The 105103-nt window shown below is 37.8% G+C and overlaps 1 protein-coding gene across 2 annotated transcripts; it reads left to right on the top strand.

Annotated features, from left to right (window-relative positions):
- Positions 1-10105: 10105 nt before the first annotated feature.
- flfl (serine/threonine-protein phosphatase 4 regulatory subunit 3 flfl) lies at positions 10106-86363 on the top strand. Of its 2 annotated transcripts, none has more exons than XM_083137861.1 (17): positions 10106-10599; positions 20856-21057; positions 27125-27180; positions 30527-30625; positions 34084-34227; positions 37633-37837; positions 39809-39902; positions 41226-41406; positions 51443-51592; positions 54701-54862; positions 56950-57142; positions 62778-62978; positions 65328-65497; positions 72032-72183; positions 79538-79722; positions 80833-80993; positions 83745-86363. In XM_083137861.1, exons 2-17 carry the CDS (start codon positions 20916-20918, stop codon positions 83838-83840), a joined length of 2391 nt encoding a protein of 796 aa, XP_082993987.1. In that variant the 5' UTR covers positions 10106-10599; positions 20856-20915; the 3' UTR covers positions 83841-86363. The 2 variants fall into 2 exon arrangements, with proteins under 2 accessions (XP_082993987.1, XP_082993988.1); XM_083137862.1 differs by having other exon boundaries at positions 10108-10599; positions 79553-79722.
- The last annotated feature ends 18740 nt before the right edge of the window (positions 86364-105103 follow it).

The following is a 105103-nucleotide window of genomic DNA, read 5'->3' as shown; positions in this document are numbered from 1 at the left end:
CGGTTATGGTTTTTAATATTTTTTTCCCTTTCGAAATTAAATTGTCAGTATTCCAAGCCTACTTCAATTTCTGAATATAAACCAACATAGACTTCATAAAATTTCCATTTTTCCGGAGTTTTTCTAAAGTGTATTATATTTGGCATGAAGCTTATTGCTTATTTTTCCATTCACGTTTAGTCGTAACAAAAGACGTGGAATTCAGCATCTTCCTTCAGTACATAGGGCTAGGAAGTTGATGAAAAATCATCCTTTTTTTCTGGACCTTGAAGACAATGCTAAACCTCATAGCAATCCGTTTCTCTTCAGTTAGAACAAGAAAACATCGTTTTTATTTTGCATTGTTCTTAATTTTCCGGCCTTTTTTGATTTTAAGTCATTTTTCAGTATTTTTGTTGTTTTTCTTGCATATTTTTAATTTTTGAGGTATCTTTTTGCTCATTCCCTGTTGTTTCACGCATTTGCTGGCATAACTTCCAAAGTTATAACAACACCATTAAGCCTTGTTTCCATGATTATGAAAAACTAAATATGCTGACCAAGGCAGTAATTTATTTTATTAAAAACATAAACTAAACGTAACGTTTCAACCTTCTAGCAAGGTCTTCTTCAGACTCTGTACCAAGTACAAATGTAACAAGGTACAAAACAGGAAAAAAATAGTCTGGAGGGGAGTATTTTCGTATATATATATATCGTCCTGTTTTGTACCTTGTTACATTTGTACTTGGCCGTGGGCGCCGAACGATCTAAATGAAGAAAATTGTAAAAGAGAATGCCATGACGCCCCATGAAAATTTTTGTGCCATATTAAATCAATATTGTTTTCAGTTTGCAAAAATTTGGATCTGTTGTTTTCTTTGGAGCATTGTAAATTACCAGAGAGACAAGTTATAACTACTAAGTACTTCAGATTCTTGCTGCTAAACAGTTTTGTCTTAAATGCATGAACATAATTGTTTGGAGGACAAGGAGCGCGCCATATTTTAGAGTCAATTCGTTATTGTGCGTCTATGTTCCTGCATTATATACACACACACATCAATATAAAGGCTTTGCCTCCCCTAATCAGAGGGTCTGCGCACGTCTATGTGTCAATTAACAAAAGTGTTTCACCTACGTCACAAACTGTTGCACTGTTGGTTCCAGCAGCCATGATGGAGGCTAGTTCTTGTAAACGGAATTCAAGCGGGAGATTTGAACCTTGTTTACGATGGTGCAGTATTCGGTTGCTCAAACAGAAGCTCACGTTATTCCACGATATTTCCTTGCACACGACAAACAAAATTGGCTGCGAATTCTGACGTCACATTAAACCCACCTATAGGGTGTTTGGAGGAGGCTCTATTCATTTTGTCAATAAGAACAAAGCGGTAATTTTATTAGCAGAAGAGAGTTGGTTATCATTGTAAATATTTTATTATCTCTTTTGCAACACAATTAGCTTTCAGACGATATAGAAGTGCATGATCCGTGAATACTTTCCCATTCTTAGCCTTCATCAAGTTGCGTAAAATCCAGAGATAAGCAACACGTGTTTGAGAACAGATAACATGATTGCTTCGCTTGTCGAAAGGTGACGTTAGTTCTGTTTTTTTTATTATTCTTTCTCTCTTCCTTATCTCTTGAAGACTTTGGGTTTAGAGTCAGGAGATAGACATTGATCTCAATAAAAAAAAAAGCGACACTATAAATTATGAGTATTTAACTCGGGCCTTTCCATTTTATTCATGCCTTTGGTTCCTGGTACAGCCGCTAGTAGGAGCAACTTGTCTGGGTCGATCTGATTACACACACACACACACACACATATATAGGCGTAACTTGGCTAAAATTTACAAGTTAAGGATACTTTTGTAAACACCTTATACCTGAGGAGCTAAGTAATAAATAATAATATTTATGATTTCGCAAATGTAACACTTATTTAGCAAATAATGCTGAACACTATTTTTATGGGATGAAAAACTTTTCGACTATGCCGCCCCAAAAGTTATGCCGGAAGTTCGTACCTGCCTTCCCCCAAAAAAGTTAAGTGCCAAGTTACGTCCATGCACACACACACACGCACACACACACAGACATACAGTATATATAGGCCTATATATACTATATTAGTGTGTGTGTACAGACGGGGATAGGGTGTGGTATTCACACCCCTTCTGAAATCATAAAATAGCGATGAAATCTCTTACTTACTTACTTAGTCGCGTCCTCTTCTACCTGCCGGTGTCGAGGGGTTACAGAGAGTTCTCCAGACGTTTCTGTCCATCGCCTTTTCCTGTGCCTCTTTCCATCTGATGCTTCGTTTCTCCAAAATCTCTTTGACACTCATATTCCATGTCTTTCTTGGTCTTCCTTTTGGTCTTGTTCCTTGTGGACGTGCTTCCCATATCTGTTTTGGCAGTCTCGTCTCACTCATTCTGCTCAAATGGCCGAACCATCTGAGTTGATTACGTTCAACTGTTTCTTGTAGTGGCTGAGCATTTAAAGATTGCCGGATGGTTTGATTCCTTATCCGATCTTTCCTGGTTTTCCCACTTATTCTTCGAAGGTACCTCATTTCCATTGTTTGTACATTTTGCAGGTGTTTTCCAGTCATTGTCCAATTTTCACTGCTATATGTAAGTGTTGGTATATAAATTGTTTTATATACAGTGAATTTTGTTTGGGTAGATATTTCTTTTTTGCCTATAAATCCTCGGTTTATCATTTGATATAGCTTTCCTGTCTTCATGATTCTATCTCTTATTTCTTCCTCTTCTTTTCCTTGACTGTTTATAATTACTCCAAGATACTTGAAATTTGTCACTTGTTCTAACTATTCAGTTTTAACTTATGGTTTGTCTTTTCTCTGCTAATTATCATTGTTTTAGTTTTCTCCGTATTTATTTCCATATTCTTTTTCTTTAATTCTTCATTAAGAATATTTAGGTTTAGGTTGTAAACTAGCCTGTGTATTAGCTATTAGTATAATATCATCAGCGTATATGAGCTCTGTTAGTTTAATTGATTTCATATTCCAGTATCCTACATGAAATTGTTTCATTTTTATATGGCATTCCTTTATTACTTCATCTAATAGGATTATAAATAGATATGGTGATAGTATATCTCCCTGTTTAACTCCTGTTGTTATTTCAAATTCCTCTGACTGGTGGTTTCTCGTCCTCACGTAGCATCTGCATCCTTTGTACCAACTTTGGATTGCTTTTATTAGGTTTTTATCCACTCCTTTCTTTTCTAAAGATTTCCATATCTCATTCCAAGGAACTCTATCAAAAGCCTTTTGTAGATCTATAAAACATACATGTGCCTTTTTATTGTATTCTATTGTCTTGTCTGTTATTTGTTTGAGGGTGAAAATATGGTCTTGTACACTTCTTGCTGGTCTAAAGCCTGCTTGACTTTCTTCCAATTGCTCTTCGACATTTTTTCTGAGTCTGTTCTCCAGGATTCTTGAATATATCTTCCCTGTTGATTGTTGACAAGATGATAGAGATTGTTGAGCGATCTCTTACATACCTAGCAGAGGAACGACAAGAGGAACAACAGAAAAAAATATGAAAAACTTTGAAAATTCGTGTTAAAGAAGATCTAATGACGCAACGGACTAAAAAACAGTTCGTAATTCGTGGTAACGGAAATTCGCGCTAACCGATAAAACTTTCTATAAGATATTTCATGTTAACCGAGTGTTCGTCTTAAGCGAGTTTGTGTTAACGAGGGTTTACTGTATTGAGAATTACTGAGAAATAATGAAAAGATAGCTAGTACAGTACATAGATTCCGAGAAGGGAGGAAATTATTTTTTGAACTAATTTACAAATTAAAAACCTGCTGAAGAATATTCAACAGAGAGGTAGATGTAGGGATAGTGTCCAGAGGAGACGAGACTTGGAACAGTCTCGGTATTATCTCGATTAATATAAACACCCGTGTCGGTCTCGTCTCAAGTCTCGAAATATGAAATATAAACTTGTATTTTGTATTTTTGTTGTTTTGGCCAATCACGACGATCTAATAAACACGCGTGATTATTAAATGAAATTGATGAAGGGACGCTCTCATAGAACACTAATGCCCAGGGCGGGATATTCGATAGCGAGTCCGAAAGTAAAGAACTTAACTCTATCGGCCACCAAGCCGGCTCAATGGTACAAATAACGTATACAGGGTGTCACCGCACAACCTTTCAAAGCATACAGAGTTCATTAAGGCAAACAGTTTTTATAATAACTTTTTTTGGTTTGACGCCTCGTATCGACGCTACGAATACACAAAATAACTTAAATTTCACCTGAATACGAGATGCAACCACGCAGTACAGGCCCGCAATATGCCACTCATGGATTGAATTTGTAATTAATGTAAACACAATATGTGGCTTATCCGTAAATAAATAGGTATATGTCCATTTGGTATGTCTTTAGAAATGGGAAAGAACAAATTTTGTTTAGGTTAAATTGTTCAATTCCATACCAAAGTTTCGTAGGAGACAGGCAGTTTCTTCTATTCATTTGGTTTATTTTATTTCGCTTTTCTGCCACTTTTGGCTAATTGCGAAGATGGGAATGAATTTGGTGAAGAGACACTCACAAACATTCGAACCCGGGACCTCTGGCGTCGTAGCGTGACGTGATAACCACACCGCTACGGATACAGGTTCGAACACCTCGTCTATAGTTTGTAGAGTTCTTTGTCTCCTCTCGATTTTTATAAGGTCATTCTCAGGGAAGTGTTTTCTATGCTTACCACCTCCTTCCCCTTTGGATTCAAAATCGCACTCTGGGCATACATCATGCTCGTTTACGTTAACTTCATCAATATCATCCATCATCTCATTATCGCGACTAACTTAAAAAAGTGAAAAAGTAGCAAATAGCTTCAAGGCTATAACGGTAGATTGGTCTGGTAACTTAAGTGCGATGATTCACCTGTTCCTCTCTTAGTAAATGATCAATACTCATTGCATTGTACCTCGCTCGACAGTTAATCAATGGTGTGCATGTTACTACATGCACAAACAACTCTCACTTGTTAACCTGCTTCTCAATCTACAATTAGGTTGTAGTCTTTTAAAGATGCTCAATTCTTGTTCCACTTCTTTTATTGCATTCTTCAGAACATTAAAGGAGGAAATACTATAAAAACCAATGAAAAGACTTAACTCATATGTACATGCTCACGTCTGATAATTTGAACAGATAAGCGAATCTGTGATTATTTTCCTGGGTATATCTTATCTGCTACACAAACCGTATTCTCCTTATGTAGGTTGGGTTCCGATAAAGCGTTCAGGCTATGTAAAAAGTTGGAACGTACAGAATATTATTTTGGGCTCATCATGAAGAGTTCATGCACTGCACTGTAAACCAAAATGAGTAAAGTACAAATTTGCTTGTCTTGTGATGAAGAATTGTAGGTCAGTGTTTAACCACCGGGCACAGGCGCCAATTATACTGAGTCGCGAGAAGTTCTGAAATTTGTTATTTATGTTTGCGTAGCAATTTTCATTAACAGACATTTTGTACTGGAAATATTCTGATTAATTTGATTTTTTCGGTGTTCAAAATGCAACATGTCAATGAAAATGAGCACTTAGTACATAAATTTATTAATTTATCGATATTGACTTGAAGAAACTACAAGATTTCGTTAGATCCAGTTATTGGATTGGATTGGATTGATTTGGTATTTAAAGTCCACTTTATGCACAGTAAGGACTAATCGGGACTGAACCTACAGTTTAAAGTGGGATCCGAACCACTATGTGCCTCCAGAGATTCAGTTATTGACAACTAATTTGAACCTAATGTTATATTTCTCAGCAAGCTTAGACATAATGGAACTATTGCTCTTTATGAATGTGCCATAATATATTTATTAATATTTAATTTAAATTTAACGTTTAATAATCGATAAGCGTATAAAGAGAAAGATATTGATAAGCAACATTGTTGAGATCGGGTTATCGACTTTTACAAAAAGTCTCAGGAAGGTTGAGAACCACTGCTGTAGGTGAAGTTTATTAATAGAGGTAAAAGAACAAAATATTACACATTGCTCTGAAAATACAGTTATGAGTTGTACTGTACCATCAACATAGTCATCGATCTCCCCCCCCCCCCTTCCCCGTGAAATATTTATAAATTTTCCAGAAAGGAGGATTCCAATAATGTGTTTTGAAACATTGTCACACATACGTAGATTGCACCACTGGGGCTAAAATTTGCAAACGAAGGGGGATGCGCTAACCATAAGGAGGGGGATCCTCCTCCAGTGGCGTGTCCAAGGGTAGGGTTGGTGGGGGTTATAACCCCCCTTTGACCCAGTATTCTTAAAAAAAAAAAAAGAACGTCAAAGGGCGGAAAATTTGACAAAATGAGGGCTGACTACCAAGGAAAAATACAATATAATGTCAGTTTTGACCCACCAAAAGTATTTGATGTCGTATTCACTGTCGTAGTAAATGTGCAGATGATACTAAACTCTATTCCGCTCTAAGCACATTGGACTAACTATGTCGTCTGTAAGAAACCCTCTATGCTAAATTGGAAAAAGATCCATCACGTTCGAAATTTCTTCAATGCGAAAATACAGATGGAGTTTCCCCAGTTTAAATAATCAGTCATTAAACGTAAAAAGCAAAAAACGTAATAGACTACCAAACGCTGTAATTTTGAAATAAAACAGAGCCAACAAAGGGATAGCGTCGTGGGGATCCAGAAGGGGATGAGGCATGGGAAGGGTAGCGGGAGCGTGAATCTGACAACACCACCTTAAAAAAAAGGCCTAGATCGAGAATGTGCCTTCATGGTACGGTGGAATGTGCACGTGGAATTTTACCTTACCCACCTGTTTTCTTTCATCTTCGAAATTGGTATGCATGAAAAGAATTTTACCAGCTGATAAAGGAATTAGTGTGATACTATTTATAAATATCTGATAGATATTAAAGTAACGAAATAATTATTTTATGTTTAATTATATATATATATATTTCAATGTTTAATATCAATATATATTTGTGTGTGTGTGTGAATTAAGATCTTCCTCCCCAACCAATCTTCAATGATTTCGCACAAGGGTATTGGTTTTCACAAAAGATGTACATTTTGTATACTTTTAATACATAGCGGCGATTGGATGCCAAAACCGGTAAGGCAAGGAAAGTTTACTTTGTCTTGGCTTAGCATTAAGTGGCCATACCGCGGGGCAAAAAGTGAGGGGGCGGGGCTGTGGGCAACCACAAGTGTTCACTGATTTCGATACGTGGGTGATTTTAAATCGCTCTAAGGGAAGTTCGAATGAGGGGATGGGGAACAACAATTGTCAAAGTGAGGTGCTTGATCGTTAAGACAAGTTGTGACTGAGGACAGTGGCGACGATAGGGTTCCAAAACTAGGAGGGGCAAGGTGCCAAAACGGGATTTACTTACAATTATGCATAAAATATCAATCAGCAATTTTACTTTTCGTCAATTATAATAGGCAATTAAAAGTCATCACCGTATTATTATTTTTGCAATGTACAATTGGATCTAACTCCTTTTTTGTTGTATAATAAATATTCAATTCTTTATCTATTTGACATTACTTTCCTTGCCAGGGAAGTTGTTTCTATGCAACGTGCCGGTCCCCGTGGCGGAGTGGATTGCACATCGCGCTACGACGCCAGGGGTCCCGGATTCGAATCCCGGCCTGGGCATGAATGCTTGTCAGTATCCATTCATCAATTTCAGCACATCATGACTCATTACCATCTTCGCAAATTAGCCAAAAAGTGACACAAAAGCGAAATAAAATAAAGCAAATCAATCAAAAATTAGTGGAAAGTCAGAAGGGAAAGTCACAGCGGCGACTCGTTCTGCAAACATTAATAATAGATTAATATAATTAATTAAAATAGGAACGAGTTTACAATACCGGACCACTCTCCAATTTCTATGAAATTTCGCCTACTCACTAATTGTGAACTCCTAATCACGAATCTGCATGTAATAATTGGCGGTCAAGTATGGAAATCGAGAAAAAAACGAAATAAACTATGTTTTCTTAACGTTACGTTACCCTATCATAAGAACAATAGCTCCACGGAAGACGCCATTTTTCCAACATGAAGAAATCAACAGGCAAGACAAGGTATAGTTCTCTTAGCTAAAACATTAATTTTTCTTTGTATTTATGCTAATGGAACCTAACCTAACAGGCCTAACCTAACCTCGTAGGCATTCCTCGTCTGACGTCAGCAAGATTGTTGTGCGTAAAGAAAGACCATTAACGAATTGCGAAAGAAAGGTGGTTCCAAATTGCTGTGTATGGACAATCACCGTGGTAAATCGCAAGGTTATTTTACAAGTTCTACACGTAAATGTACAATTTTAACAAGTGACCGCCAAATATGAACTACAGATACGTCATCAGGACACCGAAATTAGTAAGTAGACGAAATTTTATAGAAATTGGAGAGTGGTCCGGTATTGTAAACTCATGCCTTAAAATATAATAGAGAAAAAGACGTAATTTACTACCTTCAGGTCTTTTATTTATTTTTAGAAAAGCATTTTAAACTTCATTTACGTCTCTCCTCTTCCCGATCGGGCACGTCATGTAAAAAACAATAGGACCCAGCTTATATTTTTATATTATAACATTTAATACAAATAAATGGATCCGCAGATTCCAAAATTTAGAGTTCTCTTTGTGAGAGGTCAGACAGTGTAAACTTTATGAGACAAATTTGCTCCTCATTTTTAAAGCCATTCTTTTTTTTAACGGAATGTATAAAGGTTAACAACAAAACACAATAACTAGGAATTTGAATACACCAACTGTACAAAATGTAAGAAAAATAATGGACAACAGTTGTGTTGGATATTCACAAGGTAAACTGTTCTTTCTCCAATGTTTCTGTATGTTGAACGGTACGAGATCGGGTTGGCGCTTGACTCGTACCCCTATTTAGTTTAAAGAACTGTCTGGTTTATGAAAACAAGAATTATGGTGGATCGAGTAGCAAAGATTGTACAATTATATAATAATAATAATAATAATAATAATAATAATAACAACAAGAATAAGTTCCCATTAAAATTGGTTTATTTTTAATAACTTATAATAGTTATTATTGTAAAATTACAATTAATAATTGTTATTTTCATTATTATTTCTACTATTCAAGTTTTATCAATGGCCTATATTCCTCTACAAACATTTCTGGCGACGCCGGATGAGCCCCCCTTAAATAAAACCCTGGCTACGTGCCTGATGTAAGGTCCATGTTATGATAGAATGATACAGATGAATTACTTTATTCATTCATTTTACTTTAGGTTAAGTACGACGTGGATGATGGACTGTGATTATATGAAGGAAAAACGAACGCTCATGTCCAGGAGAGGACTCGAACCAGGAACAGTCTTCCTATCGTTTTGGAACCGGAGATCATGCATCGACTAATCAACGCGCTCGGCCACAGAGGTCAATTCACAGAAAGCGTGAATCCAGAGCATCTCGCTAGTAGATGTGCTTAAGTAGTATGTATATTGCATATTTTTATTTTTAATTTCATCTTCAGATCTAATACAGTACATTTCATTACGTAAAAGCGCTTGAACTTGTTGATTTTTTTTCTTGGCAGGTTTTGCGAGCACAACAAAACAATGTTTGCGGGAGACAGTCCTCTGATCTTCAGTCAAGGACGAATAAAACCTTTTCTTCCAAATTACGTTAATAAAGTGATTTACCTTGTGCAGGGTATTCTTTTCTGTGCAAGAAAATACATAATATTTCATTCACAAATTGTAACCTCAACCTATCAAAATCTGTAATATCTCTACATCGGGCCGTCGTACTTATTACACAATGTGAAAGCTGGCGCATGGCGATTCTCGGATGTTTTGTATTGATCACCCTTTTTCATAAAATATCGACACTATATTCATAATTATGTAATGCATTTCTAAGTGTGTGTGAAACTGGGAGTATTGTTAATTGATCAACTATAATCTTAAGAAGTGATGTACTGTATTTTTGATGCAATTCTTTCATTTACATTCATGCTCTTCATAACATTAGATGACTTCGTATTACGCGGGAATCCGTTCTTTTTCTACTGTGAACCCCGTAGAGCGTTGTTGTGAATCCAACATGGCGCTTAATGTTGTGACTATCGGAGAGAATACGTCAGTTCATTAGGTAAAAACCACGCAACGTGAGGAGCTTTTGTACAACAGTGACTAGTGCAAGTAGTCAGTATCACCCCTAGAAGATGCTTATATGATAATGCGTGAGATTATTTTTTTATTCGTTCAGGATAAGTGTGTAATATGACCTAGCGTTCGTATTTCCAATTGAATGATGCCTATGACTGACGAATGACGGCAGCCAATTTTATTTCATGAAGAAGGTAGTCGATGTAATTCACTCAAGAACTCATATACGGTGTCAGGGTTAGTGTCTAACGAACGGAAGTGAGTGTTGTGCATAACATGGCTAACGTTTGTGTACAATTTGCTGTTTGTTGTGTACCTGGATTCAGAGGAGCAGCATTCCAGTCAAGCTGTTGAGAGCAAAGGGTGCCGAAACAAAAACCTATGTAAGGATGTGTAAAATCAGTGTTTAGCATAGTGAAAAGTGTGTGTGAACTAATTTCTTTGAGATTTTTTTATAGGCTACGTTTCTTATTCCATTGGTGATTTACACAGGGCGCGAGGAAACTATTTTCAGAAACACCAGTTTCATTTTTCTTATCAGCCTTGATAACATATAACCTTTTCAGGTAGCAAGATATGAGAATAGTTTTCATTGACAAATCTCGGTTAGCTAATAGAAAAGAATAGGAATCTGATTAAAAAACAACAATAATTGCACCACTTCAGGTATGGTTTGAGAATTTCTTGTGTAAAACCCACCCATGTTCTATTTAGAAGGAAGATCATTTTTAGGCACATGAAAAGTGAAATACGGTTAGTGTGTATCTTTTGTGAACAAAAGTAGCAAACACTATGCTTATTCTGGTACTATTTAGAATCCCAAGTAACAGAAAATGCATGGAATTAAATTCATATGTTTCCCTCACATTTTCCTTTTGCTCTTTATAAAGAGTTCAAAGTTCATTCTTTCTACCAGTGATTGCAGGTTGGGTGTGTATCTAGTGGTTTCATAACTTGCAGAAATATGGAATAAAATTTCAGATGTATAAGGGTAAGGGATAAGAAAAAGAGAAGCATGGAACTGGAAAGAATATGTGCACAAATTCGCCAGCATTGTTAGCTGTCTACAGTGGTTTTGTCGGTTAGTAGAAACTACATAGTTCCTAATGGATTGAGTTCATAATAGTTTAATTCAGACATGAACTAAGATGACTGGTAAATGTGAATGCTGTTGGTAAGGGTTGAAATAGATTTCATGGGGTTTTGTGCACATTTGCTATTTCATTGAAGAATATGATGTATTCCTTTCATTTAAGAAAGAAAACCAGCAAAGCAGTCTTATTGCAACAGAATTTTAATTTAGAACAAGATCATTCTCAAAACATGGGAGTCTGCACACTGGAACAATAAGCTAGTCTTTTGGCCCTGAATGAAGATGGGTATGTTTTGCCGCTCTGTCGCTTTTCCTGTAATCATAAAGGCCACGACTATCTTCACTAGGTAGTGAGAATAGCATATAAGTCTTATTTTCACCAGGTGCTGAGAACAGCTTATGGGGTTATTTTCACCAGCAAAAGTAATTACCTGACCATAGCATTGTATTTGATCATGTTTTATTACATTCATTGGCAGTATTGGGGGCCCTCTTATTGCATAGTGGTAACGTCTTCACCTTGTAATCCAGGGTTCCCGGGTTCAATGCCCGATAGAGGCACATTGTGGTTCGGATCCAATTTTAAAATGTAGGTCCAGTCCCGATTAGCCTAAGTTAATGCTTAATTTACTGCTAAGGAGTTAACTTATATTAAAAATTGGTGCAACTACCTACTATTGTCATCAGGTAGTGAGAATAGCAGAAAGTGCTGAAGACCAGAAATTACATGATCTGGTGTTGGGAAGTATTTACAGAAATAATTTTAATTTTAACAGCACTAAACCTGATCTGCCTAACCTAACAACTAAAATATTAAGGAATGCAATACCCCTTCATACGTCATGTGACATATTACCAGCACCAGTTCATATTGAAACACCTTGCGGTATTTTTACAATTTCATAGTGTGCAGAAGTATTACTTGTCATCCATTTGAAAATAAACGCATACCGAAGTAATCTGGATACACATCAATAACTAAAGAATGCACACATACGTGTAGTAGGCCAAGTTGTGGATCATGCACATGCACGGTTTAAAATCTCATGAAAATAGCTCAAAAGCTAGCTTCACCACCTGGTGAAAATAGTCACTCCGGTTAAATTTTAGTATCCGCAAAACATATTTCTTCAATTTTACAGGAGAAAGTACTTACCGAACTGACTTTCTGTACACTTTTGAAAGGTTGTGTAAGTGTTTTTTCCCATCGCTTAATTTATTTCACAAGTAAATCATGTATTTTTTGAAGATTAATGCATCTCCAATGCACGTAAGCTGTTGCCTCTATGTCCTACTACGTGAACCAAATGTTGCGTGCGTTCGATGATGTAACCCCCCCGGTCAGTGTTTCTAACCACGCCGTTGTTTTGCAAGAACATGACAATTTTAACTATGTTTGCCTACCCTAACCTTGCCGTGCATGGTTCATGGGGCTATCTGTGCGTGGTTCGTAGGGCTATTTATGAATGGTTTTTTGGGTTTTCGAACCCGGAAAAAAAATACAAAATCAGTAACACGAAAGTAGGTATTTTTCCGTGAAGAAGGTTGGAAACACTGCACACGCACTGATCATAGACAACACTAGTCAAGATTTGCCCGCCATATTGTGTGTAACGCAACTGAAAAACCAACTAACAATAATTACTCGATATGTGGAAAATTGAAATTACTGTCGTGAAAATAACAAAATCTCACCTTCAACAATCCTTAGCAATGCAGAATACGTAAATGTACCAATGTGAAAAACAAGAATATAAAGGAATTTCAGACGTTTGGTGGATACTAAAATTTTAATGTCACTCCGAATCATAAATTATCCCTTGACCATTAAACGCACATGGCTTCAATTGAATTTGAATCAGGATTCTGGAGTACACATCACGCATGTTCGTTAATGAAATCTGAAAGTGGTTCTACAGCCATGCCACTACATTAAAGTAGATTATTCTTCCAAATTACTGCATAGGCAATGACATAGGCTTTGGTTACCTCAATGCTGGGAAGCATTCTCAAGATACAAGTTGGTCTACGTGGCAGAGTGGTTGGGCTGGGTTCAAATCATGGGTATTCTTTGTGAGTGTCTTTTCATCATATCCTTATCTTTGTAATCAGCCAAAAATGGCAGAAAAGTAAAGTAAAATTAATCACTCTCAAGATGTAGGAATGAAAGCTCTCCTCCCAACCTCTTATTAGTTGTCAAGATATGTTTTAAGTACTTTAGTATTATATGGACTGCCTCATTTCAGACTGTCTGGGAAGGGTCATTCCATGCCAAACCATCCAATGGTGGTTGCTTGACCATTTTAGAAAAAAATCATTTTTAGTACAAACGTTTGTACATGTTTCTAGATATCAAAACCTGTTCTCCTGGAACAGTAATTTTTCCAACATGGCACTTTTTTTTGCACATGTAGCAGTTTACAGAATCCTTAATATCTCAAAAACTATTAGAGCTAGAGACCTGAAACAAAATTCATTTTGTAGCTAATGAAGTATACTTTCTATGATATTCAAGTATGTTTTGCTAAAAATTGCATCCTAAGTATGAAAATTATGGTGGAAATTTGGGTAACAATAGTTAAAGGCTAAGGCTTGAATTTTTTTTTTCATGTGTAGACCTACCTGCAGGGTGTCTGCAAATAAAGTATCAGTGCTTAGAAATGCAAACCTTTTTTTACAGCATGTGCTCAAACATGGCCGTTCATTAAATTTTGACAAATGGGTCCTCTTGAAAAATTCTGAAATTTGGCACAAAGGAAACCCCGCATGAACCTAACTCACAGTAAAAATCTCAACTTTTAGATTCAACTCATTTTGGTCAAAGGTAATGTATGTCACCTAATTTCTGACGTTGCAGCAAAGTAAGGTTAAGCTACATCTCATACTTAGAATAATGAAGTCTTTTCTTTTAATTTTTTAAAGTTGGGTTAAAAAGGCCTCAGAAAATATAGCAACATAAGGTTTTAATGTTTGATTTACCAGAAATTTAAATTACAAGTAATGATAGTTGAAAATCTGCGAAATCTCATTGCAAAAGGTTTGATTTATTAGGTATCCACATCCAGCTCCAAAACTGAGCTTCCCCTCATATTTTTATTAATGTAGCAGTACATGCAGCTTAAGATATGCAGTGAATGAATGAATTTTGAAAGGGAGGGGAGGGGGGTTATGTATATTTTTTTAGTATACAGCCCTGTTTTTACCACATTATCCTGCCTTTGACGTAATTGTTTATGGAATACTGTGCCAAAGCTAGGGGCGTATGACCCCCACCAATGCCTCCTTGGGCACTCCATTGAAAGTACGCTATTTATTTTGGAGGCTCAAAGCTGGTAGAAGATATTATTTTTTTTGTTTCCTTTATTTTCAATTTCGTACTTAGGATGCAATTTTTAACAAAACATACTTGAATATCATAGAAAGTATACTTCATTAGCTACAAAATGAATTTTGTTTCAGGTCTCTAGCTCTAATAGTTTTTGAGATATTAAGGATTCTGTAAACTGCTACATGTGCAAAAAAAAAGCCATGCGCCATGTTGGAAAAATGACTGCCCCAGGAGAACTAAAGACAATATTCATTTTTGAACATTGGTTACGATATCTAGAAACATGTACAAACTTATGTACAAAACATGAAATTTTTCTAAAATGGTCATGCAACCAATTATTTTAAAGTTGGTTGATTTGACATGGAAAACAAAAGAAAGTACCCTTATTTTAATGCTAAGAGAACCAAACCTGACCTTCCTAACATAACCACGAAAGCATATATTGAACAAAAGGTACTTTAGCATTTGCTTTCCCAGAAAACAGACTGTCTGAAATGAGGTATTCCGTATAATACTAAAGTACCTATGTTTTATGTAGAGTTAAAAATATTTATATTTGATGTCACAGCTTGGTTTGAGCCAAGTGACACAATATTGTATCAAAATTCCTACTTGACACGTGTGCCACATTGCAACATCAAGCTATACATTATATTATAATCATCAGTGGCATAGATCAAGAATATAGTAGTCCTTTCTATGTGCCAGAGCTTGTTAGCAAAAGGCATAAAGTTATGCTATTACTATGAAATGCCTGCTGTGCATTTTTTCATTTATTTATTTATTTTACCTAAAGTTTCTGATACAGTACTGAATGACCATTTTACACTGAAATGGTAACAGCAGGAAAACAATGTAAAAGTGCCAGTTTGGTAAAGTAGGTCATTCGTACAATGAAATGTTCTCTGCTGATGTTGCTACACATGCAAAGAATGATGTTTCTTAATGTTGTTGTAGCATACAATTTTTTCTTATGATCAGGTAATAAACAGTTTGGTCCTATTGTCCAGTCTAAATACAGAATCCACCATGACTTTTCATGCTTCAATATCAAAGAACAGGGACCAGGTTTGTAGGCATTAAATTAAAAACTTGTAAAATAAACACAAGAATAATGAAAATATGCAGTGTAATATGCATAAAAAGAGAGATAGGTTGGGGGTAGGGATGGAGATTTTTCATGTGGCCTTTTTTTTCCCATTTTTCTGAAGGTGTTTCAAATCAATGAAAATATATGAGTGGCATTATTTTTCTTGTTCTATGGCTTTTCTTTGTCTCTACTGTAAAAAGACACTCATGTCTAAATTTAAAATACAATTTACAACATGGAATTCATAGCTAAGATATAAGTAGTAGTGTACAGGGGTACATTGTACCCCCCAAATTTTTGAAAGGGGTATTGTACCCCCTAAATCCGTAAATTGAGTTGTACCCCCCTTTGGTAATTTGACAGCAGACGCAAGGTGCTACTGTTAAAAGACCAATTTTCAATTCACCCAATAGAAAAAGTGTATATTTTTTAACTTATAAGCATTACCTTCTTTACCAAAGAAATTCAAACCATTGTAAACTAATTCTACTACCTATGTGCTTGAAAACCTCTTTAAGGAGATGAAAATTGTTTAAAATGTGTGAAACGATGGAATCAGATTTGCTCTCAGAAAATCACGCTGCAGATGAATGCTATTTTGCGGAAGGGGGGGGGGGGGTATTCTTTTCTAAAGAAGTGGTCAAGTTGATTCGAAGATAAGATACAAATCTTCATCAGAAGAGTAGGCCTATGTGACTGACCCCATTTTCTTTTGAATATTTAAAATGGAATATTCCGAAACGAAATACTTACACGAACGAGACGAGGCACGACAGACCAACTTGGGGGGTACAATGCACTCCTGTACCTCACCCAAGTTTTTCATAACTTGTTAAGAGGGTGTTCGGAAAACTATTCTTAAATCTATATATTAAGAGATTTTTTTTGGAAATAGAGTCCCAATTAGCCTATCTGAGCATGAAGTGAATCTGGAATAAGTTTTAATAGCTTCAGATTGGAAATCTAAACAAAAATAAGCCCAAACAAGAACGAGAAGGGCCTCAACACACAAGAGACGAGATGAGGTTGTGACAATTCTCGACTTGTCCCATCGCGATAGTATTCCTAGGTGAAATGAATTTTTTCGTAGACATTTAAACAGGGTGCAATTTGCGATTTTATCAGAGGGGGAATAATTTATACCTATGTATTAGGTATACTTATAATTGGACATTAATTACTTAAAGTCTAATTTTGATATCGAATGCAACACAAACACAACGCCATTTTAAGTTAAACCCTAAAGTCAAACTGTAAGAAAATTATGTTAGATGAATGCACAAGATAAATGAGACTCGCAGGTTCTATTGGTAGATTTTTGATTGGATTCACAAGGTCTTTTAGTGAGATGGGAATGTTTGATTGATTTATTTGGTTTATTTTACTTCGCATTTCTGCCACTTTTGGCTAATCATTAAGATGAAGAAGATTGATGATATGATGAAATTGATGGACACTCACAAATAACACCCTAGGACCTCCCCGATGGTGCAGTAGTAGCGTCGTCACCTTGTAATCAAGGGGGTCCCGGGTTCGATACCCGGTGGAGGCACATAGTGGTTCGGATTCCACTTTAAAATGTAGGTCCAGTCCCGATTAGCCTTACTGTGCACGAAGTGAACTTAAAATATCAACTCAAACGAAGCAAATAATACCCATCCCAGGCTGGGATTCGAACCTTCTGAAGCCATAGCGTGCTATTCTAAACCCTCCGCCACGAAGTCTGGCGAGGTGGGAATCTGTTTTGGATTTTCTTTGTAGATGTGCAAATCTTTAACTGTGACACGTGTATGCTTTTGCTTGCATTAAAGTTTACCTTTTCACATGCGCATGTATTTGCATTTAATACCACTACATACGAAAAGAAACCTTGGGCGGGTCTTCATATTCAAAAAAAAAATATTATAAATTGAGCGTATGGTTTTCCTTGCTTCTTATGAGATCTGAAGGATTTCTGTTTTGTATATATAGTGATAGCTACTTTCAGTGCTTGAAGAGTGTCATTAGTTACAGCTAATTATTTAACAAATAAATACTTTGTTAAATGCTTCACAAATATTTCAAAGTTAGACTACTTTCGATTTGGGAACCATCGCAACTCAATTGCTTTTTCTTTTTTAATACAATGCCCTATAGATGTCTGAGAAAATACCAAATACATGGCTTCTAAGAGGCACTGGTTGTGGTACATATCTACCATAATTTGTTTAAAGATGTTTTTATTCGTAGCTATGGGACTTTAAAATGAGAATGAACTGAACTGAAGTGGAACTCTAAGTATGATATATTCAATAGTGTGTTTTCTATATCCAGTGGGTGGGAGATGATTATTCCTGGTTGGGGGTGGCTCAAGATCTTCCTCACCCCCTTTAATCTCAACATGAATTAAAATGTAATTTCACAAGTAGTCACTATTTTATGGTGTTACATTAGTTCGGAATAGCAAAACCATTGTACATGGTTAAACCAAGTCATGTTAACCGTATTTATTAATAAATTCATGCTGCATAATGTCTTAACAATCTGTTTCTAAAAACTTTTCCTTGCAAAGATTGTTTAGGATGGGCATGTTTGTCAAGCATTCGGATTTTTATCATTAATTTTCCCATGTGCACAATGTGTATATATCAGTCTGGGAAAATCTAAGTGTTTTTATTACTTGCCATAATTTGGGAACAAAAAATATTTTTGTTTTCTTGTGAACTAGCTTCTTAATTGGACATATATTCTGTATAAGAATATTTTTTCATTTATTTTGAACTGAGCTGAGTAAACTTCATACTCTTGAATGGCAACAGTTAAAACTTTAGCTCACCTGTAGTTTAAATTCCATATCCCAGCAACTTTGAGCATACTTGTAAGGTTTTTGTGTGGTTCTGATATTTTCAATAGCATCTTCATTGTTGTCAGGTTTTTGAGGAAAAAGTGCTCAAGCAAATGTATTATGTACTTTGTATTAGCATAAACACAGCATGTTCACTGATTCTAGTTTTTTTTGTGCGTATATAGGGAGACAACAATTTACCATTCTCCCAATTCTGCATTATTTTTAGACACTGGTGTTGTATGATATGTTTATTTCAGCAGCTTTCACTATAGTCTGTACAACTTCACTATGACTGCAAACTTCACAAATAAAGGGTGATTCATAAAGAACACCGGATTTGAAAAGGACGCCATATTTTTTTTTTTTTTTTTGTTTGGTTGCCAGCATTGTTTGTGTGATTGTTGTTATCAGTTATCATTGAGGTTTTGTGTTGAGAAGCATTTCAGTTGTTCTACTGTTTGTGTGTGTTGTTAATGCCATGGAAAGGTACAGTAAGGAACAACGAGTTTTGATTGTCAAAACGCACTACAAGAATGGTGAAAGTTTCGCGGTGACTGTTCAGAAACTCAGTACGATACTTGGTCATCTTCATGCACCAAACAAATCAACTGTAGGTTGATCAAGAAATTTTTAGAAACAGGATCAACACGAGACATCAAAAGCCCTGGATGCCCTCGAAGTCACCGGAGTGAAGCAAATGTTGCTGTTGTGCTTGATTTTGTTGCTGTGAGTCCTGCAAAATCGTATCGCCGTCTTGCTCAAGAACTGCATATGGTGCCAACAACAATGCAAAGAATCTTGACGAAAGATCTGCACTTGCATGCATATAAAGTGCAGTTAACGTAGAACTGAAACCAGCGGATCATGGAAAATGACTGCAATTTGGTGACTGGATCCTTGAAAGGGAACGAGGGTTTCGCAAAACTCATCATTTTCAGCGATGAAAGCTCATTTTCATTTAAACGGGTTCGTAAACAAGCAGAATTGCAGAATTTCCATGATCCGCTGAGAACCCAAAAGTGATCCAGGAAAAGGAAATGCATCCTCAGAGAGTTTGGTGTGGAATTTGGAGTGGGGGTTAGATCGGTCCTTACTTTTTTGAAGTCAAAGAAGGAAATGCTCTGACAGTGAATGGAATTCGTTACCGTGCAATGCTAACTGATTTTCTTTGGCCTCTTTTGGATCAAATGAACATCGAAAATGTATGGTGCCACACTCCAGGAGAAGTTCCTGGACAGAATAATCTCGTTGCGAGGAGACCAAACCTTCCCACCTCGATCTTGTGACTTGACACCATGTGACTTTTTCTTGTGGGGGTACACCAAGTCACAAGTTTACCAGAACAAACCCCGAAATTTGTTGGAACTTAAGCAAGAAATTCGACGTGTCCTCAACACACTTGATGGGGAAATGTGTGATTGGGTCATGGTGAAGTTCATGGACCAAGTGATTGCGTTTAGGGCTAGTGGGGTGGGGGTGGGTCATATGCCCAATATTGTTTTCCATGTTTAAACCTTAATATCTCCTGAAGAGAATGGTATGTTTTGTGCTTTTTTTTCCAAAAATAAATTTAATTTATAGCAACTTCAAATCCGGCGTTCTTTATGGATCACCCTTTATATACATGTATGCAAAGCAAGCAGGTCAACAATTGTCTTAGCTTGCTGAATGCTGAACTCCTACAATAGGGTCAGTCACAACCCTTTACTTAAGAATGAATAGGTAGAAAGTTGTGGGACAGGATGCATTTTGTGGTGTTAGTGTTATATAAGTAGTTCAGGTTTATGTTAATTTCGATGATAATTGTGCTGAATATGTAAACAGAATATTGAAGTTTACATGACCTTAGGCCATCCATTGATATTGTAGTTACATAATGAATATAGAGTTGCATCAAAGACAGATTTCATGACACACACAATGTGGTGAATTTATGGGAAGTTTGTAATATGTGAGAATCAGGGTTGAAAACTAGGCACTTGAACTTCCAAACCATTTTGCATGTAGACACAATTTTTTTCTGAATTAATAGAAAAAATGCCCAAAGAATTGTAGAGAAACATAAAAGTACTTGTGAAATTTCCACAGGTGGCAGTGTGATGTACCAACTCTGCTTTGAGCCTTGTATGTTTATCATCATATAGAGAGGGGAATGCAGCAAGAAACAAAAATGAATCTAATGTGGTTAAGATACTTCTTTTAAAAAAAGAAATACTACATGCTTTTAAAGAAACTATCAATATCATAAATAATTTTCCCTGAGTGGTTAATTTGCAATTGTATGACATTTTGTTTCAGGTAAAATTTCACAGGGATGTAAGGGAAGAAGCGTGTGCCAAGTAACAATTGACTTTGGCCATGACGGACACACGAAGACGTGTCAAGTTATATGCCCTGAATGCAGATAGACAATGGGATGATCGAGGGACTGGCCATGTATCATCATCTTATGTAGACAGACTCAAAGGGATTTCCCTTCTTGTTAGGGCTGAGTCTGATGGTAAGTAGTACTGCATTTAATAATTTCATATTGAGCAAACCCTATAGTGGGCAAGAATTAGCTGTAGATTGCATTATTCTTTAATTCTGTTATGAGTCAATTTGTTTTGTGTTACTCTCACTATGAAATAAATGTGCACATATTTGATTCGAACAGCATACAGTTTATTTTTTCTTAATGGTAACATTAAATCTACAACAGGTATTTGGATTCCAAACTACTTGGTACATATATATATATATATATATATATATATAATGGATAAAAGCAAGGAGGGCCAAAAGGGCTAAGTAAAAATCAAATAAGGTAAAAGGAAACACTCACCGGACAGTAGGAAAATTCAAAATTTTCGCTAATTTATAGCATCATCGGTGTGAGAAGAAACAGAAGACGGAACCGGAAGTTGGGGTCCTGCAGAGTTGCCAGGTCCCCATTGAAGAAGAAGCGGTGCGTAGAACGAAAAAAACACTGTTTCGTCACCAGGCTCGTCGTAAACTGTGAGTGTGTAGGATGAGTTGTGAGTGAGGGCGGGAGGGTGGGTGAGGGTTGGGCATTACTGGGTGGCCTTGTTCAGGCCAGGTGGAGTGGTTGCACTCATGGCCGATATATAGGCCCTCTCCCATCTTTTGCGAACAGAGGTGTTGGCTGGTTGGGGTAGGAGGTGGATGATCGCTACCCGGAAGCAGTCGTTGAAACTGATGTTGTGGTGGTTGGTGTGGACGGCGACAGTGAAGTCCAGGTTGTGGGTGGAGGAGCGGTGGTTATTGATGCGGAGGTTGAGGGCCGTTGATGTTTCCCCCAGGTAAAAATCACCACAGATATTGCAGGTGAGGATGTAGATGAGGTTTGAGGCATGGCAGGTCCCTTTGGGATGGAGGGTAAATTTGTCAGTGGCCGTGTGCACCTGGAGGGTGTGAGAAGTGATGAGGATGGGACAGGTCTTGCACCTGGGTCGGTTGCATTTATGGGCAGGGGGGTGTTGGATGTGTGGTGAAGGAGTGTTGTGGACCAGGATGTTTTGGAGGTTAGGGGGGCGTTTGAAAACCACCCTGGGTTTGTCGGGAAATATGTTTTTGGTTTCGGGATCACTGTGGAGGATTGGGAGAAGAGAGTGCAGTGTGTGCCTGATTTTGTTGAGGTGGGGATGATATTGGGTGATGAGTGCAGGTGGGTTGGTGGCGGCAGGTTTCTTGGTGGTAGTGGTATGTGAGGCAGCTCGTGATATTTGCTTGGTGACCAGGATGGAGGGATATCCACGGTTAACCAGGGCCTGGTGTAGGCGGAGGTTATAATTCTGGCGGGAGGTGGGTGAAGTGTTCAGGCGCTGTCCCCTGAGGGCCAGAGAGAATGGAATTGCTTTTTTGGTGTGGAACGGGTGGGAGCTGGAGAAGTGTAGGTATTGCATGTGGTTGGTGGGTTTTATGTGGATGGAGGTAGTCAGGTGTCCTCCCTCGATGTGCACGTCCACATCCAGGAAGGTGATCTGGTTGGGGGAGTGTGTCCAGGTGAATTTTAGGGAACGGAAGTGGTTAAGTTGGTCCAGGAAGGCTGACAAGGATGGTTCTCCATGTGTCCAGAGCACGAAGATGTCGTCAATGAAGCGGAGCCAGAGGAGGGGTTGGAGGGGTTGGGTAGCCAAAAACTCTTGCTCAAGTTGGCCCATGAAGAGGTTTGCATAGGATGGGGCCATTCTGGTACCCATGGCTGTACCTCGGATCTGTAGGAAATTTTGGTTTTCAAAGGTGAAGTTGTTACAAGTGAGGACAAGGTGGACTAGGTGGGTCAGGAAGTTGGTGCTGGTTTGGGTCTGCTATTGAGATAGAATTCTATGGAGCGGAGGCCATGGGAGTGAGGTATGTTGGTGTAGAGGGAAGTGACATCAATGGTGGCAAGGATGGTATTTGGGGGCAATGGTGGGAGGGTGCTGATTTTCTGGAGGAAGTGGTTGGTGTCACGGAGGTAGGAGGGCAGAGCTTTCACAAGAGGCTGGAGATGGGTGTCAACAAAGGCTGAGATTCGTTCTGTAGGTGAGTTATAGCTGGACACAATGGGTCTGCCAGGGTTGCCAGGTTTGTGGATTTTGGGCAATAGATAGAAGGTGGGGGTGCGGGGATTGTCGGGTATTAACATGGCGGTGGTACGAGCTGTTAGGCCTTCAGGTGGGCCGCGGGTGTGGATGAAGTCCCGGATTTTGGTGAGATGTTCGGCGGATAACACAACTGTGGTGGGTTTGTAGGTGGAGGGGTCAGCCAGCTGGCGGTTGGCTTCCGCCAGATAGTCTTGAGAGTTCAAGACCACCGTGGTGGACCCCTTGTCAGCTGGGAGGATTTTGATGTTGTGGTTGTTGCGGAGGTCTCTGAGAGCTTTCTCTTGGGGGGGATTGAGGTTAGGTTGGTTGTGAAAGTTATTTAAGAATGAGCTGTCAGAGGTGGTGGAAATGACGGCAGTGATGTATCTTTCCAAGGGGTGGTTGGTGGGCAGGGGGGGTGGATCTTGGGAGGAGGGGGGGCTAAATTGAAGGAGGCTCGGGTGGGTTTCACTGGTAGTAGTTTGGAGTGAGGGATTTTTGGCCCAGAAATGTTGCCATCGGAGGCTGCGAGCAAATGTGTGTATGTCAAAAAGTAGGCGGAATTGGTTGGGGGAGTTGTGGGGGAGAAGGTGAGGCCTTTGGATAAAACAGCTATTTCATCAGTGCTCAGTTTATGGCTGGATAAATTGAGTACAGTCTGGTTGTTTTTGAGTGGGTTAGGGTCATTGGTGGTCATGGATCTGGTAGGGGTGGGTTTGTCCGTGGACTGGTTGTTTCCCAAGGTGCGATGTATGGGAGTGCAGTTTTGGTTTTCAGGGTGGGTCTGTGGTGGTGTGGGAGGAGTGGGCAATGGTAGAGGGGGGTCGGGTAATAGCGGGCATGTTGGTGTGGGACTGAAATTGGGCGGCAGTGGAAGGGGAAGGGTGCAGCCAGTCTGAAAAGCTTGACGGCAGAGATTGGAGAGTTTTTGGAGGTGTTTAGTGTTAAGATCACTGGCAATGGAATGGGCGGTGTGCCAGAAGGAGTCTATTTTGTGATGGTGGTTACCTGGGGTCAGCAACAGGATTTTGGTAAGGGATTGAATAGAAATGGACAGTTCTCGGGTGCGATTTAGCTGGGATCGGTACATGGCGTGGGTCAGTTCAATAGCGAAATTTCTCGCTAGTGGGAAAATCGTGGGTTTTATGCTTGGGGGCATGGCAGAAAATGGCAGTTTGGGTGTTAGGCCTAATATCAAACATGAGTGCAGGAAGCGTGCATAGGACGTAGCTTTGGTGTAGGAAACAATAAGAGATCGCAGGCGGTTCAGTTGATAGGAGTTATACGTGAAAGGATTCATACCAAAAGTGGATAATAATGGATAAAAGCAAGGAGGGCCAAAAGGGCTAAGTAAAAATCAAATAAGGTAAAAGGAAACACTCACCGGACAGTAGGAAAATTCAAACCAACTTCCTGACCCACCTAGCCCACCTTGTCCTCACTTGTAACAACTTCACCTTTGAAAACCAAAATTTCCTACAGATCCGAGGTACAGCCATGGGTACCAGAATGGCCCCATCCTATGCAAACCTCTTCATGGGCCAACTTGAGCAAGAGTTTTTGGCTACCCAACCCCTCCAACCCCTCCTCTGGCTCCGCTTCATTGACGACATCTTCATGCTCTGGACACATGGAGAACCATCCTTGTCAGCCTTCCTGGACCAACTTAACCACTTCCGTTCCCTAAAATTCACCTGGACACACTCCCCCAACCAGATCACCTTCCTGGATGTGGACGTGCACATCGAGGGAGGACACCTGACTACCTCCATCCACATAAAACCCACCAACCACATGCAATACCTACACTTCTCCAGCTCCCACCCGTTCCACACCAAAAAAGCAATTCCATTCTCTCTGGCCCTCAGGGGACAGCGCCTGAACACTTCACCCACCTCCCGCCAGAATTATAACCTCCGCCTACACCAGGCCCTGGTTAACCGTGGATATCCCTCCATCCTGGTCACCAAGCAAATATCACGAGCTGCCTCACATACCACTACCACCAAGAAACCTGCCGCCACCAACCCACCTGCACTCATCACCCAATATCATCCCCACCTCAACAAAATCAGGCACACACTGCACTCTCTTCTCCCAATCCTCCACAGTGATCCCGAAACCAAAAACATATTTCCCGACAAACCCAGGGTGGTTTTCAAACGCCCCCCTAACCTCCAAAACATCCTGGTCCACAACACTCCTTCACCACACATCCAACACCCCCCTGCCCATAAATGCAACCGACCCAGGTGCAAGACCTGTCCCATCCTCATCACTTCTCACACCCTCCAGGTGCACACGGCCACTGGCAAATTTACCCTCCATCCCAAAGGGACCTGCCTTGCCTCAAACCTCATCTACATCCTCACCTGCAATATCTGTGGTGATTTTTACCTGGGGGAAACATCAACGGCCCTCAACCTCCGCATCAATAACCACCGCTCCTCCACCCACAACCTGGACTTCACTGTCGCCGTCCACACCAACCACCACAACATCAGTTTCAACGACTGCTTCCGGGTAGCGATCATCCACCTCCTACCCCAACCAGCCAACACCTCTGTTCGCAAAAGATGGGAGAGGGCCTATATATCGGCCATGAGTGCAACCACTCCACCTGGCCTGAACAAGGCCACCCAGTAATGCCCAACCCTCACCCACCCTCCCGCCCTCACTCACAACTCATCCTACACACTCACAGTTTACGACGAGCCTGGTGACGAAACAGTGTTTTTTTCGTTCTACGCACCGCTTCTTCTTCAATGGGGACCTGGCAACTCTGCAGGACCCCAACTTCCGGTTCCGTCTTCTGTTTCTTCTCACACCGATGATGCTATAAATTAGCGAAAATTTTGAATTTTCCTACTGTCCGGTGAGTGTTTCCTTTTACCTTATTTGATTTTTATATATATATATAGATGCACATGAGTATGAGTAGGTAAATTTATGTATGTCTTCAATACATTAAGCCTTAAGTGCGTGAGATACTGTTTTACCTTTTACTGGTCCGTATGAGTATCATTTTTTTAAATTTTGAAAAAATTATTAGTATTTAATACATGAAGTAGAAGTAATTGAAAATTGTTTTCAACTGGTTGTTTCTTGGTTCTGGTGAAATTATACTGACATAATTAAATAAGAAAGTTAAATAATGGTGAAAGTGATCTCAACTTGTAATGTTTTAGGTAGAGATAAAGCTTTTAACTTGGTCAGTTATCTTACTGATGTGAATCATGCTTTTATCTCATCTTATCTCTTATCGTAGCTTAAAAGAATAGTGTTGTCACATTACTATATAAAATATAATACAGTAATATTTTATGTAAGATGTGTCACCTTTGACATGCCTGTTGTAGTTACAATTCAGTATTTTACTGAGTCCAGTTGAGTTCTTTAGGAATAGCAAAGGAACTGAAGTGTAGAATGTACATAATTGAATATTTTGTAAGGTTGTAATTCAAACTGATTAAAATGTTCCTGTAAACTTAGAAAATATAACAATTCTGCCTACAGTGAGATTTTTTAAAGCCAAACTTTTTATATTAATAAATTGTACGGCTTAAGTTAGCAAAGTATATTTTGTTTTTGGGATAAGTACTATTGTAGCAGTATTTATATGGTGTACAAGCATGCAGAGTAAGTAAATTAGTAGTGCCATGTTATTGATACAGTATCATGCATTGATACTCATTTCCATGGTTTGTAAAGTTAATTATAGAATGTTCCAATTTCAATAAGAACAATGAATATGAGGAGAAGAGAACATTAAATGCAAATGAATACTGCTTGAAGAAGTAACATGCCTCATTCATGTGTCAGAAGTAGTAAGCATTTGGTATTTCCCATTTTCAACAGGCCACCAATTACCAACATTCTGTGTCCCAACGATTTCAGCTGATATAAGATAGTTCATTACGTTGTGTAATACAGTGTTATTTTTCAATGAATTGTTTTGTGACTACTTAACTTGTTTTTAATTAGTCCTTCTTATTGCAGGTTCTCTTCTATTGGAATCTAAAATTCAGCCAGATACAGCATACCAAAAACAGCAGGTACGGCTTTTTTTGTCATAATATCCATATGTATATAAATATTAATGAGAATTGTTTCTGGAGTGGAAAATGTTGTTAATTTCTTTCCGTTTTGATGTACTCACATATATCTTTCTGAAGATATACACACAGTAGAAACAATTTTTGTTAATCATATTTGTATGACAACTGTGGCTACATGTACAATTTGCAAACACTTAATTTGACGTATGTCTGACCAAACCATTACGGTTACCGGTGTCAGTATTCTTACTGTTTTCCACCAGGAGCGATTCCAATATTTGAAAATTGTAATAATTTAAAGTAGTTCAGAATATTTATAAGTTTTAATGTATATCTTTTCCATGGAAACTATACTATGCTGTAAAATATTCATAAGGCAAGCATTTAATATGTGTACGTGTTTGTAGCCAGTAATACAGGGTTGCTACACTTCTTTTCTTGTTTCATATAATGAATCGGCCATTTCTTCGTATATACATATTCGTGAGTGTAAAACAAAGTGGCCTTTAGCCAGAACATTCATTGTAATTCACGGAAGAAAGGACCCAAAAGAATTGGGGGAGAGAAGCGCTTCTTAGGGGGGGGCTTGGCCTATCTCCCGACTGCCGATGCTTCTCTCTCCATTCCATTCTTTCCTCATAGACTCTCTCTCTTCTCTCAAACTTAACCCCCTCTTCCCTCTCTTCTGTCACTCGTTTTCCCTTTCCTTTTTTCTCTTTTCTTTCTGTAGACCTTGATTAACATTCTGATAACACTGTCCAACAATGGTTTTGTTAAAAGTAAAATTTCAACGGTTCTTTATGTTTTGCCACCTGCTGATTCCGAAAATGAAGTCAGAAATTGTCAATCACCCACCATTTTTTTGTAACAATAAAAATATAATTCTGCATTATTATTGCAGCATGCAGTCCATAATTAGCTGATTGGTAGGCAATATTTAAAATATTTTCATGCTCCAACAATACACTAGTAACTTTATGCCATTGATGTCTGCATGAATGACAACAATTAAACTTGTTAAACAATCCAACTGAAAAATTTGACAATGATTAACTTTTCAACACAATGCTGTGATTTAACTGCTATGTCTAGTTCTCATTTCAATAGCAAGTTGTCTGGAGGAAAGAAGCTTTCCTGAGTGTTCTTCAGTTCCAGTGAGTGTTTCGAAGCAAAAGTGAAAGTGTTCCTAACAAATGTAGCAAATTGCATAATGATCCTGATTTTGTGGGGAGTGTTTCAACAGCTGAACCTCACTTAATAACTCAAGAGGATCTTAACGATTTAGTTCGAAATCTAGAGTTACGTAATGGTAAAGCAGATCTGCTTGCATCGCGATTAAAAGGATGGCATTTGTTGGAGAGTGACACTAGAGTTACTTTTTTCCGGCAACGCCAAAAAGACTTTGTAGATATGTATGCTGAAGATAAGGACCTTGTTTTCTGTTGTAACATCGATGGTCTATTAGAGTCACTAGGTGTTGTCCATAAAAGTGAAGAATGGCGTTTGTTTTTAGACTCTTCGAAAACAAGTTTGAAAGGAGTGCTACTGCACAATTGAAATAAATATCCAAGCATTCCCGTAGCATATTCCTGGGGCATGAAGGAAAGTTATGAAAACATGAAACTGTTATTAACAAATATCCAGTACTGTAAGATATGTGGAGATTTAAAAGTTATTGCTATCTTCTTAGGATTGCAACTAGGTTACACCAAATTTTGCTGTTTCCTGTGTAAATGGGACAGCAGAGATAGAAAAAAATCATTATGTTAAAAAGAACTGGCCGAAGAGAGAGTCACTCATCGCAGGACAGGAGACTTTTGTTCATCCACCACTTGTAAGTTCGGACAAAATCTTACTGCCTCCTCTCCACATAAAGCTTGGTCTGATGAAGAATTTTGTAAAAGGAATGGACCGCGAGGGTAGTTGATTTATCTTCTTCAAAGAGAGGTTTTCGCTAATTACTGAGGCGAAACTAAAAGAGGGAATATTTGTTGGCCCTCAAATCAGGAAACTAATGAAAGATAATGATTTTGAAAAGAACCTAAATGAGCTGGAATTGGCTGCTTGGCAATCTTCAAGAAAGTTTGCATAAATTTCCTCAGAAACTACAAGTCAGAAAATTACAGAGAACTTGTCAGTAATTTGATTCAGAACTATCATGCTCTGGGGTGTAATATGTCTGAAGATACACTTTTTAGACTCTCATCTCGTTTCTTCCCGCAAAACCTTGGGACAATGAGCGACGAACATGGAGACCATTTCCACGAGGATATTGGTGAAATGGAAAGGCGATACCAGGGAAAATGGACTCCAAATATGTTGGCAGATTTTTGCTGGACACTAAAAAGAGATGTTCCTCAGGCAAAGTACAGCCGAAAATCAAGTTCGAAGACATTCTAGATATGCCATTGTAAATAATATTGCATCGTATCGCTATAAGGCTATATAAGATTTGTATGTACCCTGTTACTCAAATTTCATGGGTGATGGATAAATTCTGTAATTAGATTTGAAATCAGCACATCAAATTCAATTAGAATCACCCCCAACTTCTCTTTTAACAGACAAAAACTTCAATTTTGTTGGACAGTGTAATATACAGTATTCAAAGTTTCCTACATCTTGTGATTTCTTGTACCTTCCTTCATTACTATGTATTTTTAATTATACTCGTATTTTCTCTTGTGGGTGTGCGAATTACTCACAATTACAGAATAACAAGCATTCTTAAAAAATATTTAAAAAATACTAAACTTATTTTACTTACTGTTAGTGAGTATGTAGTATGGATGAAGCGATCTCGCTAGTCAAGAAGGAACCTGATGAAGGGAACAGTTGATTCCTGAAATGTTGTTTGAAATAGTACATACTCACTAATCGTAAGTAAAATAAGTTTGGTATTTTTTAAATATATTTTTTTAAATATTTTTGAAGAATACTTATTATTTTTTAATTATATCAGTTTGGTGGATACGTGGGAGAAGATAATCTATTCTAAGCAATTTGGATATTGCTCCATGTAGGAGTTTAAAATTCGATTGATTTTGTCACCTTGGTACAGTTTGACTTTACATTTCATGTAGCCACAGGTTGGAATATGTTAAGCACACTGTAATTCTCCTTATATAAGTTAGTTATCCAGGGAACATGAGAAATAAATCTGGTGAAATTACATACAAAACAGTATCTGTATATAATTTCAAACAGTATATTATTTACAAGCCATTGATTTTGGAGGTCATGCCGTGAACTTGTAAAAATATTTAAGATTATCAGGATGCTTTGTTTTGTGTTGTTGCTTCTAGAAACTTGTTAATTGTTGATTTACTTTATTTTTTTTCAGGATACATTGATTGTTTGGTCAGAAGGGGACAATTTTGATCTAGCACTTAGCTTCCAAGAAAAAGCTGGTTGTGATGAAATTTGGGAGAAAATTTGTCAGGTGAGAAAGCTTTGCAATTTTTTTAATGCAACATGTCTGTGAATTAATGAATGATTAAAACAACCAGTGGGATTCATTTTTGACGTGGTGTCATACACACAATTATGTGTGAAGAGATAAAATTCAACAGGTAGATGCAAGAACAATCATACCAGAGTAAGTACTATAGTACTGAGCATGTGCATCATTGTCGTATGAACAATGTTTTCCCTTTGGTTTTGTTGACAAGAAATGACGTCTCACGTATTTCTCTTTATGTACAACCTTTATTTACACCGCTGCCCTTCTCCGTATATACATTTTTCCATTACAGATCCAATATCAACTGCTCCAATTGCCTTTTGCCCCATAACATAGAGAATTGCACTTCTCAGGACTTTTCTCTACGAGCGCACTATTTACCATAGCGCTAACCTGCCCCCGCAGTTTATCACGCAGAGGTCCCTACGCCGTCCTTGTATTAAGTGCAGTACAACTTATTAGAGCTATTTACCAAAGCGCTAACCCACCCCTGCAGTTTATAACTCAGAGGTCCCTAAACTACGGCGATCACTATGTATTTCTGTACATCCATAAAAACGGCCTCACTCCATCGGGCCTTGTATCAAAGTCTCTGCGAGCCTGGGATTCTGAGATATGAGAGAACGTAACAAGTTGAAACCGGTATTTATACCTCTGACAAACGACCTGCCCCCCCAAACCACCGGGGCAAGATCCTATTGTTACCTTTCAAAGGGGAAGCCGTTGAGGGAACACAAACGTTTGCTTCCTGGACTACCGAGCAAAAGGCAACCTAGGCAGAGCATGTACACCGAAATACACTTTTACATAAATATTTCCCTTTTTGCAGCTGTGTGGATAAAAGCCACACAGCAGTTTCCAACCTGGTAACTTCTCGTAAATATATCAACTTTTTATGACCTGGTGACGTTGGTACATAATCATTGCTGCTCAATTTCATATTGCCAGCTCTGTGTCTAACACATAGGGGCATGCATATTTCGTTTTTGACGAAAAAACGAAATTTGAAAAAACACTTTGTAGAGTTAATTTTTCATGTTTTTGAAAGGTGTGAGATGCATTTTTTGACCATGTTTTGTCACGAAATAATGCGAAATGAACTGCAAAAAGCGAAATTTACTCTTCAACACGAAATTTAGGGACCGACGCGGCACCTTCCGAGGTCTGAATTATCCTGAGAGTTATGCAATTCCCGGAAAATTGATTAATTCTGCTGTTAGTGTTGGAGGACCAAAAATTGACTCCTTTACACAGAAATAAACTTAATACTCGGATAACTACATAAATGGGCTATTAGAAGTAAAATGTTAATTCTGTGGAATAAGTGTAGTTTTTAGATCAAATTTAGGATTATATTCACAATTTTAAAACCAAAATGTCTTTTTATATACCACTTTTGATCCAATTTTTCACCGCTATAACACCAATATTTTATTTTATTTACCGCTTTTGAACCCGAAATTTACCCAGTTTTTATACCGAAATTTTGCTTTTATATTTACCAAAAATATGTGCCTCTACTAACACAATAGTGGTAGACTTTCAGTCTTGCCGCTGATGTTTCTGGGTTTGAGTCCCAGCCTGAGCATTCTTTGAGAGTGTCCCTTCATCATTTTCATCTATCACTCATCCTCGTCGTCATGATTAGACAAAAGTGACAGAAAAATTATTCTAAATACAAAATTGAATTTCATGTGTATCATAATATGAAAGGTTCTCAGCCTTGTAATTCATATAAGCCATTTTGTTACTAAATCTTATTTTTTGGTAATTTTGTGTGGTTATAGTTGATTGTTTAATGATTATTTAATAACATATTGTAACTTGGTCTCACTATTAAAATAAACAACATTAAATCGTATTAAGTTAAGTTTAACACTACTTACGTGAGTGAGCATGAAACTTTTGTGGAACGACGTTTCAGGGTCCATCCTCCGCCTTCTTCAGGTTCGTAATATTTCCCTAAGTACTTAACATAATGCCATGTTGGAAAAAGGGAGAAAGAAGAAAAGAAAACCCAGATGGACAAAAAGGTGTATATAGAATAGAATGCGAATGTGGCAGGGAGTATATCAGGCAGATGGGAAGAAGCATGCACATGAGATGGGGAGCATGAAGATGACATTAGAGAGGGAGTCCCCAAGATAGGGTCATCAGAGCATATTATAAAGAGTGGGCATAAAATCGTAAAGAGAAAGGTCATCAGGAAAGAGGAGAATAAATTAGGTAGAAATGTTTACGAAGCCGCGAATATTTGCGTAGGAGGAGTACAAAACTTAACAGGGATGATGGCAATTTGGAAGAAGGGTGGTTAAGACTTTTAAAAAAATGACGTAATAGGAGGGGAAGCAGCTTTCATCTCATATCAGATTGGAGTTGTTCACCAGTGCTGGCTGTGCAACTGACGTGGTTTTTATCGATTTTACGAGTTCCCGTTTTTAAGTGTTTCAATTGAAATGGGTGGTTTGTCTTGACGGGATTTTTAATATGTGGAGTTTTTTAATTAGGAATGTGTCAGGGATATTCTTAAGTCTTTTCAACCCTATCCTCAACCTAACCCTCTTTTAACACTTTTCAACGTGCACTCTGTTCAGTGCTTAGGAAAATATATTACACACCTGAAGAAGGGGGCAGTTGGACCCTGAAACATCGTTCCAAAAAAGTTTCATACTCACTCACGTAAGTAGTGTTAAACTTAACTTAATACAATTTAACGTTGTTTATTTGATTATTTAATTACCAACATATACAAATCAGGCTTCTTTGGAATTCAGTTTGGTTGTAGTTGTTTGTATAATGATTTAACACTGTGTCTCAAGGAAGTGCAGTGGTAGTGTCGTCACCTTGTAATCAAGGGGGGGGGGTCTGGTTCGATACCCGGTGGAGGCTCATAGTGGTCCAGATCCCACTTTAAAATGTAGATCCAGTCCCGATTAGCCTTAATGTGCATAAAGTGGACTTACAACGCCAACTCAATCAATCATGGAAATGCACTATAATTTTTAATAATTCCAACAGTAAGTACTTGTTTATGCAATTGTATTATGGTGTGCTCATTTGCTACATACAAATATCATTATTTGTGCATGTGCAAAAGAAGAACAGAACTCACTGAAACATTAATTATGTTTTACAAAAACAGTGCTTTCATCATAAATAATTGTCACAATTAACCAAAAGTTGCAGGAAAGCAACTTAGAATTTTAAAAATCCATCGTCAGACTTGATTGTTGTAAGCCTCACTATCACTTTGTGGATATACATAGGACTTTAAACTATAGGCCCAGTCATTATCATATCTGAGCACAAAAAAGTAGATTGAATCTTTGACCAATGAAAATACAGTGTCACTCTTAATGAATGTTATCTGTAATTTGCAGTTTTTGCTTTGCACCAACATTTGCATGCATTTATAATTGTGATCTTTTGCATTTCAGGTTCAAGGGAAGGACCCTTCAGTGGATATCACACAGGATATCGTAGAAGAATCTGAAGATGAGCGCTTCGATGATATGTCAGATGCTGCCCCTCCTATTGAACTTCCACCATGTGAACTCAGTCGATTGGAGGAAATCAATGAGGTTAGACATTGTATGATGTATGGCTTTGGCAACTCAAACATGAGTCACGTAGTCTTTTATCACGTATCCTTTCATCACAGTATGTCCATGTAGACATCTCCCTTTGTTTGCGAAATAGCATAAACCTCAAAACTTGCCTAAATTTAAGAACCACACAATCCACTCTGAAGCCTTAAGCCACCCCCGTTTATGCCAAGTCCCATGATATAATGCAAAGATGCGCGGAAAAGCAGATAGTCACGGCTGTGTTTGTCACTTGAGAGACTGAATTAAAAAGAAAAAAAGATTTAATAATAATGACGTTCTATACCCCTAACAATCCAATCACAATGCGACAATACTAAAGGAATAGTTCCACAGATATGAGCTCAACTATAAGATTAAAATGACACATACATTATAGATACGAGAATGTCCAGCATACGTACACGAAGTCCCCCCTTCTGTAAGTAAATGTTCATTTCATGATTAGCATATACATGGTCAATTACAATATGTGTATTCATGTAAAATAATGACTCGCCAACTTAAGCTTTTGTGCAAATAATAAGAAGTCATTTATTCAACGATGATTCATGTAACATTAATGAGATACCAAGAATGAACCTATCCGGAAATGATAGAGTACATCATTATACTAGATTTGTATATGTTAGTTTCAAACCGTTGACCTTTGAATTACAAGTTCCGATTGTATAACCAATATTACACTTGTTTGGTCAAAATACACTAACCTGTCATACATGAACTGACTACAATAGAAATCGTAAGCTTTAGTAAAGTCTTATTATTCCAAGCTATCTTCTAGCTGTTGTTGCTCCTGAGATATACGAATTTCCCGATTTGGTTAGCATTCAATATTAACTTGTTACAGTTCTAATTGCCTTGAGTTTGTTAATGAAACTCGAATTTGCCTAGTTGGCAACAGCGTATTTCTCGGCCGCGTTTACTTTTATTAGCTACTTCTCCTTTCCAGAAACAGGACACACTCAACGTACATTTTTAAGATTTCCACAATAATATACTATCACATTGAAAGCAAGTAGTTTGCAAGAAAAGTAGAAACATTAATGCAGTGTTTTCTAATGCTACTTCTTTCTGACTGAAGATTATTGGCTCACAACGCTGCAAACGAGAGAAAGTCTTCTTCGTACTTATTAATACAAGTTAATAACTGTGACTATCAACATGACATGCAGTTTGTGTAGTTACATACCTACATGAACATAACGCGTAGCTTGTGTGGTTACGTTTCGATATGAACATTCCATCACAAAATTAGACTATGATTTTCGATCTTTCTTTTCACCACAAGAAAGCTAAATTTGATCACTCGATGATTGCGAGAAAAATTATCCACATATCATGCTGGGATTCGTAATTCGTCGAGTTGGTGAGAACAATCACTCATCCTTACCTGCCGTGTCAAAGATGCACACGTGCAAATACGTACAACTTAGGCCATTTCACTTGCCAAAATCTCTACCACCTTTACTTTCCCAATCGAAGCTGCAGCTGCACTCAGAACTTCAAACTTTCTAGAATGGTTCACTCAGAACTTCAAACTTTCTAGAATGATTCGTAATCTTAGAACCAGGCGAAAATACACTAGGAAGGCACACCAAATTTGTCCATTTCCTCCACCCTTACATCGACGTCATTGCTCCCAAAAAAGCACACAACAAGAAGCCATGCATTGCCACTTCACTCCACCTTGCTACCAAGTATAAATACCATAGGATGCAAATTTTATTGTTCAACAATCACTGCTAAGTCTAAACATTGCATTCGAACACTTCGCAATAATGGACTTTTGAAATTACAATAACCATAAGCGGATACAAGTACATCTGTTCGGGTTTATTTTCTTGGTTATTCCGCCACACTATTTTTCTCCTTCGCATATATCTTGTATTCACACAGAATACCTACCCAACATCGCCAATTGTGATGTATAAAAAAAGATAACAAACATGGTGTTATAAGCATAATTTCGTTAAATGATTTCTAATTTAGCCAGATACTTTAGTAACAACGTCTGCTAAACTTTTTTAATTGAAAACGACAAATATCGATATTATTATGACAAAACTTTCACTGTTACATTTAATAAATTGTGATGTCAGAGCCATCTTGTGAGCACATTTTCAGACACTCTATTACACCTTGACTAAATAGCCGAATGACCCAACTTATTGTTCATCTTTTAATGTTTTACCTTATATGGCTACATATGACCTATCGTCATAATTGATTTTGTAAAACTTAATAATTATTTTAATTGACAATGTAGGTCGAGGACCTGCTTAAATTAGGTTATTATTTCTGAACATCTTGAAAGAAGTGCTTGGAAGTGGGCCAAATATGTTCATTGACCTAAATGTTCTGCAGAAGCCTAAAATATTGAATGCAGCTCCTGTGCTTGCAGGGAATGTATATTTTTATCATATTTGTAAACATTGGTTTTCCACAACAGGTGCTAAAAATTAGAGAAACTTAAAAAATTTGGTGTAACTGAAGCCATTTCTTTCATATTTCTACTCAGAAAATTAATTTCGTAAACCAAAGCTAAAACATTAGGGATGAATTGAAAATATATATTTTTTTTTTGCTGCAACTATTAAATACTAATGTAAAATTTCCAGATAACCAATCTCGCAAATGTTCCTTCAAGAATATGAACGGTTCATTAACTTCTTTAGTTTTTATATACAGGGTTGGCACAAAGAAATCTTATTTTGGGGAAGCGACTGTGCCCACCCTTTATATAACAGGATAAGTGAAATGAGTTGTGCTTTGAAAAGAAAACTGCATATTTAGCTTTACTTTACAAAACATGGCCATATGAATTGTATGTTTATATCCATAAAAATGTATAAATATTGCAAACTTCTGCACTAAGTTACATGTAGATCGCTTATTTTACTGATACACCAATATATCTATATTAGATGATACCAATTTTATCTGTCTCATTCCTACTGGAAATCTGTAAGATCATTTGATTTATTGATTTACCTCCAACAGAAAACAAAATGTCCAATTACAGGAAAGCCTACATTGCTGTACATGCATATGGTTACACACATATACAAAATAAAGTAAGGGTATCCAACTGTAGGAATGGATTGACACTAGTGCCAGTTCAGAATGGTATCGACTTAGTCTAAATTAATTGGATTATGATTTTTGTCGCTGACTTGTCATATTACGACTATAGGTAATCATCAAATATTTTAAATTTCATCCATGAATTTAACATTGTTCATTATTTGAGAATGCTGCTTTCCTGATAGCTCAGTTGGTTAGTGCTATCATGAATGGCACTTCAGTATCTACTTGTAGAACAAGGCTTATTTATGTAAATGTGTACAGTATTAACTCAAGTTCATCATATTTTCACAGCTTATGGGCAGTTGTTTGACGTCACCAGCGAGAAAAGAAAAGTTGGCAGTTGCAATAGAAAATGAGTGTTACATAAAGAAGCTTCTAAATTTGTTTCACATGTGTGAAGACCTAGAGAACCTTGAAGGCTTACACCATTTATATGACATTTTTAAGAATATTTTCTTGTTAAACAAGAATGCACTTTTTGAAGTCATGTTTGCAGGTAAGTTTTAGTTGAATAATTATGATCACTTAGCACATATGATGATGATAATGTTTGTTTGGTTTTTATAGAAAGAAAAGAAATACTTTAGTTACTATAGGAAAATGAAACCAGTAACAAAATGGCCTATCCTTTGTTTGTATTTTTGTTAATTAGCTTTGCTTTTCTGTCACTAATTGTGACGGTGACTGTTGAGGATGAGTGATGGATGGTAAGATAAAATTGATGATAGGTAGAGGCACATATTTTTGGTAATTAAAAATGCAAAATTTCGGTACAAAAACAGTCGATTTCGGGTTCAAAAGCTGTAAATAAAATGAAATTTCGGTGTTATAGCGGTGAATAATCACATGAAAAGTGCTATATAAAATGACATTTTGGTTTTAAAATTGTGAAAATAATCCTAAGTTTGATTTAAAAACTGCACTTATTACACAAAATAAACTTATCCTTTCTAATAGCACATTTATGAAGTTACCAGAGTATTAAGTTTATTCCTGTGTAAAGGGGTTTATTTTTGCTTCTCAAATATTTACAGCAGAATTAATCAATTTTCCGTGAATTGCATAACTCACAGGATACTTAAGACTTCAGAAAGTGTCACGTCGGTATATAAACGGTAAATTTCGTGTTTAAGAGTTAATTTTGCTTTTTGCAGTTCATTTCGCATTATTTCGTGACAAAACATGGTCACAAAATGCATCTCACACCTTTCAAAAACATGAAAAATTAACACTAGAATGTGTTTTTTCACATTTCGTTTTTTCGTCAAAAATGAAATACGCATGCCCCTAATGATAGGACATTCAGAAAGAACACTCATGCCCAGATGGGGAGGTGTACGCCCGCTTAATATGCTTGACCACCTAGCCAGATAGACTAACTTTTGAATATTTGTTAAAAAGGTTAAAAAAAAAGGTTGTCAGGAAAAGAAAAGATAACAGTTGCCTTGTCACAATGTCATGACTGGTCACCAGCCAGACATGGATAGATATGAATTGTAATAGGGCAACAGCTACCTTAATTTTAAGGTGGAGGCACATAGTGTTTTGGATATGTAGGTCCAGTCCCAATTAACGTTTCTGTGCGCAAAGTGGACTTGAAAGAAAAAAACTTAAACCTTAATTTTAATTTCTGACGACCTTTTTACTCTTTTGACAATCTACCTTTTATCATGTCTTCACGTAATTGTTATGTACCCTCCTATGCAAAAACTAGATGATTAATGTAGTGAAGGCTTGAGGAAGTTAAGGCCCATACCAAAACTGTGAACATTTTCATTATCTTTATGTATATAATTTTGTTTTTGATATTCTTTTAGGCATTGTGCTTTCATCCAATCTTGCTGCATGACTGCCATTGTGATTTAAATTTTACAAACTTCTCTGTTTTTTAATCTGTATCTGATTAAATATGCAAAAAAGTTATACATGGCTATAATCCCACCTATCAAGAGGCATGGACCAGTACTAATAATAATAAACCAAGTGTATGCCACATAAATGATGGATTTTTTTATATACAGTAAAACCTCAATTTTATGTTTTTCGGAGATCCAGGTAAAAAAGGATGTGGGCAAATTAGAACACCCAGGCAAATTTTATAACATTACTTTATTCTGTCCATGAAGATTGGATGTGTAATGTGGAAAAATGTAAAATTTCACTGTATTTGGGTCTTTGAAACAGAGCAGGCTTTCTTTCCTGTTACTGGCCAGAGTTTCATTCTGTAGTATTATTGAATATCCATTACTTTTTTTTACCCACTTTCAAATTACTACTTATTAAAATCATGATCATGAAAGTAAGTTAGTAATGATGTCCTCTTTCTCTCATTTTATGCTTTCTTCCTGATATTGTGTATATCCCACCCCTACTTACCTGCCATGTTTGTATTTTATTAGAATAATATTTTTTTCTTTGCTTGCAATGAGTATGAGGTTCTGAAATGTCATTTACTTTTGTTTTGCAGAGGAAACTATATTTGATGTTGTTGGCTGCCTCGAATATGATCCCTCCTCGCCTGCACCAAAACGACATAGACAGTACCTGAAACAAATGGCCAGGTGAGATAGTAATTACTTTAAGATATGTTGATTATGGGAAGTATGTTTGCTTCTCATTATATGAAAGGAAGTCTAATTTTTTGTATCAAGAATTATAATTCCACGTTACTGCTGGAAAAATAATGTAATGAAAGGTTTGTGGATTTGGTTCCAATGTAAGCACGTTGCACAGTGCTTCAGATCCCATTTTGAACTGTAGGTCCAGGCCCAAATAACCTATCTGAGTGAAAAGTGCAAATTTTTGCAAAACAATACAATGACTTGTGATCTAGCATTTTTTATGGGAATAAGATTGTTAGATCTGGTAAAATGTTAAAACAGAAATATGATTTTTCTGATGATACATGTGAATGATTGTGAAAATTTGTTTTGAGTTGAATGTAATACAATACAAAGTATAGTTAATTCAGATTTGTTTGTTTCCCAGGCAACTTTTAACATCCACAATCTAAACCATTGCCAGCTTAGCAAAAAAGATTGATTGATTGATTTAGTTTATTTTACTTCGCGTTTTGTGCCTCTTGGCCAATTTTGTGAAGATGGGGATGAGTGATGAAATGATGAAATTGATGAATGGACAATCACAAACAACTAAGCCCAAGCGGGATTCGAACCCGGGACCCTTGGTGTCGCAGCACAATGTGCTAACCACTCGGCCACAGGGTCTGGCTTAGCAAAAAAAAAAAGGCCCTTCTAGAAGGCATGGATTGTTTGTGAAGTTGAAAAGTTATTGATCTAAATGGTTTGCTCACTAGTGAACGTAGGTGAAATGCAATTTCATTTGTCCCGTGGAAGAAACGTTACATTGTTGTTTTATCTTTTCTTGAATGTAACTTGTTACAAGTTCCCTTTTCTGTCAAATATGCGGGATTTTTTCCACCTGTTGAAGTGGCTCTGGCACCCACCCAGCATCGTATAAAGTGGGTACCTGGAGGAAACTGGGGGTTAAAGGTGGCCAGGGGCATGGTGCTGATCACATTACCCCCACCTTCGGCCGTGTGATGAAGAAAGTGTGGGGCCCTAACCCCACACCCCCTTTACTCCTTCATGGCGTGGTGCATAGCATAGGGGAGCACTTTACTGCTTTTTTTTAACTTGAATGAAGTCTCCTTTTAACATTTTTTGTTAATGTTACCTAAGTATTTGAAATGAGAAACTGACTTGAGTAGTTATGATTGATATATTTTGTAGCTCGATGAATTTTATATTTTCTTCCCATTACAAATCCCGAGGTATGATTTGGGAATGTGGGAACTATTTTACACTGTTTGTAACATGTTGCAAAAAGGTGAAGTTTTCATTGTATGCACTTTTCCATTTCAGGTTTAGAGAGGTTATTCCCATCACAAACCCAGAACTTCTATCGAAAATTCACCAAACATACCGGGTACAGTATATTCAAGATGTAGTACTGCCAACTCCTTCTGTGTTTGAAGATAATATGCTTTCTACATTATCGAGTTTTATTTTCTTTAACAAGGTGGAGATAGTGTCACTAATACAGGTAAGTGTATTTATAGATTCTGTAAGGAAATGTTAAATTATTGACGTTAAAAATTCTGTCAGCGAATTTTGACAACATCCAGTCTCAAGAGTATAGAGTGACCACAAGGAAAAAAACCTTGGACGAAAAGTCCCCACGCAGCTTTCCTTCCTTCCACTCAGGCCATAAGGAAGCATGGTCCACTCTCCCCCTCCCCTCCTCGCAGGAGTGCGGTGCACAGGAGTTGCGAGTCTGCACATGTAACGAGTGCACTCACGGTCCCCGAAATGACGTGTCAAACATACCCCGGCACGGGGCCAAACGTCGTTATGTGTACAGGAAACCGGTCGAGACTCACGGTCCAGTTATTAAGTTCGGTACTGAGACGGTCGTTTATCGTCATACTATTGCGAGGCGGAGATTAATACCTTGAAAAGTTACACTGTTTTGTTTACCTTTGATATGTAGATTCGAACAATCATAAAACACTAATAGCATAATATCTGGTACCTGAAAAACGTCAAATAACAACACTGACGAACGGTAAAAAAGTGAATATATATTGTAACAACAAAGAAATATTGCAATCAACAACTGTTTACAAAGCCTCCTCACTCTCACAACATTCACTCTATCTCTCTTTCACACGCATGAAGTATTTTTACATGTGAAGTATGGATACAAATCATGGATCTCATTAACATATCATTCCTTTTAATTTTTAAACCTTTATGTGAATTTAGGGCATTTGTCTGCCAGCTCCTGTGCTCTTTTAAATTAACTTAAGTGCCAGCCCTCGGAAAGCGGTTAACTAAGACAATTAGGTCGGCGTGGTTAAATCTTTCTTTCGAATGAACGTATGCATCGAGTCGTAAGCACGACATTATACAAGTTTCTCGGACGGGGGTATTACACATAAGCCTCTCTCGTCCAATGAGAACAACTACACAATTACATAGGGATGCAAAAACTTAATTGGCTCCAGCTGCCGGAATACACTAATCAATTGTCGGCGCGAGGAAAAATTACCTTAAAAACCACTATGCAACAAATAATACTATTTCACGCACACGACCTTGCAATAAAAACAACTACGCTTTCCACAATTAAAAAGGACTCATCAGTCAACTATTGACAAATTAAATGGCGCGACGGGGCGGTCGGTTACACAAGAAATGGAGCCCACTTTGACAATTTATACTAAATATTAAAGAAATGAAATGGAGCTTCTAACCCTGAATGCAGACAATTAAATTAGAACATCTGAACATGAAATTACCCTTTTTTATAACAATACCAAAACAATTTTTAGACGCGGAAGTTAGGTTTGGGTTTTCCTGAGTAACTTTGCAAATAAGTGAGACTTCGGCGTTAACTGTACGGTGTTGATACTAACGACGCACGTTTACATGTACATGAGACCCTCTGAAGTATACTGTACCAGACTCTGCTACATGGCATGGTCATTCATCTCTCCTGGATGCGGGACTTGTACACGGTTCCTTTGTGGCGAAATTGTCCTCCGAGGTCGATCGCGACGAAGAATAATTGCGACGATCTGGTGTACTTGCACCTCTTTGGTACTTCGGGCGTTCCTCTTGCCACAAGCGTCGGATGTACGTGGTCACGCGCCGGTCAGGAATCTCTCCAGTGTCGGGCATCAATTGGACGTCGATCTGCAATCATCTCTCTCTGGAAACGTCCTTCGGGCTTTGGTTGGGACGTCGATCTGAAAGCGTCCTTCGGGCTTTGGGCAGTGTTTGGTTTCGGCGTCGTCTGACTGGCTTCGGCGTCGTTGCAGGCGTCAGGGGAGTCGACGGACTCCCTTCTCTTATCTTCTTTAGCCCTCCATCCTTATGTAGTCCACGCTTGGCAAAAACAAATCACCGCGTAATCTTCACCAAAATATGGCGCACACTGGTAACTCTCTATCTGCAAGTCGCTCACAGTACGTAAGGAAACAAAGTTCACGGACACAAAGCAATGATCACGCGAGAGTGTAGCGCGGAGATGCTCTCTCTATGAAATCCGGGTAAAAACTGTGTCTGGAATCATAGTACTGCCTATATATAAGAGATTTGAATTCTTCCGTTGAAAAGGACGCTCTAGTGGCTTGGCTTCTATTTCAGAGGGATGGAAATGACCTCTCTCCATTGTCTTGAAACGCGGTCAAGTGCGCGTCGACGATCCTTGAAGGCTTGGGCTCCAGCTGATTTTCCTGGTCATCCGTGAACATGGGTTCGAACGCCTGCTGCGACTCGAGCCCGGTAGCGGCGAAAATAATCTTTCCTTATCTCCGTGTTGGTGCAAATATGTCATGTTCTAAGCCGAAAAAGGCAGTTCCGCTGTCACTCAAGAAAAACTCGTCCCCAACTCCCGACGTCTGGCTAGGATACAAGTTTATTCACAAAATAAGATCAAACCTCACACTTTCATGTTTGTGCATAAAATGAATCAATAAACAAAAAATAATTTATATCGAACTGCGTTTCACATGTCACTAGATACCGTGACATCTCGCCCTCCTTCCGATCAAAAAATTCTGCAGGCGAATAAAATTTTTCACTACTCAGGGGCACAAAATTTTGACTACAAATTTTTTAACACCCTGTACAAGAAAAGTTAACCAGTTTGATAACACAATACACATGATATAAATGATACCTCCAATTTACATAATAAATATACATATTGTAAACTCTAGGAATGGCGCAGTGTTATTTTATACTTCTAAAATGGCGCGATGTCGCTTAACCATGTTTCGCCATCCCATTCCTCCCTTCGGCGCTGACGACCTGACGGCCCCGGCTGTGGAGATGTGTTGCTGGGCTTCGGCCCGTTCGAGTTTCGCGTCGGGCTCCTTTGAACCCTCGGCGGGCTGCGCCTTGTGTGCCCATTGTCAGAACGCGGGCTCTCTGGTTTACTGTCGGGGTGACGCTGATAATAACCATTGTTCACTCGGCCGTTGGAAAAGCTGCTGTCGTTGCTGTTGCCATGGTGACCCGGCGACCTACGAGTCTGACCACCTCGACGTCTCTGTCCCCGATACTGGCGTCTCTGTCGTGGCGAAGGCGGAATATCTCGAAACTGGCGAACTTCGGCTCCTGGAGCACGTTGCTGCCCATCGTACCTCCCATGGGCGAAATGGACGCGTGGGTGCTTGTTTCCCCGGTTTCCTTCATCCTCCGGTCACCTCCTTTTGTTCCATCTGTCACTCCGCGTCCTCTCGCGTTCCTCTTTGCACTGGTTTAGGTTCTCGAGCGTGAGCGACATGGCTTCTGCATCGAAAACGCACGCCCCGTTGAGATGCCGTCTTATCTCTTGCGGGTAATGATAAATTAGGGCCGCAATTATCTCCGACGTGGTCATCTGTGGCTGCAGAGCCTGGAACTCATTGAACTTACGCCAGAAATATTGTGAAAAAGTAAGTCCCCCGTTCCTGTCGTACCTCTTGTTCCTCAGCTGGATGAGCATCCTTTCCACTTGCATAGGGCGCTGAAAGTGTGTCAGGAACGCTTCCCTAAACGCCGAGTATGAATGAAAGTGTCTTTCATTCCGATCCAGCCAGTTCTTCGCCCGATCTTGCATTAGGCCTTTCAGCACGAGTAATCGCTCCCCATCCGCAAGTCCTAACTCCCGCGCTGTTGCTTCGAATTCCTCTCCGGCAAAATCCTGTCGGCCCCGGAGAACTTCTTGAAATGTTTCTTATATTCCGGCGGGAACAGAGCCCTCCTCGCCGGTGCTGGTTCAGATCGTATATCTTCCCGGTTTGAAGTTTGGGCTTCGAACGGTCGCGGTGATGGATAATGTAGTCCAGGTTCCACTTCGCTTCCCCCGTTGACAAGCGTAGTCGGTCTTGCGTCACTCGCGCACCTTGAAGACGAGGGGACCGCAGCTGGCTGCAATGACGTCATGGCTGCCGGCTCTCGCGATGATCCGGGAACGTCGGCTACGTTCAGTCGTTGCAGCTTCTCTTCTATTTCCTTTATCTTTTCGGAATTCCCTTCCGCTACGCTCGCCGCTCGCCGTACTCGTCGCTCGAGGGCATCGTTGCTCCAAGTGCAGTCGGACTCCAGCTGCGCACATTGTTGGCCGATGTGTTGCAAAGCTCCTTCCTGTTCATGCACGCTTTGCGCCAGTGTTGCCACCTTGGCTTCCTGTTCATTGAGGCGAACGTCGGTCCTGGCGATCCTGGATTCGATTCGACCCTCGGATTCTTGGATCGTCTGAAGGAGTTGTTGCGTTATTTCTTCTCCAGAGGCGCGAACCGTCCCTTGGAGGCATTCTTCCATCCCTCGTGCGTCAGTCTGCATCCTGGTTTCCAACCCCTGGATGTTGGTTTGGACTCCTTGCATTTCAGCCTGCAATCCCTGGATGTTGGTCCGCATCTCGGTCTGCATTCCCTGGAGCATCTGGAGAACCAGCTGAAATTGGTTGGCACCACTGCCACTTCCTACGTCATCTTCTTCCTTGCTGTGGTCGCTGTCCGCACGTGACGATGTACCCCCTTGGGGACTTGGTATCTCCCTTTCCATTTCCAACGGGCCCTTGCACTGAAGACAAACCGGTCTGGCCCCCTCGCTGTCGATTTCGAAATCAGCAAATTCCTTTCCACAAGCCTCGCAAACCATCATGACGTCACTCTTGTTCAAACAGTCTATACGACGATTTCTTAATCTCATGAAGGCCTTTCGCTAAATATCTGCTCGATTTTCTGTCGCACTTTGGAACAGTTACGCAAACTTACGCGAGCTCACACAAAATGTGAATTACAAATCGATACATAAAAAGAAAAAGGAGGTCCGTCGGGAATCCCTTATCCCGCAACTCAGCCTGATGCCATAAATTACGCCAAAAACCAAAAAAATGCACAAAAAGTACATAAAAAATGCCCTATGCAGCTGCCCTTGCTGCTTTCGCCGAAAAAAATATCTGCCCTATTGTTACCAATTACGCCCAAAAACGTGTCCTTACACGTGAACATACGACAAATACATGAAAATAACCCTCGAAATACAAAACGAAAAACACACAAATCATCAGGAACATAACACAAGAATTTTATGCATGACGTATACAACAATGAAATTTCTACCGCTCTCGCAACCTGGCTTTCCTGGAAAGACATGACAAAAGTTGCCGTCCCTGTTCGGGCGCCAAATGTAACGAGTGCACTCACGGTCCCCGAAATGACGTGTCAATCATACCCCGGCACGGGGCCAAACGTCGTTATGTGTACGGGAAACCGGTCGTGACTCACGGTCCAGTTATCAAGTTCGGTACTGAGACGGTCGTTTATCGTCATACTATTGCGAGGCGGAGATTAATACCTTGAAAAGTTACACTGTTTTGTTTACCTTTGATATGTAGATTCGAACAATCATAAAACACTAATAGCATAATATCTGGTACCTGAAAAACGTCAAATAACAACACTGACGAACGGTAAAAAAGTGAATATATATTGTAACAACAAAAAAATATTGCAATCAACAACTGTTTACAAAGCCTCCTCACTCTCACAACATTCACTCTATCTCTCTTTCACACGCATGAGGTATTTTTACATGTGAAGTATGGATACAAATCATGGATCTCATTAACATATCATTCCTTTTAATTTTTAAACCTTTATGTGAATTTAGGGCATTTGTCTGCCAGCTCCTGTGCTCTTTTAAATTAACTTAAGTGCCAGCCCTCGGAAAGCGGTTAACTAAGACAATTAGGTCGGCGTGGTTAAATCTTTCGTTCGAATGAACGTATGCTTCGAGTCGTAAGCACGACATTATAAAAGTTTCTCGGACGGGGGTATTACACATAAGCCTCTCTCGTCCAATGAGAACAACTACACAATTACATAGGGATGCAAAAACTTAATTGGCTCCAGCTGCCGGAATACACTAATCAATTGTCGGCGCGAGGAAAAATTACCTTAAAAACCACTATGCAACAAATAATACTATTTCACGCACACGACCTTGCAATAAAAACAACTACGCTTTCCACAATTAAAAAGGACTCATCAGTCAACTATTGACAAATTAAATGGCGCGACGGGGCGGTCGGTTACACAAGAAATGGAGCCCACTTTGACAATTTATACTAAATATTAAAGAAATGAAATGGAGCTTCTAACCCTGAATGCAGACAATTAAATTAGAACATCTGAACATGAAATTACCCTTTTTTATAACAATACCAAAACAATTTTTAGACGCGGAAGTTAGGTTTGGGTTTTCCTGAGTAACTTTGCAAATAAGTGAGACTTCGGCGTTAACTGTACGGTGTTGATACTAACGACGCACGTTTACATGGACATGAGACCCTCTGAAGTATACTGTACCAGACTCTGCTACATGGCGTGGTCATTCATCTCTCCTGGACGCGGGACTTGTACTCGGTTCCTTTGTGGCGAAATTGTCCTCCGAGGTCGATCGCGACGAAGAATAATTGCGACGATCTGGTGTACTTGCACCTCCTTGGTACTTCGGGCGTTCCTCTTGCCACTAGCGTCGGATGTACGTGGTCACACGCCGTTCAGGAATCTCTCCAGTGTCGGGCATCAATTGGACGTCGATCTGCAATCATCTCTCTCTGGAAACGTCCTTCGGGCTTTGGTTGGGACGTCGATCTGAAAGCGTCCTTCGGGCTTTGGGCAGTGTTTGGTTTCGGCGTCGTCTGACTGGCTTCGGCGTCATTGCAGGCGTCAGGGGAGTCGACGGACTCCCTTCTCTTATCTTCTTTAGCCCTCCATCCTTATGTAGTCCACGCTTGGCAAAAACAAATCACCGCGTAATCTTCACCAAAATATGGCGCACACTGGTAACTCTCTATCTGCAAGTCGCTCACAGTATGTAAGGAAACAAAGTTCACGGACACAAAGCAATGATCACGCGAGAGTGTAGCGCGGAGATGCTCTCTCTATGAAATCCGGGTAAAAACTGTGTCTGGAATCATAGTACTGCCTATATATAAGAGATTTGAATTCTTCCGTTGAAAAGGACGCTCTAGTGGCTTGGCTTCTGTTTCAGAGGGATGGAAATGACCTCTCTCCATTGTCTTGAAACGCGGTCAAGTGCGCGTCGTCGATCCTTGCAGGCTTGGGCTCCAGCTGATTTTCCTGGTCATCCGTGAACATGGGTTCGAACGCCTGCTGCGACTCGAGCCCGGTAGCGGCGAAAATAATCTTTCCTTATCTCCGTGTTGGTGCAAATATGTCATGTTCTAAGCCGAAAAAGGCAGTTCCGCTGTCACTCAAGAAAAACTCGTCCCCAACTCCCGACGTCTGGCTAGGATACAAGTTTATTTACAAAATAAGATCAAACCTCACACTTTCATGTTTGTGCATAAAATGAATCAATAAACAAAAAATAATTTATATCGAACTGCGTTTCACATGTCACTAGATACCGTGACACACAGGTTTCTTTCATAGCAAAGTAATATTTAGGGACCTTGAATTTTTGCAAATGCGAAACCACCGAAAAATGTTTGCAAAAATGCATTCATGTATGAAGAGTGACACATTATAAACACACATTTCATGCATTTTAAATCACAAAATTGTGTGAAGTAGGCATAAAATGCAAATTATTGCCTTTTTTCCAAAATTTCAACATATTTTGTGCTTAAAAATGAAAAATACCAGAAATGTCCAACATTCTTGTGTTTCATGTTTAAAAAATATATTTTGCCATATTTGTGTGTATATAACAGAACATTTGCCAAAATTTGAAATTCAAAATTTCCCTCCAAAGAAACTATGGTGGGTCAGTCATTCCATGTCAAATCAACCAGTAAATAATATTTTTGAACTTTAGGATTCTGATTTTTAACATTTTTTGTTTATTCATTGCACCTATCAAGAGGACAAAAATTGCCAAATTTCAGATTTTTTGATTTATTGACTTTCAAAAGAGCAAAAATCCCAAAGTGTGTGAAAGGGTTTAAATATTTTTTTTAAGATGAAAGATGAAATGAACAGTGAACAAAAGAGTGTGAGGCCAGTTTGCGTGGCAACTGAAGCGGTGAAACAGAAGATCGACCAGCGAATCCATTAATTTAGTACACTCTCCACTGACTTAAACAATTGTCTCCGTACTGAGCCTTCATTCTGCTGTAGATTTCAAAAGGTGTCACTCCTCTGACCACAGAATACGAGTAATACTTCGTTGCTCTTCTATGGTGCAAGTCAACAGTGGAGATCCATGTTGTACGAGCTACTGGGCAGGCGCATACTGCTCCATCGTCACGACATCTTTGTGGTGTGTTACTAAGAAACCATTTTGAGTCCCGAAATACAAATTTTCATTGTGCATAAATCTCCATGAAGTTTAGAATAAAATTCCTGTTATTTAAGGACCCGCTCGTACGTTTTTCAATTTGCTTACCTGATATTAAAAGTGATAAATTTTAGGTATTTTCATGTTATTTGTACTTCAAAAATTATAAAATATACTAATATGAAGACTTGAACATCAACCACTCACTTTATAGTTATGGGTTTAACATGGAAATTCACAAATTAGCAAATTTCACACACATTACAATACAAAAGCAGTAATTTCCATAGGAACCCATTGCCGTCCCATTATGAAATTCTGCATCCAAATAGTCAATTGATGTCTTCAAAACTTCTTTAAAAAAAATAATTAAAAGGGGTGTTTTTGAGATTTTCAAAAAAACGTTTTTTCGGGTTTCCAAAAAATTACAAAATTACTACAGTGCTGTCATGTTGCATTACAAGGGCCTCCCCGATCGCGCAGTGCTAGGGTCGTCGCCTTGTAATCAAGGGGTCCCGGGTTCGATACCCAGTGGAGGCACATAGTGGTTCGGATCCCACTTTAAACTGTAGGTCCAGTCCCGATTGCCTTATTGTGCATAAAGTGAACTTAACACACCCAATCAATCAATCAGTGTTGCATTTCAAATTAAACCTCATTGAAAGCAGAAGAAAATGACACCAATTTGAGCTCTCTAGGTCTAACAATTTTTTATCTACAGCTATTTAAAGATTTCAAAATGTAAAATTTTTGGGATTTTTGCTTTTTTGAAAGTCTATAACTCAAAAACTAAGAGCCCAAAAAATCTGAAATTTGGCAGTTTTCGTCAACGTTACTGGTACTACCACAGAACCAAAAATTATCAATTTCTGAGATGTCAAGGTTTAGGCCATTGGTTGATTTGGCATGGAATGACCTTGGTGCATGTTATACATGAAATAATTCTGACAGAGACATATAACCACTTGTAAATGTAAGTTTTCCACAATTTTTCATCTTCTATCATAATGTTTTGCAACACAACGTGGTGGTTCTGGTGGAGATCGAGTGTGCACCTACTGTCACACGGAACCCGTAAAATCAGTATTTGTGGTTTCAAGAAATATGTATCTTTCACCTCATCTTGTTAAAATAGTTAGAATTGAAAAGCAAGGTAGCAATCCAAAATGGTTGAAAAACAGTTGCCAACCACACATGGAAGGATGCCTGTTGTAACAGGCAACTTCTGTTACCATGTTAATATAATAGGCAATCACTACCTTGATTTTTAACTTTGGGCTACCTTCTTAATGTATATATCAATCAACCTTTTATCATGTTTTAATCTAATTTTGTCCATCCTCTGGAAGAAGTCATATGGTGTACTGAAAGCTTAAGAATGTAAAAGTATGTGGTGAAAAAGAGAAAGAAAGAAATATTACCTGAATGAAAATGTTGGCATATGCTGTGAATTATGTTTAATGCATAATATGATGTTCAAGAAACCTCACCACTTGTAATAAGAGAGAATATACTGTTTATGATATTAAAGAGTGAATAAAATTTAAATGTAATATTTAATATCATTTATAATTTCAGAGCAATGTAAAAAAAATTAAGAGTATTGCCATTTGTATTCACTGCATGGTATTACACCAGGATTCTTATGCAGATTAACTTTATGTAGGATTTTTTTTTTAAAACTGGTAAGTACTTTTAAATGTACTGTACTTTTAAGTCCTTATTTATAATCATAACTTCCTTTATTACACATTATTTTTTCTTTCTATCTGCAGGATGACGAAAAGTTTCTGAATGAATTATTTGCACAACTGACGGACGAAGCAACAGATGATGATAAACGTAGGGACCTAGTACTTTTTCTCAAGGAATTTTGCAACTTTTCTCAAAATCTTCAGCCTCAAGGAAAAGAATCTTTTTATAAGGTTAGTATTTTTTCAATTACATATTAGATTTTCATTGTGTGTACCCATGCAAGTGTGTATACATTTATATCATGTGGAACCCTCTAAGTTGTTATTTTTTGTGTGTATTGTTTTTTTATAATAATTTGATTGTTTTTTGTTACCCTTTGAGTTCAATCACGATAGTGAATTATGAAATATATTAAGGAGATGTAAGAGTCGTTCACTCTATTTATAAAATGCTTGGCATTGTGCATTATCTGTTATTAGTTGAGACATGCAGGTGTAAAACATGGTAAGTAACATTTTGGACATTTTTGAGTTAACAAAGTAAAATGTGCCAACAATTTTTGAGTGAAATTGCCATGTCATACGATTTGCATTTGACCAGGGTGGCGACAGACCTGGAAAATCGGGAAAAGTCAGGGTGAGGTGTCAAAAAAGGTCAGGGAGTTTTGGCTTGGATTTTTTTTTTTGGCCTCAACTTTTAGGCCCCTTTTATGCACAACACAAACACACCGCCAGAAACCAGTGATGGCAGGAGGAAAGAGAGAGAGAAATTTCCAGAGGCAGAAAAATGTATTAAGCCTCTAAATATTACATGGAAAATGCATTGATCATTTTTTCTTGTCCGTATGGGAGTATTTGAAAGGGGCAGAACTGTCAACAGATGGGAGGGTATTAGAGTGGGTGGTGCCGTCCGTTAGTTAGACGTCGTAGTAAGGCATTTTGTTGGACAAACTGAGGGAACATGGAAACAAATAGGCTCCATTGATACATACGATTTTTGTCTAATATCTCCACCCGACAAAGTATCTCACTACAACATGTGACAGAAATTGCATGTATGGAATTGATTTTTGTTGGATGTCTTTGGACTGCAACATCCAACAAAAATACCATGCATAAACAAGAAGAGCTGTAGAGTGCAAATATGCTGCTGGAATTTTATTACTCTTCTGGCTCACTTCACCTAATTTAATGTAGCAGTGCTTACGAAGGTTTTCTTTCGTCATCCTGACGTATTACTGGTTTCGCACAAGTTAAGTTACGTTTACAATGACATTGCACTATTCTTAGATATGAAGAAGAATCCAACAAAATGGGATATATATCGAATACTATCACGAAAGAGTGAAACATAAATCTGCATTGGTGAATGTTATAAAAATTGGCAAGTGCATGCTCCCAACCTCAAATTTACCACAACACTAGTATTGCAATGAAATTAATGCCACACTCTGTCCTGTCTGTTTAAACTCGTGAGATATGGTCATTAATCTCTCACTGAGTGAAGTTAATGTCCATAGAGGCATGCAAATTTCGTTTTTGACGAAAACACGAAATATGAAATAACATGCTGTAATGTTCATTTTTCATGTTTCTGAAAGGTCTGAGGTGCATTTTTCTACCCTGTTTTGTCACGAAATAATGCGAAATGAACTGCAAAATGTCAAATTGACTCTTAAACACGAAATTTACCGTTTATATACCGACGCGACACTTTCTGAAGTCTTAAGTATCCTGTGAGTTATGCAATTCACGGAAAATTGATTAATTCTGCTGTAAATATTTGAGAAGCAAAAATGGACCCCTTTACACAGGAATATACTTAATACTCTGGTAACTACATAAATATGCTATTAAAAGGGATAAGTTTATTTTGTGTAATAAGTGCTGTTTTCAAATCAAATTTAGGATTATATTCACAATTTTAAAACCAAAATGTCATTTTATATAGCACTTTTCATGTGATTATTCACTGCTATAACACCGAAATTTTATTTTATTTACCGCTTTTGAACCCGAAATCGACTCTGTTTTTGTACCAAAATTTTGCTTTTTTATTTACCAAAAATATGTGCCTCTAGTAATATCATATCTACTCGAATCATTCAATCATAAAAGCAAATCACTTTCTTCAAGAATTGACTTTTCTCTGGCAGCCCTGCTAAATGTTCACTTTCTATCTGATTTATATGAGGGGTGGCCAGAAAGTAATTTCCAATTAGTAGGGACATTGATTTTTCCCAAACGCGAAAACCGTGAAAAATGGTAATTGCTGCGAAGTTGTATTTATGAATGTGCAGTAATGTCTGGATACATTTTTCGCCCATTCGAAATAATGCGAATTTGGCGTAAATTGCGAATTGTTGGCGTTTTTAGCGATTTTTTTTAAAAAATGTCCTAATACAACAAAAAATTAAATGAAATCCAACATTCTTGTCTTTTCTAGGCCATTTTTGTGTACAGAGAACATGCCAGTTTTCCAATATTTTATTCAATAGTAAACTATAATGCTTGTTATACATGGAATATTCCGACTGCCACATTAAATCATGTATTTCCCACGATTTTTTCAACTTCTATCAAAACCATTTGCATCACAGCAAAGTGGCAGGGTTCAAACAGGAGATTGAGTGGTATCTACCGTCATGAGGGAGCCACATCTTCAGTATTTGTTGCACGAGATGTGTTTTGAACTACCAAGCTAAGTGCGCACCATTGTCATTTATTGAGCGAGAAATAATGGAGTTCAGTCGTTAGGGCTTCTGAATACCATGTGAGAGACCCGGGTTCGATTCCCTGCAGGGGAGAACGGGGATCTTTTCCACCTATTCAAACTGGTCCGGCGCCCACTCAGTGTCATATCAAGCGGGTACCTGGAGGAAACTTTGAGGGATAAAGGTAGCCAGGAGCATGGTGCTGATCACATCACCCCCACCTTCAGCCGTGATCAAGAAAGTGTGGGGCCCTAACTCCACACCCTTATACACCTTCATGGCAAAGTGCAGGGGAGCACTTTTACTTCCTCAAAAATCTGTTCCAACATATCAAACTGTCACGAAAATACGTAGTTTAAAAAGCACAATGGAGAATTAAGTTTCGGTATATTTGGCAGAAAAATGTTCTAAAACAAAAATGCGAATTTTGGGCAATGTAACACTAACAATTAAAAAAAAAGATAATGCCAATATTTGGTGCCATAATATATCGGTATCTGTCATGTGAGATTGATTGATTTAAATTTTTTGGGTGCGTTGCCACTTATGGTCATTATGCACCCTTCAGTATATACGGAGAAAATTCCATTATCTAAGTGCTTATGCATGGCTCTTTTTCTTTCAGGCACTCTCCACTTTAGGGATTCTTCCAGCATTGGAGATAACACTTGCAATGGATGAACCTCAGACCAAAACAGCATCCATAGACATTCTTACATATATAGTGGAGTTCTCTCCGTCCATGGTACGAGATTACACGTTGCAGCAAGCCCCTAATACAGATGAAGTAAGTAAATTCTGTCTGGTTTCCATATTAAAGATTATAATGGGAGTGTTAGGTCATTAGCCTTTTACTCAAAGGTCCTGGTTTTGGTGCCAGTAGGAACACAGTTCGGTTTGGATTCCACTTTAAGTTGTAAGTCCTCTCTGTTGACCCATATCATCATAAAATCACAGTGTCTACTCAACTGACTGACTTGGAATTTCTTGAATCATCTCTAATTATGGGCACTGGGAATTATGTGTGTATTATGCTTGAACAAACATGAAAAAAATTGCAGCATTTAGTAATTCAAATCCTGTGAAATTTAGAATTTCCTTAGTTTAGCTTCTAAAGAATATTCTAAATGTTAGTTTCTTTACTGTTATAAGATCTTTTTCGTTGGTGACATTTTTTCATCAATCAGTTTAAATATAAATTTTCTCATATAGTACAGTGCAATGCACATGTATTGTATGACAAATTTTCCATTACTATTACTATTTTTATTAATTTTTCTCTTCCATCTTACATGATTCTAAAGAATGCTGGTGCAGATGTTGTCAGCACTGAACAGAGTTGAATATTCTTTCTCTTGAATATGAAGTATCTAGAAACTGAATACAGTGGAACCCCAATTTAAATTTTTCTTGAATTTACATTATCCCTATTTTCCCACCTTTCTAATTTTTGCAGCTTGGTCTCATGCAAAACGTAAAATCGAGGTTTCACTGTATGTAAGGAAGGTTTTTGTATTTTTCTTGATTATTGTTACTTTTTTTTTTTTACCACTTTTGGTTAATTACAACAATGAGGATGAATAATGATTAGAGGCATGCATATTTCATTTTTGACGAAAACACGAAATGTTAAATAATACATTGTAATGTTAATTTTTCATGTTTCTGAAAGGTGAGAGAGGTTCATTTTTCCTCCCTGTTTTGCATGAAATAATGCAAAATAGACTCTTAAACACGAAAGTTAGTTTATTTACTGACGCAACACTTTCTGTAATCAGAATTATCCTGAGAGTTATGCAATTCACTGGAAAATGATTCATTCTGCTGTAAATATTTTGAAAAGCTAAAAATGGACCTGTTATATAGGAATAGACTTAATATTCTGGTAATCACATAAATGTGCTATTACAAGGGATATGTTTATTTTGTGTATTAAGTGCAGTTTTTAAATCAAATTTTGGATTATATTCACATTTTTAAAACCAAAATGTCGTTTTCTATACCACCTTTTCACCGCTATACCAGCGAAATTTTATTTTATTTACCGCTTTTGAACCCGAAATTGACTCAGTTTTTGTACCGAAATGTTGCTTTTCTATTTCCCAAAAATATATGCTTCTAATAATGATATATGAAATTGATGAAAGGGTGCTTACAAAGAGAAACAACTCGTGCCCATGGCAGAACTTGAACCTGGAGCCATCTGTGGCAAGTTTTGGCACTCTGCATGCTTGTTCATCGATGCAACAGAAACTGAATATGGTCCTAAATTTCTAAAGAAGAATGGTTCAAAGAATAGTATCAGACACACCTGTAACAGGGTGTCTTATCAGTCAAGAAAAAGTCAAGAAAGCGAAAAAATCATGCTTTTTTGTCAAGAATTTGTGCTATTTTTACAGTATAGTGAACTTACATTGTTATTTATATACGTGTACTGGAATTTGATAAAATTTCATATTTGGAAATCTAAAATTGTTTTGAATTGTAGTTGGGATGTGTTCACTTTGTTTCTTAAAAATAACATTCTTGTAAGCTTGAAGTTTTGTAAAAATATTAAATAAAGTATTGTGGCCATTCCCCAACCAGGATGAAGTCTGAAGCATTATTTTTTTAATGCCTTAATAATAAAAGCAAGTCTAAATCTCTTGTTAAAGTACAGCTTCAGTGTTCATCTTAACCGGTCTTGTGGTAGGTTTTTTTTTTTTTGATAAAATATCTATTTCCTTTAATTTTGCAACTACACCTAAGTATGCTAGGAAAAAGAAAAAAATAGGAAAGAAAGATTCAAGAATTTTGGATTTGTTATTTTGGTAGACCCCCTGTGTAACAAAGCATATGCTCAGGACTAACTGCTTCCATGCTTTATCTTTTCAGGACCAAATGTTGATCAATATAGTTTTGGAGCAGATGATCTGTGATAATGACCCAGAACTTGGGGGTGCAGTGCAACTAATGGGCATTTTAAGGATATTGCTAGATCCTGAGAATATGTTGGCATCAGTGAACAAGTCAGAAAAGACAGATTTTTTAAATTTTTTCTACAAACATAGTATGCATGTTCTTATAGGTAAGATTACTGGTTATTTTTTTATATTTTTCATTTATTTGTGTTTTTTTTCCTTTATGCATTCTTCTTATTATGTAGTAAGTGTATTGGTCAGTTTTTTATGTACCTTCTACAAATTTTCAATGATTAGCTCTTCGCTTCTTGACTGTTAATGATATCCGAAAGTATTGGTAGGAATTTATTCACTGGATACCAGCCAATAATTTTACAGTGTTTGGGTATCTTACAGGGTCTGCAAGAAATGCCCTGTATCACTTTCATTCTGTCAGATTATCCTGGGTTTTATGCAAGACACAAAATTGTCGTTTATTTTGAACCAGTATTGTGTGTAAAACTAAATTTTTGTAATTAAATGATAGCTTTTGTAATATTCCAATGTAATTTGTAAATATTGAAAATCAAGACCGGTAAACTGATCCATATGCAGTGAAATTCTTACATATCAATATTAATCAATGTTTTGAACAACTTTTAATCTTTATTCTTTGTTTATAGTGCATTAATCTTATTTTTTTGTAGTACAAAATTGAACTATTTCCTTCATAAAAACATTGGTTTTGTGTTCAATAGTAACTTAGTTTACTTGCTGACACAACACTTTCTGAAGTCTGATTTATCATGTTTGTTATGCAAATTCACGAAAAGTGATTAATTCTGTTGTAAAATTTGAGAACAAGAAACTGATTCACCTTTACCAGGTATAAACTTAATACTCTCATAACTTCATAAATATGCTGTAAGAAAGGATGTGTTTATTTTGTGTAATAAAGGTTGTTTTTAAAACAAATTTATAATTCATAATTCACGATATGTGAGACTTACTCACTTTATACAGTGTGGTTACAAATTATTGGACGATGTCATAAGGCTATATTTTTACTAATACTGAAGATAAATACATTATCTTAGTGTCATTTGAAAGAGGGAAGTTTGAAGTTTTCGAAGTTGTCATGTGATTTTAATTTGTGTAAACATGTTTTGTGCCGTTTCTAAGAGACGTGTGTTTGGCCCATTTTTTTTTTGCCGAGAACACTATCATGTGGACATGTTGGAAAGTTGGTTAATGCCACAGTGCACAGAAGAGTAGGAACAGGGGTTCATTTTGCAACAATAAGGGGGGGGGGGGCCTCCACATTGGCATGTTGTGGTCCGGGGGTACCTAAATCGACAGGATTGGTCGTGCAACGGCCGCAGACGACACATTCTGCACATAGCCACCATGTTCACCGGACCTCGCAGTGTGTGATTTCTTCCAAGGACAATGTTTACATCCCTCCATTTCCAGCTAGACTGCCAGAATTAAGAAGGCGCATTAACAGAGCCATCAAGAACGTCACACCAGACATGCTTGAGAGGGTTTGGCAAGAATAGGATCACCGCCTGGACGTCTGCCGTATTACACGTGGGGCTCACATCAAGTGCATCTAAAGTCAGTAAAAAAACTTCAAACTTACTTTCAAATGACACTAAGATAATGTACAGGAAAACCTCGTTAATACGATATTGGTTAATACGAAGTACCCTTTAATCCGAAGCCGATAAGCCCATTCCCCAGCCGATAAGATAGGATTTATAATGTATTTCAGTACGGATAAATCGAAATACGGATAATTTTTAATACGAAGTTGTTTACAAGACCCTTCCGCAAAACTGGTTTTGCTTAATTCGAAGTAGACACCTGCGTAAGTAGACAAGAGAAGATCGAATGTGGAGAGAGCTTGGACATTATTTTAACTTGACCTTGACATGTTTCCTTGTCCTAAGAGCTGCTGACAACTCGAGGGAAGCAGCCCGAAATGCCCGCTGGACATTGACATTCCTTGTCAATGTGCATGGGAGGTCAAGCTCTTTCCCCGCTGAATGCGCCACCTAGGAAATATTCACCAGTGCTAGATGAGAAATGCGAGATAAGATCGCACGAATGTTCCAAAATACAAGATGCGTGGTGCCTGGAAGTCTCACCCATCTGTCTAGCTCTGAGCTCGAGATACAGCAATTTCCCGTGAGCGAGCAACTTTTGGCCTGGTAGCCGACAACTTCCGGTAACCACTTTCATTAAAAGCGTGTTCTTTGTGCCCTGTAGAACTTCATAAAAAAAGGGAAACTGTTACAGATAATCAAAGCCGCATAGGCCAACTAAAGATCGTCAACCCGCTTAATGCGTTGTCATCTAGGTTTCCCGCAAAAGTTGACGTCGATCTTACGTATGTTGCAACTTCAGTTTCCCAACTGTGGCGGTCATAAAATTTGCCAAAACAGTGTTTTGTTGTCTGAGTGACTTCTCCCCTTTATCTATCAGTAAAAAGGGGGGGGGGGGGGATGGGTGTCCGTTGCTAATTGTTTCGGCCACGATTTTCTTGCTCGTGTGCGCACACCGGCTCCTTTCCCTTGGCGTCTAAAAAAAAAGCAAACAGTTATGAATACCTTCTTTAAAACTAACAAAAACCGCATGATAAGTAAAAGAAAAGTGAACCCCTTCCTTCTCCTACAACAGGTCATTATCCGCCACTGGTGTGCATGGTAATGTGATAATTGCAGAATTCAGGTCCCTCTTTCTTGTTTGAATGCAGCTGTCTGGATAGGAAATATTGCCCGTATTATTGTCTGTTGCATAGTAAAAGGTAATGCAAGGATAATTTTTTTTCACACTGCTGATAAAAGTTTGGTCTTTGACAACTGCAACTGCGTTATCTTTAAAATGCGGATGATTTCCCTTCTGCCACCTGTTGCTCCAACTTCCAGCGGGTCTCATTGTGTTTAGGCTGCAGCTGGCGCCAGTGTTTAGTCTAGCGTCTGGAAAGCTCTTGCTCGCCGATAACTGCAATGACTCGTGCGAAGGAATAAGCTTCATTGTTTTGAATCCATATAATCCCCGCTTTTCTTCAGAACCATTAGCATGCTGCTGTTAAAAAAAGACAAAAAAAAAAACAACGCAATGCTCAATGTAGGAATACGAGAGGAAACGTTTTGGCGGAGCGAGTGTTTGACCTCCAGAATACTCCTGAAACCTACAATAAATTGTCGATTAATCTGAAAATACGCAAGTTTCGTAAAGCTTCTTGCAATAAACGAGATTGTTTTCCTTTCCGCAGGTCTCCGTGCAAACGTGTTTCTTCTGAACTAAAATTGTAAGAATTTCGTGGAAGAGCAACGACTTTGCACAATTAAAAGAAAATACCGTTTTTTATAAGATTTTTGCCACGACATGCATCCCGTGCATAACCGGTTGTATAACTAGGCAGGATAAATGGTGTTAACCGTCTCCTTGGAATCTTTGTGTCCGCGTTAAGCTCCGTGTTCTCATTTTGTGTAACATTTTTTACACTTTCTTTAAAACGTACAATATTATTATATAGTACATAAAAGGTAAAGGTAAAGTGTTCCCCTGTGCTTAGCACCACGCCATGAAGGCGTATAGGGGTGTGGGGGTAATGCCCCACACTTTCTTGATCCGGTCGTGAGTGGGGGTGATGTGATCAGCATCACACCCCTGACTGCCTTTACCCCCCAGGGTTTCCCCCAGGTACCCATGTTATTCGACGCTGGGTGGGTGCCGGGGCCGCTTCCATATAAAGCTTATTTTCTGAGCTACCACCAAGTATAAAACATCCTTTGTGGAGGTAATTTATACTATACTTTATTTACACCTGAAAACAGGCGCCATCTTGAAAAGTTTGGATAACTCGAAGTCGTTTAATACGAAGTTGACAAAATTTGGTCCCTTGAACTTCGTATTAACGAGGTTTTCCTGTATTTATCTTCAGTATTAGTGAAAATATAGCCTTATGAAATCATCCCATAATTTGTAACCATGCTGTATATATTAATTCGTATTTTCAATAAATTAAAAATATAAAACTTTGTTACTTACGTGAAATGAGTATCTATTTTGTGCAACGACATTTTGGAAAAAAAAAAAAAAAAACTTTCTTTCTTCAGGTTCTATTCTCAGCTATCCGAAATATACCATACCCATGTCTAATCGTGTCATTCGTCAGGGAAAAGGAAACTGTACAAATTTGATACATACGACAAGGAAGGAACTGGCAGGCTGCATGGGAACAGTGTAAATAGGAATTTTAGTGCGAGAGTTTTATGGTGATAGTTTTGACAAATGATACAAGAGCATGGGAGTAACAACGGTTTTAGAAGTGTTTTCCAAATTTTACCTTTACCAAATTTGTTCCGTTTCCTTTTCCCTGTCGAATGACACGATTTGACATGGCTATGATATATTTCGGATAGTGGAGAATAGAACCTAAAGAATTAAACAGTTGTTTCCGAAACATCGTTGCACAAAATAGATACTCATTTCACGTAAGTAAGAAAGTTTTGTATTTTTAATTTATTGAAAATATGAATTAATATAAATTTATATTCACCACTTGAACACCGAAATGACTTTTTAGAGACTGCTTTTGATCCTAAAATGTGCTTAGTTTTTGTGCTGGAATCTTATTTTTTTATTAACCATAAATAGATTCATGATTGGGAAAAGAGATGCGGTAGTATATAAATATGGAGAAACTAGTACTCACTTTATCCGCGAACAGAACAAAGAAGATAAAACAGTTTCGTGGATAAAGTGAGTACTAGTTTCTCCATATTTACGTAAATAGATGTTTCTAAATGCACGGCCATGAAAGGAGGCAGGTGGACAAAATCGCGCTGGTGCCACATATGGAAAAAACACAGCGAGAGTGGGACAAAAGTTGCTGGTTCCCTCACACTGTGTAGCAACGTCAACATGGCTGAGTTGCCTAGACTGACCTCTCTCCGAAACACTTTTCTGTCATCTCTGACCTTGGAAGCAAATATGTATCACTAGTGGCATGCATGTTTCGTTTTTGACGAAAGCACAAAATGTGAAGTAACAAATTGTAATGTTAATTTTTCATGTTTCTGAAAGGTGTGAGATGCATTTTCCTACCCTATTTTGTCACGAAATAATGTGAAATGAACTACAAAATGTGAAATAAACTGTTAAACAGGAAATTTAGAGTTTATTTACTGACGCAACACTGTCTGAAGTCAGAATTATCCTGTGAGTTATGCAATTCATGGAATATTGATTAATTATGCTGTAAATATTTGAGAAGTAACAATGGACTTCTTTGTACAAGAATAAACTTAATATTCTATTATTGACATAAATGTGCTGTTAGAAAGGCTATGTTTATTTTGTGTAGTAAGTGCAGTTTTTAAATCAAATTTTGGGTTATATTCATATTTTTAAACCAAAATGTCATTTTATATACCGCTTCTGAACCCGAAATTGACCGTTTTTGTACCAAAATTTTGCTTCTTTATTTACCAAAAATTTGTGCCCCTATGTATTACATCAATTACAAAGACCAACTCTACAACGAGATCTTTCATACTCTTAAACCTCCGAAAACACGGGAATGTGCTCTCATGTAGCAACAGCACAAACTTTTGCCACCCACCTAATTTCAGGGCCATACATTTAGGTATAAGTATTGGTTCAGAGTCGTATCTATTGAACTTTTTAATATTTTTAGTATTGCAAGACACAGATAAATGCTCGTGGTGAGATAAGAACACATTGTAGCACTGTACTTGTTGATGTAATACTTGTTCGAAGATAATCTACATGAAGAATTGTCTTTTCCAGCACCTCTTCTGGCCAACACAGCGGAAGATCATCCTGCCAAAGAGGATTATCAAACTGTGCAACTTCTTGGTCTCATCCTGGAACTGCTTTCATTCTGCGTGGAGCACCATACGTATCATGTCAAAAATTACATTCTTCACAAGGATCTCCTGAGGCGGATTCTTGTCCTCATGAAGTCCAAACACACATTCCTTGTACTTTGTGAGTATTTTGTTTTCCCTAGAAATTAAATGAAAAGTGTATCATTTATTTTTCTTATGTATACTTTGCTTGATTATGTGCATATAAATAAGAATAAATGTCTGATGGAGCGTATGTTCTCCTGAAACATTACATAAAAAATTGTGTTCATGAGCTTGTAAGAAGTGCAAGCTACTAGGGAAATAAGTAGATAATTTCTTGAGAGTGTAGGTAAACTTTGATATGTTGATGCTATTTCTTCAACTTTATTGCTACTCATGTGTGTGGAAGGACACCTTCTTGCAGCAAAAAGATTATTGAATTTGTTATAATTTTTTTTAAATGTTACATTTTATATGGATCAATTTCTTCATTATTGTGAAGAAATCAATACAAATTATGATTCATTAGTGTGATGTTTAAATTACACAAGATATTCTTGTTTAGTATAAAATGTTAATACAGGGTGTCTACCAGTTATGAAAGTCAAGAAAAAGTAAAGAAACCAACAATAAAATGTCAAGAAATTATACTTGTGGTCAAGAATTTCTGCTATCACAATGACTGACTGATTGATTTTAGTTGAATTTATTTCACATTTCTGCCCCTTTGGCTAATCGCAAAGATAGAATGGTGGTAAGATAAGATGGATGAATGGACAATCCCAAATATATAGGGATGACAACACGAGCCCCACATAAGATTATACTGGCTGTGAGTCTCTGCAGTCTCGCTAGTCTGCCAAATACAGCTTCAGTTTTCATCTTAACTGGCCTTTTGGTAGACTTTTTCATTAAACAAGTATTTATTTTCTTAATTGTTCATTTCCAACTTTACCTAAGTAGGGGTCGTATAAATAAAGGCTAAGAAAAAAGGTAATGAAAAAGTCAAGAATTTTGGATTTATTTTTGTAGACACCCTGTAATACAAACTTATTTTAAATACAGAGAAAGTAGTACTCACTTTTTCGTGCAACTGTTGTTTTCGTAGTTCTATTAATTTCAGTGGCCACTGCCTCCATCCAACGAGGTGTATTTACCACATCTCATTTCCCAAATATGAAAACTTATTTTATTTTGTAAATTGTTACTTGGAGCCTTGAATTAATTTTTTTGGAAATATAACTGGAAATCTTCTTGAATCTTTGTCATCCTGTTAAAGAATTTGTTGGAGTATAAGTACACAAGCATCAATTTAGTGTAACATGTATTCTTAAGGCGAGGAGGAACAATTACGCACTAGTTGTGCATTTATTTCAATATCGTCGGATTGGGCACTGCAATTTAAAAAAGGGTTTAGTATGCAACTGAGTATGAATCTCTCTCCATGTTGCAAGTGGAAACTGTTTTTCAAGTTGATTAGTAAGCTAGACAGGATGTTCGAAAAATATGTTTAATAAGTATTTACAGAATCCCCTGTAGTCCTTATGGGAAATCGACTTCAACTTCAAGTTACTTCTAATCAAATTGGAGTTTCTACTTTACCTACTACTATGACATAGTTCAACGTGTCCTTTTCCGTCCATGTACTTTTCTACGTCATTGGATGTTTGATATTCCAAAGAAAACGAATAAAATAATGGTCCCATAAACCTAATGCATTTTCCCTTGCCTCATACGGCCGGTCATCCTGGCAGTGTTGTCAAACCTGATGTGCATAAATGAGCTACATTTCACCATTAATAGAGCTAAAGATTGTTTTCAAGGAGCTAGATTAACGAAGGCTGCATAAAGTGCCTCCTAGGGTAATTTTAGGTGTTGGAGGGGTGGGGGTGCTCCTATACCGTTAGCTTTAAAGTGATGGCAATTTATTCTTAGTTTTCACTGCCTAGATTTGGCAGCATCACCCATCTCAATAATCCAATGATGTTCATATGAAATCGGAAATAAAGGATTCCCAGATAATAATATTGTCATCATCACCTGGAGAGGAAAGAGGGGGTGTGGGTGATGCAGCGTACATATGAATATCACGTCATCATGTGCAAAATGTACACTCATGGCAAAGGTTGGTCTTTATGGACCAGAGCCAGTGGTGGCATCATGGTGGGGCAGAGGGCTCGTGCCACAGTTCACAGTCAAACGAGTGCGCGGAAGAGCCAGATCTGGCTCCAAAAGAGCAAAGTTGGCAACAATGATCGGCAGCTTCCCCAGCGAGTAAGACCTAGGAGAAATTTTCCCCCCTCGCCTTAAAACAAAATGCAGTGTACAAACATCAAGTTTTTAATTCGGCTATTATGGTAAAAGATTTGCGGTGTCTGGTTTGAGTAAGCTGAAAATTAATGCTTAGGTATGTGCATTAAGTAGTTTGTACTTCAGCATAAAGATAATATAACACTTGAAATTATAAATTCCTTAATTTTTTTTTCAGGTGCGTTGAGGTTTATGAGGAAAATAATTGCCTTGAAAGATGAGTTCTACAATAGGTACATCATAAAGGGTAATCTCTTTGCACCAGTGATAGATGCATTTGTCAGGAACAATGGAAGATACAATCTTCTAGATTCTGCTATTTTAGAAATGTTTGAGTTTATTAAATTGGTAAGTAATTTTTATGAATCTTTTTGGCAACCTAATAGTTTGGAAAAAGGCGGTGTTTACGTTGAATATATATATATATATATATATTCTGTGCAATTTTTTGATTGGATGCATTCTGCATGCAATATTCCATACTATCATTATAAATGGACCACCCGATATAATACAATGTAGTGCAATATTGGGCCATTGTGTTCATAGATACTGGGTGTTCCATAAATAATTGAGGGTTACAAAACTTTATTGCAAGTAAAGTATTGAATTTACGGTAATGAATCTTGTCAACTTGTGCATCACGGGTAACATTGTGCACATCAACATGGGGGCGAAACTCCATTTTTTTAAAAAAAAAAGTATTTTCAGGGGATTTCCCCCCTTTCCCCCTCCATATATATGCCGAAGGTGCATAAATTATATATCGTCTGAATCTGTGATTCATTCTGCGTACAACGGTATATAGTTCATATCTCCAGGGCAAATAGTCTCTGAGCTAAAGTCATTTCAAGGTACCGCTGCATTTTGAAGCTTGAATCAGTGGCATGCCGACCATTCCTTTTTGGGATGTACAACTCAAGTTACATTGGTCATATGATAATAATGCAAATATTTTTGTGTTCCTTACATGCCAGCGATAATTTCTATGTGCATTTTGAACTTTTCATATCCTTTTTTTCGGGGGGCAGGGGGGGGGGTGAAACCCCATTTTTTAAAAAAAAAGTATTTTCAGGGTATTTCCCCTCCTTCGCCCTCCATATATATGCCGAATTTGCATAAATTTCATATAGTCTGAATCTCTAGTTCATTCCGCGTACAACGGTATATCACTCATCTTTCTAGGGCAATTAGTCTCCGATCTACACTCATTTAATTGAAACTCTGCATTTTGCTCAAAATCGGCTCGGGACCGAGATGCTTACTTGTGAAAATGGCCTTGGGACCTAAAAGGTTAATGATAATAATTTTATTCAATATACAATAACCTGAGCTACTTGTTGTAACAGGTTTTTGCTTCCTATGTCTATGATTTATATGAACACCATTAGAAAAGTAGAATTTATCGTTTTATTACGTTAGTATTTGAAAAAATAAGTTTTGAATGCTTGTGATTACAAATAACTTCCTTATATCTATATGGAGATCAATATTCGTAAAAAAATGTTTATAAATGAGCAGTTTTTCAGCTTCACATATCTGCTTCACACAAACAGAGGCTCTATTTATTACCTCAGCATGCCAAGCAGAATGCGATTCACAAGCCTCTGTTGATACAAATCTAGCTGTGTTCCGAAGACTATCCAAATGGCATACACTGGCAATATTAGATTTTGTGATTCAATAAGAAATAAATAAATGTAATAGGGATGGCCTCTTATTTCCGAGAAATTGAAAATCTAAAATAATTTTTCGAAAATGAAAAGTGGAAGTACTAAATTTTTTTCAAAAAACAAAAAAAGCAAAAAATGATTATTTTTCAAACGATTTTTTTTGAAAAACTGAAAACTATTTTTTTTCTTTCGAAAAATGAAAAGCGATTTTGTTTAAAAACGATTTTTTTTTCGAAAATCCGAAAAACTAATAATTTAAAAAATTCATTTTCGAAAATCGAAAAACATTTTTTTCGAAAAGGCCATCATCCCTAGTTTTAATCTCTATCTTCAAGATAACAATTACCAGCCCCTGTGGCAGAGTGGTTAGGAAATTGTGCTATGATGCCCGGGGTATCGGGTTCGAATCCCAGCTTGGACATGGATATTTTTGAGTGCTTATTCATCAATTTCATCATATCATCACTCATCTCCATCTTCTCAAATATGCCAAAAGTGACACATAAAGCAAATCAATGAAGACATAATTATGACCTTGTAACTTTCTGTTGTATTTTTCTTGACTTGACATGTTTGTAAAGAATGATTTCAAATGTACACAGTGCTTAAGTTTTTAATAGTTTTCACTGATATTTAGCTCTTATGGATTAAAATAGTTATAATTTCGAACCAAGAAGAAGACATATTTGCAATATTAACAATAAAATAATTTGCTTTCATCAAAGTCACAAATATCATAAATATGAAAGTTAATTAAATTACAAATATGTTATTAGGTCCATCATAAAATTATTATAACTTTCAAGATGCACATTACAGATTTATGAAAGAAATATTTTATAAAAAAACTAAACGTTTCCAAATAATTTATATGATTCAGATCAAATTACATATTCCTTAAGTGTAATACATTTTTGACGTTGCTTGTGAGGCATGGTATCTTAAAGCAGCCTTAAATGTGCAAACCAAATTAAAAATCATACGAATTTCTATGTGACTACAGTTATTTATATCTAGTAGAAGAAAAGTATGTGCTTCTCTACTAGATCGCAGTTCATATCCAGGTACAAGAGTAAAATTTATGTCCAAACTGCCATTATGAGCACTGCTGAATGTAAACAATGGTATTTACAGTAGATACCACATTTTACATGAAATAGAATGTACGTGGCCATGCACAGTTTTAGTCGCATTTTTGATTGGCAACTTATTCATTCTCCTCATTCTTAGTCGGTGGTACATATTCCGGGTCATTATGTGAATCATATACACTTTCTAACTCGTTCTCATCTTTGCTGTTGCCTCAATACTCACAAACTTTCTGAGACATGTTGCAATTCAGTAACAGCAGTTTTGCCGCCATCTTTGCTACTTACCATACTTTACATGAAACAACTGGTAGATACCATAACTTTCAACACGTCTAGCTCTGTCATCTGTTGACGAAACAAAACCCTTCGAGTACGATTCGACTCCATTTACGATGGACTACGCGATGAACATTGTAACTCCAAAATGTCACTTACCATGTTTTACACCCGAGCCTTAAATTTAACGACAAAGTTAGCTAAAATTCTGAATTTTTCCACTGTCCGGTGAGTGTTTTCTTTCTCCTTCTTCGACTTTTATTTAGCTGTTTTGGCCCTCCTTGCTTTTATCCATAGATATATAACGTAGATGTATAACAACATTCAGTGGTAGCGATTAGCGGAGCGTGGGGGGCAGTTGCCCCACCACTTTTTGCCAATGTTGTCCCTGCACTATGCTAAACATTAACTACCAAGGGAAAGTAAACTCTCCTTACCCCACCCAGTTTTGGAACCAAACCGTCACCACTGTCAATGATAAACAACTCCGATGTGTTATTATGTACATGCAGTAATGTTGTAATTACAGAAGTGTTTATTTGTTCCACACGTTAAAACAATCAACATGCTAAGTTTTCGACTGAAATATCTATTTGTGGCACACTTCGAAGCAACCGACTTGCAAACCAACATTGCATTTCTTGCACTCTTTGCCAACATTTTTCTTGCAAACTCCACATTTTTTTTTCTTCCCTCTTCAGTACTTTGTTTGAAGTGTCCCAATAGACCTTTTTGATATTCTGCAGAACACATTTGGTTCCTTTAGGATAAGATGGCCTCCCTGGGATTTTGATGTCAGTTAAAGAGGTCAGCTGATGATACGCTTGAGCAATCATCTGACGGAAGGTGAGAAGTGGAATCTTGCCTTGAACTAATAAATACAATACGTGTCTGTTGACCACAGCTATGTCAATTGCGTTTGTTATCAAAGGAAAATACCACTTTTCCCCTCAAACGTTTGTGCGATATTTCCGAATGCACCAATCAAGCAGGGTCGACTCCGCCCATATGCTTGTTATGTTTAGAAATTGCTTTCGGTTAGGGAAGGGCCACATATTTCTTTCTTGGCTTTGACTATTTTTTCACTTGCGGAAATGAATGCAGTGATTGATGATTTGACTTCACTTTCACTATGCTGTTGCCTTTTCATGTGATAGCTAGGACCTCATTGCTAATGTCAAATCTAAAATCATGTGTACCACAAGGTTCGTTCTTCAGTGTTTTGTCTGTTTTTTACTGGCAACTTACTCATTAGATTGCTGCGAACAGTTCCCAATTGTTTCAATTGAAATAATGTTCATGTCTAACTAACTAACTCTCTAGCCTTCTTAAACCCGAAGGTTCATGGCTGCAGCAACACAGGCCTTCCATCTGTCCCTATCTTGATCTATCAAGATCTATATACTCTTTTCCATCCCTACCGATTTCCTTTAGGTTTATCTCAACGTTGTCCCTCCATCTTCGTCTTGGTCTTTCTACAGGTCTCTTACCATCAGGTTTCCCAACAAGAATCCTGTAAACTCCTCTTTTCTCTCCCTTTCATGCCACATGGCCTGCCCACCTAAGTCTTCTTGATTTAATCATTCTAATAATATCTGGACATGAATACAAATTATGTAGTTCTAAATTATGTAACCTTCTCCACTCACCTGTCTCCTCATCCCTTGTAGGTCCAAAGATTTTCAAATAAGATGTTCACGTCTGCTGGAGGAATTTCCACAATATCTATTGTACCACTATGTTCTTCATCTGAATCACTATCACTAACACCAAAGTCGGAGTCTTTCAAAAGATGTAAAGCTTGATTCAAGATCGGACACATATACATACTCATAGTTGCATCTAACACGATTCAAGCGAGAAACACCATTGTTGCATTTGTTGACTTATAGTGTGATTGCGCAATTCTATGGCTGTCTCTGGAGCAAGCGAATGAAAACAAGTCTCTGCTCATTGACGTAAGATGGCTTCACCAATGAAGACGTGAGAGGGAATGAGATTGGAGGGGAGAAAGGTGACTGCAGTTACCAGTCTTCGCAACAGCATGTACTTCTTTGTTCTGCCCACTAGGTTCCCCCCTCCTCTTGGCCTTGCTCCAGATATATATGGGACAGAATATAGCTGATTTTATGAGACTTCATTATGCTTACTGTGGGGAGGAATGTTCATGTTGCTAGGTAGTATTTTCTTGATTGAAATAAAAGACCAAAATCTTATTGTTACACAAAATTGAAATTTACGTCCACAGAAAAGTTTGTTTTTTTACATGGCGTCTCATATATACTTAAAGATCTTGATGAAGGTGATATATAGAAAGAATAAACATGCTATATTAAAAAAATCAAAATTAAAAACTTTATACAACTACATTTTAAAATTATTTTTAAGATGAGAAAAATTGACTGATGAAAATATTGCATTTTTGAACATAACTGTATCTATAAATATATTTAAAATTTATGTTTTAACTGTTTTTTTTGTTTTGTCATGCAAGAAAAATCTTCAATGATGTGTCCATAAGAAAAAAATTGTCAATATATTATTCTCAGTGAAGCAATATTTGTGATATCCCCAAATGGGGATCGTTAATGGGTTAAGTGTTGCCTAGCGGCAGGGATATGAACTCTCAGCTTAACAAAACATACACGCACAAACTGTTTGCGTTCCTCGATTGTTCTGGACTGGTTTCATTAACGTAAGTTTAATCGTTTACTTGCAAAAAAATTTCATAAATTATTTATGAAACACCCGGTATAAACAAAAATCTCCATACTTTTTTTAAAAAGTAGATGTCTAAATATGCAGCTTCTTTTGCATTGCAAATGCTTGGTTCATCTGGTAACATACATTTATTAAGGTTCTTCCAGAACCATTTGGAATTTTATATCGGATCGGTAGAATATCAGTGTCTGTACTTTATCGGTAAGGGCATGCATATTTAGTTTTTGACAAAAACACGAAATGTGAAATAACACATTCTAATGTTAATTTTTAATGTTTCTGAAAGATGTGAGGTGCATTTTACTACCCTGTTTTGTCACGAAATGAATGTGAAATAAACTGCAAAATGTGAAATAGACTCTTATACATGAAATTTAGAGTTTATTTACAGACAAGACACTTTCTGAAGTTTGAATTATCTTGTGAGTTATGCAATTCACGGAAAATTGATTAATTCTGCTGTAAATATTTGAGAAGCAAGAATGGGCTCCTGTATACAGGAATAAACTTAATACTCTGGTAACTACATAAATGTGCTATTAGAAGGGCTATGTTTATTAATGTAATAAGTGCAGTTTTTCAATCATATTTTGGATTATGTTCACAATTTTAAAACCAAAATGTAATTTTATGTATGGCTTTTGATCCGTTTTTTCACCGCTATAACACCGAAATTTTATTTTATTTACTGCTTTTGAACCCGACTGTTTTTGTACCGAAATTTTGCCTTTTTTATTTACCAAAAATATGTGCCTCTATTTATCAGTATCGGCCAAAATTTCATAGCAGTCCATCCCTACTTTTCATATTTGCAAACTCTAATTTGATGGTGTTTTTAGCAAATGCATCCATTGCTTTAATAATTGCACCTAAGAAAATATAGTGAAAACATTAAAAAGTGGTTCGGAATTTTTTTTGTAAAGACCTGAAAATAATAAAGTTGGTTTGGCCCAATGAGTCAAGATGAGAGTAAAAAACATGCACTCCTTGTCGGTACAGTGTAGATTTAGAAATAACTATATTTCCACATTTTTATTTATATAACAAATATATAATTAATAGTCTTCTGTTATATAATTGCCAGATTTTATTTGAAACCTTATTTTTTATTTTTATTTTAGGAGGACATCAAGTCCTTATGTACGCATGTAGTTGAGAACTTTAGCAAAGTCCTTGACGATGTTGAATATGTACAAACTTTCAAAGCATTGAAATTAAGGTATGACCAGCACCAGGACAAGTTAAAAGACAGAGAGCGGTCAACTTTGGACAGGTAAGCTATCTGCAGATTTTGTATTTCTTTATAAAGCCTACAGGAACTAAAGTATTGAATTTTGCCCTGTTTTAAAAAGTAGCAGCAGGATATAAAGAAAATAACTTTTTTTTTAATTGACAAAAGTGGTTTATGAAAAGTAATACTGTGTGTGGCGTAAAAAGGGGCTTTTTAAAATGCAATGAAACTAATAATATGTTTTATCAGACTAAAATACAAACACAGCAACTACAGTATTGCACACTGCCATTTGCAAAATATGCACAGTTACGCATGTTGAAAATTACATCAAATTTCATCTTTGAGACTTCGTCATTGTATGATCAAAATTGTCCATGGCACATTCCAACATGTGAATAGAAGTGCTTCAGTGCACTTCAAAGTTCTTCAGGCACATGCCTGATTGCATTGGCTGGTGGAATAAGATCATGTCTCCTGAGCTGTTCTTGTCTCGCAGCGGCAATGGAGTCGCCATTTTTATAAAACAACCTCACAACTACAGTACGTTGAGCTCTGCTCCAGCGATCCATATCTGTAAATGGCGTACATTGGTGATGCAAGTGACGGACATTAAGTGTTGCCAATGCCATTACAGAAACTCTCCCAACAAAACCAAATAAACCCATTTTTATGTCACACCCTGTACATTAAATCCCCCATCGGACAGATTCCACTTGAAATGATGATTCACAAATAAAAAGGAAGGTACAAATAACAAATCATTACCTTGATTGAAAACATGTATAAAGTGACCTTAGATCTTTTATGTATAGAGGTATATTCTACTTTTCTTGAATTCTTTGTAACTTTTGTTACATTTGTTGAATTTTATAATACAAAAATTTCTATTGGGTCTTTCACTATACAAGTTTCTCCATGTAGCAAACTTTTTATTTCATAATATACCCATGAAAACTACATGTATCTGGGTGGGTATATTTGCTACTGTTCCACATAATTTTCACCAACGTTTAAACCTTTGTTCCAATTTCCGATTCAGGCCCTTTAATATATGGATGGGGATGGGGCAGCCATTCCCACCTTAATTCTGCAATTTTGTCCTGTGTTAGTGCAGCCAAGTAAGGGTGGGTGTTTTCATTGAGCAGAATGGTACCAGCTGAGTTGGCCAGGTTGCTTGCATTGAATTGCTGATTTCCAGTTTGCCAGGGTGTGAGAATACCCAGGGACATCATTTGATGTTCAAGAAAGCCAATGAGCAGAATGCCCCTGGTATCCCAGAACACTGTCACAGATACCTTACTTCCAGATGGTCTTGCTTTGAATGATACTAATGGATGATTTTGTGATTTCAAGGGAAATTCCAACACACTTGACACATCACAAACCTTGATTCTTCTTTCTGTTCCTTGGATCAGTTCGTTCACGTTTCAGCACTAGTGGAAGTGGAGGGACAACCAGATGAAATGTCAAAAATATTTACTCTACTTTCTGCAAACATGTTGAACCACGTTCTCACCATTTGCATTTGCATAATTAGGAATTATATGCAGCAACGAGTTTCCTGTGAATATTACTGGATATTTCTAATAGCTTGAGCCCCATTTTTCCCAAAGGTGCTTACGTTGCTGCACCTGCACCTTCCAGTCAATGGGAAAAGTGAGGACTATTACTTGTAGAGGATATGTGGTGTTAGATAATCATGTGCATGTTATTACTCATATATTTTTGTAACAAATTTACAGCATAAGGGAATTTATATATTGAACACCCTACATATAATTTTGTTAGAATGTCTAAATAATAAATAGGAAGCATTGGTAATACTGGTTACAGGGAAGAATACATTGTAGTTAGTGTTATATAGTTGAACCTGAGTTATACAGTGAAACCCCGATTTTACGTTCCTTCATTATACGTTTTCCCGCTTAATACGTTCATCCAGTCAGGCCCTGGCAAAAGGCCATGTTAAATAATAGGACATTCACCTCGATTTTACATTCGCTCTAACTCCCGTTTTAGAGCTTTGACGATATCTTAAAATTTGGCAGAAACCTGTTTGGTTGACTATGCGACTTCTCCCTCCTTTTTCTTGCTTTTGCAGCTGTTTTTCACAACGCAACTTTGAACTTCCAGATGTTAGGCTTTCGTGCGAGAGGAGGGAGCGAAGAGGCATGGTCAGTGGAAGGCAAGGGGGGGGGGGAGAGCAGGGTACAACTTACATTTGTCATACCTCCCTTGAGGGACAGGAAGGGAAAATGGCACTTCTTGCATTCGCCGTGAAGATGAAATGGACCAGTCTTTCTGCTGCAGGTTCAGACAACAAGTGCACTGTTGCCAAACCGATTCTCTCTAAGCACTGCCTTCCCTAGAGTTTGGACAAAATGTGTGACTGAGGTGTCTTTGCTCGCCCTTCCTCTCAACAAAAACACCCACATTTACTGAATCCTTCATAGTTGACGGGAACGAAAAAAAGAGGGGGGACTTGTTTGTAAAAACTTTTCCTTCCTTCTTGTTTGAAATGTTGAAAATGGAAAAAATTAAGGATTTGCCATACCGGATAACAACTGCACTTTTTCTTCAATGGAAATTCGTTTAGATTCCTAAGGAAATATGATTGGATGTAGTTCGATTATTCTTAATCTGAAGTTTTTTCACGAACGAACACTATATCTATTGGTTATCAGAATGAAGCTGAAAACGCACAAGCTAAACTGATCATTTTTTTCTATGGGCACATAGGGTGATATTTTACTCACTGATGAAAAAATATTTGTGTCAAATTAATTGTGTTGGGGGGGGGAGGAGAAGTTTTCTCTATGCATATTTCATGACTCGTATGTTGTAAAGTGATAGGGCCAGGAAAAATGAGTGAATAAACGAGGGGTGCGGCAATATTTTCTGAGAGCAGCCAAATTTAGTGCACATCTAAATGTCATTAAAATGCATATTTGGGCCAAAAAACAAGGGGCTGCCCAAGTGTGGTGCTGATCACATCACCTTCAAATTGGAAAAAATATAAGAGTATGTGAAGCAAAGGTGGCAGGAGCATGGTGCTGATCACACCATCTCTCACATCCCCCCCCCCACATATATATATATATATATATATATATGTGTCACGGCATGGTGCAAAGTGCATGGGAAACTTTACCTTCACCTTTAACTCATTTACAGGGGGGGGGGGTTGCTTTGTCATGCCCCCTATGGTATCATCACTAGTACTGTTGGGCAATATATCGTCCAGATTCAGCCGATATGAACTAGATGATATTTGGCGATATATATTGTGTTAGCAATATCTATCGTGTCGGCGATATATCGTCACAATGTTTGACGATATATACAGTGTCGGCAATATATATCGTGGAGACAATATATCGCCGATATCACGATACGGAAAGAATATAGTATTGTCTCGTCTGTGACTATATTTTCTTGACGATATATCGCGATATCAAATTTCTGATATCGTCCATCCCTAATCACTAGTCTTGTAATTACTGGAAAGTGCCAAGTATTTCTGCCCAGATTTTCTTGCTACTGTTGAAGTGAGTACCCTTACATGAGACAACTTAACCAATTAACATAAAGGCGAAAAGACTTTCCTCTGGCATCTAAAATTACGCAGTTGCTCTTCAACCTGAATACGTGCATTCAACGAATACTGAAAGTTAAAAAAAAGATGCCCATCTTCCCCAACATGAGCTCATTACTCGGGCACTTTGCAGAGCTATGCAGTAATTGAAGGATTCAGCCCCTTTTTCATTTTTTAATGCCCCGCTTCGGAAATCTTGCTCATACGTATGTCTGAAGCATTGGCATGACAACATTGGAGAGCTTCAAGCAGTGATCCTTCTTTCTTTCTTCCTGCAACTTGGCCGGGAATAAGCACACTTCTGATAAGACTTGTAAATGTTTCGTTTCATGGCTCCAGAGCTGACTCATCCACTCTCAAGGGAGGAAAAAGAGCATTGTTTTAAATCTCCTCTCCGAAGGTTGTTTTGTTTTGATGATTTGGGAACACGAGTACCAGACACAAAGCGAGGAGTTAGAAAAAGAAAAGTTATTTTTTTCCCTTGTTCTGCCTTTGATAAACACCTTAAACACATGGAGCAGTGCAGGAAGGATATGCACTTGATGCTAAGAATAATATAATCGCCGCTTTTCTTGGGAACCATTCACGTGCTGAAAATAAATCATGCAATATTAAACATTGCAGGAAGACGAAAAAAGGAAGAAAAAAAAGGAAACATGTTATTTACGGGGAAACTATTGGTAAAAGGGGTGTTTGCCCTCCGCAAGACATTCTACTATAAAAAGTATACGTAACCCCATTCCCCCCTTCGAAAATTCTGCGCGGATCACTGATAATTTATTGCGACGTCTAAAAATGCGTAAGTTTGATAAAGCTTGTTTTGTTCACTTCATGCTGTTGGGCTGATCGGGACTGGATACATATGCAGCTCAAAGTGGAATCTGTACCATTCTGCACGTCTTCAGGACTGATTACAGTATATAAAGATGCTTGGCATCCAGCTATAAATGATCACCCCCTCCAATTACCCGGGACTTGTAAAAATAGCAACTAATTACCCTCCAATTACCTGCGACTTCTAAAAATAGCAAGTAATTACCAGTTTACAGAGTGAATGGAGATCTCACACGATCAGATGCATAAACTGAACCTAATAGGCGACAGTTACAAGCAGTCATCCACCGTTCCTACCCTCGAAAGTGGGTTCTGCTAATCCGTCATTGACTTTAACATCACGTCTTGCTTTTGTCCTTAGAATTTCATTATCATGCTTCTTTCCTGTTGTTAAATAATTGTTGATACAATATACCCCCTAAAAAGTTGATTGTGTAGTCATTTCTTACTGACACTTGAGTTTCACTCCTCCCTTATGCTTTCTTGCTTTTTACGTTTCCCGCATTTTAAGTTTTTTTTATTTATGGGCCCCTGAAAAACGTAAAATCGGGGTTTGTCTGTACGTATGTCAAGGTGAAGTGAAAATAATACATATAACTGAGAATTACTTATGAGATTTAGATACCATTATTAAAATACTGTACCTGTATTTATTTTGAGGAACAAGATATATGCAATACAAGTTATTTCTACCACAAAGGGGTAAATTAACGAGTCTAAAAGTGTGAGTCTTAAATGCACTACATTTGCCACTTTATTAGTGAACACTTTGATACTTAAATACTACAGTAAACACTATAGTTTTACATAGTTTTACTACCCAATTATAGTTTTATTGCCCAATTTTTAAAAAAAATCATCTAAAAAAGCATTTCTTAATTTCATAATGACTGCAAAGTGTGATATAAGCAATGCTTAAATCTGAAGCTTTTTCAATTTTAGTTTTGTGTGGATTAGCATCCATTTCCCACATAAATTTTACTTTCTGATCAAGCATATAACATTTCCTCTTTCTGTTCTCCATGACTGACCAGTACCAACTGAAAACTATCACTTCTGTGTCATTGTTGTAGCTTGCTTACGTACAAATCAACTGTATTTTATGAAAATTAGTATGTATAAATGCATTACATACAAATTAGGTTTAATTATATTTTGCCGGGACCTACAGTAAGTTATGTATAAAGCAGAATTTTACAGAACTGAGTTACGTGTAAAGCAGTCTCAACTGTATTTACATAAATAAACTAGAGGATAATTTCAACAAATTGTATATTTAACTGAACTACTTGTATTAAATTATGAGTCAAAATGTAACCTTAATTTTGTAATAAAAACCCAAATGCATGCAGTAGAAGCTTGTATTAAAGATACTTGCGTCACCAGGGTGCATGGAAACATGAGCCTGATGGGAAATATGATGTCGACAAATACCATTCAAGATGGCAGAAAATCCCTTTTCTTAAAAAGGGGTACACAACTGCATATAGCTCTTTAGTTATACTCTCTCTTAGCACAGTTATCATTTTCAATACTGAGCTGTATTGATACCTAACCTAGTTACTGACTGTCCAACATATTGTATGCTCGGTTATCATTAATACTCCACATATTGGCATGAAGTGAATATTTTTTTCTGAAATGTTCACCAAGTCTTTGTCATTTTGTCCATAATCTCTCGTAACAAGCAACATGTGTGCTAGTGCTTCTGTTCTCTTTTCAATCATACAGAAGCTGACACCTATTTACATATTTTCACAACAACAAAATTTTCCATAGTTTTAGTTATCTTGTACTTTTTGTAAGTTTTGAATGTTGAACAGTAAAATAAGAGGCACTAGAGTCCATTCAGCCTTAGCCTGTGGCTTTTCACACCAAAACTGCAGATCACATGGCAGTGCCATTTTATATTGCTACTGTCAAATTCAAGAAAGATAGTGCTGAATGCATACAAATATTGAAGTCTGCAATAAAACAAAACAGATACACCCTTGTGTGAAAAATCCTACATGGCACTTTGAAATTGCTTCTGCAGGCAATGTGAATACAGCAGGAACGTGGCTTAAATGACAGCACAGTTAACATTGAGCGCTATGTAATTATAACCATCATATATTTTATGTACAGTCTGTAGAAAATTTGCTAGTATTATGGAATCGTTAAAATACCCCTGATAAAATTACTGTAATTGATATTCCTTTTTGGTAAACAAGTCAGGACACAGCCAGAGTTGACTGCTGACAAAGCCTTAAGATTTGGCACACACAGGAGATGTACTATGTAGAACTTTCAGCGAAAACTGTGACCTCGTCCAAGAGTAATCTGCGTCTCTGGCATACCGTGCCATTTCTCTATCAACTGAGCTACCGAGCCAGACCTGGCTTCACCCGATTTCTCAACAGTGACCGAAAAATCAGGCAAAGCCAGTCCAGCTCTGTAGCTCATTGGTAGAGAATGGATCAGTATGCCAGAGATCCAGGTTTGAATCCTGGTTGAGCCTGAATTTTTGCTGAAATTTGTGCATGAGAAAGCCTTGCACCTAGAGAGAAATGCTTTCTACTCTTGACTGATCCAAGATGATACACTTTGGAGAAAGTGTAATAGAAAGTTCTTTATACCTTGAAGAAGATACCCGTGTTCGAGTCCTGGTCGTGCCTGAATTTTTCACTGAAATTTCTACGTGGTACATCTCCTGTGTGTGCCTAATTTAAAGAATGAATTTCTACATATTTCAGGAATATTTCACCCTTACCAAAAGAAATATGCAAAGTCATGAAAATCCTAGCTCAGGTTAAAACATATTGCTTTATTGAAACAAAGAAAAAATGTACATTGAGTGAAATCTAAGAATCGAGGAATGTAAAATAAGAGAGTAAGCTCTAATTGTTATATTTATTTTGTAAGTTGCATTTCAGGACTGTTTATAATGACTGACAATACTTATGCATAATTAATATACAACAGTTCAATATGTTCCAGCGTTCCTTCTATATTGAGGAATAGCCGGTATCGTCGGGACCAGAGACAGTTAGAGGAAGAGGAAGAAATTTGGTTCAATGAGGATGATGATTTTGATGATGGTGAAGCTGTAGTGCCTGCAACTAATGATCTCCTTGGGAAGAAGCTTGATTCTGACCTCGATTCTATTGGTATGTATTGGTTCAAGGCATACACATCTGTATCTTTAGCAGGTGGAATTTTTTACACACTAAACACTGTCCAGATGGAAGATTTTCAGTAATATGTTATTCAAATGTGCAGTGATGGGGAAGGAAGCAAAAATAAAAGGGAAACTGCATAGAAGGTTGAAGTGTGGGAAGGGAAATATAGTTATCCTCAATCTCAAGAAGTGCAGTTGTAAGAATAATTCAAATTTTAATCATTTGATGAGTCAGTATGGTCCAACCAAATCTGATAGCAACTGTATGAAAGTGGAATGTCAAAATATTACTTCTTGTGAAAGAAATTGTATGTAGTATATAATCATAATTGGAGTTCATGAAATTGTAGCAAATGGTTGGGAGGAAATAGATGAAAAGCAGTGAGGGGAACAAAATAACATCACTGCTTATTTGCCTTTGTCACACTAATGCATTCTGAAGTTAATCTATTCTTGTATCATGGCCTTGTAATTTCTCTTTCAATAGTGATAAATGCCAATAAAACTAAATGTGACCTATCAATTACTCATGATTCTATTTGTGGCATGAATGTGTATTCTTCACTTGGGCCTTTTCTACCTCTGAATAGCAACAGTAAGCTTTAATAACAAGGATGAAAGTGATCAATGTAATCACAGACACACATGGCCAGTCTGGAAATCAAACATACAACCTTCATAGTGAGAGCATGAGTAGCGTACTAAACCTGTCAACGTCTCCCTAATTTGTACAATGGCTAATGCTGCTTTGTAATGAAGATGTTTGATTCCTGGTTGAGACACATTGCACGTTGTTTCGAATCCCACTTTAAGCTGCTGACATAAAGTGGACTTAAAACCCTTGACACAGTTAACCAAATGTATTCCGTTTCCGAGGGTGCTTACAGAGGTAAGGGGTGAGTTGGAAACACTACTATTGGCAAGACCTACCCTACCAGGTGGAACTACATGATCTTAAATTTGGGGTTGTATAAACAGTCATTGTGGGTGATTCATTGTTTTGTGTGTATTCTTAATTTGTAACATCTGGAGTTCTCCAATGTATCTCAACAATGCAAAATATTACATGCATTTTTATTTGTTGATTTTTGTATTGCAGGTAAAATTATAGATAAGAAAGCAGATAGCAACAGTCCAAAGATGCTCAACAGTACTACTAAGGCAGGAATTCTCAACAATAACCTTTCAAATAATCCTTCTGTTGGTTCCCCTCCAAATCAAACAACTGGTGAAGTTAAATCAACTGGGTTATTTAAAAAGGTAGGTTGTGATAAAAAAAAAAAGTCTTATAAATAATGCTAAAGTAAATTTTCATCAGATGTAATAACAGTACCAATTTAGTTGTCCAGTAAGTATCACCATAGGAAGTAAATACGGAGAAACTAGTACTCACTTTTATCCGCGAAGCTGTTTTTTCTTCTTTTTCGATTAATTTCAGTGGCCACTGCCACCATCCTCGTTGGAACTTGCTGCGCTGTTGCTTGGCGTAGCAAGTTCCAACGAGGATGGTGGCAGTGGCCACTGAAATTAATCGAAAAAGAAGAAAAAACAGCTTCGCGGATAAAAGTGAGTACTAGTTTCTCCGTATTTATATACTACCGCGTGTCTCTTTTCCCAATCATGAATAGGAAGTAAGTTAAAAGCATTTCCAATTGTGCCACGTATCATCTAAGAATAGTTGTTGCTGCACCATCATTCTTTGACATGTACGCTTCTAAGTTCAGCAGTATTGTTCACCAAGGAAGGTGATATTTATTGATGCACGACAGTAGTATGAGTCATATGCAGAAAGTAATATCCTTTTGGTAATAAAAAAGAATGAAAGAAGTTAGTTGATCAAAACCTTTTTTACTTTGGAAGTACATATCTAGAGCTATTTTTCTACATAAACACCCACAGCATTGAGACACTTATCATACCAGGAGACAATATTTTGTATACCTTTGTCATGTATTTCTGCTCCCAGTCCATTGAGACATGCATTTACTGATTGGTGGAGGGAGCTCTTTGTTGTCATTGAAGTGCTTTCCTCCCCAAAACTCCTTCATAATAACCCTTGGCTCAACAGCCCATGAGGGTCAAGGCCTACCAACCAACTGCCAGCCTCGCTCCCACTTGTCGAGATGGGAAGTCATCCAACCAGTTATGGGGTGATATGTAGTCAGCAATACGTGGCAAGTAATACATAAAAAGAAAAGCTCACCCCTGATGCCCCTATCACACAGTCATTATTCTTATTACTTTTTAAGTGTAAAGTGAATATTCTTTAAAAAAAAAATCAAAGTGAAAGTTTGTTAGTGTTTTATGGCAACTCTCTCTGATCTGATCTCAGATTTCAAGAAATGAAACATTGAACCACACATTAGTATCTTAAATACGTGTTCCAGTTGCAGTGTGGAATGTGCGTAGAGTATGATTAATTTGGTGCAAGGTTGCTTGATTTAAATCTCAAGATTTACTTCTGTACATTATTTATTTTCTTTATTTTTAATCACTTGAAAAATAAAGAAAAGAAATAATGTACAAAAGTAATTTGTAGATATCAGAATCACCTTTGGTGACAGTACATTAATCATAATCATTCAATGGTGCTTACAAGGCTCTTAGATATTCTGTAACATTTTCAAAGGAAAAGCATGGGAACAATATTTATATAAGGAACATACAAATGGAAATACAGGGTGATTCTTTATGTAGTTTACAACTTCAATAAATTATAATTATTTATTGGAACCACATACAGACTTGGTTTATATGTCATTATGCAGCAAAACACTTCCAAGTTTTGACTCACGTAGTGTGTAGTTGCGGAGTTGATCACATGCAGCGCCACCGGTGTATCGTTGAAAATGGCGACTTTCACTGGTGCGGAAAGAGCTAAGTGCGTGTTCTGGTTCGAAGAAACCAAGTCGGGAACGAGTGTACAGCGAAAGTTTCGCACAGAATACGGCAAGGACCCGCCCAGCAGACCAACAGTGTACACCAGACATTTATCGAAACAGGTTGTTCTGTGTGACACACAAAGGCTCCAGGGCTTTCACCTGTGGCTGACGATGTGGTGGAAGCTGTTAGGGAGAGTTTTGTCCGCAGTCTCCAGATTACACTCCACTCGACTTTTTTTGTGGCGGTTTGTGAAAGATAGGGTGTACACCCCTCTCCTACCTCATAATCTTCATGAACTTCAAGATCGCATCACAATGGCCATCGCTAATGTTACCCCTGAAATTCTGGTTAATGTTTGGCAGGAAATTGACTTTCGTTGGGATGTGTCCAGGATGACCAACGGTGCACATATTGAACCATAACAGATTTCTAATAAAAAAACTTGAAGTGTTTTGCTGCATAATGACATATAAACCAAGTCTGTATGTGGTTCCAATAAATAATTATAAATTATTGAAGTTGTAAACTACATAAAGAATCACCCTTTATAATACATAAACTGTAAATATACTAAATTTCTGTTGCTTTAAAAGTCAATAATTTCCATAGGTAAAAAGTAGCAAGTATTTTGTGAAGAATAATATACAAAATACTAATCATGTTAAACTATAAATAGTGTCATTATCATTAAGCTTTAAATAAACATGGCAGCTGCTAATATTTTGCTATTATAAAAAATCGCCAATATTCAGCTACAAAGACTAAAAAATATTTTAAGTTATGATTACATAATACAGTGGAAACTCAATTTTATGTTTTTCAAGGGACCAAGCTGAAAGAACTTAAAATGCAGGAAAATGTAAAATCGAGGAAGATTTCATGACATTTTACTATGTTGGGACCATAAAGATTGAATGTATAATGTGGGAAAATGTAAAATCCGGGAACGTATAATCGGGGTTTCATTGTATATCCAAAATGTTTTATTTTTAATGGAAGAAAGTTACCGAAATTATTACACAGTTTTAATCACCTACTGTGATTTAAATGTAAAAAAATCATCAAAAATATTTTTTTAAATAAAAATCATGATTTTTATCCACCCTGATTTGATGTGTGTTTTTGCAGGCACTTGTGGACTACGAAGGCGATTCAGATGAAGAGGAGGAGGAGGAAGATGGCGAAGTTCTTGCTCCGACACCCAAACGAGCTAGACTATCATAGTCCTGGAACCAATTTTCGTGGATGATCTTTTAGCTTTCATCAGTCAGGCCCAAGGATTGTGGAAATCTTCTAATGCATATTGTGAAGACATAGTCAGTCTGTGGTGCAAGTATGGGTGTGTATGTTGTGTGAATGTCAAGCGTATGTGTGTTGGACTTGATGGTTTTTACAATGGCAGGACATATTTTTCTTTCTTTGCCCGTGTGATTAGGACCATTGAAAACTTTTGCAAGGAAAGTGGGACTTCTAGGAGATCTATGAGAGGGGAAAACAGATGTTTCTCCTTTTGGTTCTGTGTAAGTGGAAAATTCAAGACAGCTTTGCGTACTCCCTAGCTGATCATTTTTCCTCCACAATGTGGTCGGGAAATGTGAGTTGAAAAAAGAAAAATATCCAGACTGCCTATTCAGCACTGCCACTTGCTAGTGTTCACATATCACTCATCAATTTCACCAACAGCTAAGAAGTGAGTGAAGTTGTACGTTGTGCAGGTCAGGAATAAAAGTGCAAGAAAGTTTCCACATTCGCGGATGTCTTCTGGGTCTGCAGTAGGATTGGACTGATCCATGTGTTCTAGGGCACCTCTCATCACTTCATTTTATGAACCACTTATTAAAACAAAAGACTTGCGTGGTGAATGTGCTGACCAAGAAGGTCCTGCAGGCAGGAAGATCAATTGACGTTTGTCATGTGTGTCTGTGTGTGTGTGTGGATAGAAGTTGTGTGTGTGCATATTGCAGTGAGAAACTTTCTCGTGTTTTGCTAACGTGCAGTACCAGAGTATGGTAATTTAATTAAAATTTTCACATTGTTGAAGGAAAAATAATATGCGACCATTAATCAGCGTGCGTGTGTGTCATGTGTACGTTTGCATGTGTGTGCATGAGAGAGTAAGAGCAGGAGAAAGAAAAAGAAAGGAGTTGTGATGTAAATTTTTTTCTCTGTGGAGAATAGGCCAAAAGACTGGAGGATGTAAGCATGTCTAGACAAAATAGGCAACCTATTTAAAATAAAAGCTGGAAGATGATCAGGAGGTATATGTAATTTTGCTTATTGTGTGAAATACTGGCCGAAATAAACTCGTAGCTCTGGTAAATATTATTCGCAAGTTAAAGTGGCAGCGAACAAGTCCTAGATGGCTATTATACCAGGGCTGTGACGAAAAAGTTAACTGTAAAAACAAAAAAGAGAGAGTCTGTATCCCTATGGACTTAGGTTTGTATAGTAAACTCAGTAATTAGGGCGATGGGTTTGTACTGTAGAAGTTGTAGAAATTTTTGCTGTCTTGAACATTTTGTTGAAGAAAATTGTATAGAAGAAAAGGAAAGATATCCTTTGGATATTTTGACTTGTTCCTAAATTAATGTTGTGTATTTCTGTCTCTGGTAGGTAGAGGGCTTGTCCTCTGGCTATGCCACTGTTTCAGTATTGTTGATTTCAGAAAGTGTGACAGAAAGAGTCTGATGGGCAAAACAGAATGGACTTGGTAAAAAAAAAAAAAGATATTTTACGTTTTCTTTATTTGTGATACAACAGAATTTTATTAACTTGTGTTCACGAACTCTTACATTTTAAACAAAGTATGATACGAGGGCATAAACAAAAAGCATGTTGAAATACAAGAAGCATTCAGGATAGTATAGTTTTTATTCTAATTACATTGAGGGCCAAATTTTTTGTATATTCCTTATCCCAAGGTAACACTGTTGATGTTAATCAACAGATTATATCCTGTTCTTGCTCATCAGTTGCACAAAACAGCTATCCTTTCCTAGGAAAATATAAAAAAAGATAATAAAATAGGTACCATTGAAGTTTTCCTTGTTTGTCTTGATACAAAATGTCCTCATTGCCTGTTTTATTAAATATATTTGCATAACCTTATTCTTTCTGATATTGTGTACTGAATACATGTTGCCCCGATTATTGTACTCTGTGTATGTGTGTACTGCAAATTTCCCTTGCTTCTTGTTTGGCCTGTCTATTCTTTGTGGGCTGACTTAACCAATGTCTGTGCGAGGAACACAGAATATTAGCTGTCATAGTCTTATCATCATCATCACCATCATCAAAACTGTATAGGGAGTTACGGAAAGCTAAGTAACAAAATCTTTGCTATATGCTTTAATGAAGCAGCATTGAATGAACATTGCTGCTTGCAAGTACCTTTTCATGATTCTCATTGTTGCTGTAAGTTCTAATTTCACCTTTCCCACACTTTCATTGCAGTGTATGTAAACCCTTCCATAACTCCCTGTAACTTTATTGAGGGGGAAAAGTAACTCGGGGCTCAAATTTAGCTTGGATCACTCTTAATGAGCTACACGATCCAAGTTAAATTGGTTATTCGTACCCCTCGTCAATCATCATCATTTCTTCTAACAATTTATTGCCATTGCTAAAAAAATAAGAAAAAGGAAAAAAACAATAGAGAATATACATGTTTTGTAGATTCATCAAAAGGGAATTTTTAATTGTACATTGTAATCAAGTTATATTCCAGAATAAATGAAGTTTCATGTATTGTCTACTTTTCTCCACAGTCCTTAAGTTTTTAATGTCCTCTCTGAGTAGCATAGCTCACTTGGTACATATGAGGACAAATATATGGCATATTGGTTACTTTATCAGAACATGTCAATTGAAATGCAAATGCAGGAACACAAGACACTCAATTCGAAACGGGCATGAGTTAATTATCAGTTGAACGTAGCCAAGAAGCTTGAAATGTCCATTATGTTTTCTTTCCGTATACGTGACATTTGTCTTCCTCCACAAGATAACTTAAAGACAGCTGTGAACCATGCATTACCCCATGAAAAGAAATTTTGCTGGCCGTAGAGCTATTGCTTCATAGTTTAATTGGGTTGTATTAATAAAAATGAGTATGTGCTCATGAACAGGTACTCCTTCGGTAGCAGAATAGGTGCTTGTGAGCAGGTACTTCTCCTGTAGCAGAGTAGGTGCTCGTGAGCAGATACTCCTCTGGCAGCAGAGTAGGTGCTCCTGAGCAGACACTCTGGCAGCAGAGTAGGTGCTCATGAACAGGTACTCCTCTGGTAGCAGAGTAGGTCTTGTGAGCAGATACTTCTCCAGCAGCAGAGTAGGTGCTCGTGAGCAGATACTTCTCCAGCAGCAGAGTAGGTGCTCGTGAGCAGATACTCCTCGGGCAGCAGAGTAGGTGCTCGTGAGCAGATACTCCTCCGGCAGCAGAGTAGGTGCTCGTGAGCAGATACTCCTCCGGCAGCAGAGTAGGTGCTCGTGAGCAGATACTCCTCCGGCAGCAGAGTAGGTGCTCGTGAGCAGATACTCCTCCGGCAGCAGAGTAGGTGCTCGTGAGCAGATACTCCTCCGGCAGCAGAGTAGGTGCTCGTGAGCAGATACTCCTTCGGCAGCAGAGTAGGTGCTCGTGAGCAGATACTCCTTCGGCAGCAGAGTAGGTGCTCGTGAGCAGATACTCCTCCGGCAGCAGAGTAGGTGCTTGTGAGCAGATACTCCTCCGGCAGCAGAGTAGGTGCTCGTGAGCAGATACTCCTCGGGCAGCAGAGTAGGTGCTCGTGAGCAGATACTCCTCGGGCAGCAGAGTAGGTGCTCGTGAGCAGATACTCCTCGGGCAGCAGAGTAGGTGCTCGTGAGCAGATACTCCTCGGGCAGCAGAGTAGGTGCTCGTGAGCAGATACTCCTCTGGCAGCTGAGTAAGTGCTCATGTACAGGTACTCCACCTGTAGCAGAATAAAAGATCATATTCTCCACTTTCATATGAATCAGGTTCACCTTCACATAGTGACATTTTGTGACTGCAATACACACAAATATTTATGAACAAAAGATCAACGTGTTGGTACAGAACCTGAGCACATTTCAAGTTCAAAAGCAGTTTTAAAAATGCCATTTTGATGTTATAATTGTAGATAAGATCTCAAATTTGAATCACAATTTTTACTTATTACAATGCCATCGGAAAGTATCAGTTCAATTTTATTTACTGTATCGGTTGATACTTTTCTGTCATTTTAATTGTTCGCAGGGTCTGCAAAAATTCCACCCAATATCTTTGCAGAGTCCAATTATCCTGCAAAATTGGAAGTTTCCATTGGTTTTTGTACCAATATTATTTTTTTTTTTTTAAAAAAAAAAGGATTTTATGATTACTTACCCAGTATTTTTACTTTTCCACAAATGCAGTCCGTGGTTCATAACACTTCAAAACTTTAGGCAGTAGTTTTAACAGGCTGTCTATTAGGGATGGCCATCCGGATCCAAAAGTTCCGGATCTGGATCCGGATCCGAGAGTTCCGGATCCGGATCCGGGTCTGAAAGTTTTGGATCTGGATCCGGATTCGAGAGTTCCGGATCCGGGTCTGAAAGTTTCGGATCTGGATCCGGATCCGAGAGTTTCGTATCTCAATCCCATTATAATATATTACCACACCTTAAAAGGTATAATGATCTTCGATTACAAAGACATTTTTCGTTAGTCCTACAAGAATTTTTTTCAAGTGTTGTTCCTAAAATACTTCACTACGCATCGGCTAACACACTCGTGCACAAAAATAATCTTACTTGTTTAACATAAAATGTTAGAGGTGACTTTGTAAATGCCATTGAAACAAATATGTATTCATTCGAATGTATTGGAAATGAAAACACACATAAATGTGAGACATTCCATTCCAGGATGAAACCTTTAACACATATATCAAGATAGAAATGTTATACAAAAATTATACAATTGTTCTACAGTTACAGTTCTACAAATTAAAATAAAACATTATAATATATGCAATGTTAAATAATTACAAAGTGTAAGACTAACAAGGGAGATTATCTAAGAGTCCCCCTCCGATTTCCATGAAACTTGGTAGTATAGTGGGGCCCAAAGGAAGAATTACGTGTTTTTTTGTTTCAGCTAAAAAACAGTTTTAGGGGGCAAAACCCCCTCAAATGACAAGATGAAGACAAATGGAAGTGAGGATCTGACCCCTCTGACCCCTCCGATTTCCATGATACTTGGCAGGTGTATAGTGGGGCCCAATGGAAGAAATACGTGTTTTTTTGTTTCAGCTAAAAAACAGTTTTAGGGGGCAAAACCCCCTCAAATGTCAAGATGAGGACAAATGGAAGTGAGGATCTGACCCCTGTGTCCCCCTCCGATTTCCATGATACTTGGCAGGTGTGTGTATAAACGGGCCCAAATGAAGAAATACGTGTTTTTTTTTTGTTTCAGCTAAAAAACTGTTTTAGGGGGCAACACCCCTAAAATGTCAATATGAGGACAAATTTAAGTAGGCCTTTGACCTCAGTGTCCCCCTCCGATTTCCATGAAACTTGGCAGGTGTATAGTGGGGCCCAAAGGAAGAAATACGAGTTTTTTTTTTTGTTTGTTTCAGCTAAAAACGGTTTTACAGGGCGAAACCCACTCAATTGTCAAGATGAGGACAAATTGAAGTGGGGATCTGACCCCTGTGTTCCCCTCCGATTTCCATGAAACGTGGCAGGTGTAGAGAGGGGCCCAAAGGAAGAATTATGTGTTTTTTTGTTTCGGCTAAAAAACTGTTTTAGGGGGCAAAACCCGCCTCAAATGTCACGATGAGGCAAAATTGACGAGAGGATCATCTGACCCCTGTGTCCCCCTCCGATTCTCATGAAATTTGACAGGTGTATAGAGAGGCCGTATTTACGTGGTTTCGGGGTCAGATCCCCACTTCAATTTCTCCTCATCTTGACATTTGAGGGAGGGGGATGAAAACACACATAAATGTGAGACATTCCATTCCAGGATGAAACCTTTAACACACACAACAAGATAGAAATGTTATACAAAAATTATACAATTGTTCTACAGTTACAGTTCTACAAATTAAAATAAAAAAGTTCTGGATCTGGATTTTGGATCCGCTAGGATCCGGATCTGGCCATCCCTACTATACACCTGCCACGTTTCATGGAAATCGGAGGGGAACACAGGGGTCAGATCTCCACTTCAATTTGTCCTCATCTTGACATTTGAGAGGTGGTTGCCCCCCAGAACAAATTTTTTGCCGAAACAAAAAAAAACACGTATTTCTTCATTTGGGTCCTGCAAGTTTCATGGAAATCGGAGGGGGGAGACTTAGACCTCCCTTGTAAGTGTATTAATTAATTACAAATCGCGCACACACGTGTGTATGTATATTTTATATATATATATATAACAGTTGGGCTGAAAAGTTCGTAGGCTGACTCATAGATGGCGTTACTAGAATTAAATCCATGTGATTTTTACTTAGTACTAACCTTCAAAAGATACGTGTATAAATTTCACAGCTGCCGGATAATTAGTTCGTGAGATATAGCATTGTGAGTGAAGCAGCTTTTGTTACTGTGAAAAAATGGATAAAGAATTTCGTGTGTTAATAAAGCATTGCTTTTTGGCGAAAAAAAATACTGTTGAAGCCAAGGCTTGGCTTGATAAACATTATTCGGACTCTGCACCAGGAAAATCAACCGTTGAGAAGTGGTTTGCTAAATTTAAACAAGGCGAAATGAGCATCGAAGACGATGCACGCAGTGGACGCCCCAAAGAGGCTGTTACCGACGAAAACATCAAAAAAGTCCACAAAATAATTTTAAATGATTGTAAAGTGAAGTTGATCGAGATAGCTGAGATTATTACATAGCGTTGTTGGAGCGTTTAAAGGATGAAATCACGAAAAAACGGCCCCATTTGAAGAAGAAAAAAGTGCTGTTTCATCAAGACAATGCACCGTGTCACAAATCAATGAAAACGATGGCAAAGTTATATGAATTAGACTACGAATTGCTTCCCCATCCACCATATTCTCCAGATCTGGCCCCCAGTGCCTTTTTCCTGTTTGCAGACCTTAAAAGAATGCTCGCTGGAAAGAAATTTAGCACTGATGAAGAGGTAATCGCCGAAACTGAGGTCTATTTTGAGGCTAAAGAGAAATCGTACTATAAAAATGGCATCGAAAAATTGTATGACCGCCATAATCGTTGTATCGCCCTCGAAGGCAACTATATTGAATAATAAAATCGAATTTTGTCAAAAAAATATTTTTTACTATGTTAGCCTACGAACTTTTCAGCCCAACTGTTATATATATATATATTAGCAGGTAACAATATGTTATAAGCACATTCTTACTTTCCAAAGAAGCGCATGTGGGATGGCAAAACGGATCCGGATCCGAAAATTCTGGATCCGGATCCGGATCTGAAAATTCCGGATCCGCGGATCTGGATCCGAAAAATTTTAGGATCCGGATTTCGGATCCGCTAGGATCCGGATCTGGCCATCCCTAGTGTCTACAAGTCAAGAAATCAACAGGTAGGTCAAGAAAGACAAGAAATTATACTTGTGGTCAAGAATTTTTGGTAATTTTTTTTACTGTATAGTAGGGATGGAACCGATTAATCAGTACTCTTATCAGTATCACCCGATATAGGCATATCGGTTTATCGGTAAAATTACAGATTATTTTACCAATCCGATATATCGATAAATATATGATAATTTAGTGCAAAATTCTGCCAATTTGTTGTAATTTTTATGAATAATCTCCGTTCACTATTTTCTAAAAAAGTAAATGTCTAAATATCATCTCCTTTTGAACTGCAGTCACCTTGAAGCACACATATGTTAAGGAGGTCAATAAACCTTTCAGGTTCTTCAAGGACCATTTCTAATTTTATATCGGATCGGTATCGGTAAATTTTATATCTGTATCAGCCAAAATTTCATATCGGCCCATCCCTACTGTATAGTGAATTTACCTTGTTATATACAGGTAATGGACAAAATAATATGAACACCAATGCAATTGCAGAAAACTTGTATTAGTAGGGGGTTGGGCCCACCCCCCCTTGCCTGAATGACAGCTTGTATCCTACGTGGGATAGACAAATAAAGGTCCTGTACAGTGTGAACTGGAATACGTAGCCACTCCTCGCACAAAACAGTCTCAAGTTCCGAAAGTGTCATTCGAGGTGGAAACCGATTACGCACTTTGGCCTCCAAAATACCCCACAAAGGCTCAATGATGTTAAGATCGGGGGACTGTGGACACCAGATGAGATGTTCTACCTCATCACTGTGCTCATCAAACCATGCATCAACGCACCTAGCAGTGTGAATAGGGGCGTTATCATCTTGGAAGATGGGACATGCATCGGAAAACAAAGTGTGAACCATGGGATGGAGGTGGTCACCCAGGATGGTGCAGTACTTCCCTGCATTGATTCTCCCACGCAGGACGACAAGTGGGCCAACACCATTCCAAAATATAGCCCCCCAAACCATCACAAACCCCCCACCATTTTTCACGGTAGGCACTAAGCAGTCAATATCAAATGCTTCAGCAGGAGTTCTCCACACATAAACACGTCCTGTGGTCTGAAATAATGTGAAAGACGATTCGTCTGACCATATCACATGTTCCTATTGCTGCTTTGTCCAATTCTTGTGCTCTTTGCACCACCTTCATCGTGTCACTGCATTACGTGGAGTCACCAACGGTTTGGAGATGGCAACTCTGCCATGAGGGTTCACAGAATGCAGCGCCCTTTGAATGGTTTTCGTTGATACAGGGTCCTGGAGGTGATTGTTCATCTCTGCGGTTATCTGGGACAGTGTTGTCTTGTGCTTTCGAGTCACTATTTGCTTCAACACACGTCGATCCCTGTTGGATAACTTTGTTTTTCGCCCACTACGAGGGTCACTATTTATATTTTGAGCCTAACAATGAAAAAACAGGAATTTGGCATTGAAAACTGCTATTGTTTTTCGAAGTATTCTCCTTTATGGTCAATACACTTTTGCATTCGTTCGAACCATTTGTCAAAGCAGTTTTTCCAATCTTCTTGAGACACCTCCATAATATGGTTTTGAGAACGCATCAACGGCATCTTCCGCCGACGAAAATCGTTGTCCACGCAATTTATTCTTGACATTCGGGAACAAGAAAAAGTCATTGGGTGCCAAATCAGGACTGTACGGCGGATGACCCGTCAATTCGATTTTTTGACTGCTCGTAAGTCGGTTGTTAGACGAGATGTGTGACAGCTGGCATTGTCTTGAAGAATGATCCGACGGCATTTGTTTGTTTTCCGTATTTGACCGAAGACCTCTGGCAAACAAATTGTTGTGTACCATACAGAATTGACCGTTCTACGTTCCTCTAAAGGCACAGTTGCCACATGACCAGTTTCCCCGAAAAAACAGGCAACCATTTGTTTCGATGTGCTTCGAGCGCGAACAACTTTTGTTGGATTGGGTTCATCTTGAAACACCCATACAGTGGACTGCTGTTTACGTTCCGGCTCATATGCATATATCCATGATTCGTCACCTGTTACAATCTTATATACGTCTTTTGAAGCACCACGATTGTATTTATTGAGCATTTGTTTGCATCAATTGACACAAGCGTCTTTTTGAGTTTTTGTCAAATTGTGTGGGATCCAACGAGAACATACCTTTCTCACAGCTAAATGATCATGTAATATTTTATATATGCTGGTGGAACTAATGCCTATGGTTGCCTCAATCTCACAGTGTCACATGACGATCTTGCAGTATTAGGTTTTGCACAGCATCAAGGTTTTCTTGAACAAAAACTGATTTTGGACGACTTTCGCGAATCTCGTCGGTGAGCGAATGGCGGCCACGATTAAATTCGTTATACCAGCGTTTCACAGTGGCAAAGGATGGGGCTTCATCGCCAAATGTGGAAGTAAGTTGATTGATGCACTCTTGTCTTGATAATCCTCGTCGAAAATCGTAAAAATGTTCACGAGTTAATTCCATTTTATTGTTGTCGTGCAATCTCCAAGGCAACAAAACAACACAAATGAAGCTATTGACAAAACATTTGAAGTACGTTATGGTCAATAATGCCAGACGATTCCGTGCAAATGTCAAATCGCACCAAACTTCAATCAGTGTTGCCAAGGCTCAAAATATAAATAGTGACCCTCGTATTCTCCTTTGCAGACTTTGTCTTTCCATGTTGTCTGTAGGCTGTCAGAACAGTTGACACTGTGCTCCGTGCTACACCAACAAGTGTAGCTGTTTTTGTCACAGATGCTCCAGCCAGGCAGGCTCCTATGATCATGCCTCTTTTGAAGTCTGAAAGGTCGGACATACCTGCATTTGACGGATAGCTGACTGCTCGCATGCAACTCTCACACCAGCTTCTGATAGACTGATATGTTTGGTTTCATCGCCACTAGATGGTTGAAATCTCTGCTGAGTGTTGTTCCTTTTCCACGATGGCGTATATGGCCTTTACAAACCAAGGTGTTCATATTATTTTGTCCATTACCTGTACCTGTACTGGGATTTATTAACATTGAATATCTGGAAATCTAAAATTGTATTCAGTTGTGTTTAAGATTCGTTCACTTTGTTACTTCAGAATTACATTCTTGCATGCATAAAGTTTTATAAAATTCCCAATCCAGGATGAAGTCTGAAGAATTAAGTTTTACATGCATTAATAATTAAAGATGGATCTCTTGTTAAATTACAGCTTCAGTTTTTATCTTAACCGGCCTTGTGGCAGGAACAGCACATTGTAACCAAATCTCTTAACGAAGAAGGTGGTAAACATTGAAATTTGTGCCACATTGAAACAACAATATGGCGAGAATATCCTATCTGATGTTGTGTATAAGTTGTGCAGTGCCTTTAAGAATGGTTGGGGAAATTGAAAATTAACTGTCTGCATGCAGGCCCTAGATGTTCTCAACACCCAAGAGGATATTGTCCAGCTTCTTAGACCCCAACGAATACTGCACCTGAATTTTCTCACGGACCATCGTACAACCAATGCAGAATATTACACAAGGTTCCTCGAAGGTCCAGTGAAGACTGCCATCAGGAACAAGAGAAAATGGTCAACCATGGTTACAATCCAGAAACTTAAATAGGACCTTCTCCCACATCCTTCATACAGTCTGGATCTTTCACCATATGATGATCACATCAAGGAGCATCTAGTCCAGGGGCATATGTCAATATTTCTATTGTCCGTGGGTTTTTGAATGAAGGGAATATGTGACTACCGGTAATGCGTTGCTAGTGTGGTACACAATAATGTACTTCCAGGTGTTTTGCCCGCAATTGTGGGATAAGGCCTGTGTGACGTCATAAATCCCAAGATGGCTACCGCTTCATGCACTAACTAAGAAAATCCATCATAACTCCTTTAATAGTGGTTTTGGAAAAACAATTATAGATAATGTTTTGTTCAGAATTGAAAGAGGAACACAATTGATTCTTACAGGTTTTTTCATATCTTGCACTGTTATGGAGATATATTTATCTAGTGAAACTATTTTGTGCCCTTTTGTGCAAGGATTCTATGCATATTTTACACTTTACTTGACATTCTGGCATATAACGGAGGAAAATTACTGCCTGTGATATTTTGTTGATGCCTACTATTGTGGCATATTGCCTGTGTGACATCATACATCCAAGATGGCTGCCTGACATTAACAAACAAAAACTACCCTTTCTCCTTAACTCCTTTAGGAGTAATTTTGACCATTTGTAAGTTTGTTGGGTTTTTACACGAAGGGAAGACATGTGTATAGAGGATGCTTTCATTGGGAGGCATGCAATCATGTTTTAGGAACCATACATGACGTCCGAAATCCAAGATGGCCGACTCGGAGGATCTGCACATGATATACTGTCCATATCCTGATTTATAGTTCTATTATTATCAGATTTTCCCAGAGGCATTTTCTGTTAATAATTAAAAAGTGAAAAATATTATTATAATTTTTATAACTACAGTAGTGTCCAAAAGTTGAGCATAACTAAGTTATCTGAAAATGTTTTATTAATAAAGTAACAACTGCATATAACAGTGAAAATTAATCAAAACATTATATGGTATACAATAGAGTAGAATGCATGAAATTAACAATTGTTTTTTAGTGCAAAGACACGCATGCAAAAAATATGAAAATAGAAGATACTTTCTTGATGGAAAAAAGGAGGCTTGTATGGGGTGAAGTTGCCCCTAACAGCTACACAACCTTGCAATGACGTAGCATGCTATTTACAAGGTGGTTCAAGAGTTCTACAGGTAGCTGGTTCAATTTCCCATGAAGAAGAGTGCGGAGCTCTGGAAATGTCTTTGGTGGAGGATCGCGAGCTAACTCGTCTCCTTAAGACACTACAGGATTTTTGTCTGGGGACCTTCGTGTCCAGTCCATATGGTGGATTTATTCACCTTCAAGAAAGTCATCCACCAATTTAGTTTGATGCGCACATCATCTTTCCATCCTTGAAGTTGAGCCGACTGCTCCTCTGAAAGTCACACATGTTGTTGTTGTACCTCGTTTCTGTGCCTCTGGGCTGTAAGAGTACCTCCAGCAGAGATGTGCAGCTCTGTACGTCCTTTGAGCATGATGTCTTCCCTTACCAATATTCCATCTCGACCAAACTGATCCCTTTCTACAATATTCCTTGGATTAAATCGAGGTTCTCTCAAGATGAATGTGCAACGGGAATCATTCTGGAAACTGAATCTGTAAAAGAGCACGTTCCTCCGTTCGTTCAGGGTTCAATTTCGATGATGCTGACTCCACTGTAAGCGGGCCCTTCTGTGCACTGGATCAAGCGGGACGCACAAAGAGACCAGCTGCCCTGAGTCTGCATCACACAGTTTGGCGAGAGAAACTATAACCCCTGAGGTGGCTGCAAGCTTTGAGGACAGTTAGTTGTCTTGCAGGCATCGTCCGGTTTCGTCGTGCAGTTAAAGCCAGATATTGGCCCTGTCGCGGTGTTGCTACTCGTTGACAACCTTGTTCTGGCCTACCATGAACATCTACTGTGTCTTGGAACCGTCGCCAAAGTCCGGAAATGACTGTGGCACAGTCACCGCTGGTGTGACTTCAGTCTGTGTTTGACTTGCTTCCAGACGTCTGATAATTCTTCGCCGACGTCTTTGTGCCATGTTCTTACTGTACATTGAACACTTTACCAAGAGATTGTCCTCCGATCACAATGAGCGTTCGATACAGAAGGAGGCACTCTTGTTCTGATTTGTTGTGTTTTGTTTACCTTTCAATCACGGGCCTATTTGACACTAGCAGTACTGTTGCCTATGCACGTAAGGTGAGTTACACTTCTTGATGATTATTTATGGTGATCGTGCAGGTCTCCCCCTTCCATTTTTCAACTTTTTGGACACTACTGTATTATGGTAAAAGAGTAATGACGTTGCCTGTGACTTCCTCATTCAACATTCTCTGGAGCTCTAGGCAGTTTCAATATGACAGGAATAATCCTCATGGTCATCCTCATTTTCTATTGTCCCATCAACAGCCTATTGAGATGGGTAGATTTGGATGATCCTTTTCTGCTTTTATTTGATTCCAATACTTGGAAATAACTCCTGATAAAAATTGTGGGGGGAACTTCGGTTGGAGCAAGACGTGAGCCTTGAACATCCCTTTTCACGAACAGATACCATCGTAATTTGCAGAAATATTTGATTTTGGCATCATGCAAAATCCTGTCATCATATTCGTGGTGTAAGAAATACCCAAATATCAACCTCACTTCCACGAAATACACCCTGGACTGCATTTTGCAGACTAACATTGCTCTGACATCTAGGGCCTCCCCGATGGCACAGTGGTATCGTTGTTGCCTTGTAATCAAAAGTCCCGAATTTCGTTACCTGGAGGAGGCACATATAGCTGTTCAGGTCCCACTTTAAATTGTAGGTCCAGTCCCAATTAGCCTTACTGTGCATAAAGTGGACTTAAATAAAACCAACTCACTGAATCAAGCAATGCTCTGGCGTCTGGACCCATTGGACTTGAGTCGTGTGCTGCCCATTTTTCTTTTTTTCCGATTGTCCTTTCATCTTATAATTCATCTTCATCTTTGAAATTAGCCAAAAGAAGCAGAAACTAGAAGTAAATCAATTCTTTGTGTCATCTTCATCGAATCCAGGAGAACCAAGATTTGCAAGAGATTCAAGCACATGATCTTCTGCACCATCAAATGCATTCAACAACCACTTTTTTGCCTTCTTTGCAAGTACAAACACAAACTGGAATACCATTAATAGATAGTGTGAACGCTGCCACCAAAGTGACCCTCAGACCTTTCACCAGGAGGAGTTACTTCAAAATATTGGAGTGAAATAAAAGCAGAAAAGAAACATCTAAGTCTACCCGGTCCAATAGGCTGTTGAATGGAGAAAGAAGAAAAGGAGGATGACAAAAAGATCATTCTTGTCATGTTGACACTACCTAGAACTTCAGAGAAGATTACAGTTTACATGTGGTTGTGGAAAGAGGAAATGTTCATGCATATGCCGGGATCAGTTCCTGCGACACTGAACTGTGTCTTTGTAGTGAAGATGAAGGAAAATGTGAAAACAATGACACACAGGACAGAGACTGAGATCAGAGTGACGAGGAATTTGAATAAAGTGACTATATTGATGACATATTTCTCAAATGGTTACAATCACACTCAATCTTGATGACAGGTGAGCTGTTTAAATTTCAAAAGACAATCCGGAATTCACAGGCGATGTTATTACTAACTAACTCTCTAGCCTTCTTAAACCCAAAGGTTCATGGCTGCAGCAACACAGGCCTTCCATCTGTCCCTATCTTGAGCAAGATCTATATACTCTTTTCCATCCCTACCGATTTCCTTTAAATCCATCTCAACGTTGTCCCTCCATCTTCGTCTTGGCCTTCCTACAGGTCTCTTACCATCAGGTTTCCTAACAAGAATCCTGTAAACTCCTCTTTCCTCTCCCATTCGTGCCACATGGCCTGCCCACCTAAGTCTTCTTGATTTAATTATTCTAATAATATCTGGACATGAATATAAATTATGTAACCTTCTCCACTCACCTGTCTCCTCATCCCTTTTAGGTCCAAAGATTTTCCTAAGGATCTTATTTTCAAATACTCTCAATTTATGTTCCTCTTTCAATGTAAGGGACCAAGTTTCACACCTGTATAATACTACAGGCAAAATTACTGTTTTGTATATTTTAACTTTTAGTTTCTTAGATATTAAACAAGAAGACAAAAGTTTATGAAGAGAGCAGTAACATGCATTTCCTGAATTAAACCTACTTTTTATTTCCTCTTTAATATAATTTTCATTTGTTAATATTACTCCTAAGTATTTGAATTTGGAAACTGGTTCAAACGAGTTGTTATCAATAATTAGATTTTGATTATTACCTAACACTTGGTTTCGACCTGTAAGCATATATTTAGTTTTCTCTTTGTTAATTCCAAACCTATCTCTTTAGCAGTTTTGAAAAATATTTTAGTATTACTCTTAATTGTATTTATATCATCCCCTAATAAGTCTACATCATCTGCATATGCTAACAACTGAGTCATACCATTTAATTTTAGTCCTTCGTTAGTTTCTTTTACTTTCCTAATAGCATATTCTAAGGCAAAATTAAAGAGCAATGGAGATAATGCATCTCCTTGTTTTAACCCATCATGAATTGTAAATTTGTCAGACACATTAATACCCACACGAATTTTACTTTCTGTTTCACTGGTGCATACTTTTATCATACTAACAAGCTTCTTAGGTATTCCAAACTCTACTAATATATTATATAATTTATCTCTTTTGACCGAATCATATGCTTTTTTGAAATCAATGAATAGCTGATGGACATTTTGATTATATTCCCACTTTTTTTCAAGTGTCTGTCTGATGTGAAAAATTTGATCTGTTACGTTTAAATCCACATTGATAACCACCTATAATTTCATTAGCATATGGGGTAAGTCTTGTTAAAAGAATGTTAGATAATATTTTATATGTTGTTGAGAGTATAGAAATTCCACGGTAATTATTGCAGTTCATTTTATCACCTTTTTTTAAACACAGGAACAATTATGGATTCTTTCCACTTTCTTCTTTATTCCATATTAAACAAATTAATTTATGAATTTGACATATTAACGAATTTCCACCATATTTAATTAACTCAGGTGGTTTTAAATCAATGCCAGGTGCTTTGTTATTCTTTAGCCTTTTAATAGCATCTTTAACTTCAGTCAAGTTAGGTTCTGTAACTAAAGGTTCTGCTGTGTGCACTTCATTTACTTCTGATTTATCTCCTACATGAACATTTAAAAAGTCATTAAAGTAGTTCTACCATCTATTTAGAATATCGCTTGGGTCAACTAGAAAATCACTGTCTTTATATTTTATCAAGTTTACTTTAGGTTGCCACCCCTTTCTAAATTCATGTACACCTTTATATAAATCTCTGATACTTTTGTTTTTGCTGTTTGTTTCAATTTCGTTAATTTTGCTTTTTTACGAACGTCAATTATACTAGTATGCCTTCTCTTATCAATGAGAATATGATTTATCTGATTATGAGTTTTACCATCTGGAGAAGACCAGGTATATTTATGGATACCTTTAGGTTTAAAAGTGGTACTTTAAAGAATTAAATTCTTTGAGGTTGCAAAAGTAATCAATCTTATACCATTATCATTACTTAATTCATGAAGACTTTCTTTACCAATTGTGGGTTTAAATGTCTCTTCTTTGCCAATCTGTGCATTACAGTCACCTAACAGAATTTTCATATACTGAGAAAATTTATCAAAGACCTGTTCTAACTCTGTATAAAAGTCATCTTTAGTATTATCATCTTTATCTCCCGTTGGTGCATGTATGTTTATTAAAATAATTTTACACCACCTACCCTGTAAAACTGCATGTTCAGTACCACCATAGAAAAAAGTACAATTTTTAGTAATTCCCTTCTCCTGGCCACCTAACTTCCTGGACAGCAACTACATCTAATTTATACTTAACTATCTCATTAACTGTACACTGAAATGCCCAGGCCGGTCAAGGCTCAGAACATTCCAGGTGCCTAATTTAATATCCTTATTCCTAATGTATATCTTATCCTTAGTCCAGGGACCTCCCAAAGTAGTCCCCACCCGGAGATCCGAACGGGGGACTATTTTACCTCCGGAATATTTTACCTTAGGAACATCCATCGCCTCATATTGCAGTTTCTTGACATGTCTTTTTACAGTGCAGAGTTGTCATCTCTACACCTAATCCCCAATATGAATGGAGGACCGCACCTGTCGTTGGTCAGCAGATCCCTCGGATCTAGCTGGGAGGATCACAGAGTAGTCCACCAACCATACCCCACTTCTGCCGATTGTGGGACGCTCATAGAGCCATGACAGGACAGCTCTGTAAATCCCAACAGAGCAAAATGTTGACCATTTAACTCTGTTGGTTGACTAACTGCAGTGAACAAGTCACTGGGCAATGAGGTCGTCACATCCCTACGCCTGTGGCGATATATATTGTCTGGATGATAAATTGCCCAACACTAGTTTTAACAAATTCTAAAAGTGTGACTGATGTCTCTTTGTTCTCCCTTGTCCCCAAAAAGTATACGGAGGACAATATGGTTCAATCACTTTTCACACTTCCTTACCAGTGCTTTCACAGAATCTTGCCTAGTATATGGGAGAGAGAGGGGGAGGGAAGAACTTGCTTGGAAAACTTTCCATTCTCTTGTTTGCCGGGAAAAAAGTAAGATGAATTTGCCAACCCCAGTTATCCGATATTGGTTTAGGAATATGTGAAAATAAAAGTCACCAATCTCCCCTCACAAGAGCTCATTAATCTGCAACTGCTGTGCACGACTATGCAATAATATCATGTAGAAGCATTTCTTTAATGCAGCTATCTGCATAGGAAGTATTACTCCATTACTGTAATATTTATAATAATAGTAATGATAATGATAATAATAATAATTAATATTTTTTTGCATGTTATTTATTAACAGAAAATGCCTCTTGGAAATCTGATAAATGAACTCTAAATCAGGTTATGGACAGTATTTCATGTGCAGAACCTCCAAGGTGGCCATCTTAGATTTTGGAAGTCATGTATGGTCTCTGACACATTATCTAGCAAAACACCAGTGATGTGGGGTGACGTCGACACTTGGGGTAGCAATCAGTGGCATGCTCAAGGTGGGGGGGTTGGTGTGTCTCATACCCCTCCCCCCTTTAGGGCCTAGTATTCCTAAAAATAGAACGTCAATAACAGGAAAAGATTGCAAAATGATGAATGAGTACTAATAAAAGTACACGTAACCCCCACCCCCATTTGAAAATAAAAAAGATTTGATCTCGGCTTGGCCATGGGTAATCTTTGAGTGTGTCCCTTCATCAATTATATTGTATCATCTTCGCGATTAGCCAAAAGTGGCGGAAAAGCTAAGTAAAATAAACCAAATCAAGTAATCAATCAATGATTTGACTTTTTTTTGTTACTTAGCGTCGCTTCGTTCTCACATTTGGTTAGTTGCGAAGATGATACGATAAATTAATGAAGGGACAAACACAAAGGACACCCATGCCCAGGTCTGGGTTCGAACTCGGAACTCCTGGTGTCCTAGCGTGCTGTGATAACCACTCCCCCATGGTTGGTTGATTTGGTGTTTTAAGTCCACTTTATGCACAGAAACAAAACAGGTAACAAAACACACTTTTTTGTAGTTTCTTCAATAATATTCATTTGGCTTCTTGAGTTCTGAGATACATTTTTCATTTCAAATTATTTCATTATTCACTGCAGAGTACAACACAGGAACAAGAATTCACGCTCATCACGGGTTCGAATCCCGGCCTGGATTGTTCGAGGTCCCTTCATTAATTTCAACACATCATCCTAATTTTCGCAATAACCAAATGTAGCAGAAAAACAAAGTAAAATAAACAAAACCAACAACAATATGAATGTGCGTTCTCTTGCCCAAATAAATACATCCGTTGGAGGTCAAGAGATTAGTATATTTAAAAAAAAAAACACTACTAAAACGAGAGCGAGAGAGAGCGTGAGCAAATATTTGTAATTTAATCATTATATATTCCATATTTGAAAAATAAAAAAAATAAAGAAAGCATAACATTATTGTCTACACATAACACGTTCCCATTATATAAATAATAAAATCACATCCCATATTATATATACATATTGTACAACGTGTAAAATGTGTAAATACAGAGAACATAAGTACTGCAGAAAATTTTCCCTTGAGTTCTTTAGAGAATTTACAAAGGAATCAAATGGAAACCAATCCCCTATCTGTCCTATACGAGATAGACTGAGGGACCTGAAAGCACGGGCTTCCAACCATTGCAGCAGGGGCGAGGGGGCAAGGGAGTTAGAGGCAGAAATCTTCCCTTTCCCTTCGGAAACCCGTTTCTACCTGGAACTGCTAAGGTGGAAGAAGAGCGAGCTAGGCCAGTTTTATCCGCGGATCACACCAAGGGACGAGAAGCGCGTGAAAAAGAAAGTGTTGCATATGAACTGTGGCTTTAACAAGACAATAAATATTGTGATATGAAAATAATTAGAGATGTGAGATTGATTAATCTATCTCTGCCAGAGTAGCTACTCCTCAGTGCACGTCACTGCAAAACACCTGTAGTAATACATAATTGCATGCCTCCAAATGAAAGCATCCTCAATGCACATGTCTTCACTTCGTGTAAAAACCCAACAAACTTACAAATGGTCACAATTGCTCCTAAAGGAGTTAAGGAGATAAGGTCGTTTTTGTTTGTTAATGTCTGCAGAGACAGCCATCTTGGATGTATGATGTCACACAGGCAATACACCACAATAATAGGTAGGCATCAACAAAATACCACAGGCAGTAATTTTCCTCCTTTATATGCCAGAATGTCAAGTAGCGTGTATAATATGCATAGAATCCTTGCAGAAAAGGGCACAAAATAGTTTCACTAGATATATCTCCATAACAGTGCGAGATATGAAAAAACTGTAAGATTCAATTGTGTTCCTTTTGCAATTCTGAACAAAACATGTATCTATAATTGTTTTTCCAAAACCACTATTAAAGGAGTTATGATGGATTTTCTTAGTTAGTGCATGAAATGGTAGCCATCTTGGATTTATGACGTCAGACAGGCCTTCTGCCACAATTGCAGGCAAAACACCTGGTAGTACATTATTATGTACCACACTAGCAACGTAGTCATTCAAAAACCCACGGGATCTGAGTGGGCAAGGGTTGGTAGTAATAAGGATATCATATATGAGCTGGTCGGGAGTGGGTGTGCCTCCAACCAAAGAACTTTCTCCTCAGCAGCATCCACATGCTTCCGGAGCACTGCGGCAAGTGTATTGTCAACCAGGGAGAGTATCTTGAAAATAAGCTACTTTGGTTTCAATAAAGGAATTACAGGTATGTATCAATTTAGACATTACAATTCATATTTGCCCAAGCCTTATAGTTTTAGAAAGTCAATAGTGAAAAAAGAAAAGAAGAATAGCTGTCTTGCAGTTATTGTATGAAATGTGTTTGAGTTATATTGTGTAATAATAATAATAATAATGAATCACCTTTTTAGGAGCAGGCATTTTTAGGCCAAATGGGTCACTTTTACCACAAACAAAATGAATAGAGAAACTTATACAGAAAGAAAAAACTAAGTAATTAATTAACTTTCAGCTAAGTAACTGAAACTCTCGACTTAGGAAGAAGTAACGACTGGTATACATGTAAGCTTTATTTCATTGCTATCAAACATACAGTTTAGTACACTTTTATACAAGTTCATAACAATGCATTGCTTTGAAGTGAAGAGATTTCACAGTAAATATATAAATGCATTTGCGCACAGACCATGTTAACTGTAGTAGTAAATGCAAAACATTCTTTCACATTTAAAAGTGGAAATATACAAATAATAGACTATATAGACTTTTGTGGTGTTAAATTCTCCATGCATGAACTGGAACAGAATAGCATATTAAGTGAAGAGAATTTGGCAGCAAGAAATGCTATGTTGTGAACATACATATTGAAGGAGAGGATTATAGACAACAGCATAAAATAATCATTGAATATAAGTAGGGTCAAATGTAACATTTATTTTAAATGTCAAAATGAAAAATAATGTAAACAGGATTTTTTTTAAAACCTTCACCCCAAAATTGCATTTAAAAGCTAGAAAATGACAAATATTACAAAGTCTGTTTTTTCCTCCTTGAAACTACCTTTGAACTGCAATTAGTAGTGCAGCAATTATGCTTTAATGCAAGGCACATTTTTTTCAAATACACTCAAAAACATATCTTGCTCTAAACACCCCATCTTAATTTGAAGATCTGTGTGAGCAAACATTCACACTGGCATATAATTATTTCC

This window comes from Lepisma saccharinum, chromosome 16 (assembly GCF_977018435.1).
Source record: "Lepisma saccharinum chromosome 16, izLepSacc3.1, whole genome shotgun sequence".
In the NCBI taxonomy this organism is placed as follows: Eukaryota; Metazoa; Arthropoda; class Insecta; order Zygentoma; family Lepismatidae; genus Lepisma; species Lepisma saccharinum.
This window is presented reverse-complemented; position numbering and strand designations above follow the sequence as displayed.

What these genes read in the sequence shown, in the direction of transcription:
- flfl (XM_083137861.1), top strand. Translation starts at nt 20,916, where the DNA reads ATGACGGACACACGAAGACGTGTCAAGTTATATGCCCTGAATGCAGAT. An exon ending in AAGCCCCTAATACAGATGAA is followed by an intron (nt 54,863 to 56,949) that starts GTAAGTAAATTC and finishes TTATCTTTTCAG; the next exon opens with GACCAAATGTTGATCAATAT. An exon ending in TGTTTGAGTTTATTAAATTG is followed by an intron (nt 65,498 to 72,031) that starts GTAAGTAATTTT and finishes TTTTTATTTTAG; the next exon opens with GAGGACATCAAGTCCTTATG.